Raw genomic sequence first — 144,179 nt, forward strand, 5'->3', positions numbered from 1 at the left:
CCAAAGTGGCTACACCAACTTGCATTCCCACCACCAGTGTAAGAGGGTTCCCCTTTCTCCATATTCTCTCCAACACTTGTTTACTGTCTTGTTAATTTTGGCCATTCTAAGTGGTTTTGGCCATTCAAATCAATGTGGTTTTGATTTGAATTTCCCTGATGGCTAATAATGATGAACATTTTTTCATGTGTCAGATAGCCATTTGTATGTCTTCTTTGGAGAAGTGTCTGTTCATGTCTTCTGCCCATTTTTTGACGTGATTATCTGTTTTTTGAGTGTTGAGTTTGAGTTCTTTATAGATCCTGGATATAAGCCCTTTGTGTGTAGTGTCATTTGTGAATATCTTCTCCCATTCCATGGGTTGCCTCTTTGGTTGGTTGACTGTTCCCTTTGCTGTGCAGAAGCTTTTGATCTTGATGAAGTCCCAAAAGTTCATTTTCAATTTTGTTTCTTTTGCCTTTGGAGACATGTCTTGAAAGAAGTTACTATGGCCGATGTCGAATAGGTTACTACCTATGTTCTTCTCTAGGATTTTGATAGATTCCTGCCTCATGTTGAGGTCTTTTATTTAGAGTTTTTCTTTGTGTATGTTGTAAGAGAGTAGTCAAGTTTCATTCTTCTAAACATAGCTGTCCAATTTTCCCAGCACCATTTATTGAAGAGACTGTCTTTTCTCCACTGTATATTTTTTCCTGCTTTGCCGAAGATTAGTTGACCATAGAGTTGTGGATCCACATCTAGGCTCTCTACTCTGTTCCACTGGTCTATGTGTCTATTTTTGTGCCACTACCATGCTATCTTGTTGATCGCAGCTTTGTAGTAAAGCTTTAAATCAGGCAATGTGATGCCCCTAGTTTTGTTTTTCTTTTTCTACCTTTCCTTAGCAACTTGGGGTCTCTTCTGGTTCCATACAAATTTTAGGTTTGTTTGTTCCAGTTCTTTGAAAGATGCCAGTGGAATTTTGATCGGGATGGCATTGAAAGTATAGATTGCTCTAGGCAGTATAGATGTTTTAACAATGATTATTCTTCTAATCCATGAGTATGGAATGCTTTTCCATCTTTTTGTGTCTTCTTCAATTTCTTTCATGAGTGTTCTGTATTTCCTCGAGTACAGATCCTTTACCTCTTTGGTTAGGTTTATTCCCAGGTATCTTATGGTTCTTGGTGCTATAATAAATGGAATGGATTCTCTAATTTCCATTTCTATATTTTCACTGTTAGTGTATAAGAAAGCAACTGATTTCTGTACATTGATTTTGTATCCTGCCAATGTTACTGAATTGCTGTATGAGTTCTAGTAGTTTGGGGGTGAAGTCTTTTGGGTTTTTCATATAAAGTATCATGTCATCCGTGAAGGATAAAGTTTGACTTCTTTGCCAATTTGAATACCTTTTGTTTCTTTTTGTTGTCTGATTTCTGTTTCTAGGACTCTAGTATTATGTTGAACAATGGCAAGAGTGGGCATCCTTGTCGTGTTTCTGATCTCAAAGGGAAGGCTGTCAGCTTTTCCCCATTGAAAATGATATTTGCTGTGGGTTTTTCATAAATCGATTTTATGAAGTTGAGGAATGTTCCCTCTATCCTATACTTTGAAGTAGTTTAATCAGGAACGGATGCTGTATCTTATCAAATGTTTTTTCTGCATCAAATGAAAGGACCATGTGATTCTTCTCTCCCTCTTATTGATTTGTTCTATCACATTGATTGATTTGAGAATGTTGAACCACCCTTGCATCCCAGGGATAAATCCCACCTTGTCATGGTAGATAATCTTTTTAATGTACTGTTGGATCCTATTAGCTAGGATCTTGTTAAGAATCTTGGCATCCACATTCATCAGGGATATTGTTCTGAAATTCTCCTTTTTGATGGGGTCTTTGCCTGGTTGGGGATCAGGGTAATGCTGGCTTCATAGAAAGAGTCTGTAAATTTTCCTTCTGTTTCTGTTTTTTGAAACAGCTTCAGGAGACTAGGTATTATTTCTTCTTTCAATGTTTGGTAGAATTCCTCAGGGAATCCGTCAGGTCCTGGGCTCTTGTTTTTTGGGAGGTTTTTATCACTGCTTCAGTCACATTACTAGATATTGGTCCAGTTAGGTTGTCAGTTTCTTCTTGATTCACTCTCAGAAGTTTATAGGTTTCCAGGAATGCACCCATTTCTTCTAGGTTGCTTAACTTATTGGCATATAACTGTTGATAATAATTTCTGATGATTGTTTCTATTTCCTTGGTGTTATTCTTGATCTCTCCCCTTTCATTCATAATTTTATTAATTTGGGTGCTCTCTTTTCTTTTTAAGATATCTTTCAATAGGTGAATGTATAAACAAACTGGCATGTCCATACAGTGGAATATTACTCAGTGATAAAAATAAATTAACTATCTGGTTAAAAAAAAATGAAGAAACTTTAAATTTGTATTACTAAGCAAAAGAAGTGAATTTGAAAGGGTTCAACTATATGACATTCTGGAAAAGGTAATACTATAAAGATGGAAAAACATTAGTGGTTGCCAGGGATTGGTAAGGCAGGGAGGGATGAACAGGTGGAGCACAAGGAATTTTCAGGACAGTGAAACTTTTCTGTATGATATTGTAATGGTGGATACATGACATTATATAAAAGGGCTAATTCAGTGAAAGAGAGGTAAAAAACAAAACAAACAAACAAAAAAACAAAAAATAAGTAATTGCCAAATACCTATGAGGGATCAATTTGACTCACCCTTGTAATATAAACTTGGACTTTACTCAGTAGGACTTTAATTTTTTTAATCAAAATACAATAAATATATTTTTATCAAAATACAACAAATGTATCTGGTTTTCCTGACAGCAGAGTCAAACATAAGACATAATTATAGAACTACCATCTGTGTGGCATTTTTAGTTTATAAATTTTATCTTGTTTGCTACACATCATTAATATATATAAATTTAAGGATAGGCCAAAGTACTATTTTTGCCTTTCCAAAAGAAAAAAAAAATAAAATTAATGATATATCCAAAAGCACAATTCTGCTATATGACAGAAAAAAGAGAAAACTTTTAGAGCTAACTGCTCAAAGTGACACACTTAAGATTGGCCATTAAATGATAAAGAATTGGATTAAATTATTAAATTAGGTACTTGTAATTTCTTGACCACATTCACTGACATTAGCAATATTAAATTAAGTGATTCAGAGTCCTTGACAATTGTTTACGTGGAAACTTTCTGTGTCTATCAAGCACCATATAAAATAAAAAATTATTTCTGCTTCTAATATAAAAGTTGGTTTATTTGTATTGTAATGATATGGCAAACTAGTTGCCTACAGCTTGGCTTTATGCACGTGTCCTTTTACTTTGGTTGAGTGATGAATCCTCCTCCCCTATTTCTACTCTTTAATCTTAAACAGAGTCAGTCAGGGGGTGGGTCAACTGGTAAGGCATTGGTTTTGTAATCTTAAACAGAATTCAGAGGTCATAGGTAGTAACTGGGTACATCCCTGATGATTCATACCTCTGAGCTAGAGAGAATGTTGAACTCAAGCATGGCTTTTTTTTTTTTTTTTAAGATTTTATTTATTTATTTGACAGAGAGAGATCACAAGTAGGCCGAAAGGCAGGCAGAGAGAGAGGGGGAAGCAGGCTCCCTGCTGAGCACAGAGCCCGATGTGGGGCCCGATCCCAGGACCCTGGGATCATGACCTGAGTCAAAGGCAGAGGCTTTAACCCACTGAGCCACCCAGGCGCCCCTCAAGCACTGCTTTCTACAGCTCTGAATTTGATGTCAAATGGAAGCTTCACTCAGTTGGCTAGCATCTTGGAGAATACTCTAATATTCTGAAAGTGATTTTTTTTTTCTTTTGTTGCCTCCTGATATGTTATTTAATAAATTGCTGCTATGTTAAGCAAATGATTTTATAATCTTTACACACATATTTTTCAAAGGCTAAGGTGTGCACTCTCCTCTAGCAGGCACAGAAGTAGACTAGGTGGCCTACTTCTGCCATCATGTAAGACTTTCCTCACCTTGGGGCGCCTGGGTGGCTCAGTGGTTTAAGCCTCTGCCTTCGGCTCAGGTCATGATCTCAGGTTCCTGGGATCGAGTCCCACGTCGGGCTCTCTGCTCGAAAGGGAGCCTTGCTTCCCTCTCACTTTCTCTGCCTGCCTCTCTGCCTACTTGTGATCTCTCTCTGTCAAATAAATAAATAAAATCTTAAAAAAAAAAGACTTTCCTCACCTTTCCTAAATTATTCTGAACACGCAACCATATACTACAAACCCATGAAGTTTTTAAAACAAAGACATGTCAGAATAAAAGTATTCCTCCTCCTCCCTTTTTCCTCATGTCTTTGGATGCAGCAATACATTTTTCTGGCAGGAATTCGGTTCTCTTGATTCCCACTGGTCCTAAAAATGAGAACATTTTCTTGCAATGATAATCAGATTCCAGAAAAATACCCAGTGGGCTCTCCAAAGCAAGGAGGATCCTGGCCTATGCCACAACCTGAGCTCATTTAAGAGCGAACTTCTTATGTAATTGGTGGGCCACAAAATTTAGTAAGATTACTGAAATTATGTAATTTTGAATGTAAAATGACACAGTGCAACTGAAGGTCAAGTTCTAACTCTGTATCTCTTTCCTTCTTTTTTTTTAAAGATTTTATTTATTTATTTGACAGAGATTACAAGGAGGCAGAGAGAAAGGCAGAGAGAGAAGGGGAAGCAGGCTCCCTGCTGAGCAGAGAGCCCGATGTGGGGCTCCTTCCCAGGACCCTGAGATCATGACCTAAGCTGAAGGGAGAGGCTTTCACCCACGGAGCCACCCAGGCACCCCTGTATCTCTTTTCTTAAAAGAATCAAAAGAAAAAATAGAATTTTGATTTCATAACAATTTTTCCAAGATAGATGACTCAAAATTGAATTTTTGTGTTTTATTCTTCAGCCTTAAGATTTGGTTGTCTTTTGTTGAAATTATCCTGAGCATGTTTGTGAGTGCACGAGTGAAAAATACTATCGTCCAAGGCATCTGTTGTATTCAGTTACTATGACTTTTCTCTCTTTTTCCTAGCTCTAAATGTTTGAACTTTCTGTTGCCACGGTTACTTTTTCTTGGCTTTTGCTGCTACTTGATTCCCTTTTTCACAAGTATTTTTATGGCTCTTCATACTCTCTACCCATGTATATCTCTTTTCCGTCAGTGCTCATTTTATGTTCCTTCAGTAGATGTACCTAGTTAGGAATCTTTCCAGGATCAGTTTCTAAAATCAAGCAATTTATTTACATGCGTCATCATCATTTTTAATCCCTCTTACACACTGAGGTGTTTAAGGATGTTGCTGTAGAGAATTTATCTGTCTGAATATACATTAAAACTCCACATTAACTGAAAGTATTTTGGTTGAGAGCAGCCAGAGTTAGCTTTATTTTGAGTAAGCCATCACTGTGAGGTTTCCAGGAGCTAAAGAAATGACTCTTTTCCCCCAAATATTTCTTACATCAGTATGATATTTCTTCTTTTTTTAAAAGATTTTATTTATTTATTTGACAGATAGAGATCACAAGTAGGGAGAGAGGCAGGCATAGAGAGAGAGAGAGGAAGAAGCAGGCTCCCTGCCAAGCAGAGAGCCCAATGCGGGGCTCGATCCCAGGACCCTAGGATCATGACCTGAGTGAAAGGCAGAGGCTTTAACCCACTGAGCCACCCAGGCGCCCCTCAGTATAATATTTCTACCATAGATTATTTTTCATAACCTCAGACATGCCAGTGTCTAAATTCCTGTTACAACATGGTCATTCTTTTTGATAAGGCATTTTTTATTTTTTTTATTTTTTTTGTTTTTAATTTTTTATTTATTTCTTATTTTTTTATAAACATATAATGTATTTTTATCCCCAGGGGTACAGGTCTGTGAATCGCTAGGTTTACACACTTGACAGCACTCACCATAGCACATAACTTTCCCAATGTCCATAACCCCCCTTCCCCTCTCCCAACCCGCCCTCCCCCCAGCAACCCTCACTTTGTTTGTGAGATTAAGAGTCACTTATGGTTTGTCTCCCTCCCAATCCCATCTTGATTCATTTATTCTTCTCCTATCCCCCTAACCCCCCATGTTGCATCTCCACATCTTCATATCAGGGAGATCATATGATAGTTGTCTTTCTCTGGTTGACTTATTTCACTAAGCATGATACCCTCTAGTTCCATCCACGTCATCACAAATGGTAACATTTCATTTCTTTCGATGGCTGCATAGTATTCCATTGTGTATATATACCACTTCTTCTTTATCCATTCATCTGTTGATGAACATCTAGGTTCTTTCCGTAGTTTGGCGATTGTAAACATTGCTGCTATAAACATCCGGGTGCACGTGCCCCTTCGGATCACTACGTTTGTATCTTTAGGGTAAATACCTAGTAGTGCAATTGCTGGGTCATAGGGTAGATCTATTTTCAACATTTTGAGGAACCTCCATGCTGTTTTCCAGAGTGGTTGCACCAGCTTGCATTTCCACCTACACTGTAGGAGGGTTCCCCTTTCTCCGCATCCTTGCCAGCATCTGTCATTTCCTGACTTGTTAATTTTAGCGATTCTGACTGGTGTGAGATGATATCTCATTGTGGTTTTGATTTGTATTTCCTGATGCCAAGCGATGTGGAGCACTTTTTCATGTGTCTGTTGGCCATCTGGATGTCTTCTTTGCAGAAATGTCTGTTCATGTCCTCTGCCCATTTCTTGATTGGATTGTTTGTTCTTTGGGTGTTGAGTTTGCTAAGTTCCTTATAGATTCTGGACACTAGCCCTTTATCTGATATGTCATATTCAAATATCTTCTCCCATTCTGCCAGTTGACTTTTGGTTTTGTTAACTGATTCCTTTGCTGTGCAAAAGCTTTTGATCTTGATGAAATCCCAATAGTTCATTTTTGTCCTTGCTTCCCTTGCCTTTGCCATTGTTCCTAGAAAGATGTTGCTGCGGCTGAAGTCGAAGAGGTTGTTGCTTGTATTCTCCTCAAGGATTTCGATGGATTCCTTTCTCACATTGAGGTCCTTCATCCATTTTGAGTCTATTTTCGTGTGTGGTGTAAGGAAGTGGTCCAATTTCATTTTTCTGCATGTGGCTGTCCAATTTTCCCAGCACCATTTATTGAAGAGGCTGTCTTTTTTCCATTGGACATTCTTTCCTGCTTTGTCGAAGATTAGTTGACCATAGAATTGAGGGTCTATTTCTAGGCTCTCTATTCTGTTCCATTGATCTATGTGTCTGTTTTTGTGCCAATACCATGCTGTCTTGATGATGACAGCCTTGTAATAGAGCTTCAAGTCCGGAATTGTGATACCACCAACTTTGACTTTCTTTTTCAATATTCTTTTGGCTATTCGAAGTCTTTTCTGGTTCCGTATAAATTTTAGGATTATTTGCTCTGTTTCTTTGAAAAAAATGGATGGTATTTTGATAGGGATTAAATGTATAGATTGCTTTAGGTAGCATAAACATTTTCACAATATTTATTCTTCCAATCCAGGAGCATGGAACATTTTTCCATTTCCTTGTGTCTTCCTCAGTTTCTTTCATGAGTACTTTATAGTTTTCTGCATAAAGATTCTTAACTTCTTTGGTTAGGTTTATTCCTAGGTATCTTATAGTTTTGGGTGCAATTGTAAATGGGATTGACTCTTTAATTTCTCTTTCTTCTGTCTTGTTGGTGTACAGAAATGCAACTGATTTCTGTGCATTGATTTTATATCCTGACATGTTCCTGAATTCCTGTACAAGTTCTAGCAGTTTTGGAGTGGAATCTTTTGGGTTTTCCACATATAGTATCATATCATCTGTGAAGAGTGATAGTTTGACTTCTTCTTTGCTGATTTGGATGCCTTTAATTTCTTTTTGTTGTCTGATTGCTGAGGCTAGGACTTGTAGTACTATGTTGAATAGCAGTGATGATAATGGACATCCCTGCCATGTTCCTGACCTTAAAGGAAAAGCTTTCAGTTTTTCTCCATTGAGAATGATATTTGTGGTGGGTTTTTCATAGATGGCTTTGATAATATTGAGGTATGTGCCCCCTATCCCTACACTTTGAAGAGTTTTGACCAGGAAGGGAGGCTGTACTTTGTCAAATGCTTTTTCAGCATCTATTGAGAGTATCATATGGTTCTTGTTCTTTCTTTTATTAATGTGCTGTATCACATTGATTGATTTGCGGATGTTGAATCAACCTTGCAGCCCTGAAATAAATCCCATTTGGTCGTGGTGAATAATCCTTTTAATGTACTGTTGAATCCTATTGGCTAGTATTTTGGTGAGAATTTTTGCATCTGTGTTCATCAAGGATATTGGTCTGTAGTTCTTTTTTGGTGGGATCCTTGTCTGGTTTTGGGATCAAGGTGATGCTGGCCTCATAAAATGCGTTTGGAAGTTTTCCTTCCATTTCTATTTTTTGGAACCGTTTCAGAATAGGAATTAGTTCTTCTTTAAGTGTTTGGTAGAATTCCCCTGGGAAGCCTTCTGGCCCTGGGCTTTTGTTTGTTTGGAGATTTTTGATGACTGTTTCAATCTCCTTACTGGTTATGGGCCTGATCAGGTTTTCTAGTTCTTCCTGGTTCAGTTGTGGTAGTATATATGTCTCTAGGAATGCATCCATTTCTTCCAGATTGTCAAATTTGTTGGCGTAGAGTTGCTCATAGTATGTTCTTATAATTGTCTGTATTACTTTGGTGTTAGTTGTGATCTCTCCTCTTTCATTCATGATTTTATTTATTTGGGTCCTTTCTCTTTTCTTTTTGATAAGTCTAGCCAGGGGTTTATCAATCTGATTGATTCTTTCAAAGAACCAGCTCCTAGTTTCATTGATTTGTTCTATTGTTTTTTTGGTTTCTATTTCATTGATTTCTGCTCTGATCTTTATGATTTGTCTTCTCCTGCTGGGTTTAGGGTTTCTTTCTTGCTCTTTCTCCAGCTCCTTTAGGTGTAGGGTTAGGTTGTGTACTTGAGACCTTTCTTGTTTCTTGAGAAAGGCTTGTACCGCTATATATTTTCCTCTCAGGACTGCCTTTGTTGTGTCCCACAGATTTTGAATTGTTGTGTTTTCATTAACATTTGTTTCCATGAATTTTTTCAATTCTTCTTTAATTTCCCGGTTGATCCATTCATTCTTTAGAAGGATGCTGTTTAGTCTCCAGGTATTTGGGTTCTTTCCAAATTTCCTCTTGTGATTGAGTTCTAGCTTCAGAGCATTGTGGTCTGAAAATATGCAGGGAATGATCCTAATCTTTTGATACTGGTTGAGACCTGATTTGTGACCCAGGATGTGATCTATTCTGGAGAATGTTCCATGTGCAGTAGAGAAGAATGTGTATTCTGTTGCTTTGGGATGAAATGTTCTGAATATATCTGTGATGTCCATCTGGTCCAGTGTGTCATTTAAGGCCTTTATTTCCTTGTTGATCTTTTGCTTGGATGATCTGTCCATTTCAGTGAGGGGAGTGTTAAAGTCCCCTACTATTATTGCATTATTATTGATGTGTTTCTTTGATTTTGTTATTAATTGGTTGATATAGTTGGCTGCTCCCATGTTAGGGGCATAGATATTGAAAATTGTTAGATCTTCTTGTTGGACAGACCCTTTGAGTAGGATATAGTGTCCTTCCTCATTTCTTATTATAGTCTTTGGCTTAAAATCTAATTGAGCTGATATAAGGATGGCCACCCCAGCTTTCTTCTGATGCCCATTAGCATGGTAAATTGTTTTCCACCCCCTCACTTTAAATCTGGAGGTGTCTTCACATCTAAGATGAGTTTCTTGTAGGCACCATATAGATGGGTTTTGTTTTTTTATCCATTCTGATACTCTGTGTCTTTTGATTGGGGCATTTAGCCCATTAACATTCAGGGTAACTATTGAGAGATATGAATTTAGTGCCATTATATTGCCTGTAAGGTGACTGTTACTGTATATTGTCTCTGTACCTTTCTGATCTCCTACTTTTAGGCTCTCTCTTTGCTTAGAGGACCCCTTTCAGTATTTCCTGTAGAGCTGGTTTGGTGTTTGCAAATTCTTTCAGTTTTTGTTTGTCCTGGAAGGTTTTTATGTCTCCTTTTATTTTCAATGGTGGCCTAGCTGGTTATAGTATTCGTGGCTGCATGTTTTTCTCGTTTAGTGCTCTGAATATATCATGACAGCTCTTTCTGGCCTGCTAGGTCTCTGTGGATAAGTATGCTGCCAATCTAATATTTTTACCATTGTATGGTACAGACTTCTTTTTCAGGCTGCTTTCAGGATTTTCTCTTTGTCACTAAGACTTGTAAATTTTACTATTAGTTGACGGGGTGTGGGCCTATTCTTGTTGATTTTGAGGGGGGTTCTCTGCACCTCCTAGATTTTGATGATTGTTCTCTTTGCCATATTAGGGAAATTCTCCGCAATAATTCTCTCCAATAGACATTCTGCTCCCCTCTCTCTTTCTTCTTCTTCTGGAATCCCAATTATTCTAATGTTGTTACGTCTGATGGTGTCACTTATCTCTCGAATTCTCCCCTCGTGGCCCAGTAGCTGTTTGTCCCTCTTTTGCTCAGCTTCTTTATTCTCTGTCATTTGCTCTTCTATATCACTAATTCTTTCTTCTGCCTCATTTATCCTAGCAGTGAGAGCCTCCATTTTTTATTGCACCTCATTAATAGCTTTTTTGATTTCAACTTGGTTAGATTTTAGTTCTTTAATTTCTCCAGAAAGGGCTATTATATCTCCAGAGAGGGTTTCTCTAATATCTTCCATGCCTTTCTCGAGCTCGGCTAGAACCTTCAGAATCGTCATTCTGAACTCTAGATCTGACATATTACCAATGTCTGTATTGATTAGGTCCCTAGCCTTTGGTACTGCCTCTTGTTCGTTTTTTTGTGAATTTTGTGAATTTTTCTGCCTTGTCATTTTGTGAATTTTTCTGCCTTGTCATTTTGTCCAGATAAGAGTATATGAAGGAGCAAGTAAAATACTAAAAGGGTGTCAAGGACCCCAGAGAAATGCACTTTAACCAAATCAGAAGAGACTCCAAATAGTGGGGGGGGGGATAAAAAGAGGTTCAGAAAAAAAAGAAAAAAATTTTTAAAAGTAAGCAAATAAAGAAAAAATATAAAAAAGAAAGAATAAATATATATATATAAGATAAACTAGTTAAAAAAGAAAAGGGTAAAAGTTTTTTAAAAATTTAGCAGAAGAAGAAAAAAGAAAGAAAAAAAATTGAAAAAGAAAAAAAAATAAAATTAACCGCAAGACTAAAGAATCATGGGGAAAAGGCCATGAGTTCTGTGCTTTGCTTTTTCCTCCTCTGGAATTCCGTTCCTGGCCTAGGTATTGAACCTGCTTTCCTTGGTAGATGAACTTCGTCCTGGCTGGATTTTTTTGTTGATCTTCTGGGGGAGGGGCCTGTTGTAGTGACTCTCAAGTGTCTTTGCCTGAGGCGTTATTGCACGGCCCTTACTGGGGGCCAGACTAAGTAATCTGCTCGGGTTCGCTTTCGGGAGCTTTTGTTCCCTGAACACTTTCTGTAGAGTTCCGGAGGACGGGAATGAAAATGGCGGCCTCCCAGTCTCTGGTCCAGAGGAGCCGAGAGCCTGGGGCCCCACTCCTCAGTGCGCCCCCAGAGAACAGCGCCCAATCACCTCCGTATCCCCAGCCTCCAGCCGCGCTCTGAGCTCACCCAGCCTGCGACTGGTTCAAGGTAACCCCGAGCTGAGAACTCAGTCCTTGGCTCTGTCTCTGTAGCCAGCTTCTCTGTTCTAACACCTGCGAGCTCTGTGACACTCCGACACCCCTGATCCTTCTTTGACCCTGCGGGACCTGGGGCCACGCTGACCCCGCATGGGCTTCACCCAGGTTTAGCCTCTGGAGCAATGTCCCTCAGTGGAACAGACTTTTAAAAGTCCTGATTTTGTGCTCCATTGCTCCGCCACTTGCCGGGAGCTGGCCCCTCCCCCCGCAGTCTATCTTCCCGTCATTTTGGATTCACTTCTCTGCCAGTTCTACCTTTCAGAAAGTGGTTGATTTTCTGTTTCTAGAATTGCTGTTCTTCTTCTCTTAGATCGTTGGATCGAAGATTTGGATTTGTAGGTGTTTGCAATATTTAGATAAGCTATCTAGCTGATCTCCTGCTACCTGATGTAGTCTCAGCCTGCTACTTTTCCGCCATCTTGACTCCTCCCCCCAGCATTTTATATTTTAAATGGATTTGTATAAAACAAGAAAAATCCCCTGGAATATCATTATGTCTTCATTTTCACTGCAGGGAGTTTTATTATCTCATAGTTTGATCAATGAGATGCACCACCTGAAGGGTTCATTTCTTTCCAGCTCCTGAGCCAACCTAAAGGAAGCAGTAGGGGTTGCTGCAAATTTAACCATGTAAATCATCCTCAAAATACAGCACGGAGGTTAAAACATAAGCTCTGGGGTAGGAGTGCATGAGGTTCATATCTTAGAATTGCACTTACTAACTATAAGACTGTGAGCGAGCTAGTCAACCTTTCTGGGTCTGTTTCCTTATCGGAAAATTAGGAAGGAATTAGCATGAATGCTTCATTGGGTTTTCTGGAGAACTGAATGAGTTGGTAAATGTAAAGTCTTCAGAACAATGCCTAATATAAAATAAGCATCAATTTAAGATTAATTTTTGCTGGCTCACAAGGTCAGTCCTAGTAAGATAAATCATTGCTCTCTTGTGTTTTTATGGTCTCAACACAAGTCCACCATGTGGTCAATGTCTTGAGTTAGTTCTCTCTAGTTCACTCACCCTAAGACCATAGCACTTTGTCCCTGTTTTAAGTTGTTCTATAAAATGAGAATGTTACCTTTGTGTGTACTTTATAATTTATTCTATTAGCCTCCTTAGTACCCCAGACACTCAGAAAAGCTGTGCTCCTGAGGATTAATCACTTGGATGATTCCTGGTGGTTCTCCTAATTAAAAAACACTGCTTTGTTTCAGATGTCTTGGTACTAGTTTATTATATGTCCAGTCAGTCTGAAGCCTAGTAAATTTTTATAACCAGTTCTCTGCTTTGGCTTTGGATTATTTTGCCAACTTCTTAATGTTTTCCTTTCCCTGCTTATTCTGAGCATCCTTATTCCTAAATCATAATGCAAGGAATATAGTGATAATCCTTGACTACCACATGCATTTATATTGAGGTATTTTAAAAGTTATGATGATTTAAGCAGCAAATAACAGAAAATTCAAGTCAAATTTCTTAACTACATCAGAATATATTCCCTTATATACAAGAGATATCACAGCATTCCCAGGTTTGCCTAATTCATTTCATCAACAGTTTGGCTAATTCATTTCATCAATAGAAGGACCCAGGTTCTTTCTCTCTTTTTATTCTGTCACCCTATGCTTTTCATAGGTTAGCACCATTTCTAGAAAAGATATCTATTCGAAGAAAATGCATTTTTATTGTAGATTTACTTCCTTCCCAGAGCTTCCCAGAAAATATTGCCTCATGTTGTATTGGCCATAATTAAGTCACATCTAAATAATGCTTACTCTTAAACCAAATCAGAGAATGGGAAAACTTCAATTATTTTTTACAAAACAGGATTTATTCTGAATATGGAGTAGAGGTTTGAGGAAACAAACAAAACCTGTTGTTTAAAATAATTTAACTTCTTATAATTTAAAGTTAAAATTATAATTAAATTATAAGTTAGAAATTAAAAATAAGTTAAAATAATTTAACTTCTGTATTGCAGGTCAGGAATTTGGGACCAGTTGGACAGTTTGGGCTAGGGATATATCATGTGATTATAGTCAGACAGGGATTAGCACAGGAACAGAAAATGAAAAAATGAAGAAATCCACTGGAAGCATCTCTCTCTCTCTCTCTCTCTCTCTTTGTGGATTTCAGAGCCCTTCTCTGTGGTTCCCTACATGGGCTACTTTGGCCTTCCTCTATGCAACCAGACTCCTCACATTGAAGCCTAGGGCCCCAAAGGTCAGTGTTTTAGTCAAGAAGATGGATGATGCACCCTCTTAATGCCAGTCTTCAAATTAATATAGTATAATTTTTGCCACACTCTCCTGGATACACAGAGTCTCAAGTCTGCTCAGAATTAGGGGAGAGGAATTAACCTCCACGTCTTGATAGGAAAGTAGCAAGGTTCTAGAACACATGAGATGAGCGATACCATGTTGCCATCTTTAGAAAATACCATCTGCCACAGACAAAATGGAAAAGAAGAGCAAAATAGTAATGTGGCAGAGAAATTGTTCTCTTGTTCTGTGTGAACGAAAGGCAGGGTAGATGAGTTTGGGGAAAAATTCATGATCAGGAAATGTCAAGGTAAGCCATTCACAGAAAGGGTCCATGGACAGGTCATAGCCCCTGGGATGAAAGATATTATGCGTATTTATTAGCGGAGAGAGGAGAGAAGAGGGGAAGTGACAAAAAAGCAGGTTTCAGAAATGGAAATGGAAGCTATAAGGGTGCCAAGTAACTATTTTTTTTTCTGTAGTGTTGCCAGTGGTTAGCTCTTTCTGAACCATTTTTAGTGCTTGTCAAACATTTATGACCATGCCTCTGGAGTGCCACAGATTCAACTAGCCTCTTATTCTCTCTGTGCTCAAGAGCTTTGTCCATTAGAGCTTCTTGCCAGCATTTATAGCTATGGAACACTGCCTGAAACCATGTTGTTGTGTGCCTTTAGAGAGTTTCTTTTTGGTGTTCTGATAGTAGTGCTCCTCAGCTCTGCATACCATTTTAAAAGTTAGCATAGTTAAAAAATGAGATGTGGCTTGGTAAGTAAATGAAAGGAGTTTTTGGTGGTATTGCCAAGGACTTATATATCATCTTTTACTGGCCAAGATTGAAAACAAGTGTTAAAATAGGGAGTGCCAGGCTCAAGTCTTTTGTGAAAAGGATAAACCAGAGAGTAAGAATTATCACAAGAAGGCTCAGTTCAGTGACTTGAAATAATTGAGAGAATTGGGAAAGGAAATCTGAATTGATAGTGCTATGGAGGAAGGAGAGGAATCTCATAATTCACAGGCATATTCAGTGTGTGCTTTGTAGCCAGATGATAACAAGAATACATGATTTTCAACTTTAGACGCTTCCATTAATAGAAACACCACTGGTTTCACTTGAAGAAACCGGAAACATGAGTGGCTTTATAGAGGAATTTTATAAAGCCTGTTAAATTTTGCTTAGTTGGGAATGTCCATTGGTATTTACGCAATTTGTAAAAGTTGATTATATCAAACACGAAAGCAACTCTAAAGGGTTAAGGGCCAAAGATGGAATCATGGGATTTACCAACAGCTGTGGATAGCGCAAGAAAAAAATCCAGAATAATTACAGTGAGCTCAAGGCGGAAAATAGAAAAAAATACTATAGAAATAGAAATAATATAGAAATAGAAATAAAATACTATAATGTATTATAGTGAAGAGAGAAAAGCATGATCAATATTATTATGCTCTAGAGTAGTCAGTTAAATAGAAGACAGCACTGGATTCGATTATTACAAGTGCCTTTTCTATCTTATTAAAATAAAAAATTAGATCAAAGTGAGTTTAGTAACAAATTAGGAAAGAGCTAGTAGTTTTTGTTTTTTTTATTTGTTAAATATTTTTAATATTTAAGTTGTCTTTTATGAAGTATAATATTAATTTTTAGTGAGAGTTCCAAAATATTAGTCCAATCAAGTTTCACAGATGTTATGATTTTTAACCATTTTTCAAAATGTAAATTTAAAAACCAGATTTGCCTCATCTATTAAGAAATTGAAATAACTTACTTAAATATTTAATCTTTATGATGTTTGGAGTCCTTTAATCTTTAGGCAAAGCAATTTTGTTTATTAATAATTTATTTTTTTTAGATTTTTTATTTTTTTAATTTATTTATTTTTTCAGCGTAACAGTATTCATTGTTTTTGCACAACACCCAGTGCTCCATGCAAAACGTGCCCTCCCTATTACCCACCACCTGGTTCCCCCAACCTCCCACCCCCACCCCTTCAAAACCCTCAGGTTGTTTTTCAGAGTCCATAGTCTCTTATGGTTAGCCTCCCCTTCCAATTTTTTTTTTTTATAAACATATAATGTATTTTTATCCCCAGGGGTACAGGTCTGTGAATCGCCAGGTTTACACACTTCACAGCACTCACCATAGCACATACCGTCCCCAATGTCCATAACCCCCTCCCCCTCCCCAACCCCACCTCCCCCCAGCAACCCTCAGTTTGTTTTGTGAGATTAAGAGTCATTTATGGTTTGTCTCCCTCCCAATCCCATCTTGTTTCATTTATTCTTCTCCTATCCCCCTACCCCCCCATGTTGCTTCTCCATGTCCTCATATCAGGGAGATCATATGATAGTTGTCTAGTAGTTTTTGTAGAGTCTTTAACAAAGTTTGTTTGTAAAAGGGAGAAAATGAGAGCACTGACTCACAAGCAAAGCAGCACTGATAAAGTATGCATGGGTGTATATTGTAAGGACATGCTTGTAAATTTAAGGAAAGAATGATAGAGCTAGAGCAGGTAGAAAAGGTGAATTTGAACTGAAGGAGGGTCAGTTCCTTTTCAGAAGAGGGACAGGGATTGACAAAGATTGTTGGTGGAGTAGGCAGATGGACTGTAAATTGTTGGGTAAGTATGACTGACATGGAAGTGTTTAAGCAATTTGAAGGGAATGTAACATATCCACTGGATTATATACAATTCAAACAAAAACTAAGCCTCACATGACCAGTCAAAATGTAGAGTTGGGTTGAAAAAAGAACCTAGCAACTGAAAGTAATGAAAAGAAATCACTGTTTACTGGCATCTCTCAAATAATGTCAAAGGGTAAAAAAAAATTCTCATTGCCCTGAAAATCTTTAAAATGTGTTCTATTTCTGTCATTATCAGTATCCTTCCCTAGAGTTACAACTGATTACCTCAAAATCTCTCTCCCCCACTACAACTCTGAACCCCTACTTCTTTTTATTTAAGCTACTATTCTTTCTGTTCTCTTGAGGAGAAACACCCTTTCCAATGATGCTCAATTTATCTTTCTTTCCGTTTGTTATCCTAAATTTAATGTGCTCTGTTTTGATCCACCCGTATTTATTATCTTAAAATTGCATCACAAAAAACTAAAGAGATAGCTGATGCAAAAGGGACACTCACTTGATATGGGTGGGGATAGAAAAGCTCAAGTTAAAAAAAAAAAAACTCTTATTGAGCTTACAGGAAGGAAGAAGGCTGAAAATAAATGAATATACTTTTTTTTACCTTGCAGATGGGAAAGGAAGCCAACATTGCAAATAATCTGTTTAAAATTTTCTGGTAGAGTTGCTAAAATATTAATGATTCTTCAAGAGTAATTTAATTATGATATTGTTCATAATTTGAGCATATATGTTCCCAGAATCAATTACTAAAGTATTATATCTTATTAAATTCCCATATATCGCCTCATAAGTCTTACCACTTACCATAAGTACATATGGACAGTGGAATTCTTAACCTCATGAGGGTGGTTATAAAATTCTACCATTTCCCATAGTAATAGTATCTTCTTAAGTGTGTGATGTGTACCAGACTCTCTAAGCATTTACTCTTTCAGCAACCCTAGATAGTATGTGCAACTTTTATTACTTTTTACAAATTAGAATATAAAACATAAAGGTAAATTAGAAGAAATGAAGACTGAGCAAAATTGTTGTAAATTGAAGATGCAAGAGTGTGGTGGGCAGAATAATCCTTCCCAAAGATGCCCATGCATTCATCCCCAGAACCTATGCACACAACACCTTTCATGTTAAAAGGGACTATGCACACGTGATTAAGTTTAGGGTCTTGAGATGGGGAAATTATCTTGGATTTTCCAGATGAGCACAGTATAATCACAAAGATTACAAAAGAGAAACACAGTGTCACAGAAGAAGATGTGATTATTGAAGTAGAAGTCAGAACAATAGGACCACAAGCCAAGAAATGTGGGTCATTCCTGGGAACTAGAAAGGGTAAGGAATGGATTCTCCACTGGAGTCTCTAGAAAGAATGCAGCTTGCCTGATGACACTTCGATTCTAGCCCAGAAGACCTCTTTAACATATCTGAACTCTAGAGCAGTAAAATAATAAATTTATGTTGTTTTAAGCCACTGAGTTCTTAGCAATTTGCTATAGCAGCAACAAGAAACTAACACAAGAACAACAGGAATAATGACAAGAGTGAAGTCTTTGAGTAGCTGTAAAGGAATGGGCACCAACCCAAGAGGATTGGCTTTTTTTTGGTGTCTTTTTTTTTGGGGGGGGGAGATTTTTCTTATCTTTGGTCCCCATTAATTATGAATATATATATATTTATATTAGGAGCCAAAAAATATTTGATGGATTACAAAAAGTCTTAGGAATGTCCCCCAATAATAGACCATCCCTCCCTATGCTGTGAAAAACGATGTCAGTTTCTAAGCCATGACACCAAGTTGTGTACTCGTTAATTTAGTCTTCCTAACTCTTTTTAAAAACCTGCTTCTACCAACATAATCTTCGAAAGACTGAAGGAATCTTTGTGAAAATGAGGTAGAGGGAGACGTAAATAAGTAAGAAAAAAGAGAAGGGCACCATCCATGTGTCAGCGATATCAAGTAAATTCTGAAACTTACAGTGCTGAGAATAGCAGATGAAGGGGAAGACCAGCCAATCTGCAATTGGTTTTATGCATCGGAAAATTGTCTCTGGTCAGTGCGTGGGACAGTCACCAGGAGAAAACACTTCTATTTTGTATTTCTGGAGCAAAGTAAGCTAGGATTGCAAACAGTGATCCTCCTGGCGCTTCCTGACTATGCAAAGACCATCTAGGAAAAGAATTTTAGGTGGCCCTTCTATAAATGACAAAAGAGTATTTTATGCTCCCCTTATGATAGCTACCATGCCAGCTAAAACATAGTGACAATTATTTAGTGATGGTGTAATAACAAGTAAAGATAACTTTGACCTGATAATAAGGGTCTCCAATGGTTGCACTAGAAGCAGCCATCAAGGACTCCATACCCTTACTTCCTTTTTCTGTTGCTTGATGCCTGGATGGTTGAAGTAAGTCTGTAACACATGTAGGCTTTCTTGTCTTCTCCCTCTATGTATGAAAAAATACTCATTTTATGTTTGTATAGGCACACAAGTTATAATTTTTTCTCTTTCCATATTTCTCCATGAGCAGTTTGGGTGACTTTTGTAAAATGCAAAACTCCTCATAATATTTCTGTGTGGAAAGCACTTAAAAGACTTCTTATCGCCCTCAAGATAAACCATTTAACAAGAAGCCCTAGTTATCTGGCTTCTGCCTACATCCCCACCATCAAAAGTACCCTAACACAGTGTGCACTTGTCACCTGGAACTTTCTTTCCCTCCTAAAGTTCAATGTTCTCTTCCCTTAAGGCCTTTGTGCATATAGTAGTTGTGTTTGAGATGACCTGCCTTTCCCACCTTCTAGGTCTCCTGCCTCATAAATTTAGTGTGGCTGATTTGGACATATTTTAGGTCTCGGCTGTGAAGTCACTTCCTCCTGAGGTCTTCCCCAACCCATCCACAAAGGAAAAAGTCGTTGCATACCCTGTATGTCCCACAGCACTCCACACTATCCCATCATTGTGCTCTATTCCATAGTTTAGAGGGCAGGAAAAATATGAGTATGAAAATTCTTCTTCGAAAGAGTGTTCTTTTGGGGCAAATAGATACATTGATAAGTTCTGCAGAGTGGTTCCCAGGAAATTAAAATTATCACTAAGCTGTTATACAGGAGCTTGTCAGGGAAATTTATTTTGTTTCACAGAGAGAGAAGAGATAAAAGAGGAGAGCCAAAGAGGGAATAAAATTAGATGACCTCAACTGCCGTAGATTTGTGTGTCTATGCCTTAATATACACCAGCATATCTATGATGAAATTTTACCCAGATGGAGTCATTATTGGTATTTTATATTCTCTTTTTTCTTTATGTTATTTAAAGCCTTTTAAAATAAGTATTTTTAGTCCTGAAATAAAAATTATTGGTTTATTCATTCAGCAAATATATATTAGATATTTATTTACTAAGCATACTTTCCAAAACACTGGGAATAAAACAATGAACAAGATAAAGTCCCTGTTTTCAAGAAGCTTGCATTCTAGTAGAAGGCATAGGAAAAAAACAACTAAAAACAAAGCAATATCAGATAGTGAAACATAGTAAGTCATAACAAAGTGATATACCAAAAAGTGATTGAGGGTCAGGAAAGGCCCTTCTCAATGACAAGAAGGAATTGTCCAGCTGAAGCTATGGAAGGCAGTGGGGGCAGCTAATGCCAAGTCTAGACAGTGGAAAAGTCTTTTAAATGTTGCATAAATAACATCAAGACCAGTGTGAAGTGTGATGACTGAGGGAGACAGGTGTTTAAGATGGGAAGGAGAGTTATGTCGGGGCCCAATTATGCAAGACCTTAGAGTCCAGGATGATGAATCTAGATTTCATTCTCTAAGGTACTGATAATAAAATTGGGAAATGCTTATAATAAATTTGCTAACTGTTCTTCTAAAAATACCGTTTTAATGGCTTCACATTATTCTGTCATATGGATGTGCTAAGATTCAATTAATCATTCCCTTACTATTGGACATTTAGTTTATAAGACTTGGCCAAAATCCGACTTGAATCAATTAGTGAAACAGAATGGGTCCACCTCTTTACTGCTTCAATCAAATGCCAGTTAGTAGCAATTAGTATTTACTGAAGATGATATATGACACTGGAAATTATAATCAGGGAAGAAATGTGCATTATTTTCCTTGATATAACTTATTTTGACATGTGTGGAAAAAAGAGTAGATGCTTAAATTAATATCATGGCATGTTTTCAACTATGTCTGGAGAGCCCTTATAAATCTAATAGGTGGATATGATAGTATAGAAATGGAAATTTTAAAAGCTTTTTATTTGAAATAGAATATTCATATCATAAAAGATATTTAAGAGGTATCAAAGTAAACATAGAATACAGTTTTTTTTCAAATAACAGAGAGTACTGTTACATTTATAGTGAGACCAACCATCCTTTTAGAGGAAGAATGATGTTAATATGACATGTGTCCACCACAGTCAGGGATTCTGTCCTACCTACCCTGGCTAGACCTCTGTCAGAACTGAAGCTGCAATATTTGCCAGTTTCTCTTTCTCCTTCGTCAGGATCCCCTATAGCAAGGGCCCTAACATATCTAGTGCCATTAATCCTTGATAATTGGGTGAAGCCTATGGATCCCATCTCAGAATACTGACATTTTACTGAATAAAATTAAACACAAAAGGCTATAAAGCAAACTATAGCCCTTGAACTCTGATGAAGGACTGCATTATCAGCCCTCCATGGACAATTTTTTAAGTTTTATTACAAGACCTCTCTGACCCTTGGCTCTGGTGCAATGTATACAGTATAGAGTATGTTTATAACTTGTGTATGTGTGTGTGTGTGCATGCACATGCTTAAAAAAATTAGCTTAACAGGCTATATGTAGTCAGTGGACAAGTAAATTAAAAAAATCCTTTCTGTGTATCTGGGCCCCAGGAACACCAGTCCTATGCAGTGACTCCGTTACTTTGGTTCAGTAGTTAATGGTATAGGGCAGAGGGAGTCCCTATATTTCCTTAAAAGCTACCATCTTCTGGGTTCCACAGTACTTGGGAAGTAGCACTCAGTGGACTGTCATATGAATCATCCAAGGATGCTGCTGTTTATGAGGAAAGCTAAATTCTGTTTTGGTCCCTGTAGGTGCTGAATTCCTACAGCAGTACTAGCTTCAGTGGTCCCGAGACTGGCAGACCCTGAGTCTTTCTAGGATGGAGCCTCAAGCATGGTTCACACACCTTTCCTTAAACAAAGGTACAATGCCCTGACTCCCATTTCCTTTCTCCTCAAAGATATTACCCGACTTAGACCTAGACCCCACTCAGGACATATCCTGCCATAGACTTGAGCCTTTTCTGTTGTTTGCTTGATTTTGTTTTCTGGAGTTTTAGTGTTCTGGCATCTTCTTAGACTGGGAAGCAATGTCTGGTCTTCCACCCAGCCTTTCCCAGAACTCCACACTCTCTCTCAGTAACCAATCTGTATTTCTACTTCCTGCAGTTACTGGTTGGCTCTCTTTTCCTTTCCAAATTGAAGCAGCAAATGGATTCAAATTAATTTTGAGATTCAAAACTGATTTTTGGTTTTGAGTTGGAGTTTGAGTCCTATTGTTTTCCTGGCAATTTCACTGCAGGTGATAGGATCACCTTTTGTTTCACCTGCCGCTCTGCCCACACCCTGATGTCCACTATGCTTGTGTGTGTGTGTGTGTGTTAGTGAGGAGAGGGATCCCTGTTTGTATCTCTAGGTGATCATCTGCCACAGAGTTTAAACACTGGAAGAGATAAGAGTGTCTTTCGAAGAACTTTTCCTTTGTCACTCTATGGAAGATTATAAGGAAGAAGATATGCACATCATTTTCTGGGTAATTATAACTCTCTGAGAGTGCCTCCGGGCATGTCTGTGGGAACTGTATTTAAATGTGTTTTATTTTAAATGTGTTTTATAATAATTCTTATAGGAAAGTGGGTAAGAGAAAAAATGAAAGAAGGAACAACAATGTTGACAGAGAATGACAGAAAAATGCAAGGTCATGGAGTCAGATGGCCCTAAGATCTCCTCCATTGATGACCTCAGACAGTCACTCAGGGTTTCAATTTTCTCAACTGTAAATGAGGACAACTTATGATCTGTTAAAATCAAAAACAAATGGAGACCAGCCTTGAAAATTCCCTGAATGGACACAACCAGTTTATTCATACAAACAAAGCTTAGGTTAGCTTATTTTACAAGACTAACTTGACCTGGGTCAGCTCTTGCTTTTGCCTCTGAAAATCACAAGCAAAACTTAAACTCCCAAGGTTGATGTGAGATAAAAACTGGCCAGTTTGCTATCACTTAAGAAGATTCTAACATTATAACCAGTCACTGCTTTCTCACTGCATAAGCTGCTTTCTAACAATATATCCCTGAGCCTCATTCCTTGTTTTAGTTTGAATGTTCCAGTTTGCAAACTGCCTTTTTCAGTGTGTGCACAATACATTTTTACTAATTAGTACTTCAGTGATTCATTGGTTTTACTTTGGCTATTTCTAAACCTTAGATTATTTGAGGATTAAATGCCCGGAACAGTATAGGGGATCAATATATGTAATCAATAAGTTTCCTTTCCTTACCTCCGTCAGCAAGTGTTGCTTCTACGACCTTTAATGCTTCATGATCAAACCTAAAGGTCTAAGAAATAGCAACTGTTATTGAGTATTTTATATCTAGGAGATGCTTGTCTCGGCATTTTTAATATCTACAGGAATCTATGGGCAGGTATTTTTGTAATTTGTGCCTTACCAGTGACTAGACTGAGGCTCAGAGATACTAACATGCTGTTGGTCATAGAACTCCTAGGCTAAACTGGGATTTGAGGCCTGACAGACAGACTCCCGATCCCATACAGATGCCAAAATACCTCTTATAAAATGGTTAGGCATGATGCAGAAATCAGAGAAATCTTCCTGCAGATCCAGTTTTCAGGAATTAGAAAGGAATAAAATGATCTTTCTCAAAGAGGAATTGGTAGTGAGTCAGTATCATACCAGGATCAGTGCTGTTTGTTAAAGTCCTGCATATTCATTCACTCTGCAATGCTTGAACAATGAGCTTGCTGTATCTCTGGGCACTTCTTATTGTCCCAGCTAGCGGAGGAACCAATCTCAGCCTTCCACAAGATGAGCGGCTCCCTCCACCTACTACGTAACGGCCACAGACTTTGTTTTCCAGCTGTCTCCTGGTCAATGCCACAAGGTACCTAGCTTGCTCAGACCCTCTTAAGAGACCTGCTCTCACAGAGACTGTCTGTGTCAAACAGCCTCCTTATTCTCCCCTGAGCAGATCTCTTCTTCAAACCTACTCTGTATGAGGAGCCTGACAGGTAAAAGGGTATTTCCTCTAGTAGTAGAATGGATTTCACACTCCATAGGATTATGTGAGACGGAGGACTGCCTGCATCCTGTGCTTGCTTAACTCTGACCACAAAGGTTACTCCTTACCCCACCATGTCACATTGTGGAATTTGCCCCAACTCCATGCATGACAGGTGACAGCCCTGAAGAACCCACCAGGCAAGAATGTTTGTCAGCATATAAAGGAACAGGAGACTGTTCTTCTCAGCAACTGAGTGGCTTAAATGGAATGCTTATGCCTGCAGGATGATGATGATGATGGTGGTGGTGGTGGTGGTGATGGTGATGATAAAACTTCCCATTTATATCTTACTCTCTGGTTCAAAAAGCATTTTTTCAGTTATTATCACATTTTGTTTTAAGGGAAGGGAATATAAATTATTCACAGATGACAGCTGATGAATGCAGGCACTGAGAAATAGACACTTTTCCTAATTTGACTCTGAGTAGACCCAAGAATCAGGGCTAAAGCCAAAGCCTTCTGATGATTTTACACCATGGTGCTTGAGAAATTAATTAATTCAAAACTGTTACTTTTAAATACCAGTTTAGAGACTGCTCTCAGATGGGTAAGGATCCTTCGTGCAATGAATTATAATATTAGCTAAATATAACCAAATTACATAGAAATTGTAACTAATCAGGACAACTTGACAGTTTCTACTCTGGATGTGTCCTCTGTGTGCAAGTACGCAGGTTGAGCTGAACTGAGAAAACTTTCCATGTAGGTGTATTGGATACTGGTTGGAATAATTCTGCTATCAGCACGCTTTTTCTTTCCTGGCAGGTTGACTTTGATTCTTTATTTGCCAAGGTAATCTGGTAAGCCATCCAATTAAGTGAAAGGTACGAGGATGATACTATTTTTCTCCCAAAGTCAATGCTCTCCTATTATTCATTGGTTTTCATTTTTTAAGTCATTGTAAAATTGTTATCTCTAAGTGGACATTTTATAGGTACATATCTTCTCAGTCACATTCCCCATCTTGGCAAAAAAAAAAAAAAAAAAAAAAAAAAACTGCATACACAATTGAACATGAGCCTAATGTCAATGGTGTAGACAATAATCCTGTAAGGGCTTAAAGAGTTGACAGGGTTCTTGTTCTTTGGGTCATTTTCTTTTCTACACATAGACCTTTTGTTAGTACTGAAATCATTGCCAAAGACTGCTAAACCTAGGTCTGAGTAGTATTGATTCCTTGTACATTAACTTTTTTATTGGGCCTCAATAAAGACCATTGTCTTTAATAAGATTCATCACTAAGAATTCAGTATGATACCATTTCACTTTTTGCTTTTATTTATTTTTTTTAAAGATTTTATTTATTTATTTGACAGAGAGAGATCACAAGTAGACAGAGAGGCAGGCAGAGAGAGAGGGAAGCAGGCTCCCTGCTGAGCAGAGAGCCCGATGTGGGACTCGATCCCAGGACCCTGAGATCATGACCTGAGCCGAAGGCAGCGGCTTAACCCACTGAGCTACCCAGGCGCCCTCACTTTTTGCTTTTAACACATAGAAATAAAACAGATGAATGCACAAAAGGGGTCAACACTTTCCATAGGTAAAACAGGTCAAGAAAAGAATAAATGGTGCATATCTAATATAGATTAATTTATCCTCAAAAATCCATGATGGTACTTTTTCTGCCATCAGCAAAAATATTAGTGTTGGATATTGACATAGAAAACAGCAAAAATGTGTTACTCATTGACTCTTATTTTTTGGTTTACCATTTTATATATAATATGTTATATGTTATAAAGATATATATATATACACATACGTGTGTGTGTGTATATATATATATGTATATACAAATACACATCAGTATATTTCTCTTCTGTTGAAGGTGTTTTCAATTTGGACCATCAATAACAGGATATTGTCAGAATACTATATAACTGATTCATGTGTTCTACCAATGATCTATCCATATGTGTTTTGAAATCACAGGAATATCAGATTATCATTTTTCAAGGGAAATGAAAACGAAATACCAGAATAATACATTTTCTTTTTTAAAAAAATTTTAAAGATTTTATATGAGAGAGAGGAGAGAGCCAGCACAGGTAGTGTGGAGGGGTAGAGGCAGAAGGACAAGCAGACTCCCCTCTGAGCAGGGAGCCCCCTACATGGGGCTTGATCCCAGGACTCTGAGATCATGACCTGAGCTGAAGGCAGAGGCTTAACTCACTGAGCCACCCAGGCACCCCATAACATTACATTTTCAATTAAATTCTTATTTTTTCTCTAAATCTGGTACTCAGAGAAGTTTTTTTGTTTTGTTTTGTTTTAACCTGGGTGACATATATCCCAGGTTACTTATAAAGTCTCACATGTTGTATTTTGAAACTCATGTTTTAACAATTAATAGTCCCTATGTTGTCTGGTAAACAAAAAATAAAGGGTTGGTTCTAATATTGAGTTGTACCTTCTAATGTCAGAAGCTTAAATATTGATATATCCAAAATTTTTTTAAGATCAAATGATCAGTGATATTTATCAACTCTTGGGTAAAGAGGATGTGTAATTGAATTTTACTAAAGCACTCTATTTTATATTCTGATTTTCATTAGTTTGTCTGATGTACAGACAGCTCCTAGTCACCCTGAGAGCTAACCACTTTGTATCAGATGCAAATTCTGACCTAGATATTTCAATCTAATTATGGTGATGCAAAATCTTTTATAGAGAAAGGAAAATAGCTTAAATCTGTGCATTCCATTTAATTCTGAATATACCAATTTTTGTTTTCCGGGTTTTGGTTTTTGGTTTTGGTTTTGGTTTTTCCAGATGACAGGTTTGAGGTGATTTCATTTAGGGATTTTTTTTGAATTGGCTTAGTCAAAATAGGAGAATTTCCTTAAGGGCATGATTTTAAAAGCATTATCCTCTTTCCCTTTTTTGCACTCCTTTTCCCAAAGAGCCTTTCTCCAACCAAATTTCAAATTACAATCAAATTACTATTACTAGTGCTTTATTCCTTTAACCTCTGTTAAATGTAAATTTTCTTTGGCAAAATAATAATTAAAGTGGTTACTGTTGATAAGCTCTTCAGAGTAGGTCTCCAAAAAAAAAGTTTTCATGGGGGAAGAGAGAAAACACAATTCGAGGAAAAAAAATGTAGAATTGAAGACCGACTTCACTCAGATCACTATTTTCCTAGGGTCAGCTCTAGAACCTAAGAAAGGCTGCATTAATACTTGGTGTAGTATATAGCAGAGCTTATTACTACTGCCTTGTATGTCAAAGATTCCCTATCATAGAGGCATATTCATAGTGGATTTTCTGACGTACTGAATTGCAAATTATCTATCTATAACCACAGTATAGTAACTTGAAGGAACACACATGTTTAGAACCTCAAAAAACATTCATTTCAGAACTGAAAGTGAAACAAATGGAAATTTGTTGACACTGAGCTAAGTTTGAAAACAAACATTCAGAATCATCAATAAACATTATTGTAAATGTTACTAATATAAACTGCAATGTGATGTTTCAGTTTGGGATACCTCTCATGAAACTTTTTTATTATGATTTTTATTTTAATTCCAGTGTAGCTTAACATGCAGTGTTATCATAATTTCAGGTGTACAATATAGTGATTCAATAATCCAGTGCCCATTATGGTAAGTGTACTTTTTTTTTCAATGATAACTGTACTTTTTAACCCCATCACCTATCTCATGCATCCTCTCACCTACCTTCCTTCTGGTAACCATCAGTTTGTTCTGTATACTTTAGACTGTTCTTGGTTTATCTCTCTTTTTTTTTTTTATCTTTACTCATTTGTTTAGTTTCTTAAGTTCCACCTATGAGTGAAATCACACACACAGAGACACACACACACACTTTTTCTTTATCCATTCATCTATTGATAGGTACTTGGGCTGCTTCCATAATTTGGGTGTCGTAAATAATGCTGCAATAAACTTAGGGGAGCATGTATTCCTTTGAATTAGTGTTTTTGTATTTTGGGGGTAAATACCAAGTAGTGTAATTGCTGGACCATAGGGTGGTTTTGGGGTTTTGTTTTGGTTTTTTGTATTTTTAAAGCTTTTTATTTAAACTCTGGTTAGTTAATGTACAATGTAATATTAGTTTCAGGTGTACAGTATAGTGATTCAACACTTCCATACATCCCCAGGCGCTCATCACAGCAAGGGCACTCTTAATCCCTACCATCTATTTAACCCCATCCCCCCATCCACCTCCTCTCTGGTAACTATTAATTTGTTCTTTATAGTTAAGAGTCAGTTTCTCAGTTTCTCTCTCTCTCTCCCTTTTACCCCCTTTGCTCCATTGTTTTGTTTCTTAAATTCCACAAATGATTGAAGTCATACAGTATTTGTCTTTCTCTGGCATTTCATTTAGCATAACTCTCTCTAGTTTCTTCCTTGTCATGCAAATGGCAAGATTTTATTCTTTTTTTTTAATATTTTATTTATTTGACAGAGAGAAATCACAACTAGGCACAGAGGCAGGGAGAGAGAGAGGAGGAAGCAGGCTCCCCGTGGAGCAGAGAGCCCGATGTGGGGCTCGATCCCAGGACTCTGGGATCATGACCCGAGCCGAAGGCAGAGGCTTTAACCCACTGAGCCACCCAGGCGCCCCAAGATTTTATTCTTTATGACTAGGTAATATTCCATCGTATATATACAACATTTTATTCATCAATCAATGGACATTTGGTTTGTTTCTATAATGTGGCTATTAGATAATGCTGCTATAAATATTGGGGTGCATATATCCCTCTGAATTAGTATTTCTGTATTCTTTGGGGAAATACCTAGTAGTGCAATTGCTGAGTTGTAAGGTAGTTCTATTTTAAACTTTTTGAGGAACTTCCATACTGATTTCCAGAGTAGCTACACTTGTTTGCATTCATTTCCACCGAGAATACAAAGGGGTTCCCCATTCTCCCCATCCTCACCAACACCTGTTGTTTCCTGTGTTATTGACTTTAACCATTCTAACAGGTATGAGGTGATATCTCATTGTACTTTTGATTTGCATTTACCTGATAATAAGTGATATTGAGCATCTTTTTATGTGTTGGTTGGCCATCAGTATGTTGTCTTTGAAGAATTATTTGTTCAGATTTTTGCCCATTTTTTAATTGGGTTATTTGGTTTTGGGGTATTAGTTTGTATCAGTTCTTTTTTTTAAAATTTTATTTCATTTTTTCAGTGTTCTAAGATTCATTGTTTATGCACCACACCCAGTGCTCCATGCAACACCTACCCTCTGTATCAGTTCTTTATTACATTTTGGATACTAATCCTTTATCAGATATGTCATTGCAAATATCTTCTCCCATTCCTTAGGTTGCCTTTTAGTTTTGTTGATTGTTTTCCTTGCTGTGTAGAAGTTTTTATGTTGATGTAGTCCCAATAATTTATTTTTTATTTTGTTTCCCTTGCCTCAGGAAATTTATCTAGAAAAAAGTTGCTATGGCTGATTCAGAGAAATTACTGTTTATTCTCTTTTCCAGGATTTTTATGGTTTCAAGTCTCATATTTGGGTCTTTAATCCATTTTGAGTTTATTTTCATGCATGGTGTAAGAAAGTGGCCCAGTTTCATTCTTTTGCAAATAACTGTCCAGATATTCCAACACCATTTGCTGAAGAAACTTTTCCCCATTGCATATTCTTCCCTCCTTTGTCAAAGATTAATTAACCATATAATAGTATGTTTATTTCTGGGTTTTCTATTCCATTCTGTTAATCCATGTGTCTATTTTTATGCCAGTACCTTATTGTTTTGATTACTACAGATCTGTGATATAACTTGAAGTCTGGAATTGTGATATTTCTAGTTTTGCTTTTCAAGATGGCTTTGGCTTTTCAGGGTCTTTGTGTTCTATACTAATTGCAGGATTTTTGTTCCAGTTCTGTGACAAGTGCTGTTGGTATTTTGATAGGGATTGCAATAAATATTTACATTTCTTTTGGTAGTATAGACATTTTAACAGTTTTTTTTTTTTTTTGTTTGTTTTTTTTTTTTTTTTTTTAAAGGGGAAGCAGGCTCCCCGCCAAGCAGAGAGCCCGATGCGGGACTCGATCCCAGGACTCTGGGATCATGACCTGAGCTGAAGGCAGAGGCTCTAACCCACTGAGCCACCCAGGCGCCCCCATTTTAACAGTTTTGTTCCTCCAACCCGTGAGCATGGAATGTCTCTCCATTTCTTTGTGTTGTCTTCAGTTTCTTTCATCAGTGTTTGATAGTTTTCAGTGTGTAGGTCTTTTACCCCCTTGGTTAAGTTTATTCCTAGGTATTTTATTATTTTTAGTACAATTGTAAATTGAGTTTGTTTTCTTAATTTGCTTTCTGCTGCTTCATTATTGGTGTATAGAAATGCAACAGATTTCTAGGGCGCCTGGGTGGCTCAGTGGGTTAAAGCCTCTGCCTTCGGCTCAGGTCATGATCCCAGGGTCCTGGGATCGAGCCCCACATCGGGCTCTCTGCTCTGCAGGGAGCCTGCTTCCTCCTCTCTCTCTGCCTGCCTCTCTGTCTAGTTGTGATTTCTGTCAAATAAATAAAATATTAAAAAAAAAAAGGAAATGCAACAGATTTTTGCACATTGATTTTGTATCCTGTGACTAGTAAATTTGTGTATCAGTTCTAGTAGTTTTTTAGTAGAGTCCTGTGGGTTTTCTGTATAGACTATCCTATCATCTGGAAATAGCAGGGAGCCTGATATGGAGCTCAATCCCAGGACCACGGGATAATGACTTGAGCTGAAGGCAAACGCTTAACCAACTGAGCCACCCAGGCACCCCCATCAAAGTAATCATTGATAGTAAGTACTTACTGCCAGTTTGTTTTTATAGTTCTTTCCTGTTTCTTTCTTCTCTTGCTCTCTTTCTTGTACTTTGATGGCTTTCTGTGGTGACAAACTTGAATTGCTTTCTCTTTATTCTTTGCATATCTATTACTGATTTTTTTTTTTTAGATTTTATTTATTTATTTGACAGAGAGAGATCACAAGTAGGCAGAGAGGCAGGTAGAGAGAGAGAGAGAGGGAAGCAGGCTCGCTGCTGAGCAGAGAGCCCGATGCGGGACTCGATCCCAGGACCCTGAGATCATGACCTGAGCCGAAGGCAGCGGCTTAACCCACTGAGCCACCCAGGTGCCCCTCTATTACTGATTTTTGATTTGTTGTTACCATTGGGTTTATACATGACATCTCCTATATGTAGCAGTCTATATTAAGTTGATGGTCACTTAAGTTTGAACCCATTCTTTACTCCTCTCCCCCCACCCCAAGTTTTAGGTATATGGTGTCATATTTACATACGTTTATTTTGCAAATCCTTGTGAAGACTGATTTTTTTTATATAGTTGATTTCCTTCCTTTTTTTTAAGATTTTATTTATTTATTTGACAGAGATCACAAGTAGGCAGAGAGGCAGGCAGAGAGAGAAGGCGGGGAAGCAGGCTCCCTGCTGAGCAGAGAGCCCGATGTGGGGCTTGATCCCAGGACCCTGGGATCATGACCTGAGCCAAAGGCAGAGGCTTTAACCCACTGAGCCACCCAGGCACCCCTGATTTTTATAGATATACTTAATTTTACTGCTTTTGTGTTCCTACTTTGCATACTCTCATGGTCTTTCCACTCAAAGAATTCCCACTAACATTTCTTTAAGGGATGGTTTAGTAGTAATGAATTCCTTTAACTTGTGTTTGTCTTAGAAACTCTTTATCTCTCCTTCTATTCTGAATGATGCCCTTGCTGGGAAAAATCTTATAACTGCAGGTTTTTGTTTTTTGGTTTTTTCCTTTCTGTACTTTGAATGTATCATGCCACTCTTCTGGCCTGACAAGTTTCTGCTGAGAATTCACCTGATGGCCTTGTGGAGTTTACCTTATATAGAACTTCCTTCTTTTCTCTTGCTGCTTTTAAATTTCTCTCTTTATCTCTACTTTTTCCCATTTAATTACTGTGTCTTGGTGTGGACCTCTTTGGGTTGATTTTGTTGGGGCTTGCTGTGTCTCCTGGAACTGAAATTCTATTTAGTTTCCCAGATTGGGTAGTTTTCAGCTATTATGTATTCAGATAAATTTTCTTCTCCTTTTTCCTCTCTCTTCTCCTTCTGAGAACCCTATATTGCAAAAGTTATTATGTTTGATGGTCTCAGTGAGTTCCCTATTTTCATTTTTTTAATTTTCTCTCTTGTTCAGCTTGATTTCTCTCTATTACTTAGTCTTCCAGGTCACTGATCCATTCTTCTCCTAGTCTACTACTTATTCCATCTAATATATTTTTAATTTCATATATTGTGATCATCCCTGATTGGTTCTTTTTTATTCTTTCTATCTCTTTGTTGACAGTCTCACTGGTTTCCTCTATTCTTTTCTCAAGCCTAGTGGAAAATCTTTATGATCATTGCTTTAATTCTCTCACAAGCGTATTGTTTATCTCTGTTTCATTTAGCTTTCCTGCTGTGTTTTTGTCCTGTTATTACAATGGGACATAGTCCTGTGTGTCTTCATTTTGTCTAACTCTCTGTGTCTGTTTTTATGTGTTTGGCAAGTCAGCTACATCTCCTGCTTTTCATAGTAGTGACCTTATGAAGAAGAGGTCCTACAATGCCCTGTAAGACAGTGTCTCCTATTCACCATAACCTGGCACATCATGGGTATCACCTATGTGTGTTTTGTGTGTCGTACTGTTGAGGCTGAGCTTCTTTTTCCTTTAGTCTACTCATCTGCAATGGCTATCTTTTCTGTTTTGGGCAATGTTTCATCCCTGTGTTGTTAGTGGGCCAGGCTGGGGCCTCACTAGGCTTGAGTTGAATCAAAGCAGGCATTTGCTGAGATGCAGTAGCACTAAACTTCAGGGCCTTTTCCTTGTGTTGTCCCCTGAGAAGCTTGTGTTGGGGGATGAGGCCTGAGCCCACTGCTAGGGCATTTTCTGGGTTCTGTATCATTTTCCAGTGATCTACGAGTCTGTTTCTATGCAAATACTGTACTGTTTTGATTACTACAGTTTTCTTGTCTATACTGAAATCTAGATGTCTGTTACCTTCCCCAGATTAGGGAAGTATCTATCCATAAAAGAATTGATAAAGAAAATGTGAGATATATATCTATATACATCTATATATATACATACAAAATATTACTCAGCCATAAAAATGAATGAGAATTTGCCATTTGCAACAACATGGATGGACCTAGAGGATATAATGCTAAGTGAAATAAGTCAGAGAAAGACAAATAGCAAATGATTCACTCATATATGTAGTTTATGAAACAAAGCAAATGAAGAACAAAGGAAAAAGTCAACCTGGTGGTTGCAAGAGGAGAGGTGAGTGGAAGGATAGGTAAACTGGATAAAGGAGATTAAGAGTACACTTATCTTGGTGTACACTGAGAAATATATAATTGCTGAGTCATATTGTACCTCTGAAATTAACACTGTATGTTAAATTTAAAATTTGAAAAAACTAAATTTTATTCACAAGAAGGTAACCTATATCTGCCTTTGATATCTATTATTGCACTTTATTTAAATGGATAATTAAATAGGATCACAAATCACTATGAAATAATATTTAATCAAATGTTCAAACCCTTTGGTATATTTTTTACGTACTTCTCCAAATAAAATTCTAAAGTGAAGTGTCTTATCCACAATCCAACTGAAAATATTTTTATGGAAAATTAAACTAATTAGACTTATTTGGTATGTTAAATTACATGGGAAGCATTGTTTAAAAAGTGATATGAAGCATCTTGCATTATATCCATGTAGATATATTATTAAAATAAGTGTTCTAAAAATTGTATGAAACTCTAGAAATCTGATGTCCTGGTATATTTTCTTGCAGTGTTGTTGGTCACCAAAATAACCAAATTTCCTTGTCAATTGCATTGTGATGTACTCCAAGCAGATCTTAAACATGGCCATTTTTTAAGTCTTATTTACAATTAATCTTTTATTCAGATTCTTTTATGAAAGTGTCCTGCAAATTTGCTTCATCTTCAATGAGACTCATGGAAAGAACTCTGAATAGATTTCTGATAACTTTGAGATCTGATAACTTCTTTAAGATCGTAAAACTAAAGTAGGTAAAAAATTTCTGCAACTAAAAAAAAAATGGATTCAAGAAGAATAAAGATAACATAAGATTCAATGAATGGAGAAAGATGATTATGATATTTATACCTTTTCATCTGAAACATTGCTGATTTTTAAATGCCTTGTTTTTATAGATTTAAGAAAACTTTTGCTCTTAAACTGACTTAACAGCAATTTGGTAATTTTTTTAAAAAGATTTTATTTATTTGACAGAGAGAGACACATCAAGAGAGGGAACACGAGCAGGGGGAGTGGGATAAGGAGAAGCAGGCTTTCCTCTGATCAGGGAGCCCGATGCAGGGCTTGGTCCCAAGACCCTGGGATCATGACCCAAGCTGAAACAGATGCTTAACGACTGAGCCACCCAGGTGCTAAAATAATACATATCTCTGTGGACATTTATCCTACCTGAACTCCACAGAATGAAAAAACTATCAGTGAGGGGATTCATGTGTGGCTCAGTTGGTTAAGTATCTGCTTTGGCTCAGGTCATCACCCCAGGCCATGGGATTGAGTTCCACATCAGACTCCTTGCTCAGCAGGGAGCCTGCTGCTTCATTGCCTGTGTTTTTACTCTCTCTCTCTCACACAGATAAATAAAAAATAAAAATTCTTTTAAAAAATCTCAGAGAATATTCTTATATAAATATATTGCTAAATAATATAAGTTTAGCAAGAATCTGTTCTTTTTTTTTTTTAAAGATTTTATTTATTTATTTGACAGAGAGAGATCACAAGTAGGCAGAGAGGTAAGCAGAGAGAGAGAGAGAGAGAGGAGGAAGCAAGCTCCCCGCCAAGCAGAGAGCCCAATGCGGGACTCGATCCCAGGACCCTGGGATCATGACCTGAGCCGAAGGCAGAGGCTTAAACCACTGAGCCACCCAGGTGCCCCTAGCAAGAATCTGTTCTACTTATGACAACACATAACTGGAAACATTTGTTATATTTCCAAAGCTTTTCCTGGAATGTCATGTTTGAGAGAGACAGCTATAGAATCAGATATGACCAGATAGCTTTAAGGAACTAAGGCTGACTTTTTGAAGCCCCTAAAGAAATATGAGCCTGGTACCTTGCTACACAGCAGCTTGGCCAAGTTAATAAAGAAGGTAATTTCCTGGAAGGTGTAGGAACCTCAGGATGTTTGGAAACCTTGAAAAGACAGATTCAGTCAGATATAGATTTTGCAGGTGAAGTCAGTCAGATTTATAGATCTTGCAGGTGAAGTCTGATGGCAAGTATTTGGCTTGGCTTCTGGCCTCAAGAAGTTAAAAGTTCAATCTAGAGATTCCTTATAAAAACTTCCAGCAAAGAGCTTCAATGGTCAGCTGCTCTTCTTGCTGCACTTTTGTAAACAATTAGGCCATAGCTTTTTTGTTTTGAAATTATACTTATTTTGAAGCAAACTGATGTAAACTTGGCTATCTTTGGTAAAAATGAGTGAATATAGACAAAAAAATGTTTCAATAACACACCTCTGTAGGGATTAGATTTTATTTAAATTCAATTAGCCAATATATAGTACACCATTAGTTTCAGATGCAGAGTTCAGTAATTCATCAGTTGCATATAACACCCAATGCTCATCGCATCACATGCCCTCTTTAATGCATGTTACCCCTAGGAACCCTCAGTTTGAGTCTCTCAGGTTTTTCTCCCTCTCTAATGACTTTCCCTTCTCTTAAGATCCTGTGAGCTACTTTTTAAATTCCACATATGAGGGAAACCATATGAAAATTTTCTTTGTCTGACTGACTTATTTCACTCAGCATAATCCCCTCCATTCCATCCGTCAATAGAAATGGTAAATATTCATCCTTTCTAAGGGCTAATATTCTGTTGTGTGTGTGTATGTGTGTATATATATGTGTGTGTGTGTGTGTATACACACACACACACACACACACATACATACCACATCTTCTTTATCCATTTATCTGTCAATGGACACCTCAGTTCTTCCCACAGTTTGGCTATTGTGGGCATTGCTACTCTAAGTGTCGGGGTGCAGGGACCTCTTCCAATCATTACGTTTGTATCTTTGGAGTAAATACCTAGTAGTGTAATTGCTAGGTTGTAGGATAGCTCTATTTTTAACTTTCTGAGGAACCTCCATAACCTTTTCAGATTGGCCATGCATTCCCACCAACAGAGTAAGAGGATTCCCCTTTACTTCTATTCCCACCAATATTTGTTACTTCCTAATTTGTTAATTTTAGCTATTCTAACTGGTGTGAGGTGGTATCTCATTATACTTTTGATTTGTATTTTCCTGGAGCCAAGTGATTGTTGAGCATTTTTTCATGTGTTATTGGCCATTTAGATGTCTTCTTTGGAGAAATGTCTGTTTGTGTCTTCTACACATATTGTGATGTTTATTTTTTGGGTGTTGAGTTTGATAAGTTCTTTATACATTTTTAGTATTAGCCCTTTATCTGATATGTCACTTGCAATATCTTCTCCCATTCTGTGGGTTGCCTTTTTGTTTTATTGACTGTCCTTACTGTGCAGAAGCTTTTAATCTTGATGAAATCCCAATAGTTCATTTTTGCTTTTCTTTCCCTTGCCTTTGGAGATGTGTCTAGCAAGAATTTGCTGAGGCTGGGGTCAAAGAGGTTGCTGCCTGTTTTCTCCTCTAGGATTTTGATGGATTCCTGCCTCAAATTTTGGTCTTTCATCCAACTTTTCAAAACCTTTGGGATGCAGTAAAGGTGGTCCTTAGAGGGATATACATAGCAATACAAGCCTTCCTCAAGAAACAAGAAAAGTCTCAAATACACAACCTAAATATACACCGAAAGGAGCTGGAGAAAGAACAGTAAATAAAGCCTAAACTGATCAGGAGATAAGAATTAATAAAGATTAGAGCAGAAATCAATGAAATAGAAACCAAAAGAACAGTAGAACAGATCAATGAAAGTAGGAGCTGGTTCTTTGAAAGAATTAATAAGATCAATAAACACCTAACCAGACTTATCAAAAGAAAAGAGAAAGGACCCAAATTAATGAAATCATGACTCAAAGAGGAGAGATAATGACAAACACTAAGAAAATACAATTGTAAGAATATATTATGAGTATCTATATGCCAACAAATTAGGCAAACTAGAAGAAATAGAAAACCTGAGCAGGTCTCAAAAATCTCCCCAAAAACAAGATTCCAGGGCCAGATGGCTTCCTAGGGGAATTTTACCAAACACTTAAGAATTAATACTTATTCTTCTGAAGCTGTTTCAAAAAATAGAAAGGGAAGGAAAACTTCCAAACTCAGTCTATGAGGCCAGCATTATCTTCATCCCAAAATCAGACAAAGACCCCTCCAAAAAGGAGAATTACCAACATCCCTGATGAACTTGGATGCCAAAATTCTCACCAAGATACTAGCCAATAGGATCCAATTGTACATTACAAGGATTATTCACCATGACCAAGCTGGATTTATTCCTGGGCTGCAAGGGTGGTTCAGCATTCACAAATCAATCAATGTGATACATCACATTAATAAAAGAAAGGACAAGACCTATATGATCCTCTTGATGCATAAAAAGCATTTGACAAAATACAACATATTTTCTTGATTAAAACTTTCCACAGTGTAGGGATAGAGAGAACATACCTCAATATCATAAAAGCCATCTATGGAAAACCCACAGTGAATATCATTCTCAGTGGAGAAAAACTGAGAACTTTTCCCTATGGACAGGAACAAAAGAGGGATGTCTACTCTCATCACTCTTCAGTATAGACTAGAAGTCCTAGCCTCAGCCATCAGATAACCAAAAGAAATAAAAGACATTCAAATGGGCAAAGAAGTAGTCAAACTATCACTCTTCTTAGATGACATGATACTTTATGTGGAAAACCCAAAAGACTCCACCCCAAAATTGAAAGAGATTAAATTTTAATTCTGTCATCAAACTGAATTAGATCCTGATTTCTTCTCATGTTCTCCGATGTTTGGCTTCAACTCTCCAAACCAGTATTTACTTTTCTCCCATATTTCTTACTTGGAATCATTTGAAAACCAAACAACCCTTTTTCCTAAAGCCCCTGGAAACTGAATATAAACAACTTGATATAAACATCTGAAAAATATCAATAACTCATGTATAGATAATTTTCATGTCTTTTCTTTTTGGGTGACCCACAGAACATCAACATTTGAACTACAAACCAGGAAGATCTGTCAGATTGCCACTGCCTGTCCTCACTCTATCTGAAGAATCTTCAAGCCTGACATCTAGAAATCTTGACTGGCTACTCTCAAACTCAAAAACTGGCTTATAATTTGATCCAATCATTACCCATTTTTTTTCTTTTGTTTCTGTAGAAATGCTGATTTAAAGACTGATTACTTGAACCACAGGTCCAACTTTGAGATAACACATGCATCACAACCACCTAAAATCAGTTTAACTGACCTATTTTCAGGACTAAGGGACTCATTCAAAAAGATATAACCACCTACCAGCTCAACTTTTAATGTCTAAAAACCTCAGGGAAATTTCAGAGAAGGAAACTATAGGGACTGGAGACAAGTCACCCCCAAGATGGGCCACTTTGGCATGAAGATTATTTTGAGCTAAAGGCAATTGAGACCCTAGAAGCTCAAGAGAAACTTTTGCCCCTCCCTTAACTACGTAGAGAATCAAAATTGGGGTCTTTCTGTATGGCAGGGCAAGAATCTAACTACCAAACATCTGCTTTTCTTCTTATTGTCCTGTGAATTGCATTCCTTCCCTTTGAAGTCCCAAACCCCTGCCTCCTTCTCCTTAGTTTAGGGTGACCTATATAGCTCATTTGGCCTGACTTCCTTGGAGTTTCCATGTCTGTGTGGATTGTATGAAATTAGATTTTATTTTTTTCTGTCTCCTGTCAATTTAGTTGTTAAACAGCTAGAAACAACTTAAGGGGGACAAGAATTCTTGCTCCCTCACAAGTGCAAAATAATTCTCCAGAATGGCTCAAAGCTCATCATTTACACTGTATCAGCATCCCATGAAATACCCTAGGACAGATACATTTTATTGGCTAACCATTGATTTCTTTCTCACCAACAAAAATCCCAGTTTTGCATAGAGGATCAATAACCTAGCTGCATGATACTGACCATGGTAAGAAAAAGACAAGTTTCTTTAACTAAAAGTATATGTATTAGTGGGAGTCAAGATGGCGGGGAAGTAGGAGGAGGTGCTGTTTCAACCTGTACCCTAAAGTGAGCTGATTACCTACCAAAGAACTCCGATCACCCATGAAATCAGCCTGAGATCAGAATTGTACATGTCTGGATCTCTACAGGAGCAGAAGACGCCAGTGGCAGGTAAAGCAGAGTGGGAACGTTGGTCTGATATTGGAAGATAAACAAAAGGGGGAGGGAGCCATCAGAGGTGACCAATTGGAAAGTAATATCCCAATACAAGAGTGCCCTGCATCTGGGGAACAGCATTAACTTGGAGTCTGGTTGAAAGCCCCCCCCCCAAAAAAAAGAGCAAAGGATCGTGGGGGCAAATAGTGGGAATCGGGGCAGTTAGCGACAGGAGCGTAAGTCCCCGGACCCAGGACAGCCTCCCCTGGCGCTGAGCCAGAGAGAGTGTGGGGGAGAAATCAGGTCTTGGTCCCTGAGCCACCAACCTGCCCGAGAACGCGTGGGGTCCGTCTCCTGTGGGGGACTGGGAACCTGGCCAGATGGCAATCCTGAAATGCACACATCCCACACCCTCCCCTGGGAGAGGTGCTCACAGGTGCTAGCCTGGAGCTCTGGCATCTTGAAAAACCAGACATTCCCAGCCCAGGACAGCGGGAAAATCTCAGTGTGTGATCACTGCTTGGAACCTTTCTGGCAGTCTGGAGCTGCCCAGATAGCCGCCGCTGGCTGTCCTGGTATTGAGTACAACGTGGAGATCCTGCATCCCCAAGGACCATGACTCTTCCCTTTTTTTCCTATCTCTCTCTCTCTCTTTTTTTCCTTTATTCTTTTCTTTTTTTATTTCTTTTTCTCTATTTCTTTTTCTCTTCTTTTTTCTCTCATTTGGGTGGGGAATCCTGATTGCACAAAAGCGTTCCAGGTTGCACCTTGACTGCACCAAAATCGATTAATCCAGCTGCATCCATCAATCATCTCTTACCAAAATGACTAGGAGAAGGAATACCCAACAGAAGAAAAATACAGAGGATGGACCTTCTGCAACAGAGCTAATAGCTATCAACATAGACAATATGTCAGAAAAGGAATTCAGACTAACAATTATCCAGGCAATAGCTAGGTTGGAGAAAGCCATGGATGACCAAATGGAATTGATTAGGGCAGAACTGAAAGCCACCAGGGATGATGTTCAAAATGCTCTCAATGAACTCCAATCTAATCTAAATTCTCTAAAAGCTAGGGTAACTGAGACAGAAGATAGAATTAGTGATCTGGAGGACAAACAGATAGAGAGAAAGGATCAGGAGGAAGCCTGGAACAAACAGCTCAGAAGCCACGAAAACAGAATCAGGGAAATAAATGATGCCATGAAGTGTTCCAATGTCAGAATTATTGGAATCCCTGAAGGGGAGGAAAAAGCAAGAAGTCTAGAATATATAGTGGAAGAAGTTGTCTATGAAAATTTTCCCAAACTCATGAATGGAAACAACGTTCATGTACTAGAGGCAGAGAGGTTTCCCCCCAAGATTTTAGATTCTCGAAAGTCCTCATGACACCTTATACTTAAAATGAGGAATTACGATTCCAGACAGACCCTCTTAAAAGCAGCTAGGACAAAGAAGCTCCTTACATACAAAGGAAAGCCAATTAGTATAACGTCACACCTGTCCACAGAGACCTGGCAGGCCAGGAAGGGCTGGCAAAATATATTCAGAGTATTAAAGGAGAAGAACATGCAGCCAAGAATACTTTATCCTGCAAGACTGACATTCAAAATGTATGGAGAGATAAAGAGTTTCCAAGACCGGCAAGGCTTAAAAGACTATGCAACCACCAAGCCGACACTGCAGGGAATATTAAGGAGGGTCCTATAAAAGAGAAAAAATCCTAAGAATATCATTGAACAGAAATATAGAAACAATCTACAGACAGAAAGACTACAAAGGTAACACGATGTCAATCAAAACGTATCTATCAATAATCACACTCAATGTGAATGGCCTAAATGCACCCATAAAATGACACTGGGTTGCAGTTTGGATAAAATGACAGGACCCATCCATATGTTGTCTACAAGAGACCCATTTTGAACCTAAGGATACACCCAGACTGAAAGTAAAGGGATGGAGAAGCATTTTTCATGCCAATGGGCCTCAAACGAAGGCCAGAGTAGTGATTCTCATATCAGATAAATTAGATTTTAAACTAAAGACTGTAGTCAGAGATACAGAAGGACACTACATAATTCTTAAAGGGACTATCCACCAAGATGATCTAACAATTGTAAATATCTACGCCCCCAATATGGGAGCAGACAATTACATAAGAAAACTATTAATCAAGATAAAGAGTCACATTGATATGAATACATTAATAGTAGGAGATCTTAATATGCCTCTCTCAGTAATAGACAGATCATCGAAGCAGAAAATTAATAAAGAAATAAGAGCATTGAATGAAACATTGGACCAGATGGACCTCATAGACATATACAGAACATTCCACCCTAAATCAACAGAATACTCATTCTTCTCAAGTGGACATGGAACCTTCTCCAGAATAGACCACATACTGGGTCACAAAGCAGGACTCAACGGATACCAAAAGACTGACATTATTCCCTGCATATTCTCAGATCACAATGCTTTGAAACTGGAACTCAGTCACAAGGAAAAGTTCAGAAGGAACTCAAACACCTGGAAGCTAAAGAACACCTTGCTTAAGAATGCTTGGATCAACCAGGAGATCAAAGATGAACTTAAACAATTCATGGAAACCAATGAGAATGAAGACACTTCGGTCCAAAACCTATGGGATGCAGCAAAGGCAGTTCTAAGGGGGAAATACATAGCCATCCAAGCCTCCCTCAAAAAAATGGAAAAATCCAGAATACACCAGCTGTCCCTACACCTTAAAGAACTGGAGAATCAACAACAAATCAAACCAACTCCACACGCAAGAAGGGAAATAATCAAGATTAGAGCAGATATCAATGAGGTAGACACCAGAGATACAGTAGAACGTATCAATGAAACTAGAAACTGGTTTTTTTGAAAGAATCAATAAGATCAATAAACCATTGGCCACACTAATCCAAAAGAAAAGAGAGAAAGCCCAAATTAATAAATTATGAATGAAAAGGGAGAGATCTAAACTAACAACAAGGAAATAGAAACAGTCATCATAAATTATTACCAACAGTTATATGCCAATAAGCTAGGCAACCTAGATGAAATGGATGCATTCCTGGAAAACATTAAACTCCCAAAATTGAACCAGGAAGAAATTGACAACCTGAATAGACTGATATCTAGTAATGAGATTGAAGCAGTGATCAAAAACCTGCCAAAAAACAAGACCCCAGGACCTGACGGATTCCCTGGGGAATTCTACCAAACTTTCAAAGAAGAAATAATACCAATTCTCCTGAAGCTGTTCCAAAAAATTGAAGCAGAAGGAAAACTTCCAGACTCTTTTTATGAAGCCAGCATTACCCTAATCCCCAAACCAGGCAAAGACCCTACCAGAAAGGAGAATTTCAGACCAATATCACTGATGAATAAGATCCTAGCAAACAGGATCCAGCAGCACATTCAAAAGATTATCCACCATGACCAGGTGGGATTCATCCCTGGGTTGCAAGGTTGGTTCAACATTCGCAAATCAATCAATGTGATAGAACAAATCAATAAGAGAAGAGAGAAGAGCCATATGGTCCTCTCAATGGATGCAGAAAAAGCATTTGACAAAATCCAGCATCCATTCCTGATGAAAACACTTCAAAGTATAGGGATAGAGGGAACATTCCTAAACTTCATAAAATCTATCTATGAAAGACCCACAGCAAATATCATCCTCAATGGGAAAAAGCTTGTAGCCTTCCCACTGAGATCAGGAACACGACAAGGATGCCCACTCTCACCATTCTTGTTCAACATAGTATTAGAAGTCCTAGCAACGGCAATCAGACAACAAAGAGAAATAAAAGGTATCCAAATTGGCAAGGAAGAAGTCAAACTCTCTCTCTTCGCAGATGACATGATTCTTTATATGGAAACCCTAAAGACTCCACCCCCAAACTACTAGAACTCATACAGCAATTCAGTAACGTGGCAGGATACAAAGTCAATGTACAGAAATCAGTGGCTTTCTTATACACTAACTATGAAAATACAGAAAGGGAAATTAGAGAATCGATTCCATTTACTATAGCACCAAGAACCATAAGATACCTGGGAATAAACCTAACCAAAAAGGTAAAGGACCTGTACTCGAGGAACTATGGAACACTCATGAAAGAAATTGAAGAAGACACAAAAAAAATGGAAGACCATTCCATGCTCTTGGACTGGAAGAATAAACATTGTTAAAATGTCTATACTGCCTAGAGCAATCTATACTTTTAATGTCATTCTGATCAAAATTCCACCAGTATTTTTCAAAGAGCTGAAGCAAATAATCCTAAAATGTGTATGGAATCAGAAGAGACCCCGAATTGCTAAGGAAATGTTGAAAAACAAAAACAAAACTGGCGACATCACATTACCTGATTTCAAGCTTTACTATAAAGCTGTGATCACCAAGACAGTGCGGTACTGGCCTTAAGACAGACACATAGACCAGTGGAACAGAATGGAGAGCCCAGATATGGACCCTGAACTCTATGGTGAAATAATCTTCGACAAAACAGGAAAAAATATACAATGGAAAAAAGACAGTCTCTTCAATAAATGGTGCTGTGAAAACTGGACAGCTATATGTAGAAGAATGAAACTCGACCATTCTCTTACACTGTACACAAAGATAAACTCAAAATGGATAAAAGACCTCAACGTGAGACAGGAATCCATCAGAATCCTAGAGGAGAACATAGGCAGTAACCTCTTCGATATCAGCCACAGCAACTTCTTTCGAGATATGTCTCCAAAGGCCAAGGAAACAAAAGGGAAAAATAACTTTTGGGACTTCATCAAGATCAAAAGCTTCTGCACAGCAAAGGAAATGGTCAACAAAACAAACAGGCAACCCACAGAATGGGAGAAGATATTTGCAAATGACAGTACAGACAAAAGGTTGATATCCAGGATCTATAAAGAACTCCTCAAACTCAACAACACAAAACAGATAATCATATCAAAAATGGGCAGAAGACATGAACAGACACTTCTCCAATGAAGACATACAAAGGGCTATCAGACACATGAAAAATGCTCATCATCACTAGCCATCAGGGAGATTCAAATTAAAACCACATTGAGATATCACCTTACACCAATTAGAATGGCCACAATTAGCAAGACAGGAAACAACGTGTGTTGGAGAGGATGTGGAGAAAGGGGAACCCTCTTACACTGTTGGTGGGAATGCAAGTTGGTGCAGCCACTTTGGAGAACAGTGTGGAGATTCCTCAAGAAATTAAAAATAGAGCTTCCCTATGACCCTGTAATTGCACTGCTGGGTATTTACCCCAAAGATACAGATGTAGTGAAAAGAAGAGCCATCTGTACCCCAATGTTTATTGCAGCAATGGCCACGGTCGCCAAACTGTGGAAAGAACCAAGATGCCCTTCAACAGATGAATGGATAAGGAAGATGTGGTACATATACACGATGGAGTATTGTGCCTACATCAGAAAGGATGAAAACCCAACTTTTGTAGCAAAATGGATGGGACTGGAAGAGATTATGCTAAGTGAAAGAAGTCAAGCAGAGAGAGTCAAGTATCATATGGTCACTTATTTGTGGAACATAACAAAGAACATGGAGGATATGGGGAGATGGAGAGAAGGGAGTTGAGGGAAACTGGAAGGGGAGATGAACCACGAGAGACTATGGACTCTGAAAAACAACCAGAGGGTTTTGAAGGGGCAGGGAGTGGGAGGTTGAGGAACCAGGTGGTGAGTAATAGGGAGGGGCACATACTGCATGGAGCACTGGGTGTGGTGCAAAAACAATGAATACTGTTACGCTGAAAAAAAAAAAAGTATATGTATTGCTTAACTCAGCAATTACTCTTCTAGGTATTTATCCAAGGAAAACAAAAATATGTGTCCACAAGCATATAGACAGATAGCAGGACTGTGGATAAATATATAAACCACGGGAATAGAATTGAGAGCCCAGAAATAAACCCAAAACCCATAGGCAATTATTTTTTTGACAAAGGAGTTAAGACCACTTGGTAGGGAATAAAGAGAATTAGATAACTGCATGTAGAAGAATGAAATGAGCTCAAAATGGATCAGTGACTTAAATATAAAAGCTAAAAGTCTTAGAAGAAAACAAAGTAAATACACACACACACACACAGAGGTAATTCTTCATGAATTCATATTTGGCAATGGATCGTTAGATTTAACACCAAAACACCAAAAGCAAAAAAAAAAAAAAAAAACAAACAAAACAAAAACAAAAAAAAACCAAAAAACACAACACACACAGCCTATATATGTAAGGTGGGCTTTGTCAAAAATTTTTGTATCTTAAAAAACATTATCAAGGAACTAAAAAGACAATATGTGAAACGGAAGAAAATGTTTTCAAATCATAGATCAGGGTTTGTTATTCAGAATATATAAAGGACACTTACAGCTCAACAACAAAGGCACAAACAGCCCAATTTAAAAAACAGGCAAAGCACTTGAAACAGGCAAAAGACATTTCGCCAATTAAAATAAATGACCAAAAAACACATGAAAGGATGTTCACCATCCTTTGTCACTAAGAAAATGTGAACCAAAACCAGAATGCACTTCTCATCCATTAGGATGACTATAACCAAAAACAAAAACAAATTAACATGTGTTGGTGAGAATATGGAGAAATTAGAACCCCAGTACATCACTTGGTGGGAATATAAAATCATAAAGTCACTGGTGGAAAACAGTTTCAAAAAAATGTTAAAAAGAGTTACTATATAATCCAGCAATTCCACTCCTGGTATATGTCCTGGAGAAGTGAAAACATATGTGCCTGCAGAAATGTGTACACATAAGTTTATGGCAGCATTATTCAAAATAGCCTAGAGGTAGAAACAACTCATCAGTCCATCAATAAACGAATGAGTAAACAACTTATGGCATGCAGTAGGAAGAACAATGCCCGACTTTGAAGATTATGGTAAAGCTAATTGTGAAATGTAGATCTATAGATTAATAGAAAGACTCAAAGTGGACCAACTCATAAATAACTCAAATTTCCATTTGGGAAAATATGAATATTGACCTTATACACTGTACAAAAAATTATAACACAAATTAAAGCACAGATATAAATGAACAACTATAATCTTCCATAGGAAAATATAGCAGATTTTATAAAATTTGGGGAAATAGGTAAAAAAAAATAAGCCATTAAAAATTATAAATGAAGTTGATTCAAATTTAAAATATTTTTTTCTATTTAAAGGATACCCTTAAGAAAATGAAACAGCAAGTCACAGGATAGGGAGAAATATTTGTAATACATCTATATGATGTATTAAATAGAACGCAAACAATTCAATTTAAAAATTGGCAAGTATTTGAACAGATCCTAGTAGACTAGTTAAATACGCTATTCACATGTGGCTCAAATTATATCTCTATTGCACTTTCTATTTCTACAGCACTTGAGACTATAAAATTCAAGAAGAGCAGAAATTATTTTTAAGCAGCATTTAGATTAAGTGTCCTCAGCTAGTAACAGAATAAACTAGATCCAGATCCTCTTATCGTCAGAATCTGCATAAAACCTCATATTCCAAATACATGCATTTTAACAAAGCTTTCATTATTTTAGGTAGATATCTCCTATATCATTCTGTAGACTTATGCTCTCCTACAAATGCCTTGAAAGAGAATTTTAACCATGCTTAAAGTGGTTTTTAAAAAGTCACAAATTGGGGCACCTGGATGGCTCAATTGTTAAGTGTCTGCCTATGGGTCAGGTCATGATCCCAGGATCCTGGAATTGAGCTTGGTATGGGTCTCCATGCTCAGTAGGGAACCTATTTCTCCCCTCCCTCTGCTGCTCCCCCTGCTTATGTTCCCTCTCTCGCTGTGTCTCTGTCAGATAAATGAATAAAATCTTAATTTAAAAAAATGTTATTTTTTTACAAAAAAAATACATGTTTTTACAATGTATTACAATGTTAGTAAATTAACACTGTAATCTCGACGAGTAAGAGCCGTTGTTCTTCTGACTCCTAAGCATGTTCTTGATTTTAGACTCTACACATTCCTTTGCTCTCTAGAGTTTATCTCCTCTTTGTTTTCACTGGCTTTTTTTGTGGGAGGAGCAGAAAATAATTCTAAATCTGGTTAATATCCATAACACCACCTTGCTTTAAATTTGGATTCCTTTCTCCATGGCTTTACTAGCTACAGTCCCAATCCCACAGCATTAGCTTTGGGACTAGGCAATTTTCAGATTCTTTACCCTATGAATGATGAAAATATATTGGACTGTAAACCACTAATTACCAATTTTTAAAATGTGGGACCACTATGGGAAATATTCAAAACATCAGGTTCTATAAATATCTCAGTAGAAAGTCACAAACTAGTGAGAGATTCACTTATAATAAATGCATGAATAGGATTTGTAACCATTCTAACAAAATATCTGTCTTACTCAACTTAATATGAGAATTTGGGGCTGCTGTTTATTGCTACTTCTCTATCCTTTAAATTCTGTATCTTGTGCATAAGAGAAAATCTTCACAGCTCTAAAATCTATATTGTATGATGAGTAAAACAAAGGGTGTCTAAATTCCAGAGGGAACATGCACTATGTTGCAGAATAATCTTAAAAAGTCTTTAACTGTGTAGGAGCATTCACTCTGAAAAACAGGGTAATTTTAGCAATAGTCATTAAGATAATAAAACTATCTTTATTCTAGATCTGACTTCTATTTACCGTTGGCAATGTAGAAGATTTATAGTGGGATATCCTATATACAAATGGCCTTGCATTTGAATATACATTAGCTTGAGGACATTTTCAAGAAAAATATTCCAAAGCATCTTTTTAAAAATAAGATATTCTTTTTACAAAAGCAAGATGAAATTTCATGAATTAAACAACTTTTGAAAGGGAGTACTCTTAAAATTTACTATTCATTAAATGGACAGAATTAAGAGTCATAGATAATATTTTAAATAAAATGAAGAAAATGACTCACTACTGATAAAACTAGTTTTGAGAAACACACAAAGAGCAATGTCTAGATACAATGAATCATTCATTGATAAAAACTGATAAAAAAATGTTAGAAACTCCATCATGACAATTACCCTTGATCATATGATTACTCTAATATAGAGAGCCAGTAATGAAAATGGGGCACTCATTTACTTTGCATAAAAATTGTGATTTATTCTAACAGAGAAGTGTAAAGTAAAATTAAAATTGAACTGGTCAAGGCTTGATTGTAAAGTCCTAATATGGATTTATAAAGTCAATCTCATTTATAACTTGTATACTTGAATATTTCCCACTTAGTAATGTGGGTTACACTAAGATAATAAGTATAATTTCTGCTCTCAAATGCAATAGCATAGAAAGTAATTTGTAGGTAATTCTAAAGAAATAAAAATCCTTTGAATTACATTGAACAGTAGAGCTGGAAAAGGCTGAAATATTAGCAAAGATGATTCTAATAATGATAGGTAAGCTGGAACAGAACCTGATCCTGTTTGCCCTTTTATCCCTTTCTTGCCCTTCTCCGTTTTTTGCTCTGTGAAATTGGTGATCTGATACCATAAATTGTATTTTCAAAAATCCCTTGTCATTTGGTTTACAATTATGCTCTGCATATGGGAGGATGGAAAGGTGAAAGAAGAAACAGACTGCTTGTTGTCTATCTTGCCCTTGTACATCATCCCACCCTGATTACCAGGCATTAGCTGCATCTCCTTCAAGGCACTAGCTTCCAGCCACATGACTCTGGCCCCCAAGGTCTCATGACATTACCTTACTCCTTTGTGCCTAAGGTTTAGAAATAGTAGCTACATTCTCATTGGTGGACTGTCTCACCATAGCTTCCTATTCACTTTCTCAGCTTTTCTATTGCCTATATAAAAAGTTATGACACTAAACTCCCTCTATTTTAAATATTTTGAATGTTTTCTGTTTTTCCAGCTAGACCCTGAGCATAAGAACACCATCAGAGGATTATAGCATGGAAATTCTTTACATATGATATTACATATATTCCTTACAATGATCCCATTAAGTAGGTATGGGATCTATTTGCAGTCTCATTTGGCAGAGGAGGAAACTAAGTTGATTAAATATATTCACAAGATTATACAACTATAAACAGAAGAGCCAGAATTTATATCCAGGCAATAAGACTCTAAAATTAGTGTTCTTGACCACTAGAATACGAGGCCAAATCTTATCACCTGTCATGTAGGGAATGTCCAGCAGGGATGACTCTAAGCTGTCCAAACACCAAAATATGAACCTATAATATCCAAGGAATAGGGCAAGAATTCACATATTCTGTACCAAGAGATTATTGTTCTTGGTGTTCGGATATAACAGCTTAACAACACAACCAAAATAAACAAAAATCCTTGTCTTCATGAGCTTACAGACCATTAGAGGGCAAAAGGTAATAGGTACATGAATAATATAAATATATTACTGTGGTATTATCTAGTAGTAAGTCCTATAATAGAAAATAAAGGAAGATGCATGAGAAATCTCAGGGTAAGTACTAGAGTTTTAAATATACAAATTCTGTTTTCTTAGATGCTGCCAAATATCTCCTTTCTTCTCTCTCTGTTGTCTACAACCACCTCCCAGGATCACCTTTCCTCTTATAGACATGGATGAAACACCATACCACAGAGTATGAGATATAACTTAATGAATGGCCATCAAGGGACTGCATATGACATGGAGGTACAAAAGATTCCCCACCAGTTATCTGCATCATCTCTTTCCCCTTTTGTAATCTCATAGGAAGCCTGAAACCTTCTATTATCTCCCCAGTGAACTATTCTGATCTGAAGTTCCTCCTTTCAACATTTAAAAAAATATTTTCTTTGCCCAATGAATATATTTACTGAGAACCACTTCTATCTCTTTGTTTCTCTTGGTGAAAAAATATTCAGGTAATAATGCATTGCATTAGGCTTCTTGGCATCTTTCTTTGCTTTGTTTCCATATTTCTCTCACCTCACCTTCACCCTGAGTATATTTCTTTCAAGTCAAGTATCACTACCTAAATCCTTTCCACAGACTCTAAGAAACTGAGCTTATTTTATAATATAATTAGAAATTTGGAGGAGGCAGCTAACCAGTGATAGATATGTGCCTAAGATATGTCACACATGCCATCTTTGATTCTATGTCAGCCTTTTACTTAAGTCCACTTAAGTCCACATGAGGACCACCGAACCTCCTCTCATTGTATTTCAGTTTGTGACAAGAAGGAAGGGGAAAGGAGAAATAGTTGCTAGGTCTCCCTTTTCATCATGAAAGAAAGAGTTTCCCCAGAAATGCTAATAGTGTAATCCCACTTAACATCTTTTTTCTTAAAACTGTCATTTGCAAGCCCCAGTTCAAGAGAAACTTGTAAAATGAGAACTTAGCAGCTGTAGTCTTTTCAGTGAAAGTGTTTAAGAAGGAAACAGTTGCAATGGTGTGGACTGGCCAGACCATAGAATTGACTACCTTCATTAAGAGGACTTCAAATAGAAGAAAATAGAGGGAATTCCAGTAGGGCGATATTTGAAAAAATAATGGCTGAGATCATCCAGAATTTAGTAAAGACATGAATTATCAAATTGAAATCAACCACTCATCCCCAAATACACTGAATAAGAAGAAATTGATGTATTTTTAAACTTTAAGTTGCTCCTCATAAAATCTTAAGAAGGAGTGCCTAGGGGCTCAGTTGTTAAGTGTCTGACTTTGGCTCAGGGCATGATTACAAGGTCTTGGGATTGAGACCCATATTGGGCTCCCTAGCTTGGTGGGAAACCTGCTTCTGCTTCTCCCACTCCCCCTGCTTGTGTTCCCTCTATTGCTGTTTCTCTCTCTGCCAAATAAAAAAAAAAAAAATCTGAAGAAAAAATGTTGAAAGCAACTATAAAGAAAAGATGAGTGGCGCTCATTTGATTGGCTCAGTTGATTAAGCAGCAGATCCTGATTTTGACTCAGGTCATGATCTCATGGCCCTGAGATCAAGCCCTGTGTTATACTCCACACTCAACAGAGTCTGCTTGAGCACTCCACACTCAACAGAGTCTGCTTGAGAATTCTTCCTCTCCCTCTCCCTTTCCCTCTGGGTCAGGCATGCACTCTCTCTCACTCAAATAAATAAATCTTAAAAAAAAGAAAAAGAAAAAGAAAAGATAAGTTACATAAAAGAAACAACAATTAGTTTTCAGTAGCAATAATAGAGGTTCAAAGACAATGGAACTTTATCTTAAAAGTACTAAGAAAAAATAAATGTCACCTAATAATGTACCCAATTCATTTATCATTCAAGAGTATGTATGATGTAGAGGGAGGAGTCAAGATGGCAGAGAAGTAGCAGGCTGAGATGACATCAGGTAGCAGGAGATCAGCTAGATAGCTTATCAAACCATTATGAACACCTACACTAAATCCAACAGGAGATTGAAGAGAAGAAGAGCAACAATTCTAGAAATAGAAAACCGACCACTTTCTGAAAGGTAGGACCAGTGGAGAAGTGAATCCAAAGCGACGGGAAGATAGACCATGGGGGGAGAGGCCAGCTCCCGGCAAGCAGTGGAACAATGAAGCACAAAATCAGGACTTTTAAAAGTCTGTTCCACTGAGGGACATCGCTCCAGAGGCTAAGCTGCAGTGAAGGCCACACAGGGTCACAGAAGGATCGGGGGTGTCTGAGTGTCACAGAGCTCACAGGTATTAGAGCAGGGAAGCAAGCTACAGAGACAGAGCGAAGGAGTGAGCTCTCAATTCGGAGTTACCTTGAACTGGTCACAGGCTGGGTGAGCTTGGAGTGTGCCCTGAGGCCAGGGAGATGGGAGTAATTGAGTGCTTTTCTCTAAGCATGGCCAGAGGCCAAGGAGACAGGAGTGATTGAGTGCTTTTCTCTGAGGGAGCACTGAGGAGTGGGGCCCCGAGCACTCGGCTCCTCCGGGCCAAGAATGGGAGGCCGCCATTTTCATTCCCATCCTCTGGAACTCTACGGAAAGTGTTCAGGGAACAAAAGCTCCCCAAAGGGAACCTGAACGGATTACTTAGCCTGGCCCCTGGTAAGAGTGGTGCAATTCCACCTCGGACAAAGACACTTGAGAATCACTACAACAGGCCCCTCCTCTAGAAGTGCAACAAGAAATCCAGCCAAGTCCAAGTTCACTTACCAAGGAGAACAGTGGAATTCCAGAGGAGGAGAAAGCAAAGCATGGAATTCATGGCTTTCTCCCTATGATTCTTAAGTCTTGCAGTTAATTAATTTTTTTAATTTTATTTCTTTTCTTCTAATTTTTTTTAACTTTTACCCTTTCCTCTTTTAACACTTTTTAACTAGTTTCTCTAACAATACCTTTCATTAAAAAATAATAATCTCTTTGAACCTTCATTATTATAGTCATATTTTATCCTTCATTGTATCTAACTTTATTTTTTGTATACACATAGGGTTTTTTCTTCTAGAAAATTTATTCTAAAAAATTTCTTCTAAAATTTCTTCTAATAGATCAAAATAATACCTCAAATCTAGCGCTGGGCTTGTTCTAGTCTCCAGCCCAAGCAAATTCTCTCCACTTTCTTTTCCGTTATTCTCCCAACTTACTTTATCAATGCCTTTTTTAGAAATTAAAAAAATATATTTTTTCATCTTTATAAGCATATTCCATCCCTTCATTGTGTTTATTCTTATATATGTTTTTCATTCTTTAAAATTTTGGGAGGTAGTTTCCTTTAAGAGACCAAAATACTCCCAAAATTAAGTGGGTGACCCTGTTCTCATCACCAGTCTAATGTATATATATATTTTTTTTTGTTTTTAAATTTTTTCCTTGTTTTCTTTTCTAATTTTTTTTCTGAACTACTTCTTATCCCCTTTCTCCCCCCCCCCCAATTTGGGGTCTCTTCTGATTTGGTTAAAGCACATTTTCCTGGGGTCTTTGCCACCCTTTTAGTATTTTATTTGCTCCTTCATATATTCTTATCTGGACAAAATGACAAGGTGGAAAAACTCACCACAAAAAAAGAACAAGAGCAGTACCAAAGGCTAGGGACCTAATCAATACAGACATTGGTAATATGTCAGATCTAGAGTTCAGGATGATGACTCTCAAGGTTCTAGCCGGGCTCGAAAAAGGCGTGAAAGATATTAGAGAAACCCTTTTCAGAGAGATAAAACACTTTCTGGAGAAATAAAAGAACCAAAATCTAACCAAGTTGAAATCAAAAAAGTTATTAATGAGGTGCAATAAAAAATGGAGGCTCTTACTGCTAGGATAAATGAGGCAAAAGAAAGAATTAGTGATATAATAGACTAAATGACAGAGAATAAAGAACCTGAGCAAAAGAGAGACAAACAAATACTGGACCACGAGGGGAGAAATCGAGAGACAAGTGACACCATAGGATAAAACAACATTAGAATAACTGGGATTCCAGAAGAAGAAGAAAGAAGGAGGGGAGCAGAAGGCATATTGGAGAGAATTATTATAGAGAATTTCCCTAACATGGCAAAGGGAACAAAGATCAAAATCCAGGAGGTGGATTAAATCATTAAGAATGGGTCCACACCCTGTCATCTAATAGTAAAATTTACAAGTCTTAGCGACAGAGAAAATCCCGAAAGCAGCCCAGGACAAAAAGTCTGTAACATACAATGGTAAAAATATTAGATTGGCAGCAGACTTATCCACAGAGACCTGGCAGGCCAGGTATATTCAGAGGCATGATATATTCAGAGCACTAAATGAGAAAAACATGCAGCCAAGAATATTATATTCATCTAGGCTATCACTGAAAATAAAAGGAGACATAAAAAGCTTCCAGGACAAACAAAAACAGAAAGAATTTGCAAACACCAAACCAGCTCTACAGAAAATATTGAAAGGGGTCCTCTAAGCAAAGAGAGAGCTTAAAAGTAGTAGATCAGAAAGGAACAGAGACAATATACAGTAACAGTCACCTTACAGGCAATATAATGGCACTAAATTCATAACTCTCAATAGTTACCCTCAATGTGAATAGGCTAAAAGCCCCAATCAAAAGATACAGGGTATCAGAATGGATATAAAAACAAAACCCATCTATATGCTGTCTATAAGAAACTTATTTTAGACATGAAGACACCTCCAGATTTAAAGTGAGGGGGTGGAAAACAATTTACCATGCTAATGGGCATCAGAAGAAAGCTGGGGTGGCCATCCTTATATCAGATCAATTAGACTTTAAGCCAAAGACTATAATAAGAGATGAGGAAGGACACTATATCATACTCAAAGGGTCTGTCCAACAAGGAGAGCTAACAGTTTTAAATATCTATGTCCCTAACATGGGAGCACCCAACTGTATAAACCAATTAATAACAAAATCAAAGAAACATATTGACAAGAATACAATAATAGTAGGGGACTTTAACACCCCCCTCACTGAAATGGACAGATCATCCAAGCAAAAGATCAACAAGGAAATAAAGGCCTTAAATGACACACTGGACCAGATGGACATCACAGATATATTCAGAACATTCCAGCCCAGAGCAACAAAATACACATTCTTCTCTGCTGCACATGGAACATTCTCCAGAATAGATCATATCCTGGGTCATAAATCAGGTCTCAACCAGTATTAAAAGACTGGGATCATTCCCTGCGTATTTTCAGACCACAATGCTCTGAAGCTAGAATTCAATCACAAGAGGAAATTTGGAAAGAACCCAAATACATGGAGACTAAACAGCATCCTTCTAAAGAATGAATGGCTCAACCAGGACATTCAAGAAGAATTGAAAAAATTCATGGAAACAAATGATAATGAAAACAAAATGGTTCAAAATTTGTGGGACACAACAAAGGCAGTCCTGAGAGGAAAATATATAGTGATACAAGCCTTTCTCAAGAAACAAGAAAGGCCTCAAATACACTATGTAACCCTACACCTAAAGGAGCTGGAGAAAGAACAACAAAGAAACCTAAACCCAGCAGGAGAAGAGAAATCCTAAAGATCAGAGCAGAAATCAATGAAATAGAAACCAAAAAAAAAAAAAACAATAGAACAAATCAATGAAACTAGGAGCTGGTTCTTTGAAAGAATCAATAAGATTGATAAACCCTTGGCCAGACTTATCAAAAAAAAAAAAAAAAAAGAGAAAGGACCCAATAAATACAATCATGAATGAAAGAGGAGAGATCACAACCAACACCAAAGAAATAAAAACAATTATAAGAACATACTATGAGAAACTCCACACCAACAAATTTGACAATCTGGAAGAAATGGATGCATTCCTGAGACATATAAAATACCACAACTGAACCAGGAAGAACTCGAAAACCTGAACAGGCCCATAACCAGTAAGGAGATTGAAACAGTCATCAAAAATCTCCAAAAAACAAAAGCCCAAGGACAGACGGCTTCCCAGGGGAATTCTACCAAACATTTAAAGAAAAATTAATTCCTATTCTCTTGAAACTGTTCCAAAAAATAGAAATGGAAGGAAAACTTCCAAACGCATTTTATGAGGCCAGCATCACCTTGATCCCAAAACCAGACAAGGATCCCATCAAAAAAGAGAACTACAGACTAATATCCTTGATGAACACAGATGCGAAAATTCTCACCAAAATACTAGCCAATAGGATCCAACAGTACATTAAAAGAATTATTCACCAAAGGGGCGCCTGGGTGGCTCAGTGGGTTAAGCCGCTGCCTTCGGCTCAGGTCATGATCTCAGGGTCCTGGGATCGAGTCCCGCATCGGGCTCTCTGCTCAGCAGGGAGTCTGCTTCCCTCTCTCTCTCTCTCTGCCTGCCTCTCTACTTGTGATCTCTCTCTGTAAAATAAATAAATAAAATATTTAAAAAAAAAAAAAAAAAGAATTATTCACCATGACCAAGTGGGATTTATCCCAGGGCTGCAAGGTTGGTTCAACATCTGCAAATCAATTAATGTGATACAATACATTAATAAAAGAAAAAACAAAAAGCATAGGATACTCTCAATAGATGCTAAAAAAACATTTGACAAAGTACAGCATCCCTTCCTGATCCAAATTCTTCAAAGTGTAGGGATCCAGGGCACATACCTCAATATCATCAAAGCCATTGATGAAAAACCCACTGCAAAGATCATTCTCAATGGAGAAACACTGAAAGCTTTTCCGCTAAGGTCAGGAACACGGCAGGGATGTCCATTATCACCATTGCTATTCAACATAGCACTAGAAGTCCTAGCCTCAGCAATCCCAGAACAAAAAGAAATTAAAGGCACCCAAATCAGCAAAGAAGAAGTCAAACTATCACTCTTTGCAGATGATATGATGCTATATGTGGAAAACCCAAAAGACTCTGCTAGAACTTGTACAGGAATTCAGGAAAGTGTCAGGATATAAAATCAATGCACAGAAATCAGTTGCATTTCCATAAACCAACAACAAGACAGAAGAAAGAGAAATTAAAGAGTTGATCCCATTTGCAATTGCACCCAAAACCATAAGATACCTAGGAATAAACCTAACCAAAGAGGCAAAGAATCTGTACTAAAAAAACCATAAAGTACTCATGAAAGAAATTGAGGAAGACACAAAGAAATGGAAAAATGTTCCATGCTCATGAATTGGAAGAATAAATATTGTGAAAATGTCTATGCTACCTAAAGCAATCTGCACATTTAATGCAATCCCTATCAAAATCCCATCCATTTTTTTCAAAGAAATGGAACAAATAATCCTCAAATTTATATGGAACCAGAAAAGACCTCGAATAGCCAGAAGAATATTGAAAAAGAAAGCCAAAGTTGGCGGCATCACAATTCCGGACGTCAAGCTCTATTACAAAGCTGTCATCATGAAGACAGCATGGTACTGGCACAAAAACAGACACATAGATCAATGGAACAGAATAGAGAGCCCAGAAATAGACCCTCAACTCTTTGGTGAACTAATCTTTGACAAAGCAGGAAAGAATGTCCAATGGAAAAAAGACAGTCTTTTCAACAAATGGTATTGGGAAAATTGGACAGCCACATGCAGAAAAATGAAATTGGACCATTTACTTAGACCACACACAAAAAAAGACTCCAATTGGATGAAGGACCTCAATGTGAGAAAGGAATCCATCAAAATCCTTGAGGAGAACACAGGCAGCAACCTCTTCAACCTCAGCCACAGCAATGTCTTCCTAGGAACATCGGCAAAGGCAAGGGAAGAAGGGCAAAAATGAACTATTGGGATTTCATCAAGATCAAAAGCTTTTGCACAGCAAAGGAAACAGTTAACAAAACCAAAAGACAACTGACAGAATGGGAGAAGATATTTGCAAATGACATATCAGATAAAGGGCCAGTATCCAAAATCTATAAAGAGCTTAGCAAACTCAACACCCAAAGAACAATCCAATCAAGACATGGCTAGAGGATATGAGCAGACATTTCTGCAAAGAAGACATCCAGATGGCCTTTAGACACATGAAAAAATGCTCCACATCACTGGACATCAGGGAAATACAAATCAAAACCACAATGAGATATCACCTCACACCAGTCAGAATGGCTAAAATTCACAAGTCAGGAAATGACAGGTGCTGGCAAGGATGCAGAGAAACGGGAACCCTCCTACACTGTAGGTGGGAATGCAAGTTGGTGCAACCACCCTGGAAAACAGCATGAAGGTTCCTCAAAAAGATGAAAATAGAGCTACCCTATGACCCAGCAATTGCACTACTGGGTATTTACCCTAAAGATACAAACGTAGTGATCCAAAGGGGCACATGCACCCGAATGTTTATAGCAGCAATGTCCACAATAGCCAAACTATGGAAAGAACCTAGATGTCCATCAACAGATGAATGGATAAAGAAGAAGTGGTATATACATAAAATGGAATACTATGCAGCCATCAAAAGAAATGAAATCTTGGCATTTGCGACGACATGGATGGAACTAGAGGGTATTATGCTTAACTAAATACGTCAATTGGAGCAAGACAACTATCATATGATCTCCCTGATATGAGGAAGTGGAGATGCAACATGGGGGGTTTGGGGGGTAGGAAAAGAATAAATGAAACAAGATGGGATCAGGAGGTAGAAAAACCATAAGAGACTCTTAATCTCACAAAACAAACTGAGGGTTGCTGGGGGTCGGGGGGTCGGGAGAGGGTGGTGAGTTTATGGACATTGGGGAGGGTATGTGTTATGGTGAGTGCTGTGAAGTGTGTAAACCTGGCGATTCACAGACCTTTACCCCTGGGGGTAAAAATACATTATATTCTTATAAAAAAATAAAAAAGGGATTTGAGGGAAACTGGAAGGGGAGATGAACCATGAGAGACTATGGACTCTGAAAAACAACCAGAGGGTTTTGAAGGGGCGGCGGGGTGGGAGGTTGAGGAACCAGGTGGTGGGTAATAGGGAGGGCACGTACTGCATGGAGCACTGGGTGTGATGCCAAAATAATGAACACTGTTATGCTGTAAATAAACAAATAAAAATAAATAAATAAATAAATAAATTTTTTAAAAAGGTATGTATGATATAAAGACATTTTCAAGTAGTGGAAAAGTTTATCACTCACACATACTTAGAGTAACTAGACTATATCTCAATAAAAAGGAAATTGAAATCAGTGGGGAATAGAATACAAGGAACAGTGGTATGGTCTGCCAATGACCAAATTTTGGCTGAGGATAATTGTGCAGAATTGCAAGAATATACAGCATGGGGTGATTATTTATTTTTCCAAACTGGAAAATTTTTGACAGTAAATGGGTTTACTAGAAATTTTATAATTTCATAAAATATTTTCATTGTTTTTTGTTGGTAGACCTTTTTATACAAAAAGGAATTTTCAAAATTAATATTTCTATAAAGAAATATGTATGCATATACATGTTTTAATGTATAAATTTTAATATCCATATATATTACAGTAAAATTTAAGTCTCATTAGTTTTCTGAACCACTGGAAAAAATTATTCTTGACATATATTTATATACTTTAATACATTTCTTACTTGTATCTGATTCTAAAACTATATCATAGACTTTTCTCTAAAATATGTGCTTTTTTCCAAATATTGTCTTATTTTTATTTATTTATTTGAGAGAGAGAGAGAGCATGAGAGGGGGGAGGGTCAAAGGGAGAAACAGAGTCCCCACTGATCAGAGAGCCAATGTATGCCTCCATCGTGGGATTCCAGGATCATGAGCTGAGCCAAAAGCAGAAACTTAACCAACTGAGCCATGCAGGTGCCTAAAAAATAGTCTTACTTTAAATTTTTATAGTTTCTTAAAATTTTCATCAAAATTGCATTTCATAGTCAACAAATTTAAAATTGTTAATGAATTCTATTGGAGATTCTATTTTTTTTTTAATTACAAAAACATTCTAGGTACTTAAATGCCTTACAAGTTCAAAATAAAGTCCACTAAATCCAGGGTATTTTCGGTTACTATCTTTTTGCTTCCAACCAGAGTTTCTTTCCTTAATAAATATTTTTGATAGAAAAAACTCATGAAATTAACTGTTCTTAACTAAGATTTTTTAAATATTTTAATAAATATCAATTTAAAAAGATTAAAGATAGACATTGAAGATAAAATGTCACAGATGGTTAAAAGTAGAATTATCAAAAGATTATTTCCACAGCCTGAGATATTCCAAAGCACAATTACAGAATTTCTAAATTAAATATCGTAAATCACTTGAACTTTCATTTAATTTGTTTAATTCTGTTCTTGCTTTTATAGGGATAAATTTTAGTGTCTTCCTGTTTGCAAACTTGGTTTCCACCCATCACAATTTGCCAAAGTCTTATAATCTGTTTTTTTCTGTCAGTTCATTTTTTTTATTAAAGATGTCCTTTATTTTTAACATAAAGCAGTAAAAACAGTATAAATATTTATGAAAAGTATTTTCATGCACTTAGGTGAACTAACAAAATATTTACAGCTCAAACATTTCTGAAATGTAACATAGAAAATGAAAAACCAAATCTACATATACTATTATGTTGAGCTTTTGTTGTGTGTAATTCAGTGTTGGTTTTGCCATAAAGTGTTTATTTACTATAAATGCATATGGGCAAAAGTTATAAATTTTGACAACTTCAAGCTTCTGTTTCCATTGGTAGAAATATCTATCTTGTTTGGTTATAATTACAATTTATGTGTGTAATCTCAAACCAGTTCCAAGTACATTTCTGCTCTGTAGGCTTCCTAATTTAGTGTGAATATTATTTTAACATAAAGCTTTGCTCTATCAAAATTGTTTAAAATAGTTGTGTCTTTCATGTTGAATTTTAACAGAAATTCTAGTAACGTATTAGAATTATTACACTTTTTTAACAAAAAGTGTAATAATTATTTCACTTTTAACAAAATAAATTTCCAGGGCTGAATTTCTTCTCAATTAATGAATAACAGAAGCAGTTGGTGACATTAAAAAAGAAACACTGGAAAAATTAATGTTTAAAGTTCTTCTTGTACTAATAGAGTCAAGACATTAATATTTATCACTTCATTTCTCACACTATATAAGAAAACTAAAATTCAGTCACAGGTTAATATAGAAGAGCATGTCACTGGTATAAAGTTATGTATCTTCAAAGAAAGATACATAAATACATAAATGTACCCTCTGCAGTTTTGAATGTTATTTTCTTAACCAAATTTTGAGGTAGATGATGAGACTATGACAGAAACATAGAATATTTTTGAGTTTTATCATACCCAGGCTATATATAAATACAATTACTTATAGATACTTGGTTTAAAAATTAAAAATCAGGGACAAGTACCAGACCAGATGGATGACAGGACATTAAGCAAAAACCAGAAATATCCCAGGCAAACCAGATATGTAGTCACCACGTTAAACCACATTACATTTGGTCATTTACATACAGTATGGTGGTATTTGGAGTAGTGTGCTTTTAAATCTGAACTTAATCTTGTGGAATGTGTAGCCAGCATTATATACTTAATCTAAAAGTTTTAGAGTAATTTAGATGCAACATTGAAGAAGAGTTTAATAACTCTTAATAACTATGATTATATATTACATATTGGTAAATAAAATATTGGATGCTTTTAGTCAATAAAATGAAGGATATTATAAAATTTTGTGAATTTTGTGAATCTATAGTTGTCATAATATTTAATTTTATGTTTCTTTTCACTGAATAAAATGACAAGATACTATTTTTAAGTATTGGTCTTCACTTAAATGCCTTATTTTCCCTCATGCTAAAAATGATGAACTATCCTTTGTTCTCATTAATTTCTTTTTATATAAAAGTCAGTGCATAATTGTATCTCAACATAGAAATTGTAATTTAAGTAAGTTTTGAAACATTAAGAGTCTTGCTGTGCAAATCATATCCCTTCTTGGTCTTTATCTGCTTTACAATAGGATTCAAGATGAATTTCATTATATATGACATGGGCTAAGGAATACACTTTATTGAGAAAACTTACAAATGGCCAAGGTCAACAAGTAATTTTTTAGGAGTCCCTGATATTCCTGTCATTCCACGGAAAGGTGTGCAGAAGCATTGGACCTCCTGAACATTGAGATCTCCATCCTTTTTTATATGACAAGCATGGGGAATCAGCTTTATCATGAAGGAAATAAACGCACTCCTAAATTTGGAGGCCATCTATTCATAAAATTGTTCTGGAAACACTAGTCTTTCAGCACCCAAAGTTCTTAAATCTGAAGACCTATCCCCTGGTTGGGGGGAAGAAGCCCCAGTTCTATGAGAAAATAAACTTAGTTGAAGGGACTCCCTGGTCACAGCTAGCTAATATGCAGACAACACAAAATGAGCATCCAGGGTCATTTTCAGCAGTTGTGTCTGTGGCACCACAAATATTATAAAACTCACTGTGGAAAATATCCTCTTTATTTATATACAATAACCATGGTAATACTATCTTACACAAATGGTCATGTCAGATTACCAAGTTCTACCCTACACATGACAAATTTTCCTGAACTCTATAAATACGGCACAAGTTTTAAGCATCATGTTTATAAAAATAAAGTCATCTGGTGCTAAACAATCTTAACTATCATAACCATTCCTAGACTTACTATTATGGATCTGAATGACACAGCACAACAAACAGTTCAAGGAGATACAACTTGGAAGTGGGAGTTTAAAAATGCCAGGTGCAGACAGGAGGGAGAGAGTTATGTATTCATTTCAGAGCATGGCTAGAGAGGGATCAAGGAAATGCCTTTCACAAACAAAGGAGCTGGCAGGCACCATTTCACTCTCCTGACCCCCACCCCCCTTGCATAAACACACAGCCCCCTATGGGAACCATCAAAGCCCCAACATTCACTAACTTGTTTGCAGCAAGCCCCTAGTGCCCTTTGATGGATCTGGCTTTCTGTCACACTTGCCTCAGTCCTGGTGCTGTGGGTGACCATCCCCCAGGTGACCAGAACAAACCTCACCAACACCTTGTCTCCTGATCTCTCCATTTTGTGGAACCTCAGTTTCAGCAGCAGCAGGTCTTATTTTACAAGCAGAGCAGGGCAAACCTTGTTAAAATACACCCCACCTGGCCAGGAAACAAACATTCCCCACAACAGGCAAAGGGTTTCTATAGACAACTGGATTGAAGGAAAAAGTGGCCAGGACTCAATAGCAGGGCATAGGCAACACACATAGGAGACTCTTCCTGAAGCATCAGGTCCTGGGGAACAGGCAACATGGCATTTCAAAGCACTACAGGTCCCTTCTTCATAAAGCCATTACCTTCAAGAGCAGGAGACAAAGCTGACTTGCCAAACACATTAAACAGACACAGAGAACTAGACAAAATGAGGAGACAGAGGAATGTGTCCAAAATGCAAGAATGGACAAAACTACAGCAAGAAACCTAAGTGAAAAAGATATAAGTAATACACCATTGGAGAATTTAAAATAATGATCCTGAAGATACTCAAAAGACTCAAAAGACTTGAGAAAAGAGTGGAGGACATCAACAAGACTCTTACTGGATAAAAAAGAACCAATCAGAGATGAAGAACACAATAAATGACATTTAAAATACACTTGATGGGATAAATAGCAGGCTAGAGGACGTGGAAGAATAAATTAATATCCTGGAAGACAGAGTAGTGGAAAGTAATCAAGCTAAACAAGTAAGAAAAGGAGAAAAAAAAATTATGCAAAATGAAAATAGACTTAGGGAACTCATCTAATAATAATATTCATATTATAGGGATCCCAGAAGAAGAAGAGAGAAAAAAGAAGGCAAAAAATTATTGAAGAAATGATAGCTGTAAACTTCCCTAACCCAGGGAAGGAAATACATATCCAGACCTGGGAGGTACAGGGATTCCCCCAACAAAATCATCTCAAGGAGGTCACACCAAGATACATAGTAATTAAAATGGTAAAAAAAAAAATAGTGATAAAGTGAGAATTTTAAAAGCAGGAAGAGAAAAGAAAATGCTTACATACAAGGGAAACCCCATAAGACCATCACTTAATTTCTAGCAGAAATTTTGAAGCCAGTTGAGAGTGGCATGATATATTCAAAATGCTGAAAGAAAAAGAACCTGCATCCAAGAATACTCTACCCAGCGCAGCTATCATTCAGAATAGATGGAAAGATACAAGTTTCCCAGACAATCAAAAACCAAAGGAATTCATGACCATTAAGCCAACCTTATAAGAAATATTAAAGAACACTCTTTGAGTCAAAAGGAGAGGATAAAAGCAAGAATATGAAAAGTTGGAAGCACAGAAGCAGTAAAAATACATATATCTATAAAAATCAGTCAAGGGATTCACAAAATAAAAGGATGTAAAATATGACACCATAAACCTAAAATAGGAGGGGAGAGGAGTAAGGAATGGTTTCAGACTTAAGCAACCAACAACTTGATGCAAAAGAGGCTATATACAAACCTAATGGCAACCACCAATCAAAAGCCAGTAATAGATAGGCAAAGAATAAAGAGAAAGGAATCCAAATATATTACTAAAGAAAGCCACTAAACCCTGACAGAAAGACAAGAAATGATTAGAGAAAATACAAAAACAACTACAAAACAAGTAATAAAACCAAGAAATCAAAGAGGAAATCCCAAAAAATCAAAGAGGAAATCAAAAATTACATGTATGTCTCCCTCCCAATCCCATCTTGGGAGACAAACCATAAATGACTCTTAATCTCACAAAACAAACTGGGGGTTGCTGGGGGGAGGTGGGATTGGGAGAGGGGGAGCGGGCTATGGACATTGGGGAGGGGAGGCGAACCATAAGAGACTATGGACTCTGAAAAACAACCTGAGGGTTTTGAAGGGTCAGGGGTGGGAGGTTGGGGGAACAGGTGGTGGGTGATGGGGAGGGCACGTTTTGCATGGAGCACTGGGTGTTGTGCAAAAAGAATGAATACTGTTACGCTGAAAAATTAATAAAAAGGGAAAAAAAATTACATGTATGGTGACTAACATAACATAATTTTTTAAAAATTTAAAAAAGGAAACTAAAATGAAAACACAATGGTCCAGAATCTTTGGGATGCAGCAAAGCTATTTAAAGAAGGAAATATATAGCAATTTAAGCCTACCTCAAGCAACAAGAAAAATATCAAATAAACAGCATAAACTTACACCTAAAGGAGCTAGAAAAAGAAGAACAAACAAGACCCAGTACCATAGAAGGAAGGAAATAATAAAGATTAGAACATAGCAAAATAAGTCAAGCAGAGAGAGTCAAGTATCATATGGTCTCACTTATTTGTGGAGCATAACAAAGAACACGGAGGACATGGGGAGATGGAGAGGAGAGGGAGTTGAGGGAAACTGGAAGGGGAGATGAACCATGAGAGACTATGGACTCTGAAAAACAACCAGAGGGTTTTGAAGGGGCGGGGGGGGGGGGGGGGTGGGAGGTTGAGGAACCAGGTGGTGGGTAATAGGGAGGGCACTACTGCATGGAGCACTGGGTGTGATGCCAAAACAATGAACACTGTTATGCTGTAAATAAGCAAACAAACAAACAAAAAAGAACATAAATAAACAAAACTAAAAAAAAAAAATAGAATGGATCAATGAAACAAAAGATTGTTCTTTGAAAGACCAAAAAAGTTTTTAAAACTCTAACAGTACTCACCACAAAATGAAACCACAAATAAAAGAGATAACTGATACCACATAAATACAAACAATTATAAGAGAATATTATGAATGACTGTATGTCAAAATATTGGGCAACCTAGAAGAAATTGATAAATTTCTAGAAAGACATAACCTCCCAAAACTGAAACAGGAAGGAATAGAAAATTTGAACACACAGATTATCAGCAATGAAATCGAATCAGTAAATTAAAAACTCCCAACTAACAAAAGTCTAGGACCAGACAGCTTCAGGGGTGAGTTTAATATTTCAAGAAGAGTTAATACTTATTCCTCTCAAACTCTTCCAAAATTAAAAAAGGAAGGAAGACTTCCAAATTCATTCTATGAGCCAGCATAACTCTGATACCAAAGGCAGATAAAGACATCAAAAAAAAAGAACTAAAGGCTAATATCTCTGATGAACATAGATGCAGAAATCCTCAACAAACACTAGCAAACTGAGTCCAACAATACGTTTCAAAAAATCATTCACTATAATCAAATGGGATTCACTCCTAGGATGCAAGGTAGTTCAATATTCACAAATCAATAAACATGCATGACATCGATTAGAAAAAGGTTAAAAACCATATGATCATTTCAATAGATGCAGAAAAAGCATTTGACAAAATAAAACATCCATTCATGATAAAAACCCCAAACAAAGTAGGTTTAGAGGGCACATATCTCAACATAATAAAAGCCTTTTGTGAAAAATCCACAGCAAACATCATACTCAATGGGGGAAAACTGAGAGCTTTTCCCCTAAGGTTAAGGACAAGACAAGAATGTTCACTCTCATCACTTGTATTCAACATAATACTGGAAGTTCTAGTCACAGCAATCACAGAAGAAAAAGAAAAGACATCCAAATCAGCAAGAGAAAAGTAAAACTTGTACTATTTGCAGATGACATGATACAGTACACAGAAAACCCTAAAGATTCCACCAAAAAGCTGCTAGAACGGATATAGGAATTCAGAAAAGTTGCAGGATTTAAAATCAATGTACAGAAATATGTTGCATTTCTAGATACCAATGAAGCAGCAGAAAACAAAATTAATAAAATAATCCCATTTTGCATCAAAAATAATAAAATACCTAGGAAAAAACTTAACCAAAGAGGTGAAAGATCTGTACTCTGAAAACTATAAAACACTGATGAAAGAAGTTAAATATGATACAAAGAAATTCCATGATCATGGGTAGAGAGAATATTGTTATAATGTCTCTATTACCCAAGGCAATATACAGATTTAATGCAATCCTTACCAAAATACCAGTAGCATTTTTCACAGAGCTAGAACAAACAATCCTAAAACTTGTTTGGAGCCATAAAAGACCCCAAATAGCCCAAGCAATCTTGAGAAAGAAAAACAAAACCGGAAGTATCACAATTCCAGAGTTTAAGTTATATTACGAAGCTGTAGTAATCAAAACAGTATGGTACTGGCACAAAAATAGACACATACATCAATAGAACAGAAAACTCAGAACTAAACCCACAATTGTATGGTCAGTTAATCTTTGACAAAGGACAAAAGAATATTTAATAGCAAAAAGTCTCTTCAATAAATGGGGGTTGGGAAATCTGACAACATGAAAAAGAATGAAACCGAACCACTTTCTTACACCATACACAAAAATAAATTCAAAATGGATCAAAGACCTAAATGGGAGATCTGAAACCATAAAAAATCCTAGAAAAGAGCACAAGCACTAATTTCTCTGACATCAGCCATAGCAACTTTTTTCTAGATAAATCTTCTGAGGCAAGGGAAATAAAATAAAATAAATGAAATATTGGGACTACATCAAAATGATGTACATTTTGTACACAGCCAAGGAAATAGTCAACAAAACTAAAAAAGGCAACCTAAGGAATAGGAGAAGATCTGATAGAGGGTTAGTATCCAAAATATATGAAGAATTTATACAACTTGTGCACTATTGGTGTGAAGGCAAATCAGTGCAACCACTGTGGAAAGCAGTATGGAGTTTCTCTAAACAGTTAAAAATAGAAGTACCCTACGATCCAGGAATCCCATACTGCATATTTACTCAAAAAATACAAAAACACTAATTCAAAGAGATACATCTACCCCTATGTTTACTGCAGCATTATTTACAATAGCCAAATTATGGAAACAGACCACGTGTCCATTGATTGATGAATGGATAAAGAAAAAGTGGTGTGTATGTATATATGTGTGTGTGTGTGTGTATATATAATATTCAGTGAATGTAAAAATATTCAGTGATGTAAAAGAATGAAATCTTTTTCCACGGTTGGAGCTAAAGAGTATAATGCTAAGTGAAATAAGTCAGTCAGAGAAGGACAAAGACCATATAATTTCACTCATATGTAGAATTTAAGAAACAAAACAAACAAATAAAGGGGGGAGAAAAGAGAGAGAGACAAACCAAGAAACAGACTCTTAACTATAGAGATGGTTACTAGAGGGGAGGCGGAGGGGGAGATGGGTGAAATAGGTGATTGAGATTAAAGAGTATACTTATCATGAAAACAAGCAAACAACAACAAAAACAGTGCAAAAATAATTATTTTGCAGTTTGGAAATCTGAAACAGCTTTTATAGGGCTAAAATTAAGGTGTCAGCAGGGCTGAATTCCTTCTGGAGGCTCTAGGGGACAAATAGCTTCCCTGCCTTTTTAAGCTTCTGGAGGCTGCCTCCATTCTTTGGTTTCTGACCCCCTCCAACTCCAGTTAAAAGCCAGCAATTAAAATCACTAGGCTTTCAGCTTCTGTCGTCACATCTCCTTCTCTGACTCTGTCTCTCCTGCATTTCTTTCATGATGACCCTTATGATTACACTGGGACCAATCAGTTAAATGAAGATAATCTCCCCATCTTGAGATCCTTAACTAATCTCATCTGCAAAGTCCATTTTGCCCAGTAAGGTAGTTTATTATCAGGTTCTTTGGAGAGTCATTTTTTTTTTCTATCTACCATAGCACCCCTTTTGTTCATGTTCCAAAAAACACAATTGAAATGTTTTTTTTTTTGAGTTAGCAATCATATTTCTCAATTTCCTGACTATCAACTGTAATGATTTAGGTTTTCAGAGTATTGAGAGAAGATTTTCTTGCCAGATGACTGAATAATATAAATAGCATCAGCAACAGAGTTTTGAAATAGAGGACATCATTTTAGAGTTTTTATTATATACAGCTTACATTGACACAGAATGATTCTGTCTCACGGCTACTATATCCATCAACTCAATTTTATCACTTTGTTTTTCTAAACAAAAAAAAATTATAAATCATATACATCTGTCATGTTATTTGTTGCTGTAAGAGACATCAAGTGTTAAGAACAAGTGTTTAGAGTTCAAAGTGATGTATTCTTTCTTTTTAATAACTTGTCTCTGCCTGGTATTTTCTCACCTTGCAGCAAAATTCTAAAGGTTGCTATGTTCTTCAATGAGCCATTATAAATCCAAAGAGATTTACCACAGTAAGAAAAAAAAAAAAGCCTCTGTTTGTTTGATAATTCACTGAGTTCTTTCTTCACATCAGATGAATGCTTTTTGACCATGTGAGATCTAATAAGAGCAAATGCCAATTTTGTTAAATTCCTCCTCTGCTGCATCTGTGCATGGGTCATTACACACCTTTAGCACATCATGTGTGCTGGACATTAATGCTAGACCTGGTGCATATAAACCAGTTTGTAATTTATGCAGTTCAGCTATGGATTTTCACTGCTAATGCTTCATAATATGACTCAAGCATTTAACTATTCAACAAAGACTAAAAATTAATTTTACTCACACTGAGGACAATTGCTTTTATTTTTTATTGTTGACCTCACTGTGGCTTTGAGTCTCACTTTGCTTATATTTTGGATTCATATCAATTCACAGAAATCACAGATACACATCATTTGGGGCTCTCACACAGTTGGTATGATCAGCAACAGCAGAAGAGTGGACGCTGTAATGCAGTGTCCTGTATAATCTGTTCTGGGGGACTTCAGTATAGGAGAAACACATAATGAGATAATTTTGTTATTTCAGTCATTATTTCTGTGAGGATCTAGATGGGTCTAACTTACTCAGCTTTCCCTTCTAGGATAAGTGTTAGAACACGGTTTCCATGTATACAGATATCTGAGAGGGTGTCCTCAGAACTCAGAGGAAAAGAATTTGTTTGGCAACTGTTCTTTCAGAGATTTTTGTACAAGTCTAGTCTAAAGAATAAATTACTGATGTGAAAGCAATATGTTTCTAGAAGAAATGTCACTGTAACTTGCTCAGGTATGGTTGTCAAACATACCGTGTCATAGGTGATGTGGTACTTGCCAGTGAACTAGAACTGAGCCAACATCCACTCCATGAAACATGGAACAAGAGCTAATCTGACGCTCTGCTGAGACCCAGTAAGAAGATCATGGTGCCCTGTGAGTGGAGATGGCTCAGAGATTACAGCAGTTCAGGGAGCGGCTTAATCCTTCACTGATAACTCTGAGATGCTGAGTGGTTTACAGAGCAGCTTTAGTGTGAGGAAAGCAGGACAGATGACTGCACCTAAGACCCCTTCTTTAAATTTGACCAATAAAAGGGGTGCTGAAGACTATGCCTAACAACAAGAGCTCCTTTGGAAAGGATCCTGGAAAGGATCATCCAGAGGGAGAAAAAGCAAAAGACAAAGGAGGAGGACAAAATGAAAGTAAAGACAAGTTCTTGTTTTGAGTTATAATAATTTACTTCTTTTTTTTTTTTTTAAAGATCTATTTGTTTTGAGAGAGAGAGTGTGGTGGGGGGCAGAGGGAGAGGAGGCGAGAGAGAATCTCAACCAGACTCGGTGTTGAGCACAGAGTCCCACGTGGGGCTCAACCTCACATCCTGTAAGCTCATGACCTGAGCTGGAACCAAGGGTTGAATGCTTGGCTGACTGTGCCACCCAGGCTCCCCTAGAGTAATTTACTTTCATAAATAGCCTTATTCAGTTGCAATTTATAGACAAATCACCTAATTTTACAGAAAACATTACTTTGGGGGAGGCAATGGAAATTAAATATCCAAAATTGCCAGCCACTCTAGGAGCTGAAAAAAAAAAGAAAATGCTGAATGCTGGCTTTGCACTGTTCTGCCCTCTTCAACTCTACCACACCAGTAGCTATTTCTACTTGTTCTCTTTTGAAATGAGTTTCTACTTTATCTTCTGCTAGTCACTGGTCCTGCTCTTGGTTTCCATCTGGATCAGTGTTTATCGGCTCTTGTCCTCTCCAATTTAGACAGTTTAGGTCCCCTCTTGGTCTCTGGCCACTACAAGTAATTTCTACTCTTAGTTGGCAGCATGCCATACAAACAACCTGTACCCCCGACTCCAGCTCAAATCACCCTGGATATCACCGTGTTTAGCCCGGAACTGCCTGCATCAAAACGTCCTGATGGGTGGGCATTCATAGGCAGACTCTGAAGCCCCACTCTGAGGATACGGGAAGCGTTTACAACATTCATAACAAGCATTCCCACTTGATCCATCTGCACAGTACACTTTGCTAACCACTGTGTTAAGTCTTCGAAATTACTGGAAAGGGAAAACCTCTGTCCTTCCTCCTTCTTTGCCCAGCTGCTTAACTGAATCTTTTAGGTGAGTTGATTCATATAGAAATAAATTAAGAGAAGTATTTGGAACAGCCAGTTTGTAAAATTAAAGAATTAGGATTAGATTTTATGTACATAGACATACAGCATTATTAAATGTTTACTGGTAGACATAAGATGAAACCAGTACGCTGCTGAAAACAGCAGATGCCATGTTACGTTATTCATCATTAAGATACAAATTCATTATGTGTCAATCAAAAAATTAGTTTTGAGGGTCACTTTCATTGATAAAACAATCTCCTGATTCTAAGTTTTCCTCATATCAGTAAAAGGTAAGATATTTCAGTGACACTCTTTCAGAATGTATCCTAGGCATTTTAGGGGGATGGATACAGTTGCAATCTAACATCAAATAGATTTCACACTATATAGAAATTTCTCATTGTAGGTGATTCTTACTATCAAAACTACTAGTCAACACATGACAGACCATGCCTGTTAAATAAATGTTCTTTTCTTTATAAGTTTTTGAGTTTTGTTGTGTTTAGCAAGGCATCTGTTTTTCTTCACTGTGTCTTAAAAAACATTACAAATATCAGATAAAAGTTTCATATCAACTTTTAACAGGAAGATAAGGATCCTGGTTGATGAGTAAGTTATTGTGAATTAATTCTAGTCTTTCTAAATAAGTTACTGAAATAATGGCTTGTGAGTAGAAATAATAGTGATTTGAGAAGTTGCTATAGCATTTGGACACAAGTATGAACAGAATTACTGGCAAAAACTGTATTTATTTAAGTATGTGCATAGAGAATATGATTAAGAGCCACATCAGTTATTATTTGCTCAAAATAACAACTTCATTTTTTTAACTTGGCACCTTCTTAATATATGCAAATTATTGAAATGTGACCCTGATTTTTCAAGAACATTTGTTAACAGGAGATAGTTAAAAGTTACAAAAATGTTTATTCTAATGGGATTGAATGGCCTGAAATTTAAAGTACCCCCAGTGCTGTTATCTCAGCATTACAGAAGAACAAGGAGGATAGGAAATAACAATTTAATTCTTCATAGTTTGATGGCAATGGGAAAGGAACCTGAAGGCACGAGGTTGGGGGGGGAGGGTCTTAAGACTAAATTAAAAGAAGTGTATACAGAAGTCTCAGTATTCCTAGACAGATAACCAGAAAAGACTCAAAACTTATATTTCATGTTACATAGAATTTATAAGTGCCAATATAGAATTCTACAAAATTCCCTTTACCCTTTTCACATGGCTTTCTTACTTCACATAATAATATTTATTTATTTATTTATTTATTTTAAAGGTTTTATTTATTTATTTGACAGAGAGAGAGATCACAAGTAGGCAGAGAGGCAGGCAGAGAGAGAGGGGGAAGCAGACTCCCCGCTGAGCAGAGAGCCTGATGTGGGACTCAATCTCAGGACCCTGAGACCATGACCTGAGCCGAGGGCAGAGGCCCAACCCACTGAGCCACCCAAGTGCCCTCACATAATAATATTTAAATGTTTACCCAGAACTTTCTTGGTTCACCGTTCAAACTACAGACTTTATTCATTTAGTCATAGTTCTCTTATGAGTCAAATTCTATAAATGAAATAAGAAAATAAGAAGAGCAGAGCTGGGATTCCACCTAAAATGATTATAGCACAGCCTGCATATTTAAACACCATGTGCTTCTACCTGGTAAATTATAGATTACCTACAACTGTACAGGAGAAATACTTTGCGTTTAGAGAGAACCATTTTCAAACTCTTCTAAGTAGACAACTGCCTAAAGTTATGGTCTCTAAAATTTTTACTGTCATTAAGTGAAAACATTTTCACATTGTTCATTGTATATAATGCATTTTTTTCAAGATCTATATGGGGCTTCTCTTTCTTACTCATGCCATGTCTTGGTTCTTTAGAACTTTGTATCACACAACAAAATTACAAATATAGTGAGGGCTTTAACTATGACAACATTTCTCTGAAATGATTCAATAAGAAGATTTTTATATTTATACATTTTTATTAATTTTCAAGAATTACATTTTGAGCTTTGAGATGTAATATTAAACCAAAATATATTCTTCAAATGTAAGCTTTTAAAATATTTGAGTCACTTTTATAATAAATTATAGACCCTTTATTACTTTCTTATTACTTGGGAAAATAGTCTATTTTATAATACCAAGGAAAGAGTTGGCTGTATAGCCGATATTTAATTAATACTGGATTGGTAAATTGATTCAGCTTGTTTCAAAGTTTTGCTCCCTGGTAAATTATAATATTCTTCAATATTAAAATTCTTAACAGTGACTTAAAAATGATCTTTGAATTGAAAAGAGTTTCTTAAATGGAATTAGAAGAGATTTGTCACATTTTTTCTAAGTATATCAGGTAATTCATTGTTTGTCAGGGAAGTGAAGATTCCCTTTTTCTAATTACTTAATTAAGCTATTAGATGTTATCAGAGAGTCCAATGAATCCTTCACTTTCCTATCATTAGATCTTTTATTTCTTTAAGGTTCTCTGATTCTTGTGAGAATTAGTAGCTGATGGAACATGAATGATGAATTTCAACTTTGACAACAGATTTCCCATTCTACTCACGCTGTTCAAAGAACTCATACAGTTTAAAGAGTTCTTATTCATTTCATGAGGCTTCTCAGAGTCCATCTTCTCTCATTTTTGCTAGCTAGAGTCCAGATTTTTACTTCAATAACTCCTAGTTGTATCTTTATTAACTCATCCTAAATTAGATCACTGGTCACTGTTATCCTTTTATGTTCACCATCATTAAGCTCTGCTCTTGACGACCTCAGGAACTTTGTATGTTTTTTGTTTCACCAAGCAGTAGCTGAAAAGCCTAGAAACGAAGCACTTTGCCATTAATACAAAGATGTCTACCAAATACTAGTTTCACCATAAATGTTTGTGAGTGAATGAGCTGCTGTCATAGAAAAGTGCATGGGATGATTCAGTGACTCCCTTCCGTGTCCCACCAGTGATAGTTCTTATCATCCACTCATGATACTGAAAAAGTCATTTACCTTTTCTCTTACTCTATTTCTTTTTATTTTGTTTTAATTTTCTTTTCTTTTCCTCCCCAAAATATACTTTAACATTCCTTCTGGCTATCCCCGCTGAAAAGTTTCTAATCTTGCTTCAAGAACAGAGACATATAATCAAATACTCTTCCCTTTGAGTAGTCAAAGGATCTTGTGTTTTCACTAAAAATGTTCGGAAATGAAAAATGTACCATGTTAATCACTGTCCTCCAGAAAAATAGAACTAGAACCAGATGCATATTCTAATATATAATATATATCTAGTCCCACCATCTGCTGTCTGCAAACTGAAGACCCAAGAAAAACAGTCATATAATCCTAGCTCTAGTCCAAAGGCCTGAGAATGAATGAAGCCAATAATATAAATCCCAGTCCAGGGATAGGGGAGGACAGTGTCCCAGCTCTATCAGGCCAGCAGTAAGGGGGCAACTCCTCCCTTTTTGTTCTAATCAGGCCCTTTGTGGATTGGATGAGGCCCAGACACATTAGGAAGACAATCTGCGTTACTGAGTCCAGGGATCCCAATGCTTAATCTCATCCAGAAATATCCTCACAGACATACCCAGAAATAATCTGGGCAACGCATGGCCCAGTCAAGTTGACACATAAAATTAACCATCAAAGGATGTATCAATATTTGATACATCCTTTGATTTCCACTGGGCATAGAACAGTTTTAAGTCATTTAGCATACATAGAAAGTAAATACATTCTTTTGAGCTCCACACATCATCCGAGCCATTTACAGAAAAAGTATATGAAACTCTAAGTCTCAGAAGATTTACTATGTCACTAAGGGAAGGATTCCTTTAGTTCTTTCTCAAGAATGAATTAGATGATGTTTTACTTTGAGAAAGAAAGAAAAAAGATTAAAACAACAGCAGTCTACTGATATCAGAACATCATCAAAAAGCCTTTTTTCTTTGTGGGTTTAAAAAATAAAAACCTTTCTGGCCTCAGAAAGACATATTTCATTGAGGTTGCTTTATTAAAAAAAAAAAGATGCGGGATTATGTAAATGTGATTATTATCCTGAGAAGTCTCTCTAGATACTACAGCTAGAATCATGGAATGTGTTGCTACAGATAGAATGTTCTATTCAAATAGAAAGATATTCCAATAAAAATATTTTCCTGTGTTTGAAATGTTTGCTAATCTCACCTATGTGACTGACAAAGGAACTTTGGAAGTTTTGCAATAAGTTCTTAAGTCTCAATAAAAACAAAACCATGTTTTTTCCTCCTTACAATGCTTTCCTATATTCCAGATGTTGTGGTTTTGTTGTTCCTTTTTTTTTTTTTTAAACCCCAAGGAAACTAGGTCTGTGTGTGTGTTTTGTTGTTGGTGTTTTTTTGTTTTGTTTGTTTGTATATACAGTATCATTTTCAAGGTCTTTTAGCTTGCCTTCGCCATTGATCACAGACATCTTACACCCAAAGTGGTGTTAGAACTTTTTAATTCCATTATGTAGGCTATTAAAATGAAGCAGTCAGGGAGAATTGGCTCCAAGTCCAAAAGAACTGGTGAAAAATCATATGCAACTAATCCTTTTGCTATTTGAAATGACTATAAAAGATAATAGATATGTCAGCAGACAATTAGATCAGCAGTGCAAAGAAAAGAAATTGCAATACAGGAAAGAACTTAAATATAAAGCAATTGTTAAAAAGGAAAAAAGAAAAATCCCTTCCGTTGGTTCTTTGGAAACATCCCCTCATACATTCAAGTTTAACTTGACTGAATATATTTTTTTTCAAATTCTGTCGAACTAATGATTGAATTCACAAGTATACAAATTATTTGGGATGTTTTAAAAGCCAGGGCCATTTGATTAAAAAGCTGCCTAGAAGCAGTGGAGCCTCTAAATGATGGGAACTATTTACATAATTAAAATATTCTACCTTTACTGAGGATATTAAGTGTTCAGAATTTACATAAACTCTCATTTTATTTATCTGTGTGCTTTGAAAATCCCTGTTACAAAACTGAATTTAGAAGTAGTTACAAATGATAAAGAGGAAACGAGAGATGACTCATTTGGCAATATCTCAACTTCAGTATCTTAAATGTTGAGGGGACTCTGATCTCAGCTACATTTACAGTAGCAGAAAATGAAAAGACAGTTAACAGTTAAAAAACCATCATTTCAGAGCTTCGTGTTTAAAGAAGATTCTAAAGAGTAATTTCTGTGTTCACTCTCTGCCTGTTCAGCAATTTGGTGTCTATCCCTGCAAGTGTCTACAATTCCCGTACGCTAAATAAGGCTGAATTTAACAACGTGAAGAATTCGGTTTCACACATTGCTAAGTATGAAAATAGTGTTCCATAAATGAACTGCACTGCTAGCTCATGTTTCCTGAATGAAAGGGTGGATGATTGATGATGAAATGGACTAACAATTGAAAGTAAGTGCATATAATGGAGAGACTTGGTACGTGGCTGTGTTTCTCACCAATGTGTAACTGCCTGGGGATAATACAGAAATTGCCTTTTGCTTGATAGTATAAATTTTAAATCAATCTCCTTCAGCTAATCGGAAGAAGAGAGGCTGGTCTGGCTCCTGCCGCAGTCTTTATGTTCGTTATTAACTTTGCTCAGAGAAATTATGATTTATTTATTTTTTAATAACCAACTCACACAGCATACACTGACGGATCAGGTGTGATTTAAGTTGGGGGAGATTTGCAGCTTATATTTTGTAGAGGATTAAGTATCCTTTAGAAATGTCATGTTATTTTCAAAAGCATTCACCAATATTATGTAAAACAATTAGCCACATTTGGAAAAATGTGAATAAAAAACCAGGCTGTGATAATAAAGCAGCCTCAGTGCAGAAAACACATCAAACAGAAACCAAAAGATATATGATTTGTGCAGTCAGAGTACAAAATAGAGGGTTTCTGTATTATATACCTACTTAAATTCTCCTTCTCCTGCCAGGCAGGAGAAGGAAGTTTTCTTTGGTAAACTTCCTTGATATACACAGTGTTAGACCTTTGCTATGTGTAGACTTCTACCAAGGGGTGTCAATAAGAAGGTCTAAAACTTGCTCTGCCATGACCCAACCTCTAATCTCTCCCCTCTTTCCTCCCTTTTTCTGACCTCTACTATTAACTGCTTGGAATCATCAGGACTAAACTAATTGAAATATTCATCTCTTTTTATATCAGTCACCATAGGAAGCTCAGGCTTCCAGGTTATTCTTCATTCCCCAGATTTCAATTCTCAGAACACTCTATAGTCTCTTTTCTACCCACTTTCCCCTTCTAAAACTTTTTGCTTTGGTCTCTAGAGATCACCATATCCTCAAATTCTCTGAGTATGTTCATCACTTTCTTGTTCTAACCAGGCTTTCCACACAGCAAGTTCATTTATTCTTTCTCCTTACCATCTCCAACCACTGAACCAAAAGATGTGGTAGATAACAGTTATTCTGATTGCTACTTCCAACGTTTTCTCTTCTCCTCCTCTCCAAAGACCCACAGTGTAAATGACTTGAGTCACTTTTCTCATTCCTTGATGATTTAATAACTTGAGTCACTATTACTCTTCAAAACTACCTCTTGGTTTAATCTTTAGTTAAATCCCCCAGAAACAACTGCATAGAAAACAAGTACATTATTAGGCATCCTTCCCCATCATTTCCACCAGGAAATTATTCTCTCACACACACACTAGCATCAGAGAGGATGTTTATTCTCTAGAGAAATTCTATCTAAAAGGCTCTGGACTAAGAAATGAATGGAATAGCTGGAGGCAGAATGTTGTAACTCAGCTCTTTGTTACTCAAAGTTGTGGTCCACAGGCTTGCAGGATTGACACCATCTGGGATTCTGTTGGAAATCAAGAAACTGAGGTCCTACAATATACCTATGGGATCAGAATCTGTTTTTACCATGTATTTATATACATTTAAAGTTTAAAAAGCAATGACTTATGGTATTAATTAAAAGAATGTGGCAATCTAGTTTATATTCACCTGGCAAGCCCAAAGCAAAGATTTCTAACACTGTTTTTTTCAGGGAGGTTTCCTATGGCAGAGATAGCTAGTGGCCATCAAAATTAATCCTCCTCCTGCAGACTAAAGTTGTCATAGAGGAGCAGTTGCCTAGCTTGAGACTATCCTTCCTAGCTGCTGGGGAGCAAGAATATCCTGGCCCCTTCAAAGGTCCTTCCACCTGAACTAAGAATCAAATGAACATGAGGCAGATTAACAGGAGAAAATCAGGTTTAACAGCATATGTATGGAGAATCTACATAGACATGAAATTTCAAAGATAGGCAAAATGAGATATGTATGTCAACTTGAACAAAGAAGAAGGGGTAGGAGTCTGGGACTTAAGAGGGAAGGAATGAAATCTGCAGGGCAAGAAGAAGAGCAGATGTTTGATAATTAGATGCTTGCTCTACCACAAGATGGGTCACTCAGATAAGATTTATCTCTGCTAATAACCCTTATTCTGGGAAAGACCCCCAACTCAACTTAAATGTAGTTAAGGGAGGGGCGAAAGTTTCTTTTGAGACTGCAGGGTCTTGATTGCCTTTAGCTCAAACAATCTTTAAGCCAAAGTGTCCCATCCTGGGGTAGCTTGCCCTGGGCCCCTACAAAGCCCACTCTGCATTGAACTAGTTCTGGTTACTCTCATTTGAGCAGATACGATGTGTATCACTTCCAAGCCAAGCATTTAAAAAAAAAATAATGTGCTCTTACAAAAGTTCTTTTTCCCTTTCTGCCATCAGGGTACTTCAAGACTATGGGATGAGTATGATCACAAGATAAAGAGAGTCTGCGTTTCTGAATCTGTATATAGAGAAAATCACCATTAATCAGAAGTGTGAATAAAAACTTTGTTTGAGACTTAACACATTTTTTAAGAAGATTGTATTTATTTATTTGAGAGAGTGAGAGGGCATGAGCAGGGGGAGGGGCAGAGGGAGAGGGAAAAGCAGACTTTCTGTTGAACATAGAGCCCAATGCTGAGCTGGATCCCAGGGCTCAATCCTAGGACCCAGAGATCATGACTAGAGTCAAAGTCAGATGCTTAACTGATTGAGCCACTCAAATACCCTGACCCTTAGCGCATTTTAAAGTCTACTTATTACAGAAGCTAACCATGTTTTATCTAGTACAAATTCCCAACTAAAACATATGGGTATATATCTGATCAATTTATGGTGCAACTCAGCAAATAGTGAGTTCTGTACAAGGTTTCCAGTTACCATTTTAATGCTCTACCCTTAACCATGAATAGGCAGTAAATATAACCAAATATTTGAGAAGATCCTCTAAAGCTTCCAGAAGACAAATGGGCAAATGGAAAAGAAGTCATTAACACTAAGAAAAGCAAAGTATTATACAATGAAGAAAAGGTAATTGGAGTACATTACAAGATTTATGTGAACAATATCTACAAAGAAACAATAATGTAAGCAGGAAACATTGGTTTGACAAATAATTATAATATAACTATACTGGGAGACAGAAAAAGGAGACTGTAAGGAGTTGGGGTTATATGAAATATAAGTCCTCATCTTCCAAATAAAATGTGTATTGTTTACATTTAGAAAAATCAAGAAATACCAAATATTTCATTTATGTACATAGGACTAATTATAAAAATTTGCAGTTAAGGACAAAATATGTCAGGCTCTGCAGCGCAGACTTGTGGGGTAAGGAGAGACACAGAGTGAATGCAGTTGTGTGGTTTTAAGACTTACAGGGCATGTTAGTTCTTTAAATTATGCACATGTATAAATTAGAAAAATAAAAGTTAAAATAAAAAATTTTTAAAAATGGGGCATCTGGGTGGCTCAGTCAGTGTCAGTTAAGCATCTGACTCTTGATTTCAGGGTCAGGAGATCAAGTGCTACATCGGGGTCCATGCTGGGTGTAGAGTCTGCTTAAGATTATTTCTTTCCCTCTGCCCCCCTGCACCCCCACTCTTGCACTCTCTAATAAATAAATAAATAAATAAATAAAATATAATGTGAGTATTATTCTTTCCTTATTTAATTCAACCTGGTAGCATTATATTTTATTTGAATTGGGTAATTCTACAGTTCTGTATTCTTTTGCCATCCCATTCTACCAATCATTAGATTTTGTGAATTTAAAGATGAGAGTCTGTATTTCATTGGATTGCTTGTTTGTTAAATTTTCACATAAGTAATCACACTGAAGATAGGCATAGAAAGGAGGAATCTTCATTTATTCAATTCAGTGTATTACTTTACCATTAAGTATTGTAAATTACCTCTACGACAATGTATTTTTGAGAGATTTTATTTATTTATTAGAGAGAGAGAGAAAGCACAAATGGGGAGAGAGAGAAGCAGCCTCCCCACCAGAGAGCCTGCCATGATGCTCAATCCCAGGACTCTGGGATCATGATCCAAGCTGAAGTCAGACACCTAAACTGAGACACCCACGTGTCCCTACAACAATGCGTTTTATTTTCTAGTTAAATTACTAAAACCTTTTCAAAGAGTGGAACTGCATTGTTAATAAACTGTGACTCTTAAAGTAGGTAAGGGGAGACTTAAAAAATTAAATAAGAATACAGTCTTTCCATACAAAACCCTGAATGATGTACTTCAACATTCTCCAAGTCACATATGCCATTTTGGATGCCAGCAAAACAAACTTCAATGGTGGGGGTCCAAATCAAAATTCAAACATAGTAATTAAGCAAACTAGGAAATGTCAAGTTTAAAACACCAGTGTTGTCTCCCTCAGATTCCTCTTGGAAGTCATTACTCATTTCCTTACATAATATGAACTTCTTTTATATATAAAAATACCTAAGCCAAAACTACAAAACAGAAATAGTTCAGTAAGTGACAGGAAAGGTTGAACCAGAAGAACGCAGTTCTAAAACAGCCTATTTCCAAATTGAACGGGAAATTTTGGCTCGGGAATACTCATTGTTATTGATGTGGGAAACAGAGGCAGAAGAAAGTTATTAAATATCCTTACTATCTAGAGTCCACTGACAAGCCCTTGAAACTGTCAGAGTGACATTCCTCTAGGGACTCAACTACTTCCACCTTAATACTTTGCTAAGGGCAAAAGGCAATCCTAGCCTGACTGCCCCCCACCCTCAACCAGGAGCCTGTGAGTCTACTTTAACATATAAAAATTCCTTTGGAAACTTTCTGTATGTCTAAACCTTCCAAGATACATGCTGGCAATCATTCCCAAGCATATGGTCACCGATATAGATCTGAAGGGTCTCATGACTAAGGTTTTGTTAGACAGTAATAACTGACCTTTTCCCAACAACAGCTAACCCCTCAAGGTCCAAGAAACCTTGCTTCCAAAATTCCATAGGACTTATGCTATTCCTGACCCCCTCCCAACTTGCAAGTATATAATGGACCACTCACAATCCTGGGGCAGCAGCCCTTTCTGCCCATGGGTCCTGTCCCCGTGCTTTAATAAACCACCATTTTGCACCAAAGATTTATCAAGAATTCTTTCTTGGTCATCGGCTCCAGACCTCACCCCACCAAACCTCATTTATATTCTAAAACTTCATCGTTATAATTGACACATTTGTCAATTATTTGAATACCCAAGAAATATTTTTTTTTAAATTGATGTGATCACTTTGCATTATAACTATAGGGACATCCCAAGATGAGCCACTTTGGCATGAACATTATTTTGAGTTAAAAGCAATCAAATTCAGCATATATAGGAAAACTTCTACCCCTACTTCAACTGCTTACCTATACCAGGAAGAGAACTATTAACGGATATTCCTCTTTACCTAAGAAACTTATTTGCACAACAGGGCAACCTTTAGTTTCCAAACACTTCCTCTCAACTTCCTGCTAATAGTTTTCTTCTCTTTTTAATCCTCATACCTGTACCTCTCTCCTTGGTTTTGGATGTTAGATAAGCCTCGTGTTGCCTGCCTTTGGAATTTCATACCCGTGTGGATTCCCTTTGTGTATGAAACTATATTTTATTTTCTCCTGTTAATCTATCTCATGTCAGTTTGATTCTTAGTTCAGCCAGAAGGACCTTGAAGGATAGAGAAGATTCTTCCTCCCCGATATGACCATGTTTTTTTCACCAAAATTACTAGCAACATACAAAATGCTCCTGCTAGTGTAGAATGCAAATTTCCAACAGCTTTACTGACACAATGTGTTGATGTGTATGTTATAGGGTGACTCCTGTTTTAGATCATAAAAATGAACATTATTTCTCAATTTCAGTCTGATCAAAAAGGGTAAACCCAAATATAGGAGCAGAGATTGAAAGGAAACAGAGTGATTCACTTCACCCTCGTATTTTAAAGACTGCAGCTTTGAAAAACAAAGACCTCCTATGCAGTAATTATATTTTGTCACTTTACATAATAATATAGCTTGCAGTCTACTTCTGTTTTCTCAATCACCTGGAGATTGCAAATTGTTCTTGCAATTATCTGATTTTCTATCTAACCAGGACAGAGTTTTTCAAACTGTGAGGCTGATCACCCTGGGGAGACTTGAGTCTTTTATGAGGATGTGAAAGGGAGCCTAAGAAGGATGGTATATTTCTCTGTTCACTAATTATTTTCAGTAATGGCTGAGAAAGCAAAAGCATTCAATGAGAAATTTTGGGGTACATTTTATTTCTGTTGGATTAAATATATAATTTCTCGGGGCGCCTGGGTGACTCAGTGGATTAAGCTGCTGCCTTCGGCTCAGGTCATGGTCTCAGGGTCCTGGGATCGAGCCCCGCATCAGGCTCTCTGCTCCGCAGGGAGCCTGCTTCCTCCTCTCTCTCTGCCTTCCTCTCTGCCTACTTGTGATCTCTCTCTCTCTGTCGGGTAAATAAATAAAATCTTTAAAAAAAAAAAAATATATATATATATATATATATAATTTCTCTTCTAGGTTGTGTCATCAAAAGATACTTATGTATTTCATTGGAATTAATACATTAAGGAGTAAAAGATATAATTTATTTTAGTCATCAGATTAGTAATTATCTTCTATTCACATATCAGAGTAGGAAGAAATGCAAATAAATGCAATAATTCTGGGGTAAAAGAGGGTTCTACTTGCTTTATAACATACTACATATACTCAATGGAAATGTTGATAACTGTATCATTTATGAGATGTTATAATATTCTAATTTCTTTTTGACCTAATAAGTCATAGTCTATCCCTCTTATTATATGTCTCTTCACAAATGAGGAATATCAAAACATTGCAGAATATTATAGAAGAGAAGAATACACCACCCCAAAATACACCTCTTTGGTATAAGGATTATTTCCAGCTGATTATATTTAAGAAATAGACACAGTAGAAGATCTGAAAAATGAGTAGAAGCTATTTTGTAAGGAACATTTACATTTGTAAGTGTATCTCCTTCTCTGTGCCAAGAAGAGGAGGATGACTCTATATCCCTAAAGAATGTCTTATCAATGGAGAAGGTAACAACTTAAATCTGCATTGTGACTATATACCCTTGTTTACAATGCTTTTCCTGACAACCTACTATAACTGGCCCCTCCATACAATATCTTTTATCTTTAGTTGAAAATGGTGCTTAATGTGTAAGGGCCTATTCAGCCAGAGCAGCCCAACCCCGGTTGAACTGCCATTTTGTTGTAAAACTTGGATTGACCTTGCCCCCCTCAGGGGAACTTACTTAACAAGTCCCGAAAACCAGTCCAAGGTAACAAAGTCCAAGTACAAGGGTGGGTCAGGCCAGGTGGAGACATCCAATCACTGGGGGCGCATACTGTCTCCTAGCTACCAAGGTGATGGGCTAGTTACCATGGCTACTGTGGGGTGAACTGTAATTCAATTAACCACTGTGTGTGGCCAGGCCCAACCACATGGTCTTTGCTCTATAAAAGTTAGTCTGGGGCGCCTGGGTGGCTCAGTGGGTTAAGCCGCTGCCTTCAGCTCAGGTCATGATCTCAGGGTCCTGGGATCGAGTCCCACATCGGGCTCTCTGCTCAGCAGAGAACCTGTTTCCCTTCCTCTCTCTCTGCCTGCCTCTCTTGTGATTTCCTCTGTCAAATAAATAAATAAAATCTTTAAAAAAAAAAAGTTAGTCTGGAAAGCAGGGAGGGGTCATCCTCTGTGAGGGGCGACCCCCAATGGTCTGTTTGACGGTCGGTCTGATTCCTGATGCTTGGCATGAAATAAAGCTTTATTGACCTTCGCTTTCTATCAGTCTCACTCCTTTAATCACGGACCCATTATTGGGGTACCCAATTTTGGGGGACCCAAAAATGGGGTGGGTTGGGCCATTTTAGGGAGTTACTCAGTTTTCCTGGATATCTCCCATGTATATAGGAGGTATACATGTTATTAAATTTTGTTTTTTCTCCTGCTAATCTTTTTATTAAAGAAGGATGTCTCAGCTAAACACAGAAGAGTCAAGAGAAAATTCTTTTTCCTCTCCCACAAGATTACAGAAAAACTACTTGTTGCCTATAGGTTAGTCCCCAGTGAGGCAGGGTGCAGAATCAGAAGTAACAGTGCCACTGAAAAATAAATTTTCTCCAATCCCAGACTATATAACTGAAAAAATCCTCATAGCATAATAGTTTATCTATTTCCTACAGTATGCATAAACAATCTTTACTATTTGCAAATGGAATAGCCATAGAAATAAGATACATGTTATGTCTTGGGGCACCTGGGTGGCTCAATCAGTTAACCATCTGCCTTCAGCTCAGGTCATGATCCCAGGGTCATGGGATCTAGCCCCACATCAGACTCCCTGCTCAGCAGAGAGTCTGCTTCTCCCTCTTTCTCTTCCTGTTGCTCTCCCTACTTGTGCTCTTTGTAAAATAAATAAAATCTTTAAAAAAAAAAAGACATATGTTATGTCTTATCTCTACTTTAATTAACCACAAGTCTAACTTATATTTTTGACAAAAGAATTCTTCTGTTGATACTACCTCCATTCTATATTTTTCTGGAATGAGTACCCCTGCATTTGTTTTTTGTTTTTTAAAGATTTAATTTATTTATTTGACAGACAGAGATTACAAGTAGGCAGAGAAGCAGACAGAAAGAGGAGGAAGCAGGCTCCCCGCTGAGCAGAGAGACCGACATGGGGCTCGATCCCAGGACCCTGGGATCATGACCTGAGCCGAAGGCAGAGGCTTTAATCCACTGAGCCACCCAGGTGCCCCCCCTGCCTTTGTTTATTCAAAATTATCTTTATTTACTCAACATGGTCTTCAAAAAAAATTCAGGAAAGTGTAGAAATAGAAAAATAATACATAAATAAATAATAAATAACCACTGTTTACATTACATCTCCTTTAATATACTTCCTAATAATTATTTATATTTTCTAAAAAGTAATCAATTTTATCTACAATTTTATATTCTGCTTATTGTCCTGCTGCTTAATAGTATTTTCTTTGAATTTCCAATATATGCAATTCAAAAGGATATCAGACATCCAGCACAAAGGATGGAGCAAGACAATTCTAAGCTCACCTCATCCCAAGAATTCACCTACATAATGTCCACATTCATGGAAATAACCCAAAAAACCACCTGAAGATTGGCAGAACAGACTTCACAGTTAAAAATAGAGAAGAGGCCATATCGTAAACAGTAGAGAAGAAAGAGATGAGGTTGGGAACGAAACTGACTCACAACACTAACCACAGGAGGGAGGGCAACCCAAAGCCCGGAAAAGGGAGAGGAGCAGACCCCACACCAGGCACACCAGACATGGGGATCTGCACGAGATGAATCCTCATAACATTTGGTCTTTGAAAACCACAGAGGCTTGGCCTCATGAGTTTTTACAACCAGTGGGAGTGAATGTCAGAACTTTAAAAATCTCTCTGAGAGAGTAGGAAGGTGATAGGAAACTAAGTCCCTACCCTAAAAGAGACAGAACAGCAAACAGCCCTGCTGAGATACAACAGAGAAGCAGCAGTTTGAAAAATGCCTGGGATGCATAGGAAGATTTATTTACTAATCTTAGAACATGAACGAGAGAAACAAGGAGACTTAAGGAAGAGACTTCTCCAAGAACTAAAGAGCGAGCAGGCACATTTCCGTCCTCTCTACCCCCAACCCTAGATACACAGACACCTGTGGGAACCAGTGCAAACACCTAGCTTGCAAACAGCATACACCACCACCATGTTCCTCTGTAGACCACCCCCTCCAAAGTAGCTACAGGTCTCCTCCCACAGCAGACCAGCCCAAACCTTGCAATAACCAAACGCCAACTCCTCTATTCTCCTGTGGACTTGCCCCATCCAAACTGCCCATCCAACCTGCCCTCACTAGGAGTCCATTTAAAGGGGGCACCAGAAGCATGGTATTGTGAAAGTAGCTCTGACAATGTCCAGGGCCATTCCAAAGTGATTCCTGCACTGGGGAGTGGGAAAGATAATCAGGCACACAAGCTCCACTATGGATCCAGCTGTGTGCTGAGGCAGGCATCTGGTCTCTCAACAGACAATACACAGGGAATGCCCTGTGGTTTGGTGCTACTACATCCCTAACAAACACCTAGTCTGACCAAACTCAAATTCAAGGTAGCCCCAGACCAGTCAATTAACACCAGGACCAAACCCTGCCACAAATAGGCAAACAGAGCCACTGCAGACAACTGAAGTAGAAGCAAAGGCAGCGCAGCTGCAAAATATGGGACATGCAACACACATAAGAGATACTCCTGAACAACCAGTTTCTGGTGAACAGCGGATACTGCTCAGGGTACTACAGAACCTCTTCTTTCTACGCCCACTACTTTCAAGAGCAGGAGACAAAGCTGACTTTCTTAACACATATAAGCAGACATAAAAAAGTACAAAATAAGGAGACAGAGGAATATGTCCCAAATGAAAGAACGGGACAAAAATCACAGCAAGAGAGCTAAATTAAATGGGGATAAGCAATATACCTGACAGAAAATTTTAAATAATGGTCATAAAGATACTGGACTTAAGAGAATAGTGAAGAATCTCAATGAAACTATCAACAAAGAGATAGAAAATATAAAAAATAACTAATCAGAGATGAAGAACTCATAACTGAAATTAAAAATACACTAGAGGAAATAAATAGTAGAAGAAGCAGAAGAATGGAACAACAACCTGAAAGATAGAATAATGGAAAGAAATTTAACTGAACAGGGGAAAGAGAAAAGAAAAATTAAAAAATGAGCACAGATTTAGGGAACTCAACAACATTATCAAGCATAGTAACATTTGCATTTTCGGAATTCCAGATGAAGAAGAGAGAAAAGAGGGCATCTGAATCACTAACAGCTAAAAACTTCCCAAACCTGGTGAAGGAAATAAATATCTAGATCCAGGAGGCAGAGAGAGCCCCCAAAAAGATCAATCCAAGCAGGTCCACGCCAAGACACATAGTAATTAAAATGCCAAAAAGTAATGATAGAGCAAGAATGTTAAAAGCAGCAAGAGAAAAGAAAACAGTTATATACCAGGGGAATCCCATAAGAGCAGCAGCTGATTTTTTCAGCAAACAGCAGTCCAGAAGGAAGAGGCATGAAATATTCAAGTGCTGAATAGAAACAACAAACAAACAAACAAAAACAAAAAAAAACCTTCAACCAAGAATATTCTCCAGTAAGAGACAATCATTTAAAATAAAAGGAAGGATAAAGTTTCCTAGACAAACAAAAATTAAAGGAATTCATCACACTAAACCAACCTCACAAGAAGTGTTAACTAGCAAATGGAGTCCAAAAATGTATTTAAAAAAAAAAAAATACCGCTATCAAGTAGGGTTTATTCCTAAGATCCAAGGATAGTTCAATATTTGCAAATCAGTCAATGTGCAACATCATATCAATAAAAGAAAAGATAAATATCACATGATCATTTCCATAGATGCAGAAAAAACATCTGACAAAGTACAATATCTAATCATGAAAAAAACCCTCAACAAAGTACATTTAGAGGGAACATACCTCAAAATAATAAAGGTCAGAGATGAAAAACCTACAGTGAATATCATACTCAATGGGAAAAAACTAAGAGCCTTCTGCTAAGTTCAGGAACCAGACAAGGATGTCCAATCCCATCACTTTATTCAACATAGTACTGGAAATCCTAGTCACAACAGTCAGACCAGAAAAAGAAATGAAAACATCCAGTTTGGTTGGAAGAAATAACACTTTCATTATTTACAGATGACAAGATACTATATATAGAACACCCTAAAGACTCCTCCAAAAATCTCTTAGAACTATAAATGAATTCAGTAAAGTCTCAGGAAACAAAAACAATCTATATAAATCTGTTGCATTTCTATACATCAATAATGAAGCAGCAGAAAGAGAAATTAAGAAAATAATCCCATTTACAATTGCACCAAAAATAATAAAATACCTAAGAATAAACTAAACAAAGGGGGTGAAAGATTTATACTGTGAAACTGTAAAATATTAATGAAATAAATTTAAGATGATAAGAGCTGAAAGATATTTCATGCTTGATTAGAAAAACCGATATTGTTAAAATGTCTATAGAACCCTAAATAATCTGCAGATTTAATGCAATCCCTATCAAAGACCAAGATTTGTCTCAGACATAGAACAAATAATCTTAAAATTTGTGTGGAACCGCAAAGACCCCAAATACCCAAAACAATCTTGAAAAAGAGAAAAACTGGAGGTACCACAATTCCAGATTTCAAGATATGCTACAAATTTGTAGTAATCAAAACAATATGGTACTGGCACAAAAATAGACACATATGTCAATGGATCAGAATAGAGAGTCCAGAAATAAACCCACAATTCTATGGTCAGTCTTCAACAAAGGAGGCAAGAATATGCAACAGGAAAAAGTTTCTTCAACAAATGATGCTGAACAGCTACAGGCAAAAGAATGAAACTAGACCACTTTCCTACACCATACACAAAAATAAATTTAAAATGGAATAAAGACCTAAATGTGAGACTTGAAACCATAAAAATCCTAGAAGAGAGCACAGGCAGTAATTTCTCTGACATTAGCCATAGCAACATTTTTCTATATATGTCTCCTGAGGCAAGGGAAATAAAAGCAAAAACAAACTATTGGAACTACATCAAATTAAAAAAAAATTGCACAGCAAAGGAAACAATCAACAAAACTAAATGATGACCCACTGAGTGGGAGAAGATATTTACAAATGATGTATTTTAAAACCAAAATATATAAAGAACTTCTACAACTCAGCACCAACAAAAGCAAATAATCCAATTAAAAAGGGGCAAAAGACATGAACAGGCATTTCCCAAAGAAGACACACAGAGACCAACACACATATGAAAAGATGGTCCACATCATTCATTATCAGGAAAACGCAAATCAAAACCGCAATGCGATATCACCTCACACTTGTCAGAATGGCTAAAATAAAAAACAAGCGTTGACAAGAATGTGGAGAAAAAGAAACTTTTGTGCACTGCTGGTGGGAATGCAAACTGGTACAGCCACTGTAAAAAACAGTATGGGCTTTCTTCAAACAGTTAAAAATAGAATCACCCTATGATCCAACAATCACACTACTGGTATTTACCCCAAAATGCTAAAAACACTAATTTAAAAAGATACATGTATCCCTATGTTTATAGTAACATGATTTATAAAAGCCAAGATATGGAAGCAGCCCAATGAGTGCTGATTCATTCAATGAAGCAGCTGATGAATGGATAAAGACACACACACACACAGAGGAATATTATTCAGTCATAAAAGAGAATGAAATTTTGCCATTTTCAACAACATAGATGGACCTACAGGGTATAGGCTAAAGGAAATAAATCCGTCACAGAAAGACAAATACCATAATATTTTACTCATTTAAGAAAGAAAACAAAACAAATGAACAACAAAAAGAGACAAACCAAAAAAACCAGACTTTAACTATAACAAAAAAACTGGTGGTTATCAGAGAGGAGGTGGTGGAGGGATGGGTGAAATAGGTGAAGGGGATTAAGAATACACTTTGTCACGACCTGCACTGAGTAATGTATAGAATTGTTGAATCACTATGTTGGACACTTGAAACTAATACAACAATGTACACTAATTATATGGGAACTAAAAAATAAAGAAAAAGAAGTACATCATTAAGTGAATGTACCAAAGTCTTTATATCCATACTGGGAAGTTATTAAATGCTTAACATAATTGTCTTATCCAATTCAAAAATGTATTAATTGAAAGACTACAAATTAAGAGAGAGAACATTCTGCTTACATTGTGCATTAGTCTAGTCTAATGGAACTTATTTTTTCTAATAAAGAGTAGGGAAACCAGAGGCACTAAAATGACAACACATTGAAATGCCTGATTACTGAACTAAGCAAAGTCAAATGAATTAATGGATGGGCTACAGAATATTAATGAACAAAGGAAACATGTCCCACTTTATACACTAGCAGTTAGTGGGAACTATAGAAAATGAGAAAATAGTAAATCTATTTACAGCAAATAAAACTGAGTTTGTCATGCCAAACACTATGTTTCTGATAACCTGTTGGTCGGTTGCAACCTCAATATCTAATGTAATATTCTATTTGTACTTGAAGAGAATTCCAGAACATCGGGCCTCATTGTCCATAATTGTAACAACACTATCCATAGCAAATATTAAGACTTTAAATCACTTATTTTTTTCACAATCTCTACAACTTTTATTTAAATAAATGTCCTTCTATGGCAGCTTCTGAGTAGAAACTGAGTGGAAAACTTTATTTTCACATCTACTAAATATTATTCCTATATACTCAATAACCACCATGAATTAGAAAGTTCTATGCAACCTCAAATGTTCTGAATGCTTTTCTTCTAGCTGTGGACCCCTGTACCACTAGTTTTTCCTATATAATTCTCTCAAGCTGCATATCGTTTGATATCGTTTGAGTGTTATGTGCTAGGGTTATTCATTCCTTATCCATGCCATTCACTTGGTTTTCACTACTGAAAGGCAATGTTATAAATTATTCTTCACCAACACCACCAAGACTTGGAAAACCATCCAATAATTATTTCAGAGGACACTTTATAAACTACTTGGAAATTAAAATAATATGTCTCAAAGAACAGAGGGCTAAGAATGTGCCTGCTAAGAATGACAAATGACAATTCAAGTTTCAACTTTATCATTCATGGATTTTTTAACCTGTAGTCCCTGGATATATTAAGCAACTTAAGAATATGTTTTCCAGGGGCGCCTGGGTGGCTCAGTGGGCTAAAGCCTCTGCCTTCGGCTCAGGTCATGATCCCAGGGTCCTGGAATCTATCCCCTCATCGGGCTCTTCACTCAGCGGGGAGTATGCTTCCTCCTCTCTCTCTGCCTACTTGTGATCTCTGTCTGTCAAATAAATAAATAAAATCTTTAAAAAAAATAATATGTTTTCTGAGTGCCTGGGTGGTGCAGTTGGTTGAGCATCTGACTCTTGGTTTCAGCTTAGGTCATGATCTCTGGATCATGAGACTGAGCCCCAAGCAAAGCTCCATGGTTTTAGCGCAGTCTGCTGGAGACTATCTCTCTCCCTCTATCCCTCCCACTCATATGTCTCTCTTTCTCTCTCAGATAAATAAGTAAATATTTAAAAAGAATATGTTTTCCTATTAGAATTTATTAACATGAATGTGTTTGGCAATAACTGTGAGAGAACTGCATATGTAGTATTGTATAAAAATCATGAACTTTGGTATGAAATTGACTGATTAAAACAATTAACAATTAAACAATTATTAAACAATTGAATTAAATTGTTGAATTGTTGAATTAAGCAATTCAAGAAGTTAAATGATCCCAGAAACTCTCACAACTCGTCTATAAAATGAAAGAAAAAAATCCTACCAGAAATAATTGTTTTTGAGTATTTAATAAATTTGAATTCTGAATTAACAAATTCAATTTGATTGGCAGGTACAGTAGTTAAGGCTCATTTCTCCACTTCCTTTGCTGTAAAATGAGTTCCTTATTCAGATACTATGCTTTTATATGAGTCCATGCCTATATACCAAGTATTCCATAAGCCCATAGATAATGGTACTACGGTGGCAGGAAAAATAAACCTATACCCCGAATAGGATGAAACTGGCCCTCAAGGATGGAAGGGAGATGACATGCCAACTTACCCCCAAGGGGTTGTGTTAGTAACCCGAGGGAATAGTATAATACTGGGAGACTAGTGTTAAATGTATTACTATGGATTGTATATTTAGAGGCAGAAGTAGATAGCTATTAATACATGGGACACCATGCTGTCAGGTTCATATATGGTCTCCATCTCTGCCATACTAGCTGTTCTATTCATATGCCCATTGTGCTATGTCTGAAAAAATGGTTGAAGACAGAGGCTGAGACATCTTACTTACTTGGTAATTCAGTCTGTCTCCCATGGTGAAATGTTTTTGATGGGTTTAATATGGAATACAAACTCCAACTCTTATATGTCCATCTACATCATATGAATCTATCCCAGAATTCCCTATATCCAACCTCACACTTCTTTTCCAGGTCCCTGAATAGATAGAGAGGCCACTAGCCAATAACCAGGCCTCTGGCCCATAGCCAGGAATGCATATTTTCTTCTCCATTGTCTTTCAGGGTCAATTCTGAAACTGTTAGTAATGCAACTGCCATCCACTTTTGGCTTGCACACATGCATTGAGCCAATCCATCTATAAACCAGGCTCAAGCTTTTTCTTCTTTCAGTTTGTCCTACAGAACCATGTATAGAAATAGAGGCAGATGAAAAAAAGGACTGATTCAGGACTTGTGAGAGACACAAGGGTCTAAGCTATCTGCTGGGGGGCTTACTCACACCCTCTGAGTCCTGTGCAGTCCTCTTCCTGGATATGCCATTTCCATCTCAGACATGGCAAGGCCTGTACAATATTTTAACTTGAAAGATCTGACAGAACCCATCTCATAATAGGCATAATGAGTCACTGTCCCAAGACTAATATTTCCATCTCTACCAGGACCTGGTAACAAACCACAAGCTATTTCAGAAAGAGTATATAATTATCTACTGCAGATGGTGTGGCTTTGCTATAGCATCTGAAGGGCCTACGTTGCCATTCCACTGCAGCTTGCCATATACTTTAATGTCATCTCTTCCCACCACTGACACTCCAGAACCATATGTCTACCAGGTGGTAGGGCGCAAGGGATAGGGCAGATTGCACTGTAACCTGGATCTGATGCAGCAAACTTTCTGGCTCTAGTTACCACTCAAAACTGGCAGCCCTCTATGCCACTCAATAAATGGGCTAGAACAATACTCCTAAGTATAGAATGTATTGCCTTCTGAACCAAAGTGGCCTACCACATGCTCTGCTTCCTTTTCGCGTGTTCTGTGGAATCCAAGATGCAGCCACCACTTGGCCTCTGTTATTTAGGACCCCATTTTTCTGAATTATAAATAAGACCAGGTTTGTAGTTATCTTATTTGGCCATCCCTACCTGGTAGCTTGTAGAAGACAGCCATCACTGAACTTCATAGTTATGTTAGTATCCCTCTCACCACTATATTTATGTGATGGTGGATGGTATGGCCTCTGGTAGGTGTTATAGAACATAATCTTGTAGGTTATTGGGTCATCTGATTGAACATAATATATGAATTCAAGAATGCTTACTTCCTTCAGCTTCTTTAGTTTTTCCTCTAACATCTTCCAGGGAAATTGTATATACACACACAAATGCATACACACACAAATGCACACACACACACACACACACACCTTCATTGAGATGTATGTATGTGTGTGTACATCACATATTTATGGAGATAAAATCCAAACACCATAAAATTCACCTTTTAAGAGTTTACCTAGAAGTGTGTATATATAGAGATACATATAGATACATGTATATGTATATGTATATTATATGTATAAGCCTGTCCAATATATGTGTATACACACACACACACAGCTATCAATGGTGAGTGGTTATGTACTAGTGTTGTGTCTACTTTTAACTACTATGAATAAGCTAAAAATATTTGTATACAAATTTTTGTGTGAACATATGCTTTCACCATTTCTCTTGTGTATACCTAGAAGTGGAATTTCTGGGTCATACTATAACTCTGTATTTAGCATTTTGAAAAATTGTTCAACTCTTTTCCAGAGTAGCTATACCATTTTACTTTTCTACCAACAAAGAAGGAGGGTTCCAATTTCTTCATACCCTTGTGAATACTAGTTATTGATTGCATGTCTTTTTGATCATAGTCATCCTAATGGTTAAGAGGTAACTTACTGCGGTTTTCATTTGCTTTTCCTTAATAAATGATGAGCATCCTTTCAAGTGTCTATTGGCTATTTAGATACATTCTTTGGAGAAATATTTATCCAAGGCCCTTGCCCAATTTTTAAATAATTATCTTCTTCTTGCTGAGTTATAAGCATTCTTTATATATTCTGGATACCTGAATGGATATATATCTGAATACCATATTCAGATACATGAATTGTAAATATTTCCTCATCTGTGAGTTGTTTTTTACTTTTTGTTGGTATCCTTTGAAGCATAAATATTTCTAATTTTGATAAATTTCATCTATTTTTGTTTTGTTTTCTGTGCTTTTGGTAATATATGTTGGAAAACATTGCCTTATCCAATGTCATGAAGATTTACTTCTATGTCTTCTTCTAAGAATTTTACTGTTTTCAATTTTAAATTTAGGTCTTTGATTCATTTTTGAGTTAATCTTTTTATAAGGTATGACATAAGAGTTCAACTACATTTTGCATGTGAATATCCACTGTCCCGACACCATTTATTGAAAAGATAATTTATTTCTTGGTGATGGTCTTGGCATCCTTGGAATAAATAAATTAACCCAAAGACATAGGGAATAATGCTTCTATTCCATTGATATATGTCTATCCTTATCACAGTAACAAACTCGTGATTACTATTGTTTTATGGTAAATTTTGAAATTGGAAAATGTAACTATTCCAACTTCGTTCTTCAAGATTTGATTTTTCTGGGTTTACCAGGTTGTTTTGAGATTCCATATCCAACTGCCCAATGACATGATATATATTTTCTTCAATAAATGGAATAAATAAGGAAGGAACAAGGTCTGTTAACTTAAGAAAAGCATTTGGAAAACCATTAAAGATTCTCATCCTTTTGTTGAATGCTTAAATGAAATATCTTAAAATGCAACAATAAAATAATGCTGCTCTGATCCTGACATGTAAAGCAAATGATTTGATGTCTTTAGTACTGTAAAATAATATTCCTAAACCTATTATATCAGGATTAACAATAATCATATACCATGAAAATAACAGATATGCTGCTTCTCTGATTATTCTTCCCAACATCTTTTGTTTGTAGTTATAACATCTCTACTTCTTTCATTCTATTGTACTTGGAATTATTAGCAAGCTTGTATAACATAATTCAATATTAAGTAAGCTAGAATAATTTTTCGTATTTATCCCCCCAAAATCAGATGCAAATGACTGCTTTCTTTTTTTTTTTTTTTAAAGATTTATTTTTTTGACAGATAGAGATTACAAGTAGGCAGAGAGGCAGGCAGAGAGAGAGAGAGGAGTAAGCAGGCTCCCAGCCAAGCAGAGAGCCCGATGCGGGGCTTGATCCCAGGACCCTGGGATCATGACCTGAGCCGAAGGCAGAGGCTTTAACCCACTGAGCCACCCAGGCGCCCCGACTGCTTTCTTTTAAACAGAGTGAAATTAGGAAAGCTTAGAAATTTCCCAAAGGTCAGAGAGGCAGCCACTGAGTTTCTGTCAGTCCTCTGAATTTATAGTGTTTTGATTATACCAGACTCTAACAGACTATGCTATATGTTAACAATCTACAGCTTTTCTCTGAAAAACAATAATTTCTGGCATCATTAATTCTTTTTGGGTAGAAAAATGTATGTATACTGATAAGATCTAAGCTTTGACAGAATTTTATTCTACAAGTAGACAGTATGGATCCCCGAAGAAAAAAGAAATTAATTTTGAAAAATTGGTTCCATCATTTTAACACAGACTCCAGCAGTTCATGAGTAATTACAGACCAATCATGAACATGTGTTAATCATCCCTGAACTATATCCTGGGCTTTTTAAGAGCATGAAGACTCAGTCTTATTAAGTAGAATGTTAAACTAGAGAAATCACATACATTATGGTCAGATTCATCTGCTATTTAAACTAATTTTGGCAATTCACCTTAAATTCTCTGATAATCAGACCATTTTTGTGAGGGTTCCGATTAAATAATTTAAGAAAAATAACAATAGAGTATGACAGAAGCTAAATGTTGAACCCTGAAGCTTCCAAATCCACTGTATTTTGAAACTATTAATAAACAGTTTACCTCCAAGCTGTGCCTCAGACTTTTCCCCTACAATTATCACCTTCTTGGTCAGTAATCCATTGCTGTTTCCTGGCTGGGTCAATAGAATATGTCCTTGAATCTGCCCACATCTGAAACCAAGTCCAACATCTATCTGTTGGATCCCACCCTAACCCAAGTCCTATTCTATACAGTATATTGTGCCTGGACCCTAACTTTGATATTAAGTCATATGAAACTGAGATTGAGTTCTGTTTTACTGCCTACACCAGAACAAGTATAGAGTGACACCACCTTAACTCTATCTGAATAGGTTTAATATTTGAAGCTAAAGTTCATTTTATTTATAAGCTAATTCTATAGGGAAATGCTAATGTAACACTGTAATGAATACTAAATTATTTATGAAAAATTTAAAATGAAAATATCTGTATCTAGGACAAGAAAAGATATACCTAATCAAGGTCCCTCTGCATGTATTTTCAGGTTTTTTACTGCACAATGGAGACATATTTATAGCACAGGCTATGAGAATTATGATCATTAGAGTTGTGTAGTACACACTCTGCACCACAGTACCTAATGGCTCTGTTTTCCAGCTCTTCATATTTTTGGAGAACTAGAATAGATATTAGAGTCACACTGTCTCTAAATGTATATGCTAGAGAAAGCTAATGCTTCAAAAGTGAGAATATTTTCTATCATTTATGTTTTTAACTTATGAAAATAGAGAATGAGTACTTTAATCACAGCATATTTACACTTTCAAATATCACATTTAACTATATCTTTTTGCTTAAACAAAAAAGAGACAATTGAAGCTAGTTATAAGTATTTTCCATAATGGGTTTCTATTATAAGACAATCTGACTCTCTAAGTGGTAAGCATTACTGTTTCTGAATTACAATATCACAACTCTATTAATTCTGCCTCAGGGGAGGGGAGTTCATAGAACTGTTTTAATAGTAAAATCTGAATTTTTTATCTGAATGATGTCAAATGGTCAATCATAAAAATTATCTATTGATATGGTATCTGTTCACATGTGAAGATATGGATATAACTCAAGGGTATACTCAAGTTTATCTTAGTCCTACTATGAAAATCAAAAAATAAAATTTGATGGTAAACTGACATCTTAGCAGGCCAGTGCATTGAGGTAAGACCATCTTAATGCAGGCTGCTAAAAAGATCGCTTTGTTTAGTAAGTTTATTTGAACAATCATTTCAGTAAAATAGCTGTTGTCATAGATGTTTTCTTTATTTTTAAGATTTTTACAATTTTATTTATTTATTTATATGTTATGTTATATTATGTTATGTTAGCATACAGTACATCATTAGTTTTTGATGTAGTGTTCCATGATTCATTATTTGCATATAACACCCAGTGCTCCTCATAGATGTTTTCTTCATGAATTGGACAACCAGCTCAAATATCTGCTTTGGATTAAACTTTTTTTAAAAAAAGATTTCATTTATTTGTTTGAGAGAAAGATAACAAGAGAGGGAACACAATCAGGGGGAGTGTGAGAGGGAGAAACAGGGTTCCCACCAAGCCGGGAGCCTGATGCAGGGCTTGATCCCAGAACCCTGGGGGCTCCATCTCAGAACTTTGGGGTCATAATCTGAGCCGAAGGCAGTCACTTAACAACTGAGCCACCCAGGCAACCCTGTTTTGGATTAGACTTAACATAAGTTAACTAAATAACAAACATAACTTGATAAGTTTATCTAGCTATCTTTAGGAGCAACTTTTTAATTTGGAAAGTGATTTATTCAAGAATGAGGGTTCATTGGGGAAGTGGAAATATGAAAGATTATAGACTGTAAGTTTAAATTTTAAAAAGGTAAAATACAGACAAAATTAAGACTGTGGAAATTAGATACCTCTTCTATTTAAAAATTCCCATGTTATCATCATAAACAGGACTCCAAAACTTGAAAAACCTCAAGGAAACTGATCTCTAAAAGATGAACAAAAACTCAAATTTTCCCTTATTCCTAAAACATCAGTAGTCAGACTACATTCCATATCAACAGTGCCAAATCCCAGTAAGATAGCCACTCCTGTTTAGATATCAAACTGTGAATATAAATCTTTCCCTAAGGCTCATTCAGATGCCCCGCGTAATAAAACGAAGAGTAAGGGACAGAAACATATCCCTATAATCTCTTCCTAAACTTGTCAACAATGTGCTCTTTTTTCCCAGCTACACCTAAAAGATTTTATTAACCGAATGGATTACTGGTATCCATTTTCTTTTATGTAATTCTATATTTTATTACTAACTCAGCTATGGCTTAGGAAGACTCATAAAAATTAAAATTAAAAAAAACCTCAAACCATAGGTACAGTAAGTATGTGCTTTTTAACAACTGCTCTTAAAGGATTTAAAGAAAGATTGCTTTGATATCTCCTTTGCAATCATGGGATGAATTTCTGAATAAAGAGTTGCTTTCAAAAAAAAAAAAGAGTTGCTTTCATATCACAACTCTTTACCTTTTCAAGCTTTCTGTGTTTGAGACATAGGGTGGGGAAGAAAAGAAAGAAAAAAATGTTAAAAAAGGAATTTGCTCATTTAATCATAAAAAGCACAAAAACATTCTTTTTTTGAGAGAGGGAGCACATGAGGAAGGAGTGGTGGGGGGCAGTGGGGAAGAGCAGAGGGAGAGAGAGAATCTTATTAATCAGGTCCCACACCAAGTGCAGAACCAGACTGGGGCTCAATCTCACAATCCTGAGATCATGACCTGAGCCTAAATCAAGAGGCGGAAGCTTAACTGACTGAGCCACCCAGGTGCCCCAAAAGTGTAAAAAAAAAAAAAAAAAAAATGCTTTCTTAGGATTTAATTCTTAGAGGTAATAGAATGGCATCATTGTAGGTATAGCTTATCATCTAAATCTGCTCTTTGAGAAAAATAAGTCTTCTCACTTTAATCTTAATAACTAATAAGTAAATTATCAAAAAGCATAGCATTCTGCATGGAAAATTCTAATTCAAAACCAATAAGAGTAATTGAAAGAATATTATCGTTACTGAATATAAGTGTCTAAACTAAAGTCAGCACTCTTCATAATCTCTTTAAGCCACAGACCAAATGCTTTATGACATACAGTCACAATTTTTTAAGGGATAGGGTTAAGGAAGATTCAGTTCTCTTCTTTCCAACGTTCAACAGCAATCATGGACAACAATAAGGATTTACAGTCTATTAGAAGTAGAGCCAAACCTTAAAGTTTTCTTTCTTTTTTTAGAGAGCGTCTGGACCAAAACTTCATAATCAGATTCAAGAGATTAAGATAGCACCCATTACATAATTTCTGGGATCCAGGACACATGAAAATGTGGAGCCACTAAAAATTTCAGACCAGTAACAGTAGAACAGTAAAGCAAATACATGGGTCCTGTGGACTCCATATGTTGGACACCATTAAGGTGTCCTGGTTCTTTGTATATGAAATTCCTCATGTATTTAATGATCTACTATTTTCATTAGATCTACAAAGGGGCTGTGTCAAAAAAAAATGGGGGGGAATATTACAATTCAACTTACCCACCCTCTCATATTATAGCTATGAACATCGAGGCCCAAAGGGAAGTTAATTTGAGAATTATCACTAGTACTTAGGTCTCATGTATTACTAGTACCTAGAAATATGTTTTGGTTTGTTGTTATTTGTTAGTTTTTAACATACCATGCTAATTTTTTCTTTTTTTTTATAGATGCTGAACGTAGAGTGAGTGCTCTTAAAGCAAAACTAATATGGAAACCATAAGAAGTTTATCCTTAAGAATGTTAAGTACAGGGGCGCCTGGGTGGCTCAGTGGGTTAAGTCGCTGCCTTCGGCTCAGGTCATGATCCCAGGGTGCTGGGATCGAGTCCCGCATCGGACTCTCTGCTCAGCAGGGAGCCTGCTTCCCTTTCTCTCTCTCTGCCTGCCTCTCTATCTACTTGTGATCTCTCTCTGTGTCAAATAAATAAATAAAATCTTTAAAAAAAAAAGAATGTTAAGTACATTTTTTAAAGTTTGAGAACATAAAATACATAATTTCTGAAAATATTTTTGTTCGTTTTATTGCAGAACTCAGTGCAGACCTTTTCCAAGTTTGGCCTTCCTACTAGATCATGATGAAAAATATCATAAAGAAAAATATTACCAGGTAATCCTCTATTTTAAAACACAAAATAACAAATGAAAAAAAAGGTGGGGGAAAGTGAAAAGAAAATCAAGATTCAACTTTAAATAAATTCTAGTTTTGCTAACTAAATAGAAAAAGTGAAAATTTCTTCCAACAACCAGAACATCATAACAATAGATTTTTCTTCTTGTAGGTCACTAGGGGCTCAACTAATTAAGCAAAATTAATGTACATTTCAGTTGATAACATAAGTTTTTTCTAAAAAAGCATTTGGAGGGGCACTTGGGTGGTTCAGTTAGTTAAAAGTCTGCCTTTGGCTCGGCTCATGATCCTATGGTCCTGGATTGAGTGCCATGTAGGGCTCCCTGATTTGTGGACAGTCTGCTTCTCTCTCTACCTCTGCCCCTCCCCTTGCTCACACCCTCTCTCTTTGTTACTTTCTAGTAAATAAAATCTTCAAAAAAATAAAAAATAAAAAGCTTTTCAAAAAACTGAGTGTATAAAGGCAATAGATCTTAATATAAGTTCAGAGTATATAAACTGTGGAAATCAATATGGGGCTTAACATATAAAATGATACAGCTTTTTTTTTTCCCCATTTTATTTATTTTTTTCAGCATAACAGTATTCATTGTTTTTGCACAACACCCAGTGCTCCATGCACAACGTGCCCTCCCTATTACCCACCACCTGTTCCCCCAACCTCCCACCCCTGACCCTTCAAAACTCTCAGGTTGTTTTTCAGAGTCCATAGTCTCTTATGGTTCGCCTCCCCTCCACAATGTCCATAGCCCCCTCCTCCTCTCCCAATCCCACCTCCCCCCAGCAACCCCCAGTTTGTTTTGTGAGATTAAGAGTCATTTATGGTTTGTCTCCCTCCCAATAAATGATACAGCTCTTTTTCATGGAGCAATTTGTCTGAGGTTTTTTATTTAAAATCAAGAATATATATGTTGTTTTGATTTTTAGAAAGCATTAATATTGGGGCACCTGCATGGCTTAGTCAGTTAAGCATTCAGCTCTTGGTTTGGGCTCAGGTCATGATCTCAGCATTGTGGGATGGATCTCCAAGATGAGCTCTGTACTCAGAGTGGAGTCTGCTTGTTCCTTTCCCTCCCCCTCTGCTCCTCTTCCCGCCCCCTCCTGCACTCTCTCTGTCTCTCTAAAATAAATAAAACCTTAAAAAATTTTAATATCAAAATCCTCAGAAAATATAAACAGAATTTTAGAAATTTAATGAGTCTTCTAAAACTTTGGATCATGTGACTAAAAGGATCTTCAATAGGTTGGTGGTCCTATTCACAGTGGTATGTGTTCAAGTTTATCTTAGCAGAGGGGCTCTGATTCATGTAAATGTTACAGTGGAAGCCCTTGCTTTCCTCCTTAGTAATATGCATTTTAATAAGGGAGTTCTGAAATAACTCATTAACCAAAATATCATTCTAATGGAATTTCAGTTACAAATGGAGACTGGCAAAAGATGGTTGAAACAGGACACTTACAAGCCTCTCTAATATCACCAAATTCCAGTCAAGTCTGTATGAAGTACCATATGCAAATTTTTTAAATTTTATTAATGCAATAGGCAAGCAAATATTTGGGGAGAAGGAACTTATCTCCATTGTAAAACAATTCACTTACTCATCTTGCTGACCAAAGCTCTATTGTGAAATCTGTAACAGTATTTTTTATGATACTATTCATATTTGTGAAGTAATATAGTATTTTATAGGTAAATTAGGCAACATAGATAAGGAAAATGAAAAATCATAAGCCAACAATCAACATTTGATGTATAAATGAGCATATACATATAAACATGTCACATACAAAACTGTGACATAATAATCAACTACTGCTTTTCATTGACAGTAAATGATGAAAACTACATCCAATGCTCCTTAAACTAGGGGCACAGAAATGTTTGAAAACACTTTTTAAAAAGGTTACCAACCCTGTGATCCTACACCTCCCCAAATGCACACACACTTCTACATACACACAACTGGAAATACACTGTCATGGAACTAGCCAACTCTCTGAAGCCCATCCAGGGACTTCTAAAGAAGCTAAAATAAATACCTCTGATTTATAGCATCATTTCTATTTGCTGCATAGTACTCTTTACGTGGATGAGTACAATATTAGCTAACCCCATGTGCCTGAGTTTGTTTCTATATTATAACACCATGGTGCACATATTTGTATCTACATCTTTGCTCACTAATAATATATTTTGGATATAATGTTAGAAGTGGGATGATTTGATTAAAGGATAAGCACATTTTAAACTTTCGATATTGCCAAACAAGGATACAGAATTTTTTTAAATTAACCTCACAGAAGTGGGGAAGTAACCATTTCCTTTCTTATCATTTATCTTCACTCCTTTTAATTAAAATGGATGCTACAGTTAAAAAGATAGTGTTTCATTATGGTTATAATTTGCATGTTTCAACTCTAATGAACTTAAACATATCTTTTATATCTTCGTTGGCCATTTCTATTTCTTCTTTTTTTGAAATTCCCATACATGTTTTCTGCCTGTTTTTTATTGGTGTTTCTAACTTTAAAATATATAAATATACTCTTTGGATGTTAATATTAACCCTTTGTTACATATGTTCAAAATATTTTCTAATTTGTCATTTACCTTTTAAATTTGGTTTGTAATAAAAAAAGTTTTAAGCTGTAGTCATATCTACTATATTTTAACTTATTTGAATAATAGAGTCATGCCTGGAAAAACTTTTCCTACTATAAAATTATACATATAATTGCTGGTATTTTCCTTTAATATTTTAAATTGTTTCTCTATAATAAAAATAAATGTATATTTTATAATAACATGTCTATTGTAATACTTCACAAATTACAGAAAAGTATAAAGAAAAAAAAACACTTGAAGTTTGACCACTCAGAGGTTATCAGAAATAACACAGTTATCAAATTTTAAAATCTGCCTCTATGCTACACACACACATGCCACTTTGTAATGTATGTTTTCATTCAAACAATATCCCATGGGCTATTCTCATTTAGGGAGCAGTATTACACTGATTTCATTGCTGTGATGTTAATATATATTTTAATATCTGATAGACAAGAATCTCTAATTTTCCTTTCTCTAAATGCTTGTGGTATTTTTGCTCTTTTTTCTTTCATAGAAATTTTAGACTTCATTGCCAAATTTTTTAAAAAAGCATTTTATTTGCATTGACTTTAAATCATAAATTATTTGTGGGGGAAGAGGTAACTTGGATCTTTATGAGATCTCATTTCTATCAGGAAACCTGCAATGTCTCTTTAGTCGTCTTTTATGATGCTCAGTAAAATTTAATATTTACTCAGCACACTGCCATGGGCTGTGGTCTCTCAGTGTACATTTCCAAATGACTGATAAGGCAAATTTGCTCCTACCAACAATCCCATAGACAGCCCTTACCTACAGCTCCTTTGTAGTGTGTTAGGAGATGCTGATGGCACTTTAGAATTGCAGTTACATTTGGGAAGTAGAGACAGAGTTCTCAGAAGAAACATCCTCTAGGAACAGGGCCTTCAGTACTATGCCCAAGTTTTTTCTCAGTGTTTGGTAAGGAATCACTGAGATTCTGTCTTCCACTCTAATGAGTTCATCTGCTTTTAGCATAAGCTTCTAGCAGTACTGTCTCTCCTTTCAGATCAAATAGGGTATTTCTTTTTTTCTTTTTTTTTTTCCCTTTTTATTTATTTTTTTTTCAGCGTAACAGTATTCATTCTTTTTGCACAACACCCAGTGCTCCATGCAAAACGTGCCCTCCCCATCACCCACCACCTGTTCCCCCAACCTCCCACCCCTGACCCTTCAAAACCCTCAGGTTGTTTTTCAGAGTCCATAGTCTCTTATGGTTCGCCTCCCCTCCCCAATGTCCATAGCCCGCTCCCCCTCTCCCAATCCCACCTCCCCCCAGCAACCCCCAGTTTGTTTTGTGAGATTAAGAGTCATTTATGGTTTGTCTCCCTCCCAATCCCATCTTGTTTCATTTATTCTTCTCCTATCCCCCTACCCCCCCATGTTGCTTCTCCATGTCCTCATATCAGGGAGATCATATGATAGTTGTCTTTCTCCGATTGACTTATTTCACTAAGCATGATACGCTCTAGTTCCATCCACGTCGTCGCAAATGGCAAGATTTCATTTCTTTTGATGGCTGCATAGTATTCCATTGTGTATATATACCACATCTTCTTGATCCATTCATCTGTTGATGGACATCTAGGTTCTTTCCATAGTCTGGCTATTGTAGACATTGCTGCTATAAACATTCGGGTACACGTGCCCCTTCGGATCACTATGTTTGTATCTTTAGGGTAAATACCCAGTAGTGCAATTGCTGGGTCATAGGGTAGTTCTATTTTCAACATTTTGAGGAACCTCCATGCTGTTTTCCAGAGTGGTTGCACCAGCTTGCATTCCCACCAACAGTGGAGGAGGGTTCCCCTTTCTCCACATCCTCTCCAGCATCTGTCATTTCCTGACTTGTTAATTTTAGCCATTCTGACTGGTGTGAGGTGATATCTCATTGTGGTTTTGATTTGTATTTCCCTGATGCCGAGTGACGTGGAGCACTTTTTCATGTGTCTGTTGGCCATCTGGATGTCTTCTTTGCAGAAATGTCTGTTCATGTCCTCTGCCCATTTCTTGATTGGATTGTTTGTTCTTTGGGTGTTGAGTTTGCTAAGTTCCTTATAGATTTTGGATACTAGCCCTTTATCTGATATGTCGTTTGCAAATATCTTCTCCCATTCTGTCAGCTGTCTTTTGGTTTTGTTAACTGTTTCCTTTGCTGTGCAAAAGCTTTTGATCTTGATGAAATCCCAATAGTTCATTTTTGCCCTTGCTTCCCTTGCCTTTGCCGTTGTTCCTAGGAAGATGTTGCTGCGGCTGAGGTCGAAGAGGTTGCTGCCTGCGTTCTCCTCAAGGATTTTGATGGATTCCTTTCTCACATTGAGGTCCTTCATCCATTTGGAGTCTATTTTCGTGTGTGGTGTAAGGAAGTGGTCCAATTTCATTTTTCTGCATGTGGCCGTCCAATTTTCCCAGCACCATTTATTGAAGAGGCTGTCTTTTTTCCATTGGACATTCTTTCCTGCTTTGTCGAAGATTAGTTGACCATAGAGTTGAGGGTCGATTTCTGGGCTCTCTATTCTGTTCCACTGGTCTATGTGTCTGTTTTTGTGCCAGTACCATGCTGTCTTGATGATGACAGCTTTGTAATAGAGCTTGAAGTCCGGAATTGTGATGCCACCAACTTTGACTTTGTTCTTCAATATTCCTTTGGCTATTCGAGGTCTTTTCTGGTTCCATATAAATTTTAGGATTATTTGTTCCATTTCTTTGAAAAAAATGGATGGTATTTTGATAGGGATTGCATTAAATGTGTAGATTGCTTTAGGTAGCATAGACATTTTCACAATATTTATTCTTCCAATCCAGGAGCATTCTATGAGGCCAGCATCACCTTGATCCCAAAACCAGACAAGGATCCCACCAAAAAAGAGAACTACAGACCAATATCCTTGATGAACACAGACGCAAAAATTCTCGCCAAAATACTAGCCAATAGGATTCAACAGTACATTAAAAGGATTATTCACCACGATCAAGTGGGATTTATTCCAGGGCTGCAGGGTTGGTTCAACATCCGCAAATCAATCAATGTGATAGAACACATTAATAAAAGAAAGAACAAGAACCATATGATACTCTCAATAGATGCTGAAAAAGCATTTGACAAAGTACAGCATCCCTTCCTGATCAAAACTCTTCAAAGTGTAGGGATAGAGGGCACATACCTCAATATTATCAAAGCCATCTATGAAAAACCCACCGCAAATATCATTCTCAATGGAGAAAAACTGAAAGCTTTTCCATTAAGGTCAGGAACACGGCAGGGATGTCCATTATCACCACTGCTATTCAACATAGTATTAGAAGTCCTAGCCTCAGCAATCAGACAACAAAAAGAAATTAAAGGCATCCAAATTGGTAAAGAAGAAGTCAAACTATCACTCTTCGCAGATGATATGATACTATATGTGGAAAACCCAAAAGACTCCACTCCAAAACTGCTAGAACTTGTACAGGAATTCAGTAAAGTGTCAGGATATAAAATCAATGCACAGAAATCAGTTGCATTTCTCTACACCAACAACAAGACTGAAGAAAGAGAAATTAAGGAGTCAATCCCATTCACAATTGTACCCAAAACTATAAGATACCTAGGAATAAACCTAACCAAAGAGACTAAGAATCTATACACAGAAAATTATAAAGTACTCATGAAAGAAATTGAGGAAGACACAAAAAAATGGAAAAATGTTTCAAATAGGGTATTTCAACAGCCAGTGTCTAAATGCTGTTTATTGTGCATGAACATGTATTGATAAACCACTGGTCAAAAAGTCCAGACAGCAGGAAATCAGAGAGGTTATGTTGGACTCAGTTTGCAAACTTCTCTTTGTACTAAATACAGATCTATCATTTGCTACAGAGTTTAAGGTGAGTCATTTAACCTTGTGAGCCTTAGTTTTGGTATTCACGAAGGAGCAGTACTGTCTTTCAAGGTTTTGCTCAAACCTTCACTTCATTCTCAAGATTTTGTAAACTACCTCTATTCCTAGTAATCTATTTCCTTTCTTAACTGTCAGAGTGTCATTGTATACTTGGCACTTGTCAAATACGGTCAGATTTTCATCTTATTCATGTGTGTGTGTGTTCTGTCCCTCCATATTAAATAGTATTCCCTTGGAAATAGCACTGGTGCCTTTTTCTCCTCTTAAATTTACTGGCTCAGCGCTTTCCACGTGGACTGATCTAAACAAATGTTAGATGGTTTGAGCTACTCCATTTCCTTATGTTTTATGAGTTAATTATTAATACTTGTTCATATCCACTAAGACAGTTCATTTTTGGAGAAATGTCTATCCATACCTTCTGTCCATTTTTAAATTGGATTATTCATTTTGGGGGTGTTAAGTTTTATAAGTTCTTTGTATGTTTTGGATACTAACCCTTTATCAGATCTCTCATTTGCAAAGATCTTCTCCCATTCTGTAGGTTGCCTTAAAGTTTGTTGATTGCTTCCTTTTTTGTATGGAAACTTTTTATTTTGTTGTAGTCCCAATAGTTTATTTTTGCTTTTGTTTCCATTGCCTGGAGACATATCTGGAAAGAAGTTGCTAGGGCCAATGTCAAAGAAGTTACTGCCAGTATTCTCCTCTAGGATATTTATGGTTTCAGTTTTCATATTTAGGTCTTTAATCTATTTTGAATTTATTTTTGTTTATGGTGTAAGAAAGTGGTCTAGTTTCATTCTTCTGCATGTTGCTATCCAGTCTTCACAATACCATTTGTTGAAGAGAGTCTTTTTCCCACTGGGTATTCTTTGCTGCTTTCTTAAATATTAATTGACCATATAACTGCGGGTCATTTCTGGGTTTTCTCTTATGTTCTCTTGATCTATATGTCTATGCTTGCACCAGTACCATACTGTTTTGATCACTAGAGCTTTGTACTAAAACTTGAAATCTAGAATTATATGCCTCCACCTTTGCTTTTCTTTTTCAGGTTTGCTTTCGCTATTTGGGGTCTTTTATGGTTCCACACAAATTTTGGGATTGTTCTAGTTCTATGAAAAAATGCTATTGCTATTTTGATAGGGATTGCATTAAATATGTAGAAGGCTTTGGGTACTATAGATATTTTAACAATATTTGTTCTTCCAACCCATGAACATGGAATGTCTTCTCATTTCTTTAGTGTCATCTTTAATTTCTTTCACCAGTGATTTATAGTTTTCAGAATATAGTTTTCATCTCTTTGGTTAGGCTTATTCCTAGGCATCTAGTCATTTTTGGTATATTTGTAAATGGGATTGATTCCTTAATTTCTCCTTCTGCTGTTTCATTATTGGTGTGCAGAAATACACACATAGAAATGCACGCTCTATGTTGACTTTGTATCCTGTGACTTTACTGAACTCATGTATCAATTCTAGCAATTTTTTGGTGGAATCTTTGGGTTTTTATATAGAGTATCATATCATCTGCAAAATAGTGAAAGTTTTACTTCTTTACCAATCTGGTAAATTAATGTATGTATGTATTGACTGTTTAATTGCTGAAGCGAGAACTTCCACTACTATGTTAAATAACAGTGGTGAGTGTGGACATCCCTGTCTTGTTTCTAGCTATAGAGGAAAAGCTCTCCAATTTTCCCCATTGAGGATGATATTAGCTGTGGGTTTTTCATAGATGTATTTTATTATGTTGAGGTATGTTGTCCTTAAACCTACTTGGTTATCCAAGGCCCCCTCAAAAACAAACAAACAAAACAACACTTACTTTGTTTAGGGTTTTTATCATGAATGGATGTTGTACTTTCTCAAATGCTTTTTATGCATCTGTTGAAAGGATTATATGATTCTTATCCTTTGTTTCATTAACGTGGTATATCACATTGATTGATCTGTAAATATTAAAATACCCTTTCAACCCAGGAATAAATCCCACTTGATTATGTTGAATAATTTTTAAAATGTATTACTGGATTCTATTTGCTAGTATTTTATTGCAAATTTTTCTATGTTCATCAGGGATATTGGCCTGTAGTTCCCTTTTTTAGTGGAATCTTTAGCTGGTTTTTGTCTCATTCTTTTTGATGTTTTGTAAATAAAATTGTTTTCTTAATTTCACATTGTTATTGCTTGTTGCCACCATATAGAAATACAATTGATTTTTATATTGATTTTATATCTTGTAAATTTATTTAACTCACTTATTACTTCTGATAGTATTGGGGGGTATAGATTCCTTAGTATTTCCATATTCAAAATCATGCTGTCAGTGAATAGAAATAATTTCTTTTTCCTTTTCAATCTTGTTGCTTTTTCTTTTCATACTTTTCCCCCTAATTGTCTGTCTAGAACCTTCAGTATAATGTTGAAGCCAAGAAGTTCTTTGGCACATATATTCTGTTAAATCTAATCTATAAAACTATAGATATGCTATTAAATCTAATCTATAAAAACCATTGTCCAAACAGAGGCTCCACTGAGATCATTTTAACAAAATAGAAAGGCTTCCTAGCAAGGTAGGATTTTTTAAAATAAAATTTCCATTGTAATGCATTAAATAATTCAAATATTTTGAAGACTTTAGGCATATCAGCCATTTCTATTCAGTGAATAGAAAAAGGAGAGTAAACATCCATATCATAAAAAGTTCACACAAGTGCCAATAATCTATATTCAACTTCTACATTCTCTGTCTTCCCTAAAGAAAATCATTGTTACAGTACTCTAGAGTACAATGCAAACATTTCTTTCTTATTGGGTACACAACAGGAATGCTGAAGAATATATGCTAGTTTAAACATTGCATTTTCTCAAGGAATAAAAATATATATATCTATAACCAAATCTGCTTAGTCAACTCTATCTCCCCATTCACACCTTGTCTATGACACTTTCTCATTCCCCCTGACCCCATAAGAATCTTTCCTCTCCACAGAAATCTGTGAAAAGATAACAATCTTTAAATCAGTGATTTGTATAGATCCTCTTCCTGAAAATACAAATGATTCTCTAATTTAGAAGCCAATTAGCAAACACAGATGGCCTCTGATCCCTCGCCTTACATGAGTTCCTAAGAACTCTAGTTGAACTTAGACTGAACACTGGCTTCCCTAACTTATTTGTAATAGCCTAGAATAAAGTCTTCCTTGTCTGTTAAACTTTGGTGCAATTTCTGCTTTGACAGTACCTTATGAGGATGATGATTAACACTTGGTTTACTGATATTTGTGTTTGGAAAGCAAAAGTTTACTCAGTAAATTATTATCTCTAAGAATTCTATATCTTAAATCATTTTTGGAATGTTTTCTCAAACTACTTTTTCTCTAATTTTTCACAGGTGCATGTGCCAAAAATATATAAAAATCCCCTCAGAGTATTACATATAAATATTAATAACTATATGAATTAATATGAAAGATTAACTAATGTCCTCAAAACACAATTTTTAAACACAAGCATTAACCACAAAAACCAGGTGAATAATTTATAAATGAAAATGAAAAAATATCCAATCATTACAAATTATCATTTTTGCACATAAATATACCAAACTCACTTCTATTCTTGGCATAATAAAAAGGAAGATGAGATATACAATGATAATAGCTTTTCATTCTTGCCTCTATTGATCATAGCTCATTGATCCCCTGTAATAAATACTATCTGTATGTTCCACACAGGTATGCAGGTAGACCTAGCTTTCTGATCTCAAGCATGAATTTTCTATAAAAATCACATTTTAAATGATTCAAGAGAAACTTTCTTTTTAAGAATATGTTTCATAATGTAGACAAATCACCACTTTCTTTAATTGTATTTTTAAATAATTGGTTTTAAGGAGGCACTAACCTATCAATAGTTTAAAAGTTTTATGAATCCATTCCAATTAGCTGAGGCTCAATGTCAATTTGAGGCTGTAGTACATAGTGGTTAAAATGGATGATGGACAACAACTGACTGGGTTCATTTTTTAAGCCTAACTGTGTGAGCTTGGGCTAAGGACTCTGTACCTTAAATTTCTGAGCAGGTAAATGAAGATACTTAGTAACTACTCATAGAGTTTTGAAGACAAATTGTTATATGTAAACTTGCTTTGAAAATGCCCGTGCTGTGGGGAGGAGGAAGATGGTTGAGAAGTAGGAGACTTAAATATTACTGGGTCACAGGAGTTCAGCTAGATAGTTATCAAATCATTCTGAACACCTACAAACTCAACAGGAGATCAAAGAGAATAAGAGCAGTAATTCTAGGAACAGAAAAATGACCACTGTCTGGAAGGTAGGATGTGCGGAGAAGTGAATCCAAGGCAATATATGGGAAGATAGACTGCCAGTGGAGGGACCAGCTCCTGGCTAGCGGTAGAGCAGTGGAGCACAAAATCAGAACTTTTAGAAGCCTACTCTACTGACTGATATTGCTCCAGAGGCTAAGCAGGGTGTAGAGCCCTCATGCATACAGTGTGATCTCAGGACCTGTGGGGTCACAGAAAGACGAGGGATGCCTGAGTGCAGCAGAGCTCCCAGGTATCAGAGCAGGAAAGCTGGCTGCAGAGACGGAGCCAAGGAGTGGACTCTCAGTTCAGGGTTACCTTAAACCATGATCTGAGGCACAGTTGAGCCACTTCTTTTTGAGCAGGGACCCACAAGTGGCAGATTTGGGTAGACCCCCCCTTCTTCCTCTGGGAGGAGCAGCACAGGAACACACTGCAGGAATCTGCTGGGTTTGGAGACTCCAAATGGGGCCTTGTGGAAGAGATAGAAATGCTCGGTCACAGGCTGGGTGAGCATGGAGAGTGGCCAGAAACCAGGGAGGCAGGAGTGATTGACTGCTTTGCTCTGAGGGCCCATTGAGGAGTGGGGCACTGAGCTCTCAGCATCCATGGGACCAGAGATTGGAGGCTACCATTTTCATTCTCATCCTCCAAAGCTGTATGGAAAGTATTCAGGGAACAAAAAAGAGCAAAACCAAGCAGATTACTTAGCTTGGCCCCTAGCAAGGGTGATGGAATTCCACCTCAGACAAGGACACTTGAGAATAACTGCAACAGGCCCCAGAAGATCAGCAAAACATTCAGCCAAGACCAAGTTCACTGATCAATGAGAACTACAAAACTTCAGAGCTATAGGAATATAGCAGATAGAATTCATGGCTTTTTCCCCATGATTCTTTAGTCTTTCAAAGTTAAATTTTTTAATTTTATTTTTTTCTTATTCTATTTTTTTTTAATTTTTCCTCTTTCCTAGTTTAACATTTTTAACTATTTTATCTTATCAATACCTTTTTCAAAAATCTTTTAAATTTTCACTGTTATAGTCATATTCTATCCATTATATTTGACCTTATTTTTTGTTTCCTCTTTTAATAGATCAAAATATACCCTAAATCTAGCATGTGGCTTTGTTCTAGTCTCCAGCCTTATCACATTCTTTTCTCTTTCCTTTTTTCAACCAACTTCTTATCTATCAATTCCTTTTCTAGAATCTTTTTTAATTTTCATCTTTACAGTCATATTCCATCCCTTCATCATGTTTACCCTTATGTGTGTGTGTGTGTGTGTGTGTGTGTGTGTGTGTGTGTGTGTCTATCTTTAAAATTTGGGGAGGCAGTTTCTTATAACAGACCAAAATATACCCAAAGCCAAATGTGTGGTTCTGTTCTGTTCATTAGTCTAATATACATATTTTTTTTTCTTTTTTTTCCTCCTTTCTTCTCCCTCATTTCAGGTGTCTTCTGATTCGGTTAGTGTATATTTTTCTGGGGTCATTGCTACCCTGTTAGTATTTTGTTCTCTCACTCATCTATTCTTATCTGGATAAAATGACAAGGCAGGAAAACTCACTTCAAAAAAAAAAAAATAGAACAAGAGGCCGTACTGATAGCTAGGGACCTAATCAATACGGACATTAGTAATATGGCAGAACTAGAGTTCAGAATGATGATTATCAAAGTGCTAGCTGTGCTCGAAAAAAGCGTGGAAGATACTATAGGATCCCTTTCTGGAGCAATAAAAGAATTAAAATCTAACCAAGTTGAAATAAAAAAACCCATTAATGAGGTGCAAAAAAAAAAAATGGAGGCACTTACTGCTAGGATAAATGAGGCAGAAGAGAGAATTAGTAATATAGAAGACCAAATGATGGAGAATAAAGAAGCTGAGAAAAAGAGAGACAAACAACTACTGGATCATGAGGGGAGAATTTGAGAGATAAGTGAGACCATAAGATGAAACAATATTAAAATAATTGGGATCCCAGAAGAAGAAGAGAGAGAGGACAGAAGGTATATTGGAGAAAATTATAGCATAGAATTTCCTTAATTTGATGAAGAGAACAAGCATTAATATCCATGAGGCACAGAGAACACTCCCCAAAATCAATAAAATTAGGTCCACACCCCATCATTAATAGTAAATCTTAAATCTCAGCGACAAAGAGAAAATCCTGAAAGCAGCTGAGGACAAAAGGTCTGTAACATACAACAGCAGAAATATTAGATTGACAGCAGAGCTATCCACAGACTTGGCAGGCCAGAAAGGATTGGCATGATATAGTCACAGCACTAAATGAGAATAATATGCAGCCAAGAATACTATATCCAGCTAAGCTGTCATTGAAAATAGAAGGAGAGATAAAAATCTTCCAGGACAAACAAAAACTAAAAGAATTGGCGAACACCAAACCAGACCTACAGGAAATACTAAAAGGGTCTTCTAAGCAAAGAGAGAGCCTAGAAGAAACAGACCAGAAAGGAAGAGAGACAATATCCAGTAACAGCCACCTTACAGGCAATACAATGATACTAAATTAATACCTTTCAATAGTTACCCTGCATGTAAATGGACCAAATGTCCCAATCAAAAGATACAGGGTATCAGAATGGATAAAAAAACACAAGGCCCATCAATATGCTGTCTGCAATAAACTCATTTTAGACCAAACGACACCTCCAGATTTAAAGTGACGTGGTGGAAAACAATTTACCTGCTAATGGACATCAGAAGAAAGTTTGAGTGGCAATACTTATATCAGATAAATTAGATTTTAAGCCAAAGACTATAATAAGAGATGAGGACGGGCACTATATCATACTTAAAAGGTCTGTCTAACAAGAAGATCTAACAATTTTTAAATATCTATGCCCCTATCATGGGAACAGCCTATTACATAAACCAATTAATAACAAAATCAAAGAAATATATTGACAATAGTACAATAATAGTAGGGGACTCTAACATCTCCCTCACTGAAATGGACAGATCATCCAAGCAAAAGATCAACAAGGAAATAAAGGCCTTACATGACACACTGGACTAGATGGTCATCACAGATATATTCAGAACATCCCAAAGCAACAGAATACACATTCTTCTGTAGTGCATATGGAACATTCTACAGAACAGATCACATCCTGGGTCACAAATCAGGTCTCAACTGGTACCAAAAGATTGGGGTCACTTGTTTTGAAACTAGAAGTCAACCACAAGAGGAAAGTTGGAAAGAACTCAATACACGGAGTCTAAAGAGCACCCTACTAAAGAAATGAATGGGTCAACCAGGAAATTAAAGAAGAATTGAAAAAATTCATGGAAACAAATTAAAATGAAAACACAATTGTTCAAAATCTTTGGGGCACAGCAAATGCTGTCCTGAGAGACAAGTATGTAATAATACAAGCCTTTCTCAAGAAACAAGAAAGGTCTCAAATATACAACCTAACCCTAAAGGAGCTGGAGAAATAATAACAAAGAAAGCCTAAACCCAGCAAGAGAATAGAAATAATAAAGATCAGAGCACAAATCAATGAAATAGAAACCAAAAGGATAGAATCAACAAAATTAGGAGTTGGGTCTTTGACAGAATTAATAAGACTGATAAACACCTGGCCAGACTTATCAAAATAAAAGAGAAAGGGCCCAAATTAATAAAATCATGAATAAAAAGGAGAGATCACAACCAACACCAAAGAAATACAAAAAATTATAAGAGCATATTATGAGCCACTATACACTAGCAAATTTGACAATTTGGAAGAAATGGATGCATTCCTAGAGACATATAAACTATCAAAACTGAACCAGGAAAAAATAGAAAACATGAACAGACCCATAACCAGTAAGGAGATTAAAGAAGTCATCAAAAATCTGGCCCAGGACCAGACAGCTTCCCAGGGAAATTCTACCAAACATTTAAAGAATAATTAATACCTATTCTTCTGAAACTGTTCCAAAATATAGAAATGGAAGGAAAACATCCAAACTCATTTTATGAGACCAGCATTACCTTGATCCCAAAACCAAAGACCCCATAAAAAGGAAAATTACAGATCAATTTCCTTGATCAATACAGATGCAAAAATTCTCACCAAAATACTAACCAAGAGGATCCAACAGTACATTAAAAGGATTGTTCACTACAACCAAGTGGGATTTATTCCTGGGCTGCAAGTTTGGTTCAACATCTGCAAATCAATCAATGCGATACAATACATTAATAAAACAAAGAAGAACCCTATGATACTCTCGATAGATGCTGAAAAAGCATTTGACAAAGTACAGCATCCTTTCTTGATCAAAACTCTTCACAGTGTAGGGATAAAGGGCATATACCTCAATATCATCAAAGACATCTATGAAAAACCCACCGCAAATATCATTCTCAATGGGGAAAAACTGAGGGCTTTTCCCCTAAGGTCAGGAACACTGTAGGGCTGTCCACTATCACCACTGCTATTCAACATTGTACTAGAAATCCTAGCCTCAGCAATCAGAAAACAAAAAGAAATAAAAGGCATCCAAATCGGCAAAGAAGAAGTCAAACTCCCACTCGGCAGATGATATGATACTTTATGTGGAAAACCCAAAAGACTCCATCCAAAACTGCTAGAACTTGTACGGGAATTCAGTAAAGTGTCAGGATATAAAATCAGTGCACAGAAATCAGTTTCATTTCTATACACCAACAACAGGACAGAAGAAAGAGAAATTAAAGAGTCAATCCCATTTACAATTGCACCCAAAATCCTAAGATACCTAGGAATAAACCTAACCAAAGAGGCAAAGAATCTGTACTCAGAAAACTCTAAAGTACTCATGAAAGAAATTGAGGAAGACACAAAGAAATGGAAAAATGTTCCATGCTCCTGGATTGGAAGAATAAATACTGTGAAAATGTCTATGCTACCTAAAGCAATCTACACATTTAATGCAATCCCTATCAAAATCCCATCCATTTTTTTCAAAGAAATGGGACAAATTACCCTAAAATGTATATGGAACCAGAAAAGACCTCGAATAGCCAAAGGAATATTGAAAAAGAAAGCCAAAGTTGGTGGCATCACAATTCCGGACTTCAAGCTCTATTACAAAGCTGTCATCATCAAGACAGTATGGTACTGGCACAAAAACAGACACATAGATCAATGGAACAGAATAGAGAGCCCAGAAATAGACCCTCAACTCTATGATCAACTAATTTTCGACAAAGCAGGAAAGAATGTCCAATGCAAAAAAAGACAGTCTCTTCAACAAATGGTGTTGGGAAAATTGGACATCCACATGCAGAAGAATGAAACTGGACCATTTCCTTACAACACACACAAAAATAGACTCAAAATGGATGAAAGACCTCAGTGTGAGACTGGAATACATCAAAATCCTTGGATTTTGAACACAGGCAGCAAGCTCTTTGACCTTAGCCACAGCAACTTCTTCCTAGAAACATCACCAAAGGTAAGAGAAGCAAGGGCAAAAAATGAACTATTGGGGCTTCCTCAAGATAAAATCTTTTGCAAAGCAAAGGAAACAGTCAACAAAACCAAAAGACAACTGACAGAATGGGAGAAGATATTTGCAAATGACATATCAGATAAATGGCTAGTATCCAAAATCTAAAGAACTTATCAAACTCAACACCCAAAGAACAAATAATCCAATCAAGACATGGGCAAAAGACATGGACAGACATTGCTGCAAAGAAGACATCCAGATGGCCAACAGACGCATGAAAAAGTACTCAACATCATTTGGCATCAGGGAAATAGAAATCAAAACCACAAGGAGATACCACCTCACACCAGTCAGAATGGCTAAAATTAACAAGTCAGGAAATGATAGATGTTGGCAAGGATGTGGAGAAAGGGGAACCCTCCTAGACTGTTGGTGGGAATGCAAGCTGGTGCAGCCACTCTGGAAAACAGCATGGAGGTTCCTCAAAAAGTTGAAAATAGATCTACCCTAAGATTCAGCAATGGCACTACTGGGTATTTACCCGAAAGATACAAATGTAGTGATCTGAAAGGGAACGTGCACCCAAATGTTTATAGCAGCAATGTCCACCATAGCCAGACTACAGAAAGAACCAACAGATGAATGGATAAAGAAGAAGTGGCATATACATATACAATGGAATACTATGCAGCTGTCTTCAAAAAAAAATCTTGCCATTTGCAACAATGTGGCTAGAACTAGAGGGTATTATGCTAAGCAAAATAAGTCAATCAGAGGAAGATAATTATCATATGATCTCTCTGATATGAGGAATTTGAGAGGCAGGGCATGGGATCATGGGGGGGAAGGGAGGGAAAAAACTGAAACAAGATGGAACCAGGGAGGGAGACAAACCATAAGAGACCCTTAATCTCGGGAAAAAAATGGAAGGTTGCTGGCATGGTTGGTGGGGAGGGATTGGGTGGCTCAGTGATGGACATTGAGAAGGGTATGTACTATGGTGAGTGCTGTGAACTGTGTAAGATTGAGAACTCACAGACCTGTACCCTTGAAGCAAATAATACATTATATGTTAATAAAAAAGAAGAAGAAAATGCCCATTCTGTTCTAAATGCTACATAAATGCTTGCAATTTTTACTATTGAGGGAAATATTTGTTTACTGAAAAATAATTCCTTTTCACTCTGTAGACACTTAAAATGCTCCATGTGAATTAGGTTATTTAGAATAAACTAAATGTAGGGATGAATGTACCTCTAAAAGCACTCCATACCCCTAAAATATACTTCTAAAGGACTTGTATTTATTCCTAAAAGTCTTAAGGAGAAGATAAAATTACAATGCAATAAAAAGCATTTCTTCTAGCCATTTTTATATTAGTTTAGGTTGACTAATCAATCATTCATGTTCAATCCAGAGAGGCCTGGTAATACTGCATTAACAAATAGTTGTCTCTTATTTCTTGTCCCATGATGTCCTCTGTGGGTCTGGGCAGCAATCACCTTCCACGTGGGCTCTGAGTAATATTGGCTGATGGAGAATCTGAACATAGAGATCTTTCGTCAGGGAAAGAGAAAATAAAGGATCATACCTGCCTATGAGATCATTTTCTCAGTGATACAGGTCACTTCTGTTCTCAGGTCCTTTAATTGACATTATTCCTATGGCCCTGCCTCACCGCAAATGGGGAATGGGTATGAGAGAAAGAAATAGTTTATTCAGTGGCCTTTTTTCTCTTCCTTGGTCTGCCCTTCTGTCCTCCAAATACCCTTCCACATGGAATCCCTCATCAGAGGAGATAGCCTGAAATTCTATCCCATCAGTGCATCCAGTTAAAAGGCTTATCTCTGAATGATACTCATTAGTGAATGTATGAGGTCAAGGTATGTCTTTGCTTGGTTTGGAGCTCTCTGAACTAAAACTATGAGTTAACTCCCTTCCATATTCCAATATAATAACAAAGCTTGTACAGAATAACTGTGTAAATCACTACCCTTTAGAAGAAGGAAGAATGGGAGACAAAGAGTGATAGAGTCTATTTGATTTATTGAAAAATTGAGAAATACTGTGAGAATCAGTAATGTTCACCAACCATTACATTCATTCCAATTTCTAAATTTTTAAATTTCATTCTAAACAGGGATATCTGTCACATATCCTTTCTGCAACCCCATGAGAATGGCACTGTAAGGGATCGCAAGTCATGAGAGTAGAAAATGTTCTGGAATTACTCTTTGACCATGATCTACAGAAGGATGGACTATGACCCAGCATTCTCTGTGGACTTAAGTCTGTGCTTATTATCTTCATCCATGTCTGAAGTGGTTGTTTGGAAACTATGCCCCTTTAGTGGCTGAGGAGTTAGATCAACTCATTTCCTTAATTTAAAATGTTACGAAATTAGACATTAAGAGTGATTTTGAGTCTTAGACTCGATATTTTTGCTCTGAGATATTATATTTCCCTAAAACTAATCTTGGTCTTTCCAATATAAGTTTTAGATTTACTACAATTTTTGTTTTCTTGCTCCCATATATTTCTGTGAATTTAAATAAGGGTATTTCAAGGCTGTGGGCTTATCTGGACCCCAATCAGACTTTTGCCCTAAATCATTTTATTCTGTTAAAAGTATTTACTGGCTCCATACCCTTAGTTTGATTTTTTTCCCCTGAAACAATTAAGTCAGTTTAAAGATTTTACTGTAACTTATTACTCAGTTTCTTCATCTTATATTTTTTGGTGGGAGTCCAGAAACAATGGACTTTCTTAAATCCTGAGAGATCCAGATTTTGAGCACTATACCTATTGTCATCCATTTTTGCTTAGAGATCAGTCACCTATTACTTGAACTCATCATTTCTTTGTAATACCTTGTCAAATACAACCATGTGCAATAGGATTCAAAATCCTATTTTTTTCAGCCTCTTTTCCCCTAAAGCCGCACACTGTTGTTATTGTTATTGGTCGTGGTGGTGGTGGTAGTGGTGGTGTGTTTCATTCTGATTTTTAGGTATATGATCTGCTTCCTCAAATCTTGCAGGTGTGCATTTTGCCAAATATTTTACAATTGTAAAGATCACCATTTCTTTTAGGCTTTGACATTAGTTTTGTGCTGACCATATTTTAGGTTTTTGTTAAGAAAACTCTCCAACTTCAGCCCCAATATCAGCATCTGTGAGGACAGGCTTGATTATTCTGAACGGACAACCCCCAAACTTAGTGGCTAATAACAAAAGTTTATTTTCCTCTCATATAAAATTGGCGTGCCTCCAAGCAACTCCACAGTCAAACTGTCCTCCTGAAGTCTACGCAGGTGAGCAGAGGCTCCACCATCTGAGTTGTATTACGGGACTTTGTATGACTTGTTTCACTTTGGTTCATAGCCATTGACTATTACAACTGACAGTGTTTTGCCTAATTTCAAGGGCTGGAAAATGTAAAGGGACAAATCGTTGATGAGCATACTGCCTCTGATAGTATTACTTTCTTGATTTCTCTATAAATTAGATTACATATTCAGCAATATCCTTCCTAAGTGATGGTATGTTTTTCACACCTGCAGGTACAGTTAGTAGCTGAGAATTAGTGCCTTTCTCTATGTGAAGAGACCACTTCAGCAACTGAACATGTGACATTAGTTGCATAAGCACCATGCTTAACTGTCACTGAAATTGTATTAGGGTAATAAGGATGGAATCTAGGATTAGTCAAGTTGTGTTCAGTAAAATTGAAAGAAATTCAGAGCAATTTCCATAAGAATTTAAGTATTCTATAGCTTAACATTATACAGCCCATAAGCTTAAAATCTATTTTATGTATACGAAACTTAAGAGAAAATGATCAAAGGATAGTTGACATGAACATGGAAGAAGCCCTGTAAGAAGATCCATGCAGAAAATTCAAAGAATATTTCTGTTCTGAAAGTCAAAAATATTTATGTTAAGTGTGACTACAAATAACAAATGATAAGATAATGAAGTGTTGACTTAGACTAAGGACAGACCACAAAAATATAGTGTGCAAAAAATTTACAATATTAAAATATTTCAGTTTGTTGCTTTTCCTTACTGACAATAAACAAATCCATGTGCAATTTAAGTATGCATACATCATCAAAGAAATACATTTTTAAGACTTATGACATTGAAAATGCAATTAAGCTATGAATAAATTAATTACCAGATGTCTATTCTCTGCTTTGAAAGCCATCATATAAAACATAGTTTGCAACTAGATATGGCATGTATCTCACAGAGTCTACCTTCTAGGTGCTTTAGCACTCAGAAAAAATGAAAAATAGTTTCATCAGCAATTTTACTCTGCAGTAAGCTTTAACTACCTCACGTTGGTCCATCTGAAGGGAAGGAAAGGTTTTAATATTAATATATTTTTAAGGATATGTCACCTGGTTCATTAAAATGACATTAGTTTGATAATGCACTTCTCTATTTGCAGCTAACTGTATAAAATATCTTTTCTTTATGGCCCAGATTTTACGTTCATTACCAGTAAATATCTAGATTTTTAAAAAACAAAACTTAAAAAAAAAGTACGGTTTTAAATATTTGTGACTTGATATTTTGCTAGCAACTCAAAAACTGGAAACAATCATTATCATCTCTGATGAAGAGAATTATACTTTTCACAGGTAAAAATTAAAGCAAATCTGCAAAATGAATTGACTATAATCTCTTAGTGCACGAACTGTAATTGCTGTTTTTAATGAAATTGAACATTATTTTGGTCATTAGAGTAGAAGTTTGGAACTGTGCTAGGATTCTTTATAGGAAGTAATTTTATATCTAAATACACCATAGGAAAAATTACAATAAAAATATACTTAGAGTTTAGTTGTAAAGTAAATCTATGTTTTAAAAAATGTATCATGAAAACACAAGGTAAAATTCTTTGGCCATACTTAACTTGTGAAGCAAATAGCAAATGGACATACCAACTGTGGCTCATTACCAGCTTTGCTTTTGGCTCTGAGATGCAGTTCCAAGAGCAGAGTTTTCCATTAAATTCAGAGTCAGACAATTTAATCTTAGGAGGCTTGGGGCAAAGGAGGGAGCAGAAGCCTGGGGGACGAGATGGAATACAGATTTCTGATCCACGTCCTATTCCCCTCTAGATACTTATTGCTGGGCCAGGAAACTTGCCAACTTGTGATTCTTTTGGGCAGGAACTTCAGTCAGTTCTTCTCAGGATTCCATGTCTAATGAATGCCAGGACTCATTAAGGGTTCATTACTAGTCCCAGCCTCCAGATTCTTTAGGTTCCTATTCAGCACAATTGAAACAGTGCCCTAGATTTGGAGAAAACCAAGCTACTTTTCTATATATTTGCAACATTGGCCTGAGTTTCTTCAAAGGCAGAGCCACAAAGACTTAGAAAGCAATTAATGTGATTCTAGGAAGTTGGAGGTGAGAAGAATTTAACAGGAAAACAGGACAACAAATCAAAAGATGCATTATTTCATTACTGGTCAGGCTGGGATGCCAGTATTTGATCTTGCAGGACATTTATGAAGATTTATGAAGGTTTATGAAATGCACATCAGAACTTGCAGTCCAGACAGGAATAGGAGAGATTATTTTTCCATTAATGTCTGTTCCTATTGGTCAAAGTTAGCCCAGAGACACCAAAACCTCAACCCCAGCTATCCATCCATGAGTGTCTCTAAAATCCCTCCAAGAGTTCTAAGCTGGGCCCTCAAAAAAAGCCTTGGAGCAGGAAGCTAGAGGAAACCCTTGGTCAAGGTAAAACATTATTAAAAAAAAAAAAATTCACCTGTGTGAGGCTGAGGGTCTTCAAGGAACTCTGTACCCCAGCAGTGACTATAGAAAGAGGCACATCCAAGAGAATTTGGAGTGATGTATTAGAAGTTCTCACACATAGGTTTAAACTAAAAACTAGACCAGAATTAAAGTAATAGGAATAAGAATGGAAAGGAAAGAGGTAAAGAGAGGTTATAGAATGGTTTCCTAAATACAACTGAATTACTTTGTCATCAACTCTTGAATGTTTATCCCTCCACACATAGTAGACAGTGACTCAGATGGCTGGCTGTGGGAAAGCATTTACATATCATTGTTAAATATTCAATATATTCAAAGATAATATCTGAAAATGTTGTCCTTCCAATAAAAATTAAAGAGTTACAAAGAAAAAATCACCGTTACCAAAAAACATTAATAAGGAATGAAGTGTTCTAGATAATTTAGTGTTCTAGCTAATTAAAAACTAAAACACACGTTCTGTGAAGCCCCTAGAGGGTGCACAGGCTCCCTCCTGCTGTTGTAGGAAAGGCACTGACATGGGACTTAGAAGCTGTAGGTCTGAACTTTAGGTCTGATACCTCCTTAATGTATAAATTTGGATAAGTGTCTTAACCTCTTTGGATCAATGTCCTCATATGTAAAACTGAGCTCATAAAACTTGCTTCCAAATGTTATTGGTTGAACGTACAAACAAGATATTGTGTTAAAAAGATATTGTCCACCTGGGCTATTATTTACCTTGGTAATTATGATCTCCCATGTTTCAGATATTTCAGAGACCATCTCAGATTGGTCCTTAGTTTTAGACTAAGGAACCAGTACCAGCCCTTCTGGATCCCTGCTTTCTTGGAAGAGCCTGTTGGCAACTTCAGCAGTCCTCCCATACTCATGAAATTTTGCATCTATGGTGGTCATTCCCAAGCTACACTCATAACAACTTTGTCCTTTGAGTCTATAATTGCGCCCCCCCCAACACAGATTGCTTTTAACATATATTTTCAGATGGTTATGTTTGCTCATATTCTTCCTTTCTGATATAGAATTTCCCACTGTTGGAATTTTGTACCAGCTCTTTAAAAAAAAAGTCATCATTTTTACTCTGATGCCCTTTTTGAATTTGGTCGACAATAATCCTCTTAACACACTACCTATATAAAGATCAGATTCCTGAACCAATATTTGACCTGACATTGGTTATAACTTCGTTCCTGTCTTTCAGTTCTTGAAATGTTAACTTAAGGGCACAGTATTTAGATTTTAAAAAACAAACAATTAACAAGACAGTAAACAACAAATGTTGGAGAGGATGTGGAGAAAGGGGAACCAACCCTCTTATACTGTTGGTGGGAATGCAAGTTGGTGCAGCCAATTTGAGCAACAGTGTGGAGATTCCTTAAGAAATTAAAAATAGAGCTACCCTAGAACCCTGCAATTGTACTACTGGGTATTTTCCCCAAAGATACAGATGTAGTGAAAAGAAGGGCCATCTGTACCCCAATGTTCATAGCAGCAATGGCCACAATCACCAAACTGTGGAAAGAGCCAAGATGTCCTTCAATAGATGAATGGATAAAGAAGATATAGTCCATATATACAATGGAATATTGTACCTCCATCAGAAAGGATGAATACCCAACTTTTGTATCAACATGGATGGGACTGGAAGATATTATGCTGAGTGAAATAAGTCAAGCAGAGAGAGTCAATTATTATATGGTTCCACTTAGTTGTGGAGCATAAGGAATAGTGTGGAGGACATTGGGAGAAGGAAAGGATAAATGAATTGGGGGAAACTAGAGGGGGAGAAGAACCATGAGAGACTTCAGACTCTGAGAAACAAACTGAGGGTTTTGGAGAGGAAGGGATGAGGGAGTTGAGTGAGCCTGGTGGTGTGTATTATGGAGGGCATGTATTGCATGGAGCACTGGGTGTGGTGCATAAACAGTGAACCTTGAACACTGAAAAAATAAAATTAAATTAAAAAAAAAACCTGCGATACACACTTTTTGGACTGAGTCCAAAATTATTTAATTAAAGCTAGGCAATGGTTGGCTTAATGAAATCATTGCAAAAACTAAAAGCATGAATAAAAAAGAATTTAAAAATAAAAAACAAACAATAACAAAACCTCACTACAGAAACATCAACATGTTAAGTACATTTGGATAACCGTGGCCAGAGCAGATCACACTTTGCTGTACCCTGTGTTGGATCTCTTTCTATAGGGCCAACCTAAAGACTTCAGGAAGGATTCCTTTGAGAAGTTAAAATACTAATGATTTCATTATAATAAGACATAAGAAACTGCCTCTGAAAATTTGTTTAGGTAGTTAAAACTATATATTTGATCTGTAAATTATTTAGTTTTAGAAATATGAACATTTGCAATCATGCATTTATAATCTGTAAATGGTCTATCAATCTCAGTAGCAACAAACTTTCAAAAAGAGACTTCATTTAAAAATGTGCAGTTAAAGTTCTTTCTAAATCTTTTTCTAAAAATCTTTTTTTCAAACAGAATTAAGCCAGAGGGAAAAATTGTCTTTCCCCAAAATTTCACAAAGGCAGAAAAATAGAAATCTTCAGAACTTCTGGGAAAAGTATTTTAGAAACAAATTTTAATTTGATATATTAAGAAGCTATAGATGATTATAAAAGACAAAGGGTGCCCTAGTATGGAAATCGAATTTATTAAGTAGCTTGAGTCAAATATATAAACTGAAAATTGACTTTATACACAAGTAAAAACTAATAAGCTGGGACAGAAAGCAGAAACTTTCCTAAATTTTTAAGCTAAACCATTTTTCTAGTTATAATTCACATTCACGGCATACCCATCAGATTACTACACTTGCCATTACACTAACATAATGGATTCTTCATACATCCTGAGTCTATGCACGGAGAAGGTGATTTCTGCTCTTTTATCCCTATCCTCTTCCTCACCTACTCCAAGAGGTGATAATGCTAATGTGATTATAGAACATTAATTGGGCTGTGTTTACAAATGAAGCCATCTTTACTTAAAAGTAAAGTGCATGTGCCCTGGGTCCCTCTGTTATTTGGCCAACATATAGCCACTGCACATGGCAGGACGTGCCACCAGCAGGCTCTGTCACCATGTTTAGCTCTATTTTTTCCCTACCATAGGTATAAATAGCCACAAGGGAGTAAGACTCACCATATGGATTTGATCTCATAGGCAGAATGACGCACATCCTTCCAAGGTTTAGAATAATGCACTATGGGTATTTGGCACTAATCCCCAAACAAAACATTTTCGCTTTTACGCCACTTTGCTATTACTTCTTGAGTTTGTAACAAAGTTACTTATCCTGTCTCCTACTTTCCTCTCGAAAAGTTTCAAACTTTTAAAAAAGTTCCAAGAGGGCACGTGGGTGGCTCAATGGGTTAAAGCCTCTACCTTCGGCTCAGGTCATGATCCCGGGGTCCTGGGATTGAGCCCCACATCAGGCTCTCTGCTCAGCAGGGAACCTGCTTTCTCGCTGCTTCCCTGCCTGCCTCTCTGCCTACTTGTGATCTCTGTCTGTTAAATAAATAAATAAATCTTAAAAAAAAAAAAGTCCCGAGAATGTTATGCAGTTACTTACCTTCCACTTACATTCACCAATTGTTAATATTTTGCCTCATTTGCTTCTGATAATTTGTCTCTAGATGGATGGATGGGTGATAGATACACACACACACAGTTCTGAATCATTGCAGAGGTGGTTACTATTATCATATTACCTTACCCTAAATGATTCAGCGTGTATCTCATGAGGTAAAGACTATTGCAAGAGATGGAAATAGCAAGAGATGAATGAAACATATTTTTTAAAGCTGAAAGTATATTTCTTAAGTAATCAGTAAATCCAACTTGTTAATTTTGCAGGTTAAAAAAACAAGGCACAGAAAGGTGATTTGGTTTGCTTCGAGTTGCACAGCTTATGCCAGAGTTGGATCTTTTGAGTCCTGAACCAGTGCTCCAATAACTTCACCTACTTATAACTAAATAACAAATTGAAAAATAGTATCAATGAACTCCTTGGATATCAACAAGCTGAAACATGCCACTGACTAACACATTATGACATCCTGCTACTTTCTTTGTGATAAACTCTCAGGCAACTAGCTGGCCAAATTATAGTAAATAAATGATTAGTTCTTGCAATTGGAACATTACTCTAGCACTTAAATATATTGAAAGTATTCCAAACATGAAATCACATTGATTCTACTATTCTTTTCATGGATGGTTTTGCTTAGAAGTTTAGAAGGTGTGTATTACTATTAAAGGTCTTCAACTAGCACTAAACAGCTTCATTCTAACAAGTTCTAAAAAAGCAGAGACTCACTGCTCTTCTGTGTTTTGCATATTTTACACACATTGAATATCTTCCTAGGAAGTTTATGGTGTTGGAAAAAGAGGTGTTGAGCATTTTAATGCTTAATAAAAATGAAAAGTAGTTTTGGTTTTTAATGAGTCACTTTAACAAGGATAACATAGAGACCTCTCTAGAGTCCCAGAAAGAGATAACTTTATAACTTTGATCAACTAAACTAGATCACCCAAATCCAGCATTCACATGGAATTTAGAGAAAATATTCTTCAGAAATTACTTGTCATCCAAGTACAGAGTCCCCAGTTTATGATGGTTTGACTTAGAATTTTTCAACTTTAGGGGCACCTGGGTGGCTCAGTTGGTTAAAGCCTCTGCCTTCGGCTCAGCTTATGATCCCAGAGTCCTGAGATCAAGCCCTGCGTCCGGCTCTCTGCTCTGCAGGGAGCCTGCTTCCTCCCCTCTCTCTCTCTGCCTGCCTCTCTGCCTACTTGTGATCTCTGTCTGTCAAATAAATAAAATCTTAAAAAAAAAAAAGAAATTTTCAATTTTATGATGGTGCAAAAGCAATACAAATACAGCTTCCGTAGAAGCTGTACTTTGAATTTTTGTCTTTCCTGGGCTAGCAATATGCAATATGTGCTACAGTACTCTCTCATGATGTTGGACAGTGGCCGTGAGCCATAGTTCTGGTCAGTCATGCCATCATGAAAGTAAACAAATGCTACACTTACAACCATTCCTTACTCATTCAACCATTCTCTTTTTCACTTTTTTTTTCCCTTAAGGCTATTATTTATTTATTTGACGGAGAGACAGAGAGGGAACACAGTTGGAGTGGGAGAGGGAGAAGCTGGCTTCCTGCTGAGCAAGGAGTCTAACTTGGGGCTCAGTGCCAAAGGCCAGCCTTTAATGACTGAGCCACACAGGTGCCCCTATTTTTCACTTTCAATACAGTATTCATTAAATTATAGGAGATATTCAATACTTTGTCATAAAATAGACTTTGTGTGAGGTGATTTTTGCCCAATTGTAGGCTAATGTAAATGCTCTCTGCATGTTTGAGGCAGGCTAGGCAAAGCTGTGATGTTTAGTAGGTTAAGTGTAGTAAGTGCATTCTCATCTTGTGAAATTTTCAACTTACGATGGCTTTATAGGGACAGAAGTCCCAATATGAGTTGGGGAATATCGGAAATATATTAGGTGTGTTTGATTTTCTATGCATGAGCACAAAGTATATATAGGTTTTCAAAGAGGTTTTTGGTTTTTTGTTTTGTTTTGAATTATCCTTAGATGCCTAAGGAAGGATTACCCCAGCCATGATCTCCCTCACACATGCAGGGTACTCTATTTGGAAAGAGGATGTGACCAAGGATACCAGTTCCTCCTTCCTGAAATTAATAGTTACAACAAAATTGAAGTGACTTTGCTGCCCAGATGACAAACAAATGGATGATGGTGCCAATATCTGCATTCAACTCTAGACATGAATCCATGTGTAGAGCAAAATGTTCCGCTTGGAAAACACTAGTGGGGAAAGAGTGAACATGTATTTCTCTTGCCAAAAATCTGTCATATTACATATATTTTTAAAATATCTTAGCAGAGTAGAGAATGAAAAAATAATTTTATCTGATTCAATCTATTTCATAGAGAATGACAGTTACTTAGTTTTGGGGGTTCATTACAGAGGTTATCCTTGCCAAGGAGTTCTGACCCCCCATTTGCTCCTTGAGACACACCCTAACTTTCTGAGAATGTTAACTTCCATTTCCATTAACCTTCTAATATCTAATAGCCATGCATATTCTATATCTATAAAAGGTGTTTCTTAAAATTCTGTTTGTGATTTTTTAAATTTGTGGATTCACGTTTAAAAAAATGAAGCCGATGGCCCTTCTTTTCACTACATTTGTATCTTTGGAGTAAATATCCAGTAGTGCAATTGCTGGGTCATAGAGTAGCTCTATTTTCAATGTTTTGAGGAACCACACTGTAATGGCCAAACTGTGGAAAAAGCCAACATGCCCTTCATCAGACAAATGGATGAATAAGATGTGGTCCATATATACAATGGGATATCACTCAGCCAACACAAAGGATGAATACCCAAATTTTGCATCAACATAGATGGGACTGGAAGAGACTATGCTAAGTGAAATAGTCAAGCAGAGAAAGTCAATTATCATATGGTTTCACTTACTTGTGGAACATAAGGAATAGCATGGAGAACATTAGGAGAAGGAAGGGAAAAATGAAAGGGAGGAATCAGAGGGGGAGACAAACCATGAGAGATTGTGGACTCCGAGAAACAAACTGAGGGTTCTAGGGGTTGGGAGGGAGGATGGGGGGTTGGGTTAGCCCCATGATGGGTATTAAGGAGGGCACATATTGCATGAAGTACTGGGTGTTATATGCAAACAATGGATCATGGAACACTACATCAAAAACTAATGATGCACAGTATGGTGACGAACATAGTAAGAAATAAAAATAAAAATAAAAGGTAAAAAAAAGAAGCAAATTTAATCTCTGTACTGAGATTTTTTTTTTCCTCTATAGATACTTCCTGGCCTCTATATAAAGGCAGATTACTAAAAAAAAAAAATAAATAAATAAAAAATAAAAAAAATAAAGGCAGATTACTTATTAATATTCAGAATATTAACATTCAGAATGGAAGAAGATTTTTGACTCCAAATGTGCCACTAAATAAAAAATATTTTTATGGTACTCAGCTGAGTACTTTTACTGACCCAGTAAAAGAATTAATCTGACTTGATGAACTCGGTCTGTAATTTGAAAATAAAGCTAATAGTAACAGCAGTAATTTTCTTCGGCCTTCTCCTCTTCCTTCTTCCCTCCCTTCTTTCCTCTCCTCCTTTCTTCCTTCTTTCCATGCCCTTCCTTTCTTACAACAAATAGAATAAACCCTTCTAGAATTAGTGGAATGAGATAATAGCAATAAATGAGACACAGCTTGTCTGCACTCATGAAACTCACATCCTACTGTGAGATACAGATAATAAGCAAGTAAACACATATAAGTGATGTAATTATGGACTGCAAAAAGTTTTACAAAAGAAATAAAGATAAATGAGTTGATAGAGAGTAAGTGATAGAGCCTTGGTTAGGGTGATCAGGGAAGGCCTCTTTGAACTAATCCTATTTGTTTACTCTGGAAAGCCAGAAACAGCGATCACATTCTTGACAGGAGCAAAAAAGATCCTGAAATAGGAAAATACATGTGTATTCCACAAGCAGCAGGCAGCCAGTGTGTCTGGAGCACAGTGAATAAGAGGGAGAAGGTTAGAGAAAGCTGAGTGTGGAGCGATCATGCAGAGTTTGGGAAGCCATGGTCAATATTTATGGTCCTGCTTTTGATGCAGCGAGAAGCCCTTAAAAGGTTTTTTTTTAAATATTTATTTGAGCGGGGGGGGGGGGCAGTAGAAGGACAGAAATCTGCAGCCCCACTCCATGACTCCACACTGGGCTGGATCTCACAACCCTGAGGTCTTGACCTGAGCTGAAATCAAGAGTCGAAGGCTTAACCTACTGAGCTGCCCAGACACCCCACACTTAAAGAATTAATTACAGTAGTTACATGACATGATTTATGTTTTATAAAGTTCATTCTCACTGCTCTGTGGAGCATGGAAATGAAAGTAAAAAGAAAGATGAGTGAGGAGACTTTTGGAATAACCAGAGAACAATGTGGTCTTAGGGAAAAAAAGGCAGAGATGAGTACTCCTAGCTCTAGTAAGAGTGGGGAGTAAAGGATCAGCAAGAATTTGCTTTTCCTGTCCTGGACAAGAGTTAAGGTCCTATGCCAGTAATAATAAATGACAAAAAGCTCTCTGGAAAAAACAGAATACATACACAGACAAATGCACACATGTGCACAAACATTCATTATAAAATTTTCCTGAAAATTGGTTAAAGTGTATATGCAGCCAAATTTAGAACATTTTTCATAGACATATAACATCATGACAGACTCAATTTATTCATCTCTTTGGTGAGTCATCTCAAATTAGTCATATTTCATCTAGTGATAATTACAAATTTTGGAAATTGCTTAGCTATATTTTTGTGATTAACTATAGTAAGTTATAAGTATGTTGAAAATAGAAAAAAAATTAACTATGAATAAAACACCTGTTTTCATAATCTTAAAACATTGCATTTCATATTTTAATAAAAAACACATAGAATTTCAATGTCTGTGTAGACAAAATGTAAGTATCTGCATCTGCTTATCTCTGTTGATTACAAAAGTTTTAAATTACAACAAGGTAAGGTTTCCAGTTTTTATTTTTATTTTTATTTTTTTTTAATTTTTATTTTTTTTTATTCATTTGACAGAGAGAAATCACAATTAGGCAGAGAGGCAGGCAGAGAGAGAGAGGAGGAAGCAGGCTCCCCGTGGAGCAGAGAGCCCGTCATGGGGCTCGATCCCAGGACCCCGGGATCATGACCCGAGCCAAAGGCAGAGGCTTTAACCCACCGAGCCACTCAGGCGCCCCACCAGTTTTTATTTTTAAATGACAATTATTTTTAGGAGCAAAAAACATTTTTATGGTGACTCTTTCTTTATATACAGTAAAAAAAAATCTAAATAATACTTCCATATGCTTTGATTAGTTAATATTAGAGGAATATGCAGTATAGAGGTACTAGCAAAAAGTTTCTTTTTTAAAAAAGCCTTAAAAATGAGTGAGTTTAAATACTGTTTAAATTTGAATGACACACATTTATGTTTATGACAGCCTATATCAAATGGAAAACAAAACAAATAATAAAAACTAACTATCTTGAAATTACTACAAAATTACAATGTCAGTGGTGAAATAGAATTATATGTACACTATCTCAGGAAATTCACTGACTATAAAAATATTGATGCTACTGATGTTTGTTTGCATTTAACTCTTCATGTTTTAATAGTTCTAAGTAAGAGAAATTGTAGTTGATCTATCAAACCCATGTTTGGGAGATAAACTAGCATAAATGGAAGTATCCTTAAATTTTAGGATGAAGAGGGAGGCGTCAAGATGGCAGAGAAGTAGCAGGCTGAGACTACATCAGGTAGCAGGAGATCAGCTCGATAGCTTATCTAAACATTGCAAACACCTACAAATCCAACGGGAGATCCAAGAGAAGAAGAACAGCAATTCTAGAAACAGAAAATCAACCACTTTCTGAAAGGCAGGACTGGCAGAGAAGTGAATCCAAAACACAACAGAAAGATAGACCGCAGGGGGAGGGGCTGGCTCCAGGCAAGCGGCAGAGCAATGGAGCACAAAATCAGGACTTTTAAAAGTCTGTTCCACTGAGGGACATTGCTCCAGAGGCTAAACCGGGGTGAAGCTCATGCAGGGTCAGCGTGGCCCCAGGTCCCGCAGGGTCACAGAAGGATCGGGGGTGTCGGAGTGTCGCAGAGCTCGCAGGTATTATAACGGAGAAGCCAGCTATAGAGACAGAGCCGAGGACTGAACTCTCAGCTCGGGGTTACCTTGAACTGGTCACAGGCTGGGTGAGCTTGGAGCGTGGCTGGAGGCTGGGGATATGGGTGTGATTGGGTGCTGTTCTCTGGGGACGCACTGAGGAGTGGGGCCCTGGGCTCTCGCCTCCTCCAGGCCGGAAACTGGGAGGCTGCCATTTTCATTCCCATCCTCCGGAACTCTACAGAAAGTGTTCAGGGAACAAAATCTACCAAAAGTGAACCCGAGCGGATTACTTAGTCTGGCCCCCAGTAAGGGCGGTGCAATTCTGCCTCGGGCAAAGACACTTGAGAGTCACTACAACAGGCCCCTCCCCCAGAAGATCAACAAAATATCCAGCCAGGACGAAGTTCATCTATCAAGGAAAGCAGGTTCAATACCTAGGACAGCAGCAGAATTCCAGAGGAGGAGAAAGCAAAGCACGGAACTCATGGCTTTCTCCACATGATTCTTTAGTCTTGCGGTTAATTCAATTTTTTTTCTTTCTTTTTACTTCTTCTGCTAAATTTTTTAAAAATTTTACCCTTTTCTTTTTTAACGTTTTTTGACTAGTTTATCTAAAATATATATATATATATTTCTTTCTTTTTTATATTTTTCTTTATTTGTTGTATTTTTTAATTTTTTTTTTCTGAACCTCTTTTTATCACCTTTCTCCCCCCATGATTTGGGGCCTCTTCTGATTTGGTTACAGGACATTTTTCTGGGGTCTTTGCCACCCTTTTAGTATTTTATTTGATCCTTCATATCCTCTTATCTGGACAAAATGACAAGGCGGAAAAAATCACCACAAACAAAAGAACAAGAGGCAGTACGAAGGCTAGGGACCTAATCAACACAGACATTGGTAATATGTCAGCTAAAGAGTTCAGAATGACGATTCTGAAGGTTCTAGCCAGGCTCGAAAAAGGCATGGAAGATATTAGAGAAACACTCTCTGGAGATATAAAAGCCCTTTCTGGAGAAATTAAAGAACTAAAATCTAACCAAGTTGAAATCAAAAAAGCTATTAATGAGGTGCAATCAAAAACGGAGGCTCTCACTGCTAGGATCAATGAGGCAGAAGAAAGAATTAGTGATATAGAAGAGCAAATGACAGAGAATAAAGAAGCTGAGCAAAAGAGGGACAAACAGCTACTGGACCACGAGGGGAGAATTCAAGAGATAAGTGACACCATAAGACGAAACAACATTAGAATAATTGGGATTCCAGAAGAAGAAGAAAGAGAGAGGGGAGCAGAAGGTCTATTGGAGAGAATTATTGGAGAGAATTTCCCTAATATGGCAAAGGGAACAAGCATCAAAATCCAGGAGGTGCAGAGAACCCCCCTCAAACTCACCAAGAATAGGTCCACACCCCATCACCTAATAGTAAAATTTACAAGTCTTAGTGACAAAGAGAAAATCCTGAGAGCAGCCTGGGAAAAGATCTGTAGCATACAATGGTAAAAATATTAGATTGGCAGCATACTTATCCACAGAGACCTGGCAGGCCAGAAAGAGCTGGCATGATATATTCAGAGCACTAAACAAGGAAAAAATGCAGCCAAGAATACTCTATCCAGCAGGCTATCATTGAAAATAGAAGGAGAGATAAAAAGCTTCTAGGACAAACAAAAACTGAAAGAATTTGCAAACACCAAACCAGCTCTACAGGAAATATTGAAAGGGGTCCTCTAAGCAAAGAGAGAGCCTAAAAGTAGGAGATCAGAAAGGTACAGAGACAATATACAGTAACAGTCACCTTACAGGCAATAGAATGATACTAAATTCATATCTCTCAATAGTTACCCTGAATTTTAATTGGCTAAATGCCCCAATCAAAAGACACAGGGTATCAGAATGGATAAAAAAACAAAACCCATCTATATGGTGCCTACAAGAAACTCATCTTAGAAGTGAAGACACCTCCAGATTTAAAGTGAGGGGGTGGAAAACAATTTACCATGCTAATGGGCATCAGAAGAAAGCTGGGGTGGCCATCCTTATATCAGATCAATTAGATTTTAAGCCAAAGACTATAATAAGAGATGAGGAAGGAAATTATATCATACTCAAAGGGTCTGTCCAACAAGAAGATCTAAAAATTTTAAATATCTATGCCCCTAACGTGGGAGCAGCCAACTATGTCAACCAATTAATAACAAAATCAAAGAAACACATCAATAGTAATACAATAATAGTAGGGGACTTTAACACTCCCCTCACTGAAATGGACAGGTCATCCAAGCAAAAGATCAACAAGGAAATAAAGGCCTTAAATGACACACTGGACCAGATGGACATCACAGATATATTCAGAAAATTACATCCCAAAGCAACAGAATACACATTCTTCTCTAGTGCACATGGAACATTCTCCAGAATAGATCACATCCTGGGTCACAAATCGGGTCTCAACCAGTATCAAAAGATTAGGATCATTCCCTGCATATTTTCAGACCACAATGCTCTGAAGCTAGAACTCAATCACAAGAGGAAATTTGGAAAGAACCCAAATACCTGGAGACTAAACAGCATCCTTCTAAAGAATGAATGGATCAACCAGGAAATTAAAGAAGAATTGAAAAAATTCATGGAAACAAATGATAATGAAAACACAATTCAAAATCTGTGGGACGCAACAAAGGCAGTCCTGAGAGGAAAATATATAGCGGTAGAAGCCTTTCTCAAGAAACAAGAAAGGTCTCAAGTACACAACCTAATCCTACACCTAAAGGAGCTGGAGAAAGAACAAGAAAGAAACCCTAAACCCAGCAGGAGAAGAGAAATCATAAAGATCAGAGCAGAAATCAATGAAATAGAAACCAAAAAAAAAAACAATAGAACAAATCAACGAAACTAGGAGCTGGTTCTTTGAAAGAATCAATCAGATTGATAAACCCCTGGCTAGACTTATCAAAAAGAAAAGAGAAAGGACCCAAATAAATAAAATCATGAATGAAAGAGGAGAGATCACAAACAACACCAAGGAAATACAGACAATTTTAAGAACATACTATGAGCAACTCAACGCCAACAAATTTGACAATCTGGAAGAAATGGATGCATTCCTAGAGACATATAAACTACCACAACTGAACCAGGAAGAACTAGAAAACCTGAACAGGCCCATAACCAGTAAGGAGATTGAAACAGTCATCAAAAATCTCCAAACAAACAAAAGCCCAGGGCCAGACGGCTTCCCAGGGGAATTCTACCAAACATTTAAAGAAGAACTAATTCCTATTCTCCTGAAACTGTTCCAAAAAATAGAAATGGAAGGAAAACTTCCAAACGCATTTTATGAGGCCAGCATCACCTTGATCCTAAAACCAGACAAGGACCCCACCAAAAAAGAGAACTACAGACCAATATCCTTGATGAACACAGATGCAAAAATTCTCACCAAAATACTAGCCAATAGGATTCAACAGTACATTAAAAGGATTATTCACCACGACCAAGTGGGATTTATTCCAGGGCTACAAGGTTGATTCAACATCCGCAAATCAATCAATATGATAGAACACATTAATAAAAGAAAGAACAAGAACGATATGATACTCTCCATAGATGCTGAAAAAGCATTTGACCAAGTACAGCATCCCTTCCTGATCTAAACTCTTCAAAGTGTAGGGATAGAGGGCACATACCTCAATATTATCAAAGCCATCTATGAAAAACCCACCACAAATATCATTCTCAATGGAGAAAAATGGAAAGCTTTTCCGTTAAGGTCAGGAACATGGCAGGGATGTCCATTATCACCACTGCTATTCAACATAGGACTACAAGTCCTAGCCTCAGCAATCAGAAAACAAAAATAAATAAAAGGCATCCAAATCGGCAAAGAAGAAGTCAAACTATCACTCTTCACAGATGATATGATACTATATGTGGAAAACTCAAAAGACTCCACTCCAAAACTGCTAGAACTTGTACAGGAATTCAGTAAAGTGTCAGGATATAAAATCAATGCAAAGAAATCAGTTGCATTTATGTACACCAACAACAAGACAGAAGAAAGAGAAATTAAAGAGTCAATCCCATTTACAATTGCACCCAAAACTATAAGATACATAGGAATAAACCTAACCAAAGAGGCTAAAAATCTATATGCAGAAAACTATAAAGTACTCATGAAAGAAATTGAGGAAGACACAAGGAAATGGAAAAATGTTCCATGTTCCTGGATTGGAAGAATAAATATTGTGAAAATATCTATGCTACCTAAAGCAATCTACACATTTAATGCATTCCCTATCAAAATACCATCCATTTTTTTCAAAGAAATGGAACAAATCATCCTAATATGTATATGGAACCAGAAAAGACCTGGAATAGCCAAAGGAATATTGAAAAAGAAAGCCAGAGTTGGTGGCATCACAATTCCGGACTTCAAGCTCTATCACAAAGCTGTCATCATCAAGACAGCATGGTACTGGCACAAAAACAGACACATAGATCAATGGAACAGAATAGAGAGCCCAGAAATTGACCCTCAACTCTATGGTCAACTAATCTTCGACAAAGCAGGAAAGAATGTCCAATGGAAAAAAGACAGCCTCTTCAATAAATGGTGCTGGGAAAATTGGACAGCCACATGCAGAAAAATGAAATTGGACCACTTCCTTACACCACACACAAAAATAGACTCAAAATGGATGAAGGACCTCAATGTGAGAAAGGAATCCATCAAAATCCTTGAGGAGAACGCAGGCAGCAACCTCTTCAACTTCAGCTACAGCAACATCCTACTAGGAACATTGGCAAAGGCAAGGGAAGCAAGGGCAAAAATGAACTATTGGGATTTCATCAAGATCAAAAGCTTTTGCACAGCAAAGGAAACAGTTAACAAAACCAAAATACAACTGATGGAATGGGTGAAGATATTTGCAAACGACATATCAGATAAAGGGCTAGTATCCAAAATCTATAAGGAACTTAGCAAACTCAACACCCAAAGAACAAACAATCCAATCAAGAAATGGGCAGAGGACATGAACAGACATTTCTGCAAAGAAGACATCCAGATGGCCCACAGGCACATGAAAAAGTGCTCCACATAATTCGGCATCAGGGAAATACAAATCAAAACCACAAGGAGATATCACCTCACACCAGTCAGAATGGCTAAAATTAACAAGTCAAGAAATGACAGATGCTGGCGAGGATGCAGAGAAAGGGAAACCCTCCTCCACTGTTGGTGGGAATGCAAGCTGGTGCAACCACTTTGGAAAACAGCATGGAGGTTCCTCAAAATGTTGAAAATAGAACTACCCTATGACCCAGAAATTGCACTACTGGGTATTTACCCTAAAGATACAAACGTAGTGATCCGAAGGGGCACATGTACCCGGATGTTTATAGCAGCAATGTCTACAATAGCCAAACTATGGAAAGAACCTAGATGTCCATCAACAGATGAATGGATAAAGAAGAAGTGGCATATATACACAATGGAATACTATGCAGCCATCAAAAGAAATGAAATCTTGCCATTTGCGACGACGTGGATGGAACTAGAGGGTATCATGCTTAGTGAAATAAGTCAATCGGAGAAAGACAACTATCATATGATCTCCCGGATATGAGGACATGGAGATGCAACATGGGGGGTTATGGGGATAGGAGAAGAAAAAATGAAACAAGATGGGATTGGGAGGGAGACAAACCATAAGTGACTCTTAATCTCACAAAACAAACTGGGGGTTGCTGGGGGAGTTGGGGTTGGGAGAGGGGGAGGGTGGTTATGGACATTGGGGAGGGTATGTGCTATGGTGAGTGCTGTGAAGTGTGTAAACCTGGCGATTCACAGACCTGTACCCTGGGGATAAAAATACATTATATGTTTAAAAAATAAATAAATAAACACGCAAAAAAAAATTTTAGGATGAAGAAATGATTTGGTGATTACATTTGTTTTTCAAAAAACACTGATGTCCTTTGACAGATGAATGGATAAAGAAGATGTGGGGGGGGAAATATATATATATATACACATATATATATATATGTATGTGTATATATATACACACACATACATACATACACACACCAGAGTATTACTCAGTCATCAAAAAGGATGAAATCTTTCCATTCTCAATGATGTGGATGGAACTGTAGGATATTATTCTAAGTGAAATAAGTCAATCAGAGAAAGACGATTATTATACGGTTTCACTTATATGTGGAATTTAAGCAACAAAACAGAGGATCATAGGGGAAGGTAGGGAAAAATAAAATACGATGAAATCAGAAAGGGAGACAAACCATAGGAGACTCCTAACTATGGGAAAAAAAACTGAGTGTTTCTCGAGGGGAGCTGGGTGGGGAGATGGGGTAACTGGTTATAGGCATTAAGGAGGGCACATGATGTAATGAGCACTGAGTGTTATATGCAACAGATGAATAACTGAACTTTATATCTGGAACTACTGATACACTAAATGTTAACTAACTGAATTTAAATAAAATAAATTAAAAGAAAAACACTGATGTATGACAGAAATCATCCTTTTAGGAAAATATTGATGAAGTGCTGATAATAAACATAGAGAAGTCTACCTCTAAATATAAAAGTTGCCATTTTTATTAAATCCTTGGGATGTCTATTTATTATATCCTATTCATTAAAATGCATTGTTTATCTAATTTCATTAACATAATATTAAGTTTATAAAGTTATATCTAAGCTGTTGGTTCCTGAGGTAGTGTAGGCTCTTAGTGAAGACACTCAGGAGTAATTTCCAGACCACAAAACCAACATGCCATCCAGTATGTTTAACAATAAACTTGACTAGAATATCAATGATGCACAAAATCAGTGCTGAGATCTGTTAGGAAAACCAGTTTAACAGCTTTCCCATAATGTGAATCCCCAGACAGCACTACCTGTCTAAGGAGCAAATATTTGCTGTTCCTTATTGATATGTAGAAGCATTGGATTCTCTGATTCTATTTTGTTTTCTGGAGTACATATAAATTAGTAAATCAATGTTAAAATGACACATGGCCAGTCATGGATAAAAATAACAAAATTAGAGTCGTAACACTCCGCAATAATTTAAAAATCACCTTCCAATGCAGCAATGATTTTCCTTGCTTGTATTTTCAAGACCTCTGTCCACTCCTGTTTTAAGCTATTTTCTTTAGGACTTCATCATGTTTCTTGGGGGACTATTTCACACTCTATTAGTTACAGTCAATTTCATCACATTACTTGAAGTATAAACACCCACAGTTCTTTGCATCTCTTGTGAGCACATTTCTTCCTTCTTGGTATTTAATAACCTGTAGCCTAGCACTTGAATTAGGGGATAATTTTCCCCCTTCTGGCAATATGGTTTTAAGCAGGGAAAGCTATTTGTCAATTTCAAATTACATTTAATATGAAATAAGCTGCCTATCTATTTTGTATCAGAAAAATTATCCAAAACTTGGATATAAGGCAAGTAATTCAAAATATATCCTTTCAGTATTATAGAAGGGCAAACATCGCCCAAGGATTGTCCAGAAGGATGTGTTTAGTGGTTAGTCCATTCAATTGTTTATTATTAAAGATCCCAGATTTAGTGAAGTTACTTGCTAATTTGTAGATTTTCTATTCAATGAGAATGAAAATTCTTTCTATCTGTTAGAACATGTAGCTCCAAAGATTTATGACTTGTAAGACATTAGAGAGTATTTTTGTCCAACTCAGCAATTTTATATTAAATTTTCTTTGATAAATTACCTACAAATACTCTAACCTCTTTTTTTTTTCAAATACCCTAAGTTTTAAAGTGCTCTTTGAATCAGTCATATCTTACCAGTCCCTTCACTAAACAATGGGTTAAATAAAATCATTGACATGTTTATTTTATATTTACCTGAGAGTCATGATTTTGTTTTTTTCCCTTAAATTATGCTTTTGTCTATGCAATGATTAAAATCACTTCAAGTCATATGAGTAATAAGATAAAGACAGAGAACCTATTCAGCTTCTTGCTAAAAAATTCAAACACTGGACTAAGGCTATAATATTACTATTGTAGTGGAAGAGTCTGGTTGAATCTGCCTATAATATACATCTCATTCTTCTTTAGCCATTGTTCTTCATGTGCTTTACAGTTGGCAATATGTCAGATGAATGAACAAAAAATTACTTTAGGAATGTGATATAACTTCATTAAATACATTTATATTCCTAAGACTTTATCAAATATTCTTTCCATAATAATTTATGTATATTTTATCTCTATATGTATCACATACAAATAGTGACTTATTTAATAAAACTTCCAAATGCAATATTAAAAATGTTGCTAACTCTATGGTCTTGAGTAGACATTTACAAGTATACCTATTGAGACAGTTTTCATTTTTTAATTAAGAATAATATGCTCCTTACTTCTAAAAAAATTTGTTTCTAAATAAGTACCAAAACATGGGTTATATACTAGGTTGATTGAGTGTCATTATATCTGTCTGTCCAAAAATATCATTTATTGCAATAAAAATATCAAATATGAAGAAAAATATAAAGTATGAATTAGCAAGTAGAATGAGTTGAAGGGTGAAATATAAAGCAACAATAAGTAGGATATCATATTAAGTTAATAATTACTTCTGGGCGCCTGGGTGGCTCAGTGGGTTAAGCCGCTGCCTTCAGCTCAGGTCATGATCTCAGGGTCCTGGGATCGAGTCCCACATCGGGCTCTTCGCTCAGCGGAGAGCCCGCTTCCCTTCCTCTCTCTCTCTCTGCCTGCCTCTCTTGTGATTTCTCTCTGTCAAATAAATAAATAAAGTCTTTTAAAAAATCATAAATAATTCCTTCTGATACTTGCCACAAATACAGCAACTATAAAACTGCACTCAGCCTTAGAAGCAAATGTGAAGTATAAAAAAAAAACTGAAAAAGCATTACTTATCCTGAACTCAAAGTAAAATAAGAAATCTCTACAGATATCATTATGATGCATATCAGTATATCTTATTTTACCTAGAAATAGTTGCTTCAGGTATTCAAAAGATATCTATACATTAATTGATGACTTAAATATTGGCTTTGGGCTCCTTCAATAAATGGTGTACATTTGGATTGTTTACTTGAGAGGGAAAAGTTAAAGAAAGAACATTTATTTTATTTTTTGCCTGGGTGCTACTTCAGAGAAATCACTTCCAGATGCCTGGAGATATAAAATATCTTAATTCCATTTCAGGGATAGATGGATCAGAAGTAAATAAAAGCCATTTCCTTCAGCCACTTCCCCAACACCAACTAGTCAGCCAAGCCCACAAGAATGGGTGTCATAATTAATAAAGATTTTAGATATAAGACTCCCAACTCAGTCTCAAATCCCCAAGTATATTGGATCCCTGATACTAAAAAAAAAAAAAAAAAATCTAGCAAGATGGGTAATTGCACTTAGGACCTCAAATATCTTCTGTAGGTGATTTAGTAGAAAAATGATATTCTTTTCTAAACAACATAAATACAGCTAAACATAAATCCTCCTAGGAATGCTTAAAAAATCAACCCTCTAGTGCAATTGCTGGGTCATAGGGTAGTTCTATTTTCAACATTTTGAGGAACCTCCATGCTGTTTTCCAGAGTGGTTGCACCAGCTTGCATTCCCACCAACAGTGGAGGAGGGTTCCCCTTTCTCCACATCCTCTCCAGCATCTGTCATTTCCTGACTTGTTAATTTTAGCCATTCTGACTGGTGTGAGGTGATATCTCATTGTGGTTTTGATTTGTATTTCCCTGATGCCGAGTGACGTGGAACACTTTTTCATATGTCTGTTGGCCATCTGGATGTCTTCTTTGCAGAAATGTCTGTTCATGTCCTCTGCCCATTTCTTGATTGGATTGTTTGTTCTTTGGGTGTTGAGTTTGCTAAGTTCCTTATAGATTTTGGATACTAGCCCTTTATCTGATATGTCGTTTGCAAATATCTTCTCCCATTCTGTCAGTTGTCTTTTGGTTTTGTTAACTGTTTCCTTTGCTGTGCAGAAGCTTTTGATCTTGATGAAATCCCAATAGTTCATTTTTGCCCTTGCTTCCCTTGCCTTTGCCGTTGTTCCTAGGAAGATGTTGCTGCGGCTGAGGTCGAAGAGGTTGCTGCCTGCGTTCTCCTCAAGGATTTTGATGGATTCCTTTCTCACATTGAGGTCCTTCATCCATTTTGAGTCTATTTTTGTGTGTGGTGTAAGGAAGTGGTCCAATTTCATTTTTCTGCATGTGGCTGTCCAATTTTCCCAGCACCATTTATTGAAGAGGCTGTCTTTTTTCCATTGGACATTCTTTCCTGCTTTGTCGAAGATTAGTTGACCATAGAGTTGAGGGTCAATTTCTGGGCTCTCTATTCTGTTCCATTGATCTATGTGTCTGTCTACCCTATGACCCAGCAATTGCACTACTGGGTATTTACCCTAAAGACACAAACATAGTGATCCGAAGGGGCACGTGTACCCGGATGTTTATAGCAGCAATGTCTACAATAGCCAAACTATGGAAAGAACCTAGATGTCCATCAACAGATGAATGGATAAAGAAGAAGTGGTATATATACACAATGGAATACTATGCAGCCATCAAAAGAAATGAAATCTTGTCATTTGCGACGACATGGATGGAACTAGAAGGTATCATGCTTAGTGAAATAAGTCAATCGGAGAAAGACAACTATCATATGATCTCCCTGATATGAGGACATGGAGAAGCAACATGGGGGGTTAGGGGGATAGGAGAAGAAAAAATGAAACAAGATGGGATTGGGAGGGAGACAAACCATAAGTGACTCTTAATCTCACAAAACAAACTGGGGATTGCTGGGGGGAGGTGGGGTTGGGAGAGGGGGAGGGGGTTATGGACATTGGGGAGGGTATGTGCTATCGTGAGTGCTGTGAAGTGTGTAAACCTGGAGATTCACAGACCTGTACCCCTGGGGATAAAAATACATTATATGTTTATAAAAAAAAAAAAATTGGAAGGGGAGGCGAACCATAAGAGACAATGGACTCTGAAAAACAACCTGAGGGTTTTGAAGGGTCAGGGGTGGGAGGTTGGGGGAACAGGTGGTGGGTAATAGGGAGGGCACGTTTTGCATGGAGCACTGGGTGTTGTGCAAAAACAATGAATACTGTTACGCTGAAAAAATAAATAAAAAAAAATCAACCCTCTTCTCTGTGCTGTAAGTATCAGAGATGCCATGAATTGGCTGATAGTAGTAGAAATTATCAACAGGGTTAATTTTATAAGGTGTGATTATAAAAAATGTAAACAGAAATCAATGTTTGAGTTGAAATTTTATAAAACAAGGAAAGATCATAAGCCCAAGAATTTGAGTAGTCTATGAAAATAGTACCCAAATTCTCTTCTCTTGATAAGTCTTATGAATAGTCCAATTTAGAAAATGGGCAGAAGACGAATAGACATTTTTCAAAAACAGTCATACAAATGACCAACAGATACATGAAAAGATGCTCACTATCACTCATAATTAGGGAAATGCAAACCAAAACTATAAGAGGTCACCTAACACCTGTCAGAA

The sequence above is a fragment of the Meles meles genome, chromosome 10 (genome assembly GCF_922984935.1).
Source record: "Meles meles chromosome 10, mMelMel3.1 paternal haplotype, whole genome shotgun sequence".
Lineage (NCBI taxonomy): Eukaryota > Metazoa > Chordata > Mammalia > Carnivora > Mustelidae > Meles > Meles meles.